Genomic DNA, 127,615 nt, shown 5'->3' with positions numbered 1-127,615 from the left:
AGGGCTGTGGTGTCATCTGCACCTGAGCAACAGCCAGAGCCAGAGCCTAACATTCCCTTTGATCAGGGAATATCGGGACCTTGGTGCTGCAACAGGAGTGCCCACTGCACTGGAGAGCATCTGGGCATGGTTCAGACCCCCAGTACCTCAGGTTAGTAGGCTCAAAGCAATTATTGCCATAGTTTCACATTCCTGACTCGTGTTGTGCCAGTGAACAGCAGCATGAAACCTGGGTTAGTCCTCAGGTTGAAGCAATGCCGTTACTCTTTACGTGGACCTACAACGGGCAGGAATACAGAAATCACAGTAAATGGAATGCGAGGGGCTGGGATGACACCGGGGTCTGAATTCCAGCATGCTGAGGGCCACATGCATCCAAGCAGAGCCCAAAAGCTGTGCTTCCAAACCAGCTGCTGTCCCCGGCACATGCTTGGAAACACAGACTGGGCTGAGCAATGCGCTGCATCCCTGCGGCCAGGGCTCTGCCACCGCCAACCCTGTGCAAGTCTCTTACCATCACCTACACACGTGAGTGTGAGCAGCTCATGTGCAGGGGCTTGCACGGGCTTTAAGCCTCACTGAGCTTGCTTTCTTCAGCCCTCGATTAATGGGAAGTGATTTGAGCACTGGCCTGAGCCTCCTTAGCAGGAATAAGGACTGTCAGGGTTGCCATCAGGAGAAGGCCCTGCCTGGCCTGGCTGCTGCAGCCCAGAGGTTTCCATCCTGTGGACCTAAGCAGTGCAGTAAGCCAGGCTGGAGTTTTCCCCTTGTAGACCAAAGCTCTGCCCAAATGAGTTAGATTTGCTGCTCTTTTTTGATGATGAACTTGAGGCTGGACGTCAACTAATTTGTGCTGGAGGCACAAGCGAGTAGCTGGCAAAGCACGCAGCGTGTTTCCAGGCTGGCAAAGCATGCAGCGTGTAAGCACGCAGCGTGTTTCCAGGCTGGCAAAGCATACAGCGTGTTTCCAGGCTGGCAAAGCACGCAGCGTGTTTCCAGGCTGGAAAAGCACGCAGCGTGTTCCCAGGCTGGCAAAGCACGCAGCGTGTTTCCAGGCTGGCAAAGCACGCAGCGTGTTTCCAGGCTGGAAAAGCATGCAGCGTGTTTCCAGGCTGGCAAAGCAAACCTCGGAGCGTGTTCCCCTGCCTGTACATCCAGCACTGCCCAGGCACGGACGGTGCCCCAAGCCTGATGCTATTCCTCAGCCATGCTCATCCTTACCCCTTTCCATATGCAGTGTGTCCTGTAGCGCCTGCTCCACAGGCACTGGGGGAGGTGGCTCTGCCTGGCTGTGCTCAGCATTGGGGTGCTGGTGAGTGAGCCCCGCAGCTCTTCCCCTGGGGGAGCTCTGCTTTTCTGCTCTGAACAGCTCAGTGGGAGCCCCGGTGCTGCTGCTCTGTGCTGGGAAGCAGCACACTGCTGACACTCCATGCACTGGAGAAGGAGGAGGAATCATCTGCTGTTGGTTCAGGATCATCCTCAACAGCATGAGCTGGAAATTGGCTTCTGCAGCGGGTCCTGCACATTGTGTTATGATGGGAGGATGCTGGTGGTGGAGCTCTGCAGAAGCAGCTTCCATTTTCCCCAAGAGCTCCCAGGGCTGCTGACGATTTCAGCTTTACTTATTGTAATGTGTCCTTTACTGCGGTCATTTGCCTTGCTCTTTAAAGGCTCCAGTCTGACATTTGGTCTTCGCTGGGTTTGCACTGCTTGTGAGAGGAAAGGTTCTGTCTGCTTAAATAAAGCTTCATCCCAGATGCTATTTACAAGTCTCTCTTCCCTCCTCCCCAAGATGTCAATACTTGCTCTCACTGGAGGCTGGCGGGGCACCTCACACTGCTGAATGCATGTGCTCAGAGCTGGCGAGCTCCTCCGGGAAGGGCCTGGCTCTTCACATCAAAGATCATGCAAGTAGTTACTCACTGGGCTCTTTACACACAGATATTACCTCTTGAAGTGTTTGCTTCTGGTCCTTGACATATTTCTTTGTGCTGTGTGCATGGGGTTTATCTGCCTGGGGATGTAACCTCAGCCCCAGGAACGGCAGGCTTTCCTTTATGGGCTTGGTAGAAAGAGCTGCTCATTTTGCTGCTGTAAAAACCAGGGAGCGGGTTAAAATCTGCCTGGCATTCCCAACAGGGACTGTGCACTGCAGCAGTGCCCGTTCTCCTCATGCCGGCATCATGCTGCGAGCACCGTGCCAAGGAGGAGCCACCACGGAATCCAGGCTGCTTCCAGCAGGATTCAGGCTAAGCTCCAGCAGCCGCTGTGCTGAGTGTTCTGGGTCTGCTGCTGCTCTGGCTCCAGAGGCAAAATGACCATTGGGGTCTGGCAGCAGATAGCCCCTGCCTGCAGCGTGACTGCTGCATCCACATAGACAGACACTGGCCTGCACTTGTGATGAGTCAGTGTCCTTCCCACAGACCTTACAAAACGAGATTTCCTTGATTCCTTGGTGCTCGGGATGCAGAGCCAGGCTCGCAGGAGTTAATCTATTTAAATGAGCCTATGCTAGATAGTCCAGAGAACAGAGGCACATTCATAAGAGCTAACCCATTTAAAACTGATTTTGCCTTCCTGCAGTGGCTGTGCAGCCGAGTCTGTGGGAGAGAAAAGAGACAGCCAAGCCAGACAGTGCATGGGGCCAAGCTCAGCTTGCTTTGCCACAGACACCCCGCATCCAGCGTTTCGAGCAGTACCCAGGAACCAAACTGCTGGAAAACACCTGGGAAAAGCCACCAGACTCTTATTTCTTGCAAAGAAGGTCAAAATAACCCCTGTGAGCCACTGCAAAGGCAGGCAAATGGAAAGGACCCATGGAGTGAGCATGCTGCAGCTCAGCTCTCAGGTGGAGGCAAAGAAACAGCTTTGAGTTAGCTCCTTTTGCCTTTCACTGCAGGGAGGTGTGATCCGCTTTCCCTTAGGATGGCTTTAGCTATTGGATACCAGTGGCAGGAGCAGGACGTGGTCTCTTTCCCCTCGGAGTACCAAACCATGCTGACCCAGGGGAATCAGCGCCCCAAAGCCTCCAGTGGGGTCTGCAGCTGGGGCTGAGCTGTGGAGCTCGGCCAGGCTGGGATGGGTGCTCCGAGCTCTGCTGTGGGTACATGGGCTCAGTGCCCTGATCCTGCCCATGCCCAGGCAGTGGGGCATTGCACCCACCCTACAGCAGGGCTGTGCCTGTGCCGGGCACCTCTCCAGGGGCTGTCCATAGCAGTGCTCTGCTCTGAACCAAACCAAGGTCATTCAGAATAGAATCATAAATCCCAGCCTGGTTTGTGTTGAAGGGATCTCAAAGCTCCTCCAGCTCCAGCCCCTGCCACGGGCAGGGACCCCTTCCACTAGAGCAGCTTGCTCCAAGCCCCTGTGTCCAACCTGCCCTTGAGCACTGCCAGGGATGGGGCAGCCACGGCTTCTCTGGGCACCCTGTGCCAGCGCCTTCCTCCTCTCACTCTGCAGGGAGCAGCGCTCGCTCAGACCCCTCCAGCCGTGGTTCCTCGCCGTCCCCTTCCTCCTCCGGCCTCCTCCTCCCGCCTCCCCCTGCCCAGGACTGGCCAGGACCCCGCTCTCAGCTCATCCCTAACGCTCAGCACCGCATTTTTCCTGCCGCGCTTCCCTTTGCCTCCATCGCTCCCTGTCTTCAGGGACGCTCCTGACACCTCCAGGCCGCCTGCAGTGGCTGCTGTGCATCTCCTGCTCCTCCGCTCGCAGGGGCCGGCAGGGATTTGGATCACGCCAAGTAACAGCCCTTGGTCATTTCTTAGCAATAAGCTGTTAAAAGAAGGTGGATTTACAACGATTCTTGCGTTTCCTGTTCTTTTAGGTAAAGAATCTGAGGCTTTGTGAGGCTTTTCCTAAAAAAACCCTCTGTGATTTCATTTGGCTTGATCTCTTTCCACAGAAAATGGATTTCTGTTTGTTTGCTTCCTGATCAGCTCCAGGGAATCACCTCCAGGAGGAAGGACACTGCTGCAGGAGAAGGGAGCCATTCTGTAGCACAGACATATACAAATGATGCTCATACCAATAGATATGCTGAGAACCAATTACCCTGTAACCTCAGTAACATGCCATGGATCTATGTCGTACCTGCTTCTAAAAGACTCCTCTTGGTATTTATTGTCCCTTTCAGGATTAGCTGAGAAAGGAAATGGGAGTTTGTCCTTGCTGGCATGTCACAAAGGCAGCTGGGCTGCTGGGAAGGAAATGGAAAGGAGATGAGCTGAGAGCTGCAGCCTCCAGCCGAACCATGGCGTGGGTTTGGCTCCCATGAGGAGCGTGGCAGCAATGAGAAGACTCAGCATTCCTTGGATACAAGTTTAAAGCCAAATCAGCTCAGCGGAGAGCATTTCTGCTGCTTCCTTCCATAGCCACCAGCCCCTGCCCAGCCGCGAGCTTGGATGGAGATTCCCAGTGAGGAGCTGGACATGGTGACAGGCTCATGCTCAGACCAGCAGTGACAAATGCACTGTGTTGTCCCCAGCGCCTGCAGTGATGTGTCCCTCACCCTGCGGTGAAGTCCCCACTGTCCTGCACACCAGGACCTGCAGAACGGAGGGTCAGTAGGCTGCTGGAGAGAGCATTTTCCCTCCTGTGCTAAATATGGGAGCAGACATAAGTAACCCTCTTGCTCCTCCCGGGGTCGGCTGGAGCACAGGAAAGTCTGGAGGAGGCTTTTCCTTTGCCTCCACTCCCAGCTGCTTCCCTCCTGCTGCCAGCAGAGCAGGAGCCGGCAACTCAGGGATGGGTGGCACAAAACACCCCTGTGACCTACAGACACTGACTGCAGAGCCTGGCCTCCAGCTAGCTCTGCACAGGGACACAATGTGCAGCCACTGCCAGGTACTGAACGGGATTCCTCCCAATGGCTCCATGTTCCAGTGGAGACCAGCGATGAGTCCAGAGGAGGCCACGGAGCTGCTGCGAGGGCTGGAGCAGCTCTGCTCTGGAGCCAGGCTGAGAGAGCTGGGCTGGGGCAGCCTGGAGAAGAGAAGGCTCCTGAAGGGGAGACCTGAGAGCAGCTCCAGTGCCTGAAGGGGCTGCAGGAAAGCTGGAGAGGGGCTTGGGACAAGGGATGGAGGGACAGGCCAAGGGGAATGGCTTTAACCTGCCCGAGGGGAGACTGAGATGAGCTCTCAGGCAGAAGCTCTTCCCTGTGAGGGTGCTGAGGCGCTGGCACAGGGTGCCCAGAGAAGCTGTGGCTGCCCCATCCCTGGCAGTGTTCAAGGGCAGGGTGGACACAGGGGCTTGGAGCAAGCTGCTCCAGTGGAAGGTGTCCCTGCCCGTGGCAGGGGTTGGAGCTGGAATTACTTTACTTACTTTAATGTTCCTTCCAACCCAAACCAGTCCAGGATTCTGTGATTCTTTCCGTATATCCAAGGAGCATTTACTGAAATTCTGAGCCTGCAGTGCAGTGTAACCACTGCCAGGACCGAGATTACTGCAGTGAGCTTCTAAATCACTTCCAACAAGAACAAGAGGTGGCTGCACAGCTTCAGCACATTTGCTTTGAGCAGTAGCAAGGCCAGTCCCACCAAACGAAGCACCACGGGATGTCTGGGATGGACACACCGCATCCATGCAGGGTCCAGGCATCCTCCCTGTGGTGCAGCCCCAGCTCCAAGCCACGAGAGGCCAGGCCCATAGCAGGAACTGCTTCCTTCTGGCAGAAAGATGGATCTAAAATAAGTTACATCTTCTTCATTGTGTCTTGGCTCTGGCCTTGAGGAGTTCAGACTGGTTTTGTTTTTCCTGGTGTTAGTCATGCACGCAGATGGGAGCCTAACCTGTAATTCTGGCTTTGCTGCTGCTATCAAACATTCACAGTGTGCCCTTCAAAGCCAGGAGCAGAAACCTCTTGTTTAATTCTGCTTGAGGAGTTTAATCCAGGACTATGACATTTCAATTACTCAGTAATTACTTTGTAATGTAGATTTAACATTTAGCTGTACACATCCCAAATTAAACCAAGAGAAGGAAAAATGCTGTATATAAGCAACTACAGGGCTGGAAAAGGCCCACAATAAAACTGGAGAGGGGCTTTGGACAAGGGATGTAGGGGCAGGATGAGGGGGAATGGCTTTAACCTGCCTGTTCCCCTCAGCGGCAGGAGGCTGGAACTGGATGAGCTTTAAGGCCCCTTCCAAGACAAACCAGCCTGGGATTCTATGATTCTATGTGGTTTGGTTTCATTTCCATGGTGGTGGATCCTGGGGATCTGAGCCCTCCGTGCAGGGTGCTGCAGGGAAAGCAGAGGCAGTCCCTGGAGAACCCACAGCGTGGTGCCAAGAGCTTGCAGCGGTGAATGAGCAGGGGACAGCTGAGGAGCGCAAAGGGATGAAGGAAGAAATCCTGCCAGGATGCAGCGGTTTGGAAGCTGCCCCGTGGAGGCGGCTGCTCGGGGGTGAGGAGCTCCCTGGCTTGGGCTCATACACGCACTGGCCACCACGTGCAGGATGCAGCTGGGTTCCTGCACTGCCTATAGATCCCAAGGATTCTTATTCTTTTCATTAACACAGGAAATTAAGGGAGGTGGGAAAGAAAGTGCAGATGTCAGCAAACGAGCTGCTTTGTCCCTGCTCTCCCAGAGCACAGCAGGGACCTGGAGCTGCTGGATAAGACACAGCAATATCCACGTTAGAGTCCTGGAGCTGCTTTCACATATTACTGCTGATTTCTAGCTTCCACAGCAGATACCCACACCTGCAGAAGGAAAGAGATTTGTCCCCACTAATAAGGCATTTCTCTGCTGGCAAAATAAGGCATTTCTCTGCTAAGCCAAATGCTGGTAACTTTGTCTAAGAATAAAAGATATAGATCACATAGTGCCCTCTTGAAGCTCAGATGTGGTGGTTGTGATAAACTCACCACCACTGAGACGGGTAGAGTGCTCTCCTGGCTGCCAGAGCGCATGATGGTGATGTGGTCCTCAGAGGTCTTTAAAGGAAAAGTAAATACCGATTCTTATTAAATATAATAACTTATAATAAGGTGACACTCATTTACTCGTTGCTTATGGTATTAATAGCAGATATTGACCCAAGTGTGGGAATAGCCTTTTCCAATGTTCTATCATCTAACATTAACCCTTCTCAGCTCTGTGGCTGGGTTCAGATTGTCCCTCGGGTATGATTCCTGGACACTATCAAACAAATAAGTCGCTGGTTAGAATTAAGGAGATGCATTCAGCAGCAAAGGGACCCAAACGGAAACGCACATCAGGAAACACTGCACCCGGTGGTATCCTTCAAACAGAGCACCACAGCAGCAAAAGGTGGCATGGGAGGGAGCGTGAGCAGCAGGGGGAGGGAGGGAAGGGGGTCTCCCTCCCTGTTAAACACAGCCTGACTTGCTGGCTGCAGCCCAGCCTGGGTTCTCCTGACCCGCATCAGAGAGGCAGCGACCAAGGCAGCAGTGACACATTATTAACTATGGGTGTGATGACCAGGAGCAGAAGTTTTCTCAGTGCTGCCTGGTTCGTGGTGGTGGCACATATAAAGTTACCACTTCCAGACACCACAGGACTTTGTGGTGGTGGTTTATCTTTAGAAACCTAATGTTTTTTTTGTGAGCGTTTTTGGTGTGAATTTGGGTCCAACAGAGAAGATGCAGTGTAATCCTTTCTATTTCTACTTGCAAATACAAATATTCTGTAGAACCATTTAGTGAAAGCTACAGATTTGTTTCTCATTCAACACTTACTTACATTCATTTTGGATCTGTTTTAATCTTCCCTATTTAAATAGGGAGTTTAATAGCAAACTCCCTATTCAAACTTAACAACATTCACTTCAGAGCAGGCTGCTCACAGTTCTTTCTTACAAGGACAGAAAAAGCCTCCTTTTTCAGCATGCATTGCTTTGATCATGACTTTTGGGGAGCTGTGATAAGCAACATGAGTACATCTCCAAATTCCACTACACCAACTCTGATTCATAAATTATGAGGATGCTTTTAGGCAGTTAGAGACGGAGCAGAGAGAAAACAAAAATGAACCATTCCTACATACAGGACACACATCCACTGAGCATCTTCAGACTAAAAGGAAACGTGGCGATTCAGAGGACCTGGGTGAAGGCTGAAACACAACTCACCTGCACGTCAGTGTGCCAGGGGGGATGATTAAAGAGCATGGCTGTAATTAAATTGGTTTGTTTGTAAGAGCAGATGATGTAGTGCAAGTTATGGCAGCAGGAAAACCCTCTGAATACCAGTCCCTGCACAGCCTGAGTTTTGGGAGGGCACCTGGAGGGACAGAGGGGGCTTTCCCAAGTGTTCCTAACTCCATTCAGCAGGTACCGAGTCTGCACGTCACGTTCGATGTGGGAGCTGCCCTCCATCCCTTCACACCACACAAATAAGGCTATTTCACCTCCAACAATCCAGTTTGCTGCTCCAGCTCTGGAAGCAGGGGAAAACCCCAGGCAGTGACAGTTCTGGTCAGCCCAGAACTGACTCCTGCTTGCAAGGGACCAGTCATCACTGCTGCCCCATCCCTGGCAGTGTTCAAGGCCAGGTTGGATGGGGCTTGGAGCAACCTGCTCCAGTGGAAGGTGTGTCCCTGCCCATCGCAGGGGTTGGAACTGGATGAGCTTTAAGGTCTCTTCCAATCCAAACCTATGTCTATGGTTCTATGATTCTAGGCTATTTGCTGTAGCAGAAGCCACAGGACACCTCTACAGACACGGCCAGGCTGTTGAAAGCTTGGTGCGCAGTCAAACCTCATCCTACATCATGACCCCATGACACCTCCCTGTGACCCCTCTGCCCCGGGTGGCACAGAGCATGAAGTGACACTGCGTGACGGCTGCGGCTGTGTGGGAGCAGCAGTTTGCAGCGCTGGGAAAGAGCAGTTCTCATAAAGAGCACCCAAAATCAGATTTACATCAATGAGCTGTCAAACGGGTTGGCAAAGATCGGTGCTGCTGCGTGATGCTCGAGGTATGTGGCTTTTCCTGTTCTCCTGCTCCTCTTACACCAGCATGGGCTTGGTCCTCAGGACTTGGATCAGAGGGGATCACCCCCCTTTATCTGACCAGCGATGTTATTCCCAAGCCACATCCCGGCTCCACATAGCTGTCACCTCTGGTCATCTCTGCCTCTCCTACTCTCACCAGACTGTCAGGGAGCAAAGTTTTACACAGGTGAGCACCCAAGGCCTGGGATGCGATGCAGGAGACCTCATTCAGTCACGTTTTGAGCATGACTTTGACCCTCCCCTCCCCATGGGAGCCCTGGGACCAGCACTTCTTCCCCTTGCCTCTCCCTGAGCCCAGAGGGCACAGAGGAGATCACCCACGGGCTGGGCTGCAGGAGGGAACCAGCCCCAACCTCTCTCTAAACATACTTCTTGCTCTTATTTGTTTTAATACAATGATAAATAATAACCTTGCTTTAGAACCTCGTGTCCCTGGGTGACCGGATGGGTCAGGAGGCTGGTGATACTCTGCAGAGGCTGCAAATGTACCCTCTATCTCCCTGCAGTGGGTTAGGATTCAGTGGGAACTCTCTGCCAGCATCAGCAGCGCACGGAAATGAGCTGGGAAACGGGAGAGGGACTCCTGCGCTGTCCGGGCCTCTGAGCTAGAGGAGCAGCAGCAGCACTCGTGCAGACACAACCCCTTTATGCCAGAAGCCAGCCTGGCAGCGGCAGGAGACCAAGGAATCCTTCAGTGTCCAGCCCGTGCTCACCTCTGTGACCTGGGAGCAAGTTGCAGAAGCCAGAAAGTAATTCAAGTAATTGAATTGTGGATGGTTTTATGTTAGAAAAGCCTGGCGACTGCAGTATCCCCCGTGCCAAAGAGCCTGCCGTCCACCAGAGGTTTGACCTACGATCTCCTCACTCACATGGGTTTGGCTTTGGGGACAATTGGCTCAGAAGCAATTTTGGGAGTGGGTCTGAGGACTTAGCAGCCCAGTCACACCATCACATCATAGAGATCATCATAGAACAGTTTGGGTTGAAGGGACCTCAAAGCTCCTCCAGCTCCAACCCCTGCCACGGGCAGGGACCCCTTCCACTGGAGCAGCTTGCTCCAAGCCCCTGTGTCCAACCTGCCCTTGAGCACTGCCAGGGATGGGGCAGCCACAGCTTCTCTGGGCACCCTGTGCCAGCGCCTCAGCACCCTCACAGGGAAGAGCTTCTGCCTAAGAGCTCAGCTCAGTCTCCCCTCTGGCAGGTTAAAGCCATTCCCCTGCGCTGCCCAGCCCCGCACCGGGCTGACGGCCTTGCACCACCGCACTGGGCCGCAGGGGGCGCTGTGTAGCACTCGTCTCCACTTCCGCCTCTGCCCGCGGAGCCCCCGGTAGCCGCGCCGCGCCCTGACGTCACGAGCCGCGCCCCTCCCGTTGCCCTCTCACTTCCGCCCGGCACGGGGCGGGGCCCGGGGCCGCTCTCGCGAGACCCGCGCGGCCCCCGCGCGCTCCCCGCCCCGCCCGTCGTGCCCGCCGAGGTGGAGGCCGCCCCGCTCCCGCCATGGCCTCCGACAGCGACACCGAGGAGTTCTACGACGCGCCCGAGGACGTGCACCCGCCCGCCGCGCCCCCCGGACCGTGAGTGCCACCGCCGCTGCCCCCCCAGCGCGGCCCGGAGGGACCGCGCCCGCCCCCCCCATCGCCGCGTCCTGTGGGGAGGGAGTGGGGTTCTGATCCCTTCCGCCCTGCCCCGCGGCCCGGGGGGGAGCGGGGATGCGGAGGAACGGAGCGGGTCTGGGTGTGCTGGGGAGGGTCGCAGGGGCTGTGGGTGAGGCCGCATCCTCGGGCAGGCTCTTTGGGGTTAAGGCGAGCGGAGGTGACCCGTAAATACCACAGAATAACAGGTTTTCTGAGGGAGAAAGGAGCGGGCGTGAGCTTCTCCAGCAACAGGCTGCAGCTGTGTGTGGAGCTGCTTCCAGCGTGCTCCCTCCCTTGGCTTTCGTGGTGTTGATCTGATGCTGCCGCTGTTTGTGCAGGGCATGGTTCTGTGCACGGTCTGAGCAGCCGTTACCTCGGGTTTTCGGTATCGCAACCCTGTTGATGTTGGCCAGATGCGCTCCCTCCTTTTAAATTATCCATATTTCTGTCTGGCTTTGTGCTGAGCAGGTGCTGGCTTCTATCAGTTCTGGTTTTGTGTTGTCTGGACCAAACCAATCCATTGCTTGACCTTGTCGGGTAAGGTTTCATGCAGGTTGTCCAGAAAGCAGTAAGATATGGATTGTGGGCTCCATCCATTCGAAGCTTTAATAATTGAATAAGGGCTTGTTTTAATCTGTCAGTGGTCTCTGGATGCCTAGAACAAAAGAAAACCTGGATCCTTCCTTCTCAAAAGGATCCTTCCTGCACAAAAGCTTTTCTGAACTTAGGTTTTTACATAGCCTGGTGAAAAGCACATCCCAGAGTGTGGCTCGGCCAGATGTGGTGGGCACATTGACAGTGCTCGTGCTGGAATGAGGTTCTGCTCCCGCTGCTTGCCTTGCCCTGGCACTGCCAGTCAGGAAACTCTCCTATGAGTAGCATTAACTCAGAGTCATTGAAAAGAGCTGAAAACTAGGAACACCAAAAGCTATCCGACAGGTCAGATGGCTGGATCCTGGCAGGATGGGGACGGGGGAAGGGTGTTGGATTTGTCTGGCAAGAAGGGGGAACCAGGCACATCCTAGCTGCTCATGGCCTGACTTTGCAGGTCTCTGCCACATGTACCTAAGCAGAACTTGGTAACATGAAGTCACTCACTAGAAATTAAAGTGAAAGATGCTTTTAACTTTTCTGTTGCTCTTCCATAACCTCTGAGGATACATCACTGACTCCAGTTAACAGAGTTCTGTCGGCCTGAGTAAGGTAAGGGGGTGGCCTCAGAGGGCTTAGTTTGCAGTGCAGGTACTGAATCTGGAATTTAGTCTGCTCTTGAATCTGTACTGACAATGTGGAGAGCATTTTCTCTTAAATAAGCTTTGAGATTCGTTCAGAGCTAATTTCACATCTACGTTAGATGCTTCTCAGAAGCAGGGTTGTCAGTTGTCCTTTTGAGACCCAGGCACTTGTAATGGCGTTGAGTTGGGACCCACAAATCAAGTCAAAACATTCTCATGGGAGAAAGAGCAACAGAAAACAAGTTCATGTTGCCTTCTGCAGCTGGAGGCATTTCCTTGTGTTCTAATGATCATCAGCAAAACCCCTTGGGAATGGTTTTTGGCAGCATATGCTGTAGCCAGTTTCACAAAGTGGCATGGATATGTTTGCCCTCATTAAAAATGTGGAGTCTGTAGCTTCCCCGCACCCTGAGTCGCAGGTGGGAAAGTTTAATAAGTGCTGATAAATTCAGCTGTTTGTGTAACCTGCTGACTTCTTTGTTGTTGATTTGTTTTGTTGTCTCCTGCTGTGCAGGAGTGGAGTTTGCAAGTTGCATGTAAGCTCCTAATTCCCACTGTAATCAATAGGTGCTGATGCTTAAGCCCCTCTCTCAAGAAAAGCACCACATCTGCATGCTCAAGAGCAGATATAACTGGTGTTCTCTAAGAATTAAATAGCAGACATCACAGAACTCATTACAAAATGTTTCTTGCAGGTGGTAGTGGACTGAGGTTGCTCTCCTGGATCCATGAGGTGAAGTGTGTTTAAACCACGTATTTGGAGACCATGGTGTCCCTTCTGTATGCCGTACTTCTATGGTAGATCTTGCCTTTTACATGCAGTTCTACTGAAAAGGCACTGGATTTGAGATACGATGTAGATCATGAGAAATATCCTCTAGTACCTTCATCACAGTTCTTGAATTCTAACTTCTGTAGTCCTGTCTGTTTGAAGCTGCTTCCATGCTTTTCCTGAAGAATCTAGTTTTCCTCTCTGTAGGAAGCTTGCTGGTGTTAAGTTGTGCCCTGTTGACACATGGGACATGCTTAGTACAACTTTTCTTTCTGTGCGTGTTTCGGGCAACATCCAAAACTGATCTTGGCAGCTGACTGATGGAGTGTGAAGTGTTGGGGATACTGCTGTAGGGACTTGCAGCACTGCAGATGTGTTTCTGAGTTAGCTTCCCAAGGGCAGCCTGAACAGGGCATTGCAGTAGTGAATCCTTGTGGTTTGGAAGGTGTGGGCTGCCACAGAGAGCTGCAGCAAGAGTAATTGTAGCTTCCAGGCCAGCCACAGGTTAGAGAGAGAACACATCATGTGCAAGTGGAGGGACAGCAGGAAATGCCCTTCCTGGGCTGGTGGCTGAACCTGTGTGTGCTGTGCAGTGTGCTGCTGCTCTGTGTACACCTCACACCTCCTTCTTGTCAGCACGGTAACAGTGTGCATCTCCTGGGAGAGCCAGCAGTGTGGTCCTGGGTCCGACAAAGGCAATCCTGTCACTGGGGGAGGTTTTGAAGGGCTGAGTGGTTTATTTGACATATGATAGTTGAAAACGTGAAGCTTGGTTCACATAGGTACTGGGCTGGGACTACCTGATAGTGGGAATGGCCGCTTCCTAGAGTCTGGGCATGGTGAGGATGAATTGGACAGCTGAATAAATAAATAATAGTTAAAAGAAGTTCTTAATGGGTTTATTTGCCATGAGCTTGACAAGGCACCAGGTTGTGTTTGTGCAGGTGAAATGGGATTTTACTTTGAGTTTTATTTAATGTTTGGAGATAACCTTGAGCCCCTCCTCTGTTAAACTGCTGTTACAGTGGTGTCGTGTAAGAAAACTGAAGTGAGAAGTATTCCGTGTGAATGTGGTTTGCAAGCTCTATGGTTACCAACTTCTAAATCCCACTATTAACTAAACAGTAATACTAGGCAACAAAATTAAGGTTTTGACGTATATTTTCTGTGGCATATGTCAGTCTCCATGTTCTGCCTGCTAACCCTGGAAAGCTACAGATCTTTCAAAGCAAAATCAAGGTTTGATGGACCTTCATACAAATATTTTCAGACATTTTTGCCACCATATATATTCTTTTTTAAAATGCAAGCAGTTCAGATACTGCATCTGTAAAACCAGTGGCCTTAAAGTAAAACTGGGGACTGGAGAAAGCTGGTAACTTCGGGAAGGAAAGACCATTCCAGAGGGAAGTTCAGTTACAAGAGGCTGCCATTCCAAAACTTACTCTGTATCTTGTCTTTCTGAATGGAAGAGCACAGAAGCAGCAGCTCATCATGAATAAGGGTGCGCTGGGGCTTATAAACACGGAGCTCAGGTAGTCTCAGCAAGACACCAGACTTACTGGCTTTGTTACGAACTGATCTGAAGGTGATGTTACTGCCAAACACTTGTAGCAGCTTTGCACTGTTTCCAAAGCTTCACCTTAGCATCAGAGGTGTATGTGTGCGATACCGAGCTCCCAGCACTGTTACATTCTATACCTGTGAGCTCTGCCATCTCTGTTACTGGAGCAGCCTGGTGTGGAAGAACCCTCAGAAGATCTTGTGGCCCAACCTTTCAACCTCTCGCTATGTAAGGCCCTGCAGTCAGTGTGACTCAATATTTGAATATCTTGTAGAATTCTGCAGAGTTCACGGAAATACAAGTTCAGGATATAGGGAGAGTTGAGTGCTCACTGCCTAGAGTGAGCAGTGACCTGAGGAGCAGTAATTATTTGATACTGTTCCCTTAGGACACCTTGTTCTTTCATGTAATTAGTGACACAAGGGCATGTGTGTGAGTGGGTGCAACTGCATATTCCCTGTTTCCCAGGATGTATTTTGGGAAGTAGTGGAAAACTAGTTCCCTCCTGTTAGAATGTAAATACTGATGTTTATTCTGAATGTCATGATTAGAAGCAATACTCACTTGCGTGAGTTGAAGGTCAGAATGGTTGTGATAGTGTTGACTGTGTAGGTCAGGGCTCAGGCACTTGGTTTGCAAGCCACTAGAGCATTGGTACTTCTGATTTCTGAGGGTTTTGGTTTCTTTGATGTCTGTCTACCCTGTGCCTCCCTTTACATGCCAACTTTAAACTCTGTTTTTAAACGTGTACTTGGAATAGCATCAGTTTATTAGGAAAGGGTGATGGAAACAGGATTTGTAGAAGATTCTGCTGGGAAACTTCCAGGGACTGTGGAAGCTGTGGATCTATGTGTTGTAGGCACAGCTGGGTATTCAACTCTTCTTGAGTAAAGGAGTGGTATAAGAAACTTACCCTTTGTTGCTTGTTTGAAGTATCAAGTCCACACTTGTTGTAGAGCAGGACTGTATTTCAGACTGTTCAAGATGAAGCTTACTGTCCAGAGATCTTTTCTCTTTGCACTCTACCTAAGTCTTGTATTCTCTTTCTAACAGGTCACCATCAAAAGCTGGATCCCATACAGTAAAGGTGAGTGTATTAAAATCAGTCGTATGCTTGTTGCTAAACCCAGTGCTGAGCATTTCTGCCTAAAGTAGATGTACTATGGGAGACCTAACATCTGCAGATGGGAAATTACAGGCTTTCCTTGTTGTAGGTAGCAATTGTGCTTATGCCTCTTGAAGTTCCTTGAACTTTACCTTTATTTAGGGTATGTTAACATGTCTCGAAGCTAATTTTATTCTGGAATGTGTAAGTGCAATTGAATTGACTCAGTTACTAGACTGCACTCTTTCAAGTGGTTTGTGAGTAGTAAGCAAGTCTCTGCAGCACTTGGATGTTGGTTATTTATATGAAATACTTGACTTTGCTCTCTTCTGTCTTCAAAATAAGAAAAACGCTGGGCTTTGTACTTCCAAAGCCTCCCCTTGAGGTTATGTGAAGATAAAACACTATATTTAACTTAATGAGACAGTGCTGCCACGTCCCACGCAGGTACTTGGTATGCTGCATCTGTGCATGGTGACAGTGCAGCTGAGGCTGGCCCACATCTAATAGGTGAGGAGTTGGAACCTTGTACAGCAACCACTTGTTTCCTGGGCTCAGAAGGGACAAAGGTGATGCTGTGCAACACATTGTCATAAAGAAGGCTTGACATTCCATCCTTAAAGGGTTGGGAAATCCTGGTCAAAAGGGTGTTTCTGGTTTGTCAGCAGCACTTTCTTCTGAATCAAGAATCTTTTTGCAGAATCTTATGGTATCTCATATGGAACAGAGACATAGCCCCTATTTCATGTTCTGCTTAATGTTCCTTCAGTGATTAAGTACAACATGTGAAGGCCTTTCACAAAATAGTGCCCTATCATTATGACTAAATTCGGTGCAATCAGTGAATTTCAAAGCTAACTTTAATATCTTCCCTGAATTATTGGCCGTGGAGTTCTGTATGTTGCTTGTAGGTGGGTTGTTTTTTTTTTTTACGTATCTTTTTAAGTCACTTGTTCCAAGCTGTGTTTCTGAAGGTGGAAAAAGGAGTTGCGTTTCTGCTTGGTACAATGTCAGTTCAGTGAATGTGTGACTGATGGTATCATTTGTCTTGGAATGAGCAAGAAATATTTCCCCAGTCCAAAGTTTAAGAGGTGTGTGAGGTTTGTGTCAACAGAATTAGAAATTAATATAATGGCCTCTGTAGGCACTGATTGCACTAAAGGGTTTTGAGTCCTCACACCTCTGAAGGGAGATTTTAGTGCTAAAGCAAAAGAGAACTTGCATTTAGAACAGAGAAACTGTATGGAAGGAGGGGGGGAGTGGAGAGAGAAGAAGAACTATTCTATTACCATAGCTCTCTGCATGATAATGTTCTTTCTTGAGGTCAGAACTCCAGGATGGATGTCGGTAAAAGCTGTGTGGTTTTCTCCAAACATAATATGTTAGTATGGTATTAAGATTTTCTTTGATAAGGTGGGTGTCTAAGAAGACTCTAAGGAGAAATTTCTTAGCTCTCTGTCCTAGGCAGTCACTCTGAATCTTGTTTGTAGTCCAGGAAAATATGGGGAAGTCTTTTAAAATACCTGTTTACCATGGAGATGAGGTGTCTTCTATGTATCCAAAGCTGTAGAAGCAGAATTAAATTAATAGCTAACAAAAATAGCTCATAATGGTAACAGCCAGCTTTTGGGGGCTTTAACCCTAGAGGACTGCTGACTTCAGCAGCAGAATTCTGGGTCTGTAGACAGGAAGGAGGAGTAGAACAGCAGTTTTGTATCTCAACTCAGGGAATCAGCTCATCATAGGACTGCAGCCTGATTTGGGTTGTAAGGGAGCTTAAAGCCCATCCAGTTCCACCCCCCTGCCATGGGCAGGGACACCTTCCACTAGAGCAGCTTGCTCCAAGCCCCATCCAACCTGGCCTTAAGATGGGAGTTGAAATGTTTGGTTTTTCTTAATGTTTCCAGCTCGGTGACTTAATTCTGAGTCAGTTATGAGTAGTTTTTTTGTTTGTGGGACAAATACAGGCTTTTATCTGCAGCTTTGGTCACCAAATAGCCTGTGCAGGATGGTCAAAGAGTGGAACAAGTTCCTCAGAGATCATGTGCAGTCTCCATTCTTGGATATAGTCATAACCTGACTAGACACATTTCTCAGTTGTCTCTGTTTTGAGATGCTTGACATGCCCAAATTGTAACCTAACTCTAATATTCCTGATTCCTAGGGCTGCCTGCCTTAACTATGGGGTTTGTGGGGTTTGTTTGTTTAAATTAAACAAGACTTAGAATTATTAAAAGGGTATTTTCTACATTATTTTGGCACACAAAGCCACCTTTAGCAAATTGTTTTCATTAATTCTTCGTTTGGTAGGATGTGCCAAAGTGTCGGTGTTGCTTGCACATCTCAAAACTACACTTCTTCAACTTGAAGCTGGCTTTACGGCAGTACTATAATACCCTAGGAGTGTTGATTATAAAGAATGAACAGTATACTCAGGTTTGAATTTTCGTGCAGTTTTTCATCCAGGTGTTGTTGGGTTTTGCTTAAAGTCGGTCATTTCATTTGTTCTGGTGCAGTTTATTCAGATGCTGGAAGGATCTGCATGAAAATGGTGACTAAAATAGACAGTGTGCACTAGGGATAATCGTGGAACATTAAGATTCCCTGTCAGCACCTCAGAAGCGTACCTGTGACCCCTTGGTAGATCTGCCTGACTTAACCTGGAGATGTCTGTTACATATGGTGGTAACACAGTTCCTGCATCCTTTCCACAAGCTGATAGAGAAGGAAATATTTTAATATGGACTTTCCTTGTTGCAGGTGATGGAATGTGGATGTTTCTGTAAGCTTCGTGCTACCTTCAATTTGAGTTTAGTTGAGGTTGAAACCTTTTGAACTGCATTTTTGTTTAGTAGTGTTCAGGCTTTCTGTGCATGGAGATGTGAAATACTCTCCACCTGGACTGTACGTTGCAGTTCAAACATCTGTGACAGCACAAGGTGTGCAAATGGAGCTGAAGTCTTGGCCTTTATGCTATTTAATGTGTTGTAGCTGTATTTTTGTTGGGTCTTACTGAAGAACTACCATCATCTTATGTCTTTTTCCCATAGGATGTGGACAGCACGATACTCAAAACTGGAAATGAAACCTTTGTCCAAGAAATGAAACAAGATGATTCAAAAGAGGTTAGTGTTCAACGCTGATGCTTTAGGCTTCCAGCATCACACTAGAAATATTAAATAATCGAGTAATTGGTCTTCATCTTGACATTTACATAGATCAGAATTTGTCCTTAATGTTAGTAATAATGTTCATCTGAAGGGTAAAAACCAAGCTGACTGATGAGTGCATGCTTGAGGTGGCTGCTGTTTAACAGTGGAATGCTTTGGGTTTGTTTCTTTAGATTATCGACAGTATTATAGAAGAAAGCCAGAAGGCACAACAACTAGATGATGATTCTTTAGATCCTAGAGGAAAAGATCTAACTGTTCCAACTTCAGACACAAACGCTTGGATTTCTGGAGCAGGTATCGTTAATAATATTCCAGAAGTACTACCTACTAAAATACCATTACAAGAAGACCCTGGAGAGCTGGTATATCAGAGTGTGTGCAAGGACACTGAGTTGGAGTCTGGGAAGCCTTTGTTTGCTTCTGAGAAACAGGAAGCTCCTAAACTAACAAAAGTAACAAATGCAACTGACCATAAAATGGATGAAACTGAAGCACAGAAAGAAGCACCCAAAACTGAGGACTTAACAGACAAGAAAGAGGCCAGTACTTTAGAACAAGTGGCTTCAGATTTATCGACCAAAGACCTTTCTACAACAGAAGAAATCCCTCCAGCAAAGCCCCCACGGCAGCTCACTGTAGAGCCAGACATAGTTGCCAGCACAAAGAAGCCTGTCCCAGCCCGGCCACCACCTCCAACAAACGTCCCCCCTCCGAGGCCACCCCCACCTGCCCGGCCAGCCCCACCACCACGGAAGAAGAAGAGTGAGCTGGATTTTGAAGTGCAAAAACCTGGCTTAGAAGGCAAGTGTTCTATTTTGGATGGGTTTCGTTATCTGCATGGTTGCTATTTTTGTGTTTTGAGTGAAGAATCATTCAATCTTGTGATTTTAGTTTAGTTGATATGTAAATGATAGGGAAAAAAAATAATTCTTCCACAGTCTTAGCTTCTTACAGTGGAGAAATACCCTTTTGCATTCCAACTGTTCCTAATTCATAGACTCTGGTAAACTAACACTTCCTACCAAGGTAGCTAATTATAGAATCATGGAATCACGGTATGGTTTGGGTTGGGAGAGACCTTAAAGCTCCTCCAGTTCCAACCCCTGCCACGGGCAGGGACCCCTTCCACTAGAGCAGCTTGCTCCAAGCCCCTGTGTCCAACCTGGCCTTGAACACTGCCAGGGATGGGGCAGCCACAGCTTCTCTGGGCACCCTGTGCCAGCGCCTCAGCACCCTCACAGGGAAGAGCTTCTGCCTAAGAGCTCATCTCAGTCTCCCTTCTGGCAGGTTAAAGTACTCCAAGTAAAACGTGTTCAATCTTCAGCTGCATAGAAACACAAGTCAGATGTAGCAAAAATGAGTAGTCGTGGGTTAGTTAAAGTAAATTACCTTTTAAAAAAAAAGAGAAGTTAATGAAACTTCAGAGGACTAGGGAGAAAATCGTGCCTGTGCCTCCACCTATGGATGAAGCACGTAATTGATAAGGCAGATTTGGTGGCATTTGATATTTAAAATAAAATTACACTTGTCAGCAGGGGTATTCAGGGGTGTAAGGGTGTTATTAGGCCTCTGACACTCTGTAGCCTATGGCATCGTTATGCTCTTGTCTCTAATGTGATTTTTCTTTGCAGTTTCTCGAGAGCACTTCTCAGCTGGTGATCTTCTAACTCCGAGTACAGTGGCAGAGGGAGTGCCCAAAGATTCTCAGCCTTCTTTGGACCTGGCAAGTGCAACTAGTGGAGATAAAATAGTCACTGCACAGGTATTGGAAATGGTTCTCAGTTTGAGGACTGTAACATTGGCTCTTACTGTGGTGTTACAACAGAGATAACTTGTTCTCTGTCTGCAAAACTTCAGGAAAACGGGAAAGCAGCTGATGGCCAAACAGCAAATGAAGTACTTGGACCACAAAGACCTAGGTCTAATTCTGGAAGAGAGCTCACAGATGAGGTACTAATGCATGTGGTCTGTGTATGGTACATTCTTATGCTCATTTTTCCAGTCTGTGACATGAATTGGAGTAGTCTCACATCGCTGTGCTCTGACCCACTGCATTCTGTGACCAGGGGTGCACACAGGAGGGCTGGCATGCTGGCTTTGTCCGCTCTGTGGGCCCCGAGTCACAGGTGGTATTAGTGTTTGGAAGTGTGAGCTGTAATAGATCTGAAATGTTCTGAGTTTGTGTTTGTTGCTGTGCAAGCACGTTACAAGGTGTCAGTGAGAGGGAACACAGCCGACTTGACATTTTGTCGCTTATTTAAAAGGGGAAGGAGTCAGCAATAGAAGAACTATTTTCCCAATGTTAAAAACCAGTTTCTTCAGTTAATAAATTCCATTAATCTGATGAAGTTATCAGGCTGCTGCCAGTCTTGTGTTTGTCTGTATATAGCTGCTTTAACTATTGCTGAACAGATGTGTATATTCATGAGATGGTCCAAAAACCCCTTTTCCTTTGTGTAATACTAGTTAGGTCTAAATGCTGTTTTTCTGCAGGTAAAGGTTGTCTTTGACTGAATCAAAACTTCAGCTGTTAGAATATCTGAAAGGAAAAGAGTTCAACCTCTTTTAATTACATGTTTGACATGGAAGGTGTCAGGCAGTGGCTGATGTCTCTGTAACTGCATTTCTGATCTATGGAATTGAGGCTTCTGGTGGCATGTAACTGTTCATTTCTGTATAGTGATTGCTAATGTTGGTGCTAACACACTAAAGCTCTTCTAACTTAAACTTAGTCCTTGTAAAATAACTATATAGTGAGCTACAGAATTTCCCATTAGGATAACTAATTTGTAAGGTCAGATGATTCCTGAGCCTAATAAGGTCATTGTGATTTCATATTTTCTTTTCCATAGGAAATTCTAGCAAGTGTAATGATAAAAAACCTCGATACGGGTGAAGAAATACCCCTGAGTTTGGCAGAAGAGAAGTTGCCAACAGGCATCAATCCTCTAACTTTGCATATCATGAGGCGAACTAAAGAATATGTCAGGTATGAATGATGGTAGCTTTCACCTCTTTGATACTGTTGCTGTCATAAGTTTTTGTATATGTGGAGGCTGCTCTTGTGCCAGAGTCCTGATCCTTCTGTCTAATTTGAGTGCTAACTCCCAGCTCTCTCTGAAGTAGGCTGTTTATTGAATTATTTTAACTAAAAGTTGAAGGTATTGCTGGCACTTGACAGGCAAGTATGTCTGAGAATGCAGCTGAACTGCACTTAGCACCTGGTGTGCTGCATGCTATCATTTCTGTAGTGAATTAAGCACAGCTTATATCCAAGCACTATATGTTTGTGCTGTCACCTTTTGTAGCTTTTTGTCATTGGTATAGCTGGCTGCTTTGTTTCCCTGTTCTCAACAGAGCTTTAGCCCTTCCAGTGTTTAAACCTGAGTCTTTTTGTTAACTTTGATAGAAAAAATACAGTTTCTTAATGATCGGGGAATTGTGGCAGTCTAGATGTTGATTTCAAAGGCCTGGATTTATGTGAATTTATACATCAGACAATCTTCAGGGGTTTTGCATTGCTGAATTATCACTGAAGAGCTCACTTGTGTAGAGCTGGGCTCTTCTGTGTACAAACTTCTGTTTAGAATGAACCACTGTTAATGTATTTGATCTAAGGAAAGCAAGGTTTGAGAACACAGTGGCATGTTACCAGTTCCTAGTACTTGATGTAATTTGCTCTTAGCTTTCAAAGCATCACAGAAAGCTGAAGTTTGCAATCTGTGGAAAGGGCTAATATATCTTTGGCCTCTGGAGAGGAAGTACAGTTTTAGTATCGGGATGCCTAAGAATTGTAAGATCTGCTTTATTGATTCACATCACCTCCATATTTTTCCAGTGTGTTGCATGAAAGAATAAAGATGGATCCAAAAATGCAGATCCTACTTTACTGATGTTTCATTCCCTTCAGATTCATTCTGATTTCATATTAAACAATCACTTCTGTATTTCCTAGTAATGATGCAGCACAGTCTGATGATGAAGACAAAATGCAGACCCAGCAAACTGACTCCGATGGAGGGAGGTTAAAACAGAAAACGTAAGATGCTGTTTCATGTCCCTACAAAGAGAAGGCAGGCTTTGTTTTTCCAAACTGAAGCTCCCCTTCTGACCTGTGAACAAGTTAACTTTTAAATACAAGTGATACCCGCGTTTACATAAGCCCATTGCTCTGCAGTTGAACTGAAGGTTACCTGCTTGTTTTGAGAAGCAGTAATGGAACGAGATAATACTGCATTTCAAAAACTATTGATTCATAATAGCAACAAATGAGAATTTGTCAGTGTTGTGTTGAAAAACTGCCTTTGCTTTTTAAGGACCCAGCTGAAGAAGTTCCTTGGCAAGTCTGTAAAGCGAGCAAAACACCTTGCTGAGGAGTACGGCGAACGTGCTGTCAACAAAGTGAAGAGCGTTCGAGATGAAGGTAAGTGACACTGATTCTTTTATATAGACATACATATTTTTAATAGGATAATCTCTTTGTTTGAGGGCTTCTAGGACTCAAAGCTAGCTGAGGGACATGCACTGCTTATTCTACCACTGTACAGTTGCTTAGGGATTTTGAGATCAGCAGATGACAAGAAATGATTCTTGTCAAGTAATAGTTGAGAGACCTTTTCAGCTAAACCAGTTGAATACTCTCATTTTTCTTGTGCTGTTAGCAATCTGCCTGCTGTCAAAATGTAATTTGGGGGGGGGAAGTTGTTGCAGCAGAGGTAGAAGTGAGGGATTGTCTTCATTATTTCAATAAGATCAGATTGGTTTTGACAACCAGTGCCACCGTTAGAGTTCTCATATAGCTTGAGCTGCTGTTAGATTTCCCAACTACAACTGAATTCTCCTCTTGCTTCATCAATATTTCCTTCAGATAGACTTCTAGTACTGCAGTAAGCCAAGCTAACCACAGCCTGAGCTGAGTGCCATAGAACTGCTGCACTTCAGCATCTTGCATTGCCACTGGCTGTTTGCCCCAGCTCTTTTGTAATTTTTATGCTTTGTGGGCAGGTGACCAGGCCATTTCAGCCTCTTCAGTCAGAAGAAACCAATACAGTCATTTTCAGCACACATTAAACTGACAGAAGTCACTTAGTGCAGCATCTGCTGAATGCCAGAGGGGTGCAAAGAAAGGGGCACAACAAAAATGGATAGCAGCTCTTACTTTGAGTGTTCAGTCTGGATTCACGTCAAATCAGTGTAGATGTATTTTTAGACCTTGACACAACAGTACTCTTGTTTTGCTTTAACAGCTTAAAATTGCCTGGGAAAATTTGCTAATTCAAGACTAATCTGCTACCAAAAAAGTATTGGCAAATGCTCGCCAGTAGATAAAATGTGTATGTACTGCTGAAATTGTGTTCCTCTTAGTCTTCCATACAGATCAAGATGATCCCTCTTCCAGTGATGATGAGGGGATGCCGTATACGAGACCTGTTAAGTTCAAAGCAGCACATGGCTTCAAGGGACCTTATGATTTTGAACAGATTAAAGTTGTTCAGGATCTCAGTGGAGAGCACATGGTAGGTCTCAAATTTCATCTGTGGTTTTACTGAATCTCTTCGTCCTGAGATTCAACTTTTAGTTTTCATCTACTTGATGACCTCCAGAAATGACTGTCAGGTTTTTTTGCTCTTGATGAGCAGTTTCATTCTGGAAAATAATATTCTTGCAAGAAATTAAATTTTGGCTGGTTTGATGCCTTTTTCAGGGAAAGAAGAATCTGTAGATACTCAGGATTCAGGGATTCTCCAGAGCTTTTCCTTGAAGAGTTTTGGTATGAGTGTTACTCATAGTTTTGGTTCCTTCAGTTCCAAATTTAGGTTGAAATAAGCAATGTTCCACTACCAACTGTCTGGCACCAATTGAAACAGTCCCCCAGCTCCAGGTGTTATGCTGAGGACAGTGACAGCAGCCAGGTTGGTGACCAGAGCTTTCAAGCTTGTCACCCATAATTGAAGCTTCCAGTCCTATTGGTAATCAGTCTGTGTTAGTTTCTGTCATGCCAGTATTTGATTTCTTAAAACCTAGAAAATTCATAAAAAATACCCCAAAATGACCCTAGGTTGGTGGTTTGATGCCTAATAACTCTCCATTATAACAGGAAGAAATGGAATACTACTTGTGTGGTACTGTGCTCTGTTGACTGATGACTCTTCAGACTTTGCAATGGAAGAATCGTTTTCTTCACAGGCCTTGCAAAATCCTTGTGCCAGTTCTGAATCTAACAAATAGCTGTAATGCTCATTTTGGCTGCCAGAATTGATGTGACCAAGCTGTTAGAAAAACAGTGTTAGCACAGCTTGTGCTAACTTCAAGCGCAGCCACAAATACTTGCCAGTTCTACCAAGCAAACAGCAGGTTGTAAGTCACTTGGAGCCCTGGCTGGCTCTCACCCACTGTGCTGGTTTTAATGTAGAACACTGTGGTCATCTGCCCTGGGGCTGTTCCTTTCAAACTCTTTTTGCACAGTCCACCAGCCTTAGCAACCACTTTCCAGTGTTTTCATCTACAATTTACTTTACTTGTAGTATCTTGTGTATGTCTTGAATCTCGTCAAGTGTTCTAGAGAGGCTTTTTGGTATGGAAAAAGGCACTTTAGGTTAATGACCTCTCTGTTTTGACAGGGTGCTGTCTGGACAATGAAGTTTTCTCACTGTGGTCGATTACTTGCATCTGCAGGACAGGACAACGTAGTAAGAATATGGGTTTTAAAGAATGCTTTTGACTATTTCAACAACATGCGGATGAAGTACAATACAGAAGGTATCTTGCATGCATCCCTGGAGCTCTAAACCTCTAGAAATAGTAGGTTTTTGGGAACTTAAAGTTGATCATGTTTTTTCTGCCTGCGTTCTAGGCCGTGTCTCTCCCTCTCCATCTCAAGAGAGTCTGAATTCTTCCAAGTCTGATACTGATACAGGGGTATGTGCATTACATACGTGTTCTGTAAAGCCAGATCTTCGCTGTTGCTTTATCCAAGCACACATTAAAGAGTTCTTGGCTTGTCTTTTTGAGGCAAACTGTTTTATCAGTAGACACCTTCAGTCAATTTCAAGATGTTTCACAGCCCGTTGTGTTGAAGTTTACTGGAGTTGTTTATTAGTGCAGGGTTATTTTAAAGTCATAAGAATCGTTCTTCACATTGTTACTGGCCCTGTACTTTTGGTAAGCAGTAACTGCCTATTGTTCACATTCCAGATGACATTTTATAATGTTTCTGTCCATTTCTCTGATAGACTTGCAGTGGAGTTGATGAAGACCCAGATGATAAAAATGCCCCATTTCGGCAACGACCATTTTGCAAATACAAAGGGCATACAGCAGATCTTCTTGATCTTTCCTGGTCTAAAGTAAGGCACCTTAATACAGGCTATGCAGCTCTTTTGTGTTTTTATTGTTTTCCTTTATTAATTGCCATTGGAACCATACAGCTAAACAACGTGAAACAGTCATTGAAGTTAAGAGGAAAGGTTTGTGGAGGCAACACGTATTCTGCCTGAAACAGTCAAAGTGGACGCATTCTAAAGTTGCTGAATAGATTATCTTAAAATTAGAGAATTGCCTCGTGCTCAACTTTCAAACTGTTTCACATAAAACTTACTCACTTAATTCCCCTCATTGGAATACAGTTGTAATTTGAAGAACACACTTTGGCTCTCTGGCTGAAGGATCTTAGGCAGGAGAGACTCTCACCCCTCCTCTGAAGCCTGTTGTGCTTTTTCTTCTCTGAATACTTTAACTGCTTTCCAAATGTTCATTTCCATTGAGAGTCTTCCAGAAAATCTTCTGTGAGCATCAGTGTAGGGATCCTAAGGAAAGCAATCAGTAACATCTTATCTGAAAGCATAAAATGTTGAATTTCATGGCTAGGGAAGTTGGTGAGGTTTTACCGATCAGACTGCTTCTGTCTTTCCTGTTACTTGTATCTGTTAGTAACCATGGAATGCTCTTGTTTCACAGAATTACTTCTTGCTTTCTTCTTCTATGGACAAAACTGTCAGATTATGGCACATATCAAGAAGAGAATGTCTCTGCTGTTTCCAGCACATAGACTTTGTCACTGCTATAGCATTCCATCCAAGGGTAAGCGCAATTGGCCTCTTTCTTCTCAAAAGCCAGGATTTGTAAGAGTCCTCGCCTGTGTGTGTAATCTTGTAAAGCATCTGTAATGGATGGAACTCCATTTACCAGTAGTTTTTATATTATCCTTTCAGTCTTAAACATAATCTACTCCTCTGAGAGCTCCTATGTGGGAGGTTCTGGAGAGAAGCTGTTTGGCAATGGGGGGGGGGAAGGCTTTAAGGAAGGCAGGCATACTTGAAGCGCAAGCAGAGACAAATGTAGTGTCTCCTCTCAGGATGACAGGTACTTCTTAAGTGGTTCATTGGATGGGAAGCTCCGGCTCTGGAACATTCCTGACAAGAAGGTGGCATTATGGAATGAAGTAGATGGGCAGACAAAATTGATTACAGCTGCCAACTTCTGTCAGAATGGCAAATATGCAGTCATAGGCACATACGATGGGAGATGCATCTTCTATGACACTGAGGTAAAGCCTTTTGGAGACTGTATTTTTTAATGCTACATAACCAACAGATTTCAAATGCTTATTGGAATATCAAGGAACAAGCATTTTAAAACTTGGTTTCACAATTATTTCAAATACCTTTTCAGCACTTGAAGTACCATACGCAAATACACGTGCGCTCTACCAGGGGCCGAAACAGAGTTGGAAGGAAAATCACTGGCATTGAACCCTTGCCTGGAGAAAATAAGGTACAGACTTTCAGGGAAGCTTTAGCTCAGTTCTGTAGTCTGGTATTTATGTTTAATGCTTAAGAAGTTTGTGTTAGGTCTTGCTTGTAGTCACTGACTTAAATCTTTTAACACTACTAAAGACCAAAAAGTCTCTTAACACTACTAAAATGAGCACTGCTCTTTGCTGATGTAGGCTAATACAATACTAAGTAGTGGTAAATTAGAGTGTATTCTTTTAAAGTAACATTATGTTCTGATTAATGTAAATGTGAAAAAATCTTCACAGATGGCTTTCAGTGAAAATTTCTGTGGCATAAGTAACCTCTCAAATTTAATACTCATTTGGGAGTGTGCTTCATACAGAAGCTGAAAAGATGCTGAAAGCTCAGAAGCTGTTATCCAAACAAGTGTATTTCAGAATCAGTCATTCTGTTTAGCTTCAGTCTAAACTGAAGCCCTGTGAAAGGCTCAAATTCTTGTCATACAAAGTACATGCTGTTGAATGTTAAACTCACAACCTGTAGCTGGGGAGTTTCTCTCTTTTATATAAAGTTTCAGGGGTGATGTGGAATCAACAGCTGGGTCTGTCAGAGTAGCAGACCACCAGCTGCTATCACCTGTATCGTACTCTGATCAATGTCAGAGAAATCACTGAATCCCTAAAACACGCAGAAGATTCAGAACTCAGTAGTGCCTTTGGGTTTGCCTCAGATGTGTCCTGGCGTGTTAGATGGTGTAATAAAACACAGCTCAGCATGAGCTCTTCTGAAAACAAGCAGGAAGATCTGTAATGTGATGGTGGTCCAAGACTTGCTCCAACTTTGCTGCATAAAGGGTCAGATAAGTGGGGCTCAGTATTTGACTGCTCCTCTGCTATTCCCTTGTCCTAGCAGCATCTTGAGGCTCGCTGCTAGCCTACAGTCTGCTCTACTTCTAAGGTACCATGAAAGGGCTCATCAGCTCAATGCCCTTACGCATTTTGACAACCGTTTTCATAGGCTTCTCTGTTCCTTACAAGTACATTCAAGCTCTTGATCTGAAACATATGAATAGGAAGCATGCTGGCATGGACTAAGAAAAGCCCAGTTCGTGTATGTAGCAGATAATGGCCTCTGTTTTGTGCTTCATGAGTGATAGGTTACAACTCGCCAGGAATTTACCTCACTAGAAAGCTGCTCTGCTGCATTACTGGGGAATGTGCTCCAAAATAGCCTTTGCAAATTGATGGCTGTTCTTTGGGCCCACATTTTACTTCAGTAAAGAGCAGCTGTTCTGGTTCAGACCAAGCAGGGTGATCTTGACAGTGAACCTATGTTCTGTCCATTGACAGAAAATGAGAGAGAAAACTGTCATTGCCCAATCTTTCTGCTTCTTTGGGGCTATTCTTTGTGTGTGTCACTTTTTTGATCCAGAAGAACTGAATTCTGACTCTGAATGAGCTCCTTCTTAGCCATGCCCGTCATTTCTGCTCCTAAATTTTATCTCTTTTCCAGATACTAGTGACATCAAATGATTCCAGGATCAGATTGTATGACCTGAGAGATCTGTCTTTGTCTATGAAATACAAAGGTTATGTCAACAGCAGCAGCCAAATCAAAGCTAGCTTTAGGTAAGACAATATAACAATGGGGTTGTTGGGTTTGGGAAATGCTGTGGCTGAAGTACAGAGGCTTTTGCTTGATTTGTTTACCTTGGTATGAAACTGAGCCTCTGAAACATCACTTGGCTCTGAGTACAAAGGTGACTGAAGGCTGTGGTCAGGAACGACAGAGCTGCCTGTGAGCAGGAAGCTTCTGTGAAGGATTGAGTCCTTTTGTGTTGACAGCACAATGCATGTCCATTACTGCTGCTGTAAATGCAGGAACTCTCCTAGAACTGATGGGGTTGGAACACTGCATCGTTTCTTTCCTCCATGATAAACAGGTTTCATGTCCTTAGTTTTGTCAGGTATTGCTGCAGATGTGTGGGTCACCCAAGTGCTACCCAAGGCTGCTGGTCACTGCCCATGCATCATCACTCTCAAGAAACAGCCTGCAGATCTGAGTGGGAATTCTTTCCTCTTTCTCTATGCAAGCCTAAGATGCTTTCCTGACTTTGAGTCTATTGCTGTGACTGCCATGGGAATACCGGGGGTTTAAAGTAGTAAAAGAGGGGGAGTAGAGGGAGAAGAATGTTTGTTCTGTTCTCTTTTTGAGCCTTGCAGAAGCCGAAGGGAAAAACGCTTGTGCATCTGTTTAACCTGGCTGTTTGAGCAGAGGAGGGCAGCAGTGCTTAAGGAATAATGCTGAGTTTAATCTTGATGACCTCTGAAAGCATCTTTAAGGCTGATCCATTATTTCCCAGGATGGCTGAGGTTGGATGGGACCTCTGGAAGTCATCTTGTCCAGCCCCCTGCTCAAGATTAACTTCCAAATTGAGTTGTTTCTACTGACAGAGCTGTAGCACAGTTGGCGTAGGGTTTAGCTATGGGGCATACTCACACGGTAGGGAAATCCAAAGTGGATTTGCAGGGGTGGTTCTGTCTCTGTCAGTGTGTGCTATACAGTCATTTAGTTACAATCTTGTTGAATGTCTTTCTTCTTCCACCTGTGTGGATTGTTTTGCCCATGACTGTTGGTAGCAGTTCCTGTTGCACAGTCTGGTGCTCACACAGGTTCCAGACTCAGATACAAATTGCCCTTCAAGATGATGCCGTTTTCATGTTGCTCTTCTGTGCCAGAAGCTGCAGGAGAACAGCTTCTGTGTGCTCTTCATGAGACCTACCTTTTCCTCCCAGCAGGAAAGCCTCAGGCATTTGCATGCACACACATTTAAGTGGTTTTTCATGTTTTTTAGATTTTTTTTGAGTTGCAGTCACTAAAATAACACATCAGTTTGAATGGGGACCTTGGCCTGATTGCACTTGTAAAGCTGCATGTCATCTGGAGAGCTGCTGTAGTGGGTGCTTGAACAGCCAAGAAAAGTAATGGTTTTCCTTCTTTGACTCTTTAGCCATGACTTTACCTACATTGTGAGTGGTTCAGAAGATAAATACGTTTATATCTGGAGTACATACCATGACTTGAGCAAGTTCACTTCTGTAAGGAGAGACCGTAATGACTTCTGGGAAGGCATTAAAGGTAAGAAGCAGTCTTTGATCTGTGTTTTATCAAAGCTCTCATGATTTCAAAAATGAAGTCTTTTATGTTCTCCTTTCCATTTGCTCAGCAGTGCTGTTCATTTAGTTTGAACAGATTGTCAGGAAGATGCATTGGAATTGGTGGGGTTTCAGTAAGTGGCCTCTCAGAAAACCTTGTCCACAAGAAACTCTGCAGATGCATGCTTGGGATGGCAAGAGACAGAGCAGCTAAGAACATGTCCACTTACAGTGAGGGAACTTCAGTCAGGTTCTGCCAGCAAAACTGAGTAAGAGCAGTAAGAACATTGTGCTGGCCAGAGCTTGCTTGTGTAAGTGTAAAGATTGATCCTTAGGCCCTTTATGGGAAAGTGACTGAAAACAGTGCAAAAAAGGAGCAACTCATCTGCACACACACACAAGTTTTGGGGCTGTGTTTGTATTAAACATGTTTCAGAGCCCTTACCAGTTAATTTGGGGCTTTTATTACCAGTTAATAATTAGAGGAACTTCTGAGCTCCCCAGGCTTACAAACCAATGACAGTTTCTGAATGATGAGCTTACCTGGTGCCAGCAGCACTGAGATCCTTGGATAGTTACTGAAATGGATGCCTGCTGTTGTTGTATAACAGTTCCTTGCAGCCAGGTAACCAAAGTTGGGTTTTCTTTCTGAAGCTCACAATGCAGTGGTCACATCGGCCATTTTTGCTCCCAATCCTGGTTTGATGGTGACACTGGAAACTTCAGAGAAGCAAGAAGCTGAAAGTAAGGGAGAAGATTCTGAAACGTCAGACACCATACCCTCTGGTAGGTGTTTGAGATGAGCTCTGCCTGATGCCATAGCATGAGGAGGAAAGGATTATTAATCTGGGGAGGGGGTTCTTGAGAAGAAAAGTCCTTGCAGTGGCATGGGTCCACATTCCTACCTTAGCAGTTAAACATTTTGATAACTGCTGTATTCTTAAAACCTGAGAGAATGTGAAGTGAGGAGCAGAGCTGTTGTCCTCTATACATTAGGATTCTTTCTGCATTTGAGCTGCTAGGAAGTTGAATTCTACCAGCATAGAATCCCAGCTTGGTTTGTATTGAAAGGGACCTTAAAGCTCATCCAGTTCCAACCCCTGCCACAGGCAGGAACACCTTCCACTAGAGCAGCTTGCTCCAAGCCCCTGTGTCCAACCTGGCCTTGAACACTGCCAGGGATGGGGCAGCCACAGCTTCTCTGGGCACCCTGTGCCAGCGCCTCAGCATCCTCACAGGGAAGAGCTTCTGCCTAAGAGCTCATCTCAGTCTCCCTTCCGGCAGGTTAAAGCCATTCCCCTTGGCCTGTCTCTACAGGCCCTTGTCCAAAGCCCCTCTCCAGCTTTCCTGGAGCCCCTTTAGGCACTGGAGCTGCTCTAAGATCTCCCCTTAGGGAGCCTTCTCTTCTCCAGGCTGAACAGGCCCAGCTCTCTCAGCCTGGCTCCAGCCTTCTAACATAAGTTCCCCTTCCAAGAGGTGCAGATGTTCCTTGAAGCATTGGCTGGATAACAGGAATGTGATAAAGGAGGGGAAGTGTCACAGCAAGAGCTTAGCTTCTGATGAGAGCTTGATCTTTTAATACATTTTTGTAGATGAACTAACAGTTCATTCTCTTTCCTCCTTAAGGAGCTTTGAAGATAGATCACACGGAAGTGCTTTTATCAGCCGACTTCACTGGAGCAATCAAAGTCTTCATTAACAAAAAGAAATATGTATCTTAGTTGGTCTGCAACTGACAGCACAAAGCTATGGTACTGTGGGATTCACCCCCAGAAATAATGCGGGCAAAGCAGAGTATCTAATATAATAGTGTTACAGGCTGAGTTCTTTTTAAATCTTTCTTTTAAGGCTACTCAAATATTGGATCCTGGGAAAGCAGTGTCTGCCTTTAACACCTGGGCTTTAGAATAGAGAGGAATGGCTAAGAATAGTTCTGCCAAACATCAGACTCTAAACGTTCTATGAGCAGCTGTTCTGCACTGGCCTTGTGAGCCTGCACGCGTTTCTGCACAGTAACACACCTGTCTTGGATACATGCACTCATTTGAACAGGTATCAAAAGGATTCCGGTGGTGCCAGTGGCCACTAGATGTCAGGGATGGGAAGGGAAGGCTGGGGGAGCGCTCTGGTCTGCTGTTTGCACAAGATTCCATTGGATGGGATGTTGAATCTGTAGTTGCTGCTGTTGCCATGTTTAAGTTCTGGGAGTTTGTGGTGGGTCAGCAACGTGTGTAAATGTTTTTATAAATCCCTCAACTTCAGAACGTGGAAAACCTTTTTTTTTTTTGTTGTCTTTTAATTGTCGTGGACTTTGGGTTCCTTTCTTATCTCTGATTTTTTGCACACTGGAGCACAATACTTGTGTAAAGAATTCTCTCATTCCTTCTTCACGGGCACCAGGATATAGTCACCTTCCAGGTAAAACTGAGCTGCATTAGAAAGTTCTTCTATTTTACAAGTATGTAAAATAAACTGTTTACATTTTTTAAGCATTGTAGCTTAAAGTTTTAAGTTGTTCTCATTTGTTTTGTGCCACTGAATTTTGAAAGTCTTTGTAAATATTCATATATAAAACACCTATGAAGTAACATTCTGGGCACTGGGACCCACACAATGTTATTGATGGTCGAGTGGTTCAGAACAGATGTATCATTAAACTTGGTCACACACTTGGAAACTGTTGCTTCTTTTCCATTTTGATTCATAAATTTGCCTTTTGTGTGAGTGGTTTTGACCTGTTTCTCAGATCATTGACCTTGCATGCACTGGTTAACTCCTGAGTTCTGCTTTTCCTGATCTTGGCACTTCTTGAGTGACAGTTTTCTTCCTGAAGCAATGGGGACTGGACCACTGCAACTGGATGTGTAAGGAGGAGGCTCCCAAAGCGTATAAAGATTCCTTCCCATGTGGTTCTGGACAGCCTGGTTGCCCTGCTCATTGCAGGGAGGTTGGATTAGATGAGCTTTGAAGGTCGCTTCCAACCCAAATCAGTCTGTGAGTAGAAGAATGAAGGCAGGGAGGAGCAGGAAATGAGTCTTGCTCCTCTTTTAAGGTTTTCTTTTTACTCAAGTGAATTTGAGCAGCTCTTTGTGTAAAACTGTCTTGACCGTGAAAGGCTGCTTGTTGCAAGGGGAGCATCATCAGCCAACATCAGCAGTACATACTGATGTATAAAGCGATTTTCAGTTGGCACACTTGGAGTAAGCTTGACTCAGGTTTGAAAGTACCTGTATAGATGAGATGGGCTAAAATCACTCCAGATTTTAGCGGAGCTCAAAGTAATGACAAATGGACAGAAGTGAGGAGATGGCACAAGACAGCACGTGGTTTGTGACTCCAGCCATGAGTTTCTGTATCAGGTTATGTATGTGGAGACTCACTGTGATTCCTGTGAGCTGATCCAAGCCATTTCTGGAGTTTGGTGCAGCTGCTCTATGTATTGGGTGACAAATGCAAGGTAAAAAGTTGCTTTGTGCAGTGCAAACACCATCACTTCACTTACAGGTTCCTTCTCTCCGCTGTCTGGGCCTAAAGCCAGCAGTTCAAGAAGATGAATGCTGCGTAACTCCTCTTTTCTTAAGCTAAAAAGGGTTGGGTATTTCACAGAATCGTCACAGAGGGGCTTAGGTTGAAGGGACCTTAAAGCTCATCCACTTCCAACCCCCTGCCATGGGCAGGGGCACCATGCACTGGACCAGGTTGCTCAGTGTTTAGAGCAGTGCTGGTGCTACAGCTGGGTGTCTGAGCGCACCTGAAGTGCTCAAGGTTTCGTTGAGCACTGATGTCTGACCACATCACCCACATACACACCATGACCATTGCCTTGATGGGAGGCACGAGCTGCATAAAAAGCTTTGCTGGAGGAGTTCCTCACTTGTGGCCCTGGAATTGCCTGGTCTTGGCTTTGTTATCAGGAGAGGTACAGGTGAGTGTGCAGGCATGAGTATAAGGCCACATCTGAGGTACTTGAAATCCATTAAAGCATTACAGCTCTATCCATATCCCACAGGAATTCTAAAGCTGGGACACTGCAGGTGTAATGGCATTTATAACCCTCTGCCTTCTCAGCTGGAAAATGTGTCTGGATGTGGGTTACTGACCCCATGGGTCAGTGCTGGAATGCTGGCTCCAGTCCAATGGATGAAGTACTGGGATTAATCACCTGCTTAAGGCTAATCACACAGTGAAGTGCTTCTCTGGGCTAGGCCCATTTACAGGTGATGAAAGGGCTCACAGGCACCCAGTGCAGGCAGGGTAAGATGGAGTGTTATTGCCTAATGCTATTAAGAGCCTTTTATCTTGGATGGCTTATGAGATATTAAAGCCTAAACCCTTCCAGTTACAGGGCTGGTCCCTATGCAGGGTTCCAGCCCTTACAGGAGCGTCAACTGCACGAATAGATGTTAGGAAAGAAATACTCATTCTTCTTTACTGCACCCTCGGTGCTATAGTGCTGCAGGGGAGTAGGAGGGACTCCATCAGTCTGATGCCATGTCCCTGGCTGCCTGTGCTGTCCCTCCAGTCAGGGAAGGAGGCAAAGGAGTTGTTTTGCCTGTGTTGGCTGCACCTTCCAGTGTGACTCCTCCCTGGTCTCTGCAGCCTGGGTAGGGCTGGGTACCCTGAGAGGTTGGGGAGCAAACCCCAGGTGCTCTGAAGCCTGCGATGGATGTGGTTAAGAATTTAACTTTGTAGGAAGTCACTTCAGGATGCGGTGTTGTCTTCTGCAGGTACCCCTGAGAGGCCCTCGTGTGTCCTTAGAACCTCTCCGGTCACTGCTCCCCAAACCCAGAGATATTCCAGTAGCAAGGACATGATGTGTGTGGAACACGCTGCCCTCCCCTTCCCACACTGCTTCCCAGTCTGGGCGGAAGAGGAGGGTTTCTTTCCCATCCCGTATCCCCTGTCTGTGTGCCGGTGCTGCCCCAAACCTCTGTGTTTGTATGTGTGTGCCTTCAGGGTTTGCCTCCAGCATCGCCCTTACAGATTGCTTCTGGTTTGCTCACAACAGATTCCAACTAAGTCCGTGTTGCACTGTATTGAATATTACTGTATCTGGAAGAAGAAGATCTTTGGCTGCAGATGATTTCCAGCTACTGGAGGGAAGACCAAGAGGCTGCTGCAGGAGGTGGAGGGGGCTGAAGAGGAGGTGCTCAGTTATTTCCCACTTGCGACTTTGGGGCAGGAAAGGGCGACGCTGCTCCCAGCACTCCCACTCATCCCAGGTTTCTGCCACGTGCCCGTCCTCACCATCCCATTAAAGCACTTTTGGGCTCCTCGGTGTTCAGGGGAGCTCACTGGGGCAGGCTCAGGCTGACAGTTGGCCTTTGTGCTGGATGTAACACATTCCCCCGGGCCCTTCCCAGACATTTTAAGCTCTTTTTTCGCCTTTTGGGAAGAGGAGGAAGCAGAAGGAACAAAGCAATAAACTCTCTCTGGTTTACAGACCCTTGGCAGCCCCGCGTTCTGCCACACTGGAACATAACAGCAGAGCAGCAGAACCGGCGCCAGGCTCCAGAGCAGCCCCGTGGCGGCGGTGACGGGAGTGGACTCCCCTGCCCTGAGTGCCAAAGGGACTTGGATTGAGTTGCACCTTTACAGCCAGCTTCCACCCCAGCCATGGGCTTTGTTTAAACACCGACCTGCCCAAACCCTCCCAGATCAGAAACTCGGGAGCTTGGCTTGAGGGCGGTGCTGGAATTGTCAGGAGGAATCACAAATCCCCGCGTGTTTTCTGACTTACAGGGCTCTCAACAGCACTCGGGGCAGAAACTCCCATACAACGATCCACTGCCGCCAGCAGGAACAACCACCCTCGGGCTGAGCTCCACCGTGTCATTGATTATGGTGCTGATGTTATTGTTGTTTGTAGTAGTTGTATTTCATTGTAGTAGGAGCAGTGTTACGCTGTTCTTCAGTTGTAGTGGTAGGATGCTGTTGTACTTTAGTTGTTAGTAGTAGTAGGTTATACTTTATATATTATTGTTGTTATTAATAGTAGTATTGTGTTGTCCTTTATTGTTTTGTCAGATGTTATTTGTTATTATTACTGTTGTTCTGTCATGTTATTCATTGCCATTATTCTCAGTCTTCCACTGCACTTCACTTATTAAACTGTTCTCTCCCAACCACTTGTGTTTCCCACTCTTCCCGTTCTCCTCCCATCCCTCCCGCAGGGCACAGGGGCTGAGCGAGCGGCTCCGTGCTCCCCAGTTCCCACCTGGGTTCAGCCCCGACCTGGCTCCGGTGCAGGTTCCCTCCTGCCTCTCAAAGGCCTCCGCCAGGGGCTCAGGATCCCAAAGGCCTCTTCCTGAGGCAGCCAGAGGGAAATCCCATGGGCTGCGGGCGCTGCCCATCCGCCCAGGATCCATCCCGCTGCGGGTCTGATCCTGCCCAGCGCAGGCAGGGGCGGGCAGGGCCAAGCGCCGGCATCAGGCGCATCCCATGGGATTGAGCAGGGCGAGGAATTCCCGGGCGAGGGGCCGGGCCCGGGGCTTTGTTCACAGCCGCGGGTTGATTGGATCGGACTGGCCGAGCCGTTCCCTCGCTCGGTGCCTACCGGCCCCTGTCCAAAGCCCCACTGCAGCGCCCGGTCCCTTCACCCGCAGCCCGGTGCCCTTGGCTGAGCCCATGTGCCCGGCGGGGCCGTCCCCGCAGCTCCCCCCGCGCCGCCCCTGCGGCGGGGACAAAGCCGATCCGAGCTGATGCAGGGCGTGGCGGACCGAGCCCCGCAGAACCGAACCGGGCAGCGGCCTCCCGGTCCCCGCCCCGCGGCTCCGCCCGCCCCTGGCCCGGCCCCGCCGCGCCCGCCCGCCCGCAAGGAGGCAGCGGCTCGGCTCGGCTCGGCGCGGCCCCCGGCTCGGGCCATGTCGCCATGTCGGAAGTGAGGAAGTTCACGAAGCGGCTCAGCAAGCCGGGCACGGCGGCCGAGCTCCGGCAGAGCGTCTCGGAGGCGGTGCGCGGCTCCTTCGTCCTGGTGAGCGCGGCTCGGCTGGGCTCGGGGGGCGCCGCCGCCGCCAGGAGCCGCGCCCGGCCCGGCGGTACCCGCGGGGAAGGGGCAGGGTTGGGCAAGGGATGCGCTGAACAGAGGAAGAGGAAGGGGGTGAGCGGGGCCGGGCAGCGCTGGGCGAGGCAGGGGATGGGGATGGGGATGGGGATGCGGATGCGGATGGGCAGCGGTCCCTCCCCGCCTTCCCTCCCCGCGTTCCCCCCATGTGCATCCCGCCTGCCCCCCCCCAGCCACCTGCCGGCACCGAGCCCGCCCCAGCGCCTCTCGCAGCCGGGGTTCTGCGGGGAACCGGAGCTGGGGCCAGCGCTCGTGTGGAGGGAGCGGGAGGGAACGAACGGGAACGGGAACGAGCCGTGGGGGGAGCGGGCGGACAGGCACGGAGCTCCCCCCGCCGCGGGGCAGGCGGACAGCGCAGGGCCTGGCAGCGGGAGAGGCACCGGCGCTGGTGTGAGCCGGGACCGCCACCGGCGCGTCCCGGGAATGCCGTGCCCGGGCGAAGCCACGTGCGTTCGGGATGCGCTCCCCGCAGCAGGTTGGCCGTGTTGTGCTGCAGCGTTTGTGCCCTGCTCGGGCGGGCGCTGGGCCCCAGGGCCGCCGGGGCTGTGCTGGATGTGCCACTCGTTGGGTTACTCCAGCGTGTGGTCAGTTTGACCTTGGTGCCGATGGAAGGGGAGGCAGTGAGATGTGCAGAAAGTGTGGTACAAGTTCCGAGTAATTTCTGTTACAGAGTCACAGAACCCCAGCTTGGTTTGGGTTGGAAGGGACCTGAAAGCTCCTCCAGTTCCAAACCCCTGCCTTGGGCAGGGACACCTTCCTCAAGACCAGGTTGCTTAAGATTAGTTCTCTACCATCACATCAGATGGCATGTGTTGTTAAATAAACAGGGGATTCAACTGTTCTTTTAAAACCAGAGTTTTCTTGTACATTTGCTGATTTCTGAAGCTGGAAATAGCCGTGGTGATAATCCAGTCAGATTTCCTAGCACCATGGCTATTGCCTCCCATGTGCTGTTGTTCAGGGATCCTTACGGGCTCCGTGCAATTTGCTTTCCTTCTTTCAGCAACAATACATAGGAACAAATGCTTTGTGTGCAACCTGATGGAACCTCTCATTAAAAATGAACTTGTTTGGGTAGGACCTGAAGAGCTTTGGTATCCTGCAGGCAAATGGTTCCTCAGTGCCTGCTGTCAGCATGGGGAGGGATGGGTGGGACTGCAGATGAGAATGAAGAACACCTTGACAGCATCCCGAAGGAGCCAGCAGGGCCCAGCATCCATCAGCAGCCGCCCTCCTCCTAGTCCTCTCCAGGGTTTCACTGCCCATGTTCCTGCCAACCTCCCTCTCCTTTGACAGGCAAATCCCTCGGAGCTGCTCCAGAGGAGGGCAAGGGCAGGTCTCTGACTCCTGGGTCTTGGCAGTTTCCTGCTTCTGACAGTTCAGCAGCAAGGGATAAATCCCGGCACCTCTGCATCACCAGAAGAGCCATAGGACACTGCAGTGTTCAGGGAGGGAGGAAGGAGGTGGCATAAGCTTGTATGACTCCCAGGTGGCACTTCCATCGTGCTCAGTAATTAAGGATGAGGTTCGTGCTTTCTAGGTTGCTCCAAGAAAAAAGGTGGTTCCTCTCCATCCACCAGGGCCACACCCTTGTAAAGAAGGCTGTTGTCTATGGCTGCTGGGAGGGTGGAGAGGGCGTCCTGGAAGGTGATGCTGGGGAGTGGCTGAGAGGGGGAGATGAAAAGCCCTTGTTTCTGATCCCATTCCCAAGGTGAGGCTCAGCCTTGGCGCTGCTGAGCTGGGCAGCTGCAGAGCACGGTGTGGGCACGTCCCCTGCTCTCCTGCACCCTCCTTGAGACCCAGGCCCCAGCCTGGGGAGCAGGGGCTGGTGCAGGCTGCAGCGTGCTGTGTCCTGAGGTGGTGTGAGCTGAGGCTTTCAGGCTGGCTGAGGCAGACTGGAATTGCATGTCCTGGACATCCCATCCCCTTCCTGTGGCCTGGGTACAGCAGGAGATGGAACATCAACAAAAGCAAGTGAACACGGAGCAACAGGCCAAGGGGAATGGCTTTAACCTGCCCGAGGGGAGACTGAGATGAGCTCTTGGGCAGAAGCTCTTCCCTGTGAGGGTGCTGAGGCGCTGGCACAGGGTGCCCAGAGAAGCTGTGGCTGCCCCATCCCTGGCAGTGTTCAAGGGCAGGTTGGACACAGGGGCTTGGAGCAAGCTGCTCCAGTGGAAGGGGTCCCTGCCCGTGGCAGGGGTTGGGGCTGGAGGAGCTTTAAGGTCCCTTCCAACCCAACCCAGGCTGGGGTTCTGTGATTCTATGAATAGTTTAATGCTCCTAGAGCCTTTAGGGGCACCCTGCCTGTCCCCCGGTGACCCTGTCGGGTACCTTGGCTGTCTCCAGCAGGGAGCAGAGCTAATGCTGCAGGTACCAGCCTATGCAGCTCCATGCACGGAGTGGTCACTGTAGGGCTGTTTCAGTGCGTACCCTGAGCTCAGCATTTTGGGCCTTCAGGGTGCTCCCTGGAGACCAGGAGCTGTCTGGAGTGAGGAGCCCTTTGTGGGCAGTGAATGAAACACTCGTAAATGAAAATGTCTCCGTGAGGAAAGCTTTCGGTGTCAGGGATGCAGGCAGCTTGCATGGAGCATAATCTGTGCTAGAGGAGACTCATCCAGCCGGGAGCACTGTGCTCTGCGTGACAAGCCTGAGCAGGCGTGATGTGCGGGATGATGCAGCTTCAAGCCTGCTGTCCTGCAGGTGACGTGAAGTTCATGTCGTCTGATTTCTGTTCCTGCGTTTCCATTTACGCCTGTCCCGCACCAGGAGGATATTTACACTTCTCTTTGGGCTGCAGGGAAGTTGGTGGCAGAGTCAGCTCCTTCATGTGTGTGAAAGGGAAGCACTGGATGTGGTGCTGGTCGGGCACCAGAGGAAGGGGAGGTTGTGCCTTCCCGAGGTGTCCTGGGGTACCCGTGTCCCACGCTTTGGACCAGCTGCTCGGGTGCAGTTAGTGCTGCTCCTGTCGTGCTATCAGTGGAGCTGTGATCCAGAGCCATAGCAGTGAGAATAAGTGAGGGCTGTGGTGGGGAGCTCAGAGGAACTTCAGGCCCTGTGGGTGGGGGAGGATCACAGTGTCCCAGACTGGCTTGTGTTGGAAGGGACCTTAAAGCTCATCCAGTTACAGGCCCTTGTCCCAAGCCCCTCTCCAGGGTTCCTGCAGCCCCTTCAGGCACTGGAGCTGCTCTCAGGTCTCCCCTTCAGGAGCCTTCTCTTCTCCAGGCTGCCCCAGCCCAGCTCTCTCAGCCTGGCTCCAGAGCAGAGCTGCTCCAGCCCTCGCAGCATCCCCATGGCCTCCTCTGGCCTCGGTCCAACAGCTCCATGTCCCCCTTGTGCTGCTGCCCCAGAGCTGGGGCTCTTTTTTTCCCTTTAACTGCACTGGTGTTCCAGCATCCTGGGTGCTGTTCCGGCCGTGTGTCGTGCTCACAGGCAGGCTGTGTGAGGGAGGTCTTGGTGAGGAAAAGGAGTTCAGGAACCCCTTGCGAGCAGGCAGAGCCCTGCGGAGCGGAGCTGGGAGCAGCCAGCATGTGGGAGCTGCGGTGCTCGGTGCGCCTGTGCTGCGGCGCAGGCTGTATCAATGGCAGCTTCCAATGGTCCCTGATGCGTGCTGCAGATTGGAACTGGGGGACGGGGTTTTGGCAGGATAACTGAGAGCCAGTGTCACTGTTTAAACAAACAGACAAACGGAGCAGAAGCGTTGAGTTGGCAGGTGGGATAAATGGCATGCGAACAGAGAGCAAAGTGAAGATTAGGGGAAGGAGGGGAACAGCCAAGCCTCCGTGTGATAACTTAAACCGTCCTTCCCCAAGAGATTACCCTGGGCACCACAGTAAAACCCTGTGCCAGGGTGCGAAGTGCTGGGCAGAGCTGGGAGAGCCATGAAGGCTCGACCTCAAGGGTTGCAGCCAGGGACCCTTGGCAGTGGGTAGACAGGGGTGGTTTTGGCTCAGACCTTCAGTGCAATCTCCCCCTTCCCATCCTCTCCATGCTCGGGATGTTGCTGAGTGTTAATGGGAAAGTCGTGCAGCGAGGCAGGAGGAGCCAGCGCCGAGGTGCTGCCCGACACAAGACCTGAGCGGCCGCGAGAGTGTTGCAAGGCACAATCATAGAACCACAGACACAGGTCTGAAGGGAGCTTAGAGCTCCTCCAGCTCCAACCCCTGCCACGGGCAGGGACCCCTTCCACTGGAGCAGCTTGCTCCAAGCCCCTGTGTCCAACCTGCCCTTGAACACTGCCAGGGATGGGGTATTCAAACCCAGTGCCTGCTCCCTGTGCTGTGTGGTGCTGCAGGATGTGCCCCCTGGAACCCCTCACCATGGGCACTGTGCCGGGAGGAGCTGGATTTTGTTTGATCCGGGCTGGGCTGGGCTCGTAGGGGTGGCTCAGTTTCAGGCAGGCTCAAAAAGGCGATAAAAAGCTCCTTAATGGTGATACTAAGAAGGTTTTGACTGGAGGCAAAAAGGCATTTTGTTCTTTCTGTGTGTTTTGGTTGGTTTTTTTTACAGCTTAAACTGTATTATTAGTGTCTGAATTTATGCCTATGCGGAAGAAATCAGCTTCCTGCATAGAATCCTCCCTTAATAAGCTAAATTCACTTTGATCAATGTGAAGACTTTACATGCAGCGTTTGTAGCGCTCTTGGCACTCAAGAGAGACACAGAATACGGGCATGTGTTGTGTCCCCCCCCCGGGGGTAACCAGCATGCTGTGTTTGCATAGTGTGCATCGAGAAAGATGTGTGTGAGCACGGGAGGAGCTCCTGCCCCCGTGTAAGCGGTGCTGTCGGTCCAGGCAGGGCAGGCTCTGCGGAGGTGCTCAAGGGGAGATGCTTGCTCACAAGGGTTTACTCCAGAGACCCTTCAGTGCATTCCTAACATGAATCACGTCCTTCCCTGACGTGGGGCTCGCTGGGTGCTGGAAGGGGCTGACTTTAGGCGGGTGCTGGCTGGGTGCCGCGGCACAGCGTGTGCCATGGATGTGTCCTGCGCATACCCCGGTCACGCAGTGGATGAAGGGCGCTGTTCCATGGAGGGGAGCGCAGCCCCGAGCCCACGGTGCTGCCACTGGGGGCCACTTAGCAAATCCCCAGCGTGTCTCCTACCAACACCCAGTGCAGGGGGAAGGAAGCAATCCCTTGCTCCCCCAGGCACACCAGTGCGCAGAGGAATGGGTGCTGTAGGATGAGCTGTAGTCAATGCATCCATTTCTGGAGGTTTTTGGGGGCTATGACAGCTTTTGCTGGGCACTCGATCTCATCCTTCCCCAGCATCACTTCAGTGGATGTGTCCTCCTGCCCACTGTAGGCAAGCTCTGGGAAGGAACTAAAGCACCCAGGCCTTACACGTGTTTGCACAGATTTCTTCCCATGTCCTGCTGGCTGTGTGGCTGGGGCTTTGGCACTGGCTGGGCCAGGCCGAGAGTGGTTTGTTCTGTGCTAGGGCCGGTGTTGTGAAGATGGAGGAGTCCCTGCACTGCCAGCATCTGCCCTCCCACCGTCAGTGCACTGAAACGCCTGGACCAGATGGCTGCTGGTGGTGCAGCAAATGCCAGCAATGCGGCTGGGGCTTTGGTGCACCCTGCATCCGGTGAGGGGATGCTCTCGGGCTTTGTTTCAGCCTCCTGTGTTATCTGGAGATGTTTGCAGAGATCCCTCCCAGGACCAGAGGCGTTTGAGCATGGCCTGCCTGCTGTTGTGCCTATTGGGGAGCCCTTTATAGCTGCAGCTTGGTGGCTCTTGCAGCGTTTCACTTAGCCCTTTGCAGCTGAGTTATTACCTCTAATGATGCAAAACTGCATGAAGCTTTTGACGTTTCCATGGCCTGAGAATGCAAGTCACGGTCACACTCAGCCGCTGAACAGCAGCCAGGCTGGGGGCACGCGTGTGCTTTACATCCCTGCTTGATTGGCCTCGCTCCTGTTGTGTCCAGGGAAGGAAAGGGTAGCTCAGTATCCATTACGGCCGCGGCTGTCATCTTTGGAACGCTGGAGTGTGTTTCCTGCCACCAACACCCTCCATCCCTTTCATCCCTTAAAAGGTACAAATCAAAGCTCTTCCTTGCTGGCTCCTCTTTCCTTCAGCACAGCCCTGACTTGTCTTTACAGCTTCTCCCTGCCTCCCACTGGCTGTCTAATGGGGTCAGCTCTGCTCCTTCCTGACCCTTTTCTCACCTCTCTCTGCTTTCTTGCTGAAATGCAGTTTTTTCTCTCCCCTATTAATATCTCCTGCCACGGGGCTGGCCCTTGGGAGCACTTCCAGCTGGAGGGAGATGCTGCCTGCTTCGGTCCAGGGCAATCCCTGCTCCGGGCTGAGCGCTGGGAGTGCATCCCCACTGCAGCCTGGCCCCCAGGGAGGGGACACTGTGTGGGTGCAGCCAGAAGGATGAAGTATCTCCTGTGCAGTGTTAGGACCTGGTCATCTCCAAGTGCCACAGGACCACAGCATGGGTTGGGTTGGAAGGGACCTTAGAGCTCATTCAGTTCCAATGCCATGCCACGGGCAGGGACACCTTCCATAGAGCAGCTTGCTCCAAGCCCCTGTGTCCAACCTGCCCTTGAACACTGCCAGGGATGGGGCAGCCACAGCTTCTCTGGGCACCCTGTGCCAGCGCCTCAGCACCCTCACAGGGAAGAGCTTCTGCCTAAGAGCTCATCTCAGTCTCCCCTCAGGCAGGTTAAAGCCATTCCCCTTGGCCTGTCCCTACATCCCTTGTCCAAACCTCTCCAGGTTTCCTGCAGCCCCTTTAGGCACTGGACCATCCCTGAAACTGCTGAGGAGAGGAGGGTTTGATGCTGCAGCCGTTGCCTGCAGCCTGGAGATGGAGCCAAGATGGAGGCTGAGGCCAACAACTTCCTGAGCTGCTCAAACCACCAGCACCATCTCTGGGGTTTGACGTCCCCGCTGGGCTGTTTGTGCTGCTGAGGCAACCCAAGGCTGTGCTGTGGCTTCCTGCTCCGTTCTCCCCTGCTGCTGCTGCAGGGGCTTGGGCAAGTCCTGCTTGAGCTGGGGAGGCCATGGAGATGCTGCAAGGGCTGGAGCAGCTCTGCTCTGGAGCCAGGCTGAGAGAGCTGGGCTGGGTCAGCCTGGAGAAGAGAAGGCTCCTGAAGGGGAGACCTGAGAGCAGCTCCAGTGCCTGAAGGGGCTGCAGGAAACCTGGAGAGGGGCTTGGGACAAGGGATGGAGGGACAGGCCAAGGGGAATGGCTTTAACCTGCCCGAGGGGAGACTGAGCTGAGCTCTTAGGCAGAAGCTCTTCCCTGTGAGGGTGCTGAGGCGCTGGCACAGGGTGCCCAGAGAAGCTGTGGCTGCCCCATCCCTGGCAGTGTTCAAGGTCAGGTTGGACACAGGGGCTTGGAGCAAGCTGCTCTAGTGGAAGGGGTCCCTGCCCGTGGCAGGGGTTGGAGCTGGATGATCTTAAGGTCCCTTCCAACAGAAACCATTCCATGATCGTGTGAAGCCTCTCCCCACTGCCTGGCTCCCTTCATGTCCCGGAGGAGCTGGGGAGCGTTTCTCCTGCTTGGCTTGGCCCCTGCACAAGTGGTTTCTTGAGTGAAAAACAAGAGTCTTGAAGAGAGGCCGGAAGGGGAGGGCTGTGCTGTTGTGATTAATGGCTCTCAGATGTTCTGAAGCTGGCTATTCTGGAACGGGATACTAAATATAAAACTGATACTACATAAATAAGTGATGAAGTGCCAGTGACATCTGAAAAGCACTTTGGGATGCGCCAGTGAAGAACTTGTATAAATAACGTGTATTATTGTGATTGTAATTACTGTTTTCCTTTTTTTAGCGTGCCTTTGCTTACAGAATGCTTTGAGGGGTTGTAGCCGGCAGCAATTTGGCCGTCCCATAGAACCCAGTGCTCTTTTTCCACTTCCTATCAGCGCGGTTATTTTGGGAGGAGAGCGTCAACGCTGTGCCGTGTCCCCGTGTCTCTGGTCTGCGGCAGATGCTCAGCTGGATGCGGGAGCAGCTCCGCTGACGTGGGGCTGGACCGGTCCCTCTGCCCGCTCCTCGTGCGGCAGGGCTGGGTCTGAGCCAGGATGTACCTGGGCAGGGGGGTACACGTGGGACTGCAGGGCACTGGCGATGCTGTGGAGGTCTGTGCTGAGCTCTCACTCAGTGAGAGGTACAAGGGTACCAGAAGCAAGCCCAGATGCTGGCCCTAATTCAGTGCCCTGTGAGCACCCATGCTGGACCACCTCAAGCATCGCCTTGTGCCGGAGATGAGCCGTGCCCCAGGTACCGCTCGCCTCCAATGGTGCTTTTCCTGTTGATTTGCTCAGGGCATCGTTTTCGGAGGTGCTGTAGCAGCTCTAGCACTTCACTGCAGTTTCTTTCTGAGGGCGGTTTCCTTTGCTCAAGTGATTACTCCAGGATCTTGAGCTTTCAGGAAGAGAACAGCATTCCTGGCCCTCGTGGCTGCAGAGCTGGGTTTCAAAATGCGATCTCCTAAAGGATGTGAAGTGTGGAGTCCACTTCTGAGTGAGTGGAAGGGAAATGAAGAGCCATACGCTGATTATCCTGACTTCCTGTAATCTGTAAGCCAATTTGAAGACATTTCAAAGCCTGAATTAGTTCTATTTGCCAGGCCTAATAACGACAGGTAGATGTTTGTGTGTCAAATGGCTGTTTCTTCAAGACTGCTTCAAGCTGGTGTCTTGCACTGATGCTGCGCCATGCTCGGGGGCAGCGCTGATGACTGCAGACACTTGCTTTTTCACTTCAGAGTTGGGCATTAAGCTGGGAAAAGACATCCCAGTCCCAAAACCCAGCCCCCAGCCTGCCCGTCGTGGTGCCCACACGAGGTTCTGCTGCCACCCATGGCCGTCAATGCAGGAGGGAGGTGTGGGTCTGTGAGGTGCTTTGAGACAACCTCCCCTGCCCGCAGTTCTGATCCAGCTCTGGGGCAACAACACAAGAGGGATGTGGAGCTGTTGGAGTGAGGCCAGAGGAGGCCAAGGGGAATGGCTTTAACCTGCCCGAGGGGAGACTGAGATGAGCTCTTAGGCAGAAGCTCTTCCCTGTGAGGGTGCTGAGGCGCTGGCACAGGGTGCCCAGAGAAGCTGTGGCTGCCCCATCCCTGGCAGTGTTCAAGGGCAGGTTGGACACAGGGGCTTAGAGCAAGCTGCTCTAGTGGAAGGGGTCCCTGCCTGTGGCAGGGGTTGGAGCTGGAGCAGCTTTAGGGTCCCTTCCAACCCAACCCAGGCTGGGGTTCCATGGTTCTCAAGCTCAGTGGTTTTGTGCCTTCAGCACAGCCAGGATTCCTGTCTGGGAGTTCCTCCTGCTTTTTTAATCTTCTTTCTCTCTGGCCAGTGTAAAAGTAGTTTTGGCCTCCTCATACCCAGCTTCATTGATTACTTTTCATCCTTGTGGTTTTACCACAGCCCATCTCTGCACATCCCACCCTGGGCCCTGCTGTTCCATCCACCGAGTCCTGGGTGTGCAGCAAGCTCATGGGCACAACCTCCCCATCACCTGCTGAGAGATGCTTCCTCGTCTCCCTCCTGATTCCCTCTATGGGAATCCACATGGCTTTGCTGAGGAGCCCACAAACCTCCTGGCAGCAGCAGGGCTGCATCAGTTGTGCCTGCTGCCATGTGTGCTGACTCACACTGCCTCCGCTTGCTCTGCCTCCCTCGTTTCCCATTCCACCTCTTCCCTCTCCTGTGCTTTTGAATGCCAAGTCTTTGGGGTACAGACTTTACTCTGCCTTTGCACAGGGTTGTGGTGGTTGCAGGCACTGGATGACCCAGCTCAGGGTACCCCGCTTTTCATTGTTCTTTCTTATGCCTGGGTTGCTGGAAGGATGAATTCTGTGTGCAACTCAGCTCTGCATCCTTCCTGCAAGCTGGAATCGGAGCAGAGCCGTGGGATCAGATGGGAGTGCAGGAGCTGGGGGCAGAAAAAGGGAAGAGCCACAAATGTGCTGTTTAAAACCAGAAAGCTGTTAAAGACCGCATGATTTGAGAGAGCCCTGAGTAGAGATCTCTGTATCCCTGCCTTTGGAAAGCTTTGCTGTGGGTAGAAATGTCTCAGCTCCATGTGCCCATGCTGTTTGCCAAGTGAATTTTCTCAGTTCCATTTAAATTCTCCCATGTCCTGCCAGGTTCCATGAGCCACATAAGAAATGGGGAGTTCTCTTTGCTGCCTGCAAGGCATCCTCAGTTTCCAGTCTGCACATTGCAGTGGGGAATGGTCCTGTTCTGCCCTAGGCTGCTGCCAGCCTCGGGAGTGATGATGGTGACCGGTATGTCCAAAGAGTACTTGTACGCTTCTGGTTTTGTCCCCTCTTTATGTTTGAACAAGTTCCCCAGGTTGCCTTTTCCTCCTGTTTTCTGTGTGTTTCACCTATTTTGCCCCTTGGGAGCTGTTTCAAAATCAGGCCTTTGAGTTTTCCACCTTAGTGCGTTACAGGGTTGCAACAGCAGAGGCAGGAAATAGGGGAGCTGTAAAATGCTTGCTAAATTATGGGGCAGTGTTGTAAAGCCTGAGATAATACATTAATATGGACCCGTGGGCCATGTGATTTCCTCCTCTCCTTTTAGCTCCTCTAAAGAACCATCAATTTAATCACAGAACCCCAGCCTGGGTTGGGTTGAAGGGACCTCAAAGCTCCTCCAGCTCCAACCCCTGCCACAGGCAGGGACCCCTTCCATAGAGCAGCTTGCTCCAAGCCCCTGTGTCCAACCTGGCCTTGAACACTGCCAGGGATGGGGCAGCCACAGCTTCTCTGGGCACCCTGTGCCAGCGCCTCAACACCCTCCCAGGGAAGAGCTTCTGCCTAAGAGCTCATCTCAATCTCCCCTCGGGCAGGTTAAAGCCATTCCCCTTAGCCTGTCCCTCCATCCCTTGTCCCAAGCCCCTCTCCAGGTTTCCTGCAGCCCCTTTAGGCACTGGAGCTGCTCTAAGGTCTCCCTGAAGTCTTAATATTCCTGTCCCTTGTGTCTGCAGGTACTTTGTGAGCTGGGTGCATGCATGGGGTAGAGCTTTGTTTCTGAGGAAGTGAGAAAACCCCATGGCCTCAGGGCTGTGCAGAGGACGGCACAGAGGAAGCACTGCAGGGCTGGTGGAGCTGGGTGGGGATGGAGCCGTGCGTGTTGGTGTCTCTGTGCTGGCTGTTGGCGCCCTGAGATGCTGAAGTTGATGGTGATGCAGCTTCCGTGCTGGGTCAGGGTTTGCTCTGGGCTTGGCTTCCGCTGTACAATGGGAAACATGCGGTGGCAGCCACCATGGAGCTTGTGTCAGCGCCTGGGGACAAGCACATTGGTTAAAGGTGCCCCCCCCTTGGTGATGCTGCGAGGGCTGGAGCGGCTCTGCTCTGGAGGCAGGCTGCGAGAGCTGGGCTGCTTGAATTAAACATTTTTCATTCACTTTTCCCATACATTCACTTCACTTGGGTTATACCTGTTGTAATTGTGGGAGCAAAGAGTCACAGAAAAACACTGTCAGTAGAACCCCAGCCTGGTTTGGGTTGGAAGGGACCTTAAAGCTCCTCCAGCTCCAACCCCTGCCACGGGCAGGGACCCCTTCCACTGGAGCAGCTTGCTCCAAGCCCCTGTGTCCAACCTGCCCTTGAACACTGCCAGGGATGGGGCAGCCACAGCTTCTCTGGGCACCCTGTGGCAGCGCCTCAGCACCCTCACAGGGAAGAATCATATTAATGTCAATTAATCGTATTCTTATAATGAAAATACCAGCATGTTTGTATTATATACAGATGTGGAGCTCTAGAACACAGGTGGCTGCTGGTTTTCAGGCAATGAAAGCTAAAATAGAAATGTCCTTTGCTGTCCTTCCCACGTGAATGTTCTCAGCTGTCGTGAGCCTTTGTTTGGAAAGCAAATATAAGGAATTTTATAAGCTTTGCAGATGGATGCAGAAAGGTGAGAAGCGAATCTGACTTCTAAAGATTTCCCCCCTCTTGGGTACTGGTAACTCCCTCGCTCAGCCTTTCCTTCAGGCTCTCTGGTGGTTTCTGTCTAGTGGGGATTTGTGCTCAGGCTGGCAGAGGGCAGCACCACAAGCAGGGCGCTGAGGATCAGGACCTTTCCTTGGGGTTTTCCTTGTGCCCGTGCTTGGCCAAAGCCGAGCCTTGCGTTGGTGTCCGTGGGCATGTTTCTGTTGCAGTAATTTCATTGAATTTCCTGTTCAAATGTCAGCCAGCTTGCTTGGTGAAGAGTCACTGCTCTAATAGAGAGGCTGTTGTTTCCCTCTGTGTTGTCCAAGGGGAGCCTCGTGACCCAGCCTGGATGGGGCCTGCGACCCTCTTCCTTGTGCTGGGGGAGGCAACAGTCTCAGGGCAGATGCAGAAGGGCAGAGGAAGCAGCACGTGTTTTGGGGCACAGGCTGGTATGGGGGGCTTGAACCGGTGGTGAGTGATGCTTACCTGGAGGTAAGGAGGGGGTGAGTGATGCTTACCTGGAGGTAAGGAGGAGGTGGGTGATGCTTACCTGGAGGTAAGGAGGGGGTGAGTGATGCTTACCCGGAGGTAAGGAGGGGGTGAGTGATGCTTACCTGGAGGTAAGGAGGAGGTGGGTGATGCTTACCCGGAGGTAAGGAGGAGGTGGGTGATGCTTACCCGGAGGTAAGGAGGAGGTGGGTGATGCTTACCTGGAGGTAAGGAGGAGGTGGGTGATGCTTACCCGGAGGTAAGGAGGAGGTGGGTGATGCTTACCCGGAGGTAAGGAGGAGGTGGGTGATGCTTACCCGGAGGTAAGGAGGAGGTGGGTGATGCTTACCCGGAGGTAAGGAGGAGGTGGGTGATGCTTACCTGGAGGTAAGGAGGAGGTGGGTGATGCTTACCCGGAGGTAAGGAGGAGGTGGGTGTGCTTCTCCAGGCAGGCACACTGCTCTCCTGTTCTCTCCCTTTAAAATCAGGTTCGTTTTTGCCCCCCTGAGGTGTTTTCCCACAGGTTTTGATCCCAGTGCTTTGAGCTGGGGGCTGCTGCCCCTGTCTAACCTGATAAATCCAACCTGGACTTCCCCTGTTTCAGTCTGAACCCATCACCCCTTGCCCTGTTTCTACAGCCCCTGATGACGAGTCCCTCCCCAGCATCCTTGTAGCCCCCTTCAGACACTGGAAGCTGCTCTGAGGTCTCTACTCAGCTGCCATGTGTGTGCCAGTGAACCTTTGACAGCACTGCACGTGTTTTCCTGCAGACACAGGCTGATTTTGTTGCTGGACTGGCAGCCTCTCTTTGTGCCTGGATATTGGCTTTCCCCGTGGAGGAATTTGTGGTTTCTAAGACTCTAATTACTTTAGTGTAATAGTTTTTCCTCTGCTCTGATAATGACTGTGATGGGTTCCATCTGCTGCTGTGACAGCAGCGGGCAGCGCGAGGCTCCTGGATGCCAGGAGGTGTGTGCTTCAACCAAGCTCTTCAGCAAAACTAAGACTCTGAAAGCTCATTTCCAGGGCTTAAAGCTTTATCTCCAGCCATGCTGGGACACGGGGCACTAGGGTGGGACAAAGGGCAAAAGGTATCTATGATGTCTTCCTCCTTACTCTGCCCGTCTGTTTGCAGGGGCATGGGCATGGCTGGCCCCACTGAGCAGCAGGCATGGATTGGGAGGGATGGAGAAGCCTGTGGTGGCAGGCAGGAGACAGGACACAGCCCTCTGTGAGCAGCTGCTTTGCTTACAAACCTCTTCTGGCTTCCCTTTAGAGAAGCTGTGGCTGCCCCATCCCTGGCAGTGTTCAAGGCCAGGTTGGACACAGGGGCTTGGAGCAAGCTGCTCCAGTGGAAGGTGTCCGTGCCCGTGGCATGGCATTGGAACTGAATGAGCTCTAAGGTCCCTTCCAACCCAAACCAGGCTGGGGTTCTCTGACGTGTAGCACAGATAGAAGTAATTCAGCAGTGACTGTAACGATGCTCTGATAGTTTTACCGGGGATTTCGCAGCAGTTCCTCTCGCTTCCCAGAAATGTAAATGAGAGCAAAACCAGGCCCCAGATTTTCCCAGCCGTTGGCTCTGGCTGAGGTGTGATTTATGGAGAGGGCTTCCCTGCATTTCCAGGGGGATGCTGTGCTTCCTTCCACAGGCGAGATGTCTGCCCCGGAGGTCACAGCAGCCGCCTTGCTCTCATCCCAACAGCGCCAGAGGCTGTGTTTCCTCTGAGCAACACGGATGAGCTGCTCCAATGTAAAGAGACTGAAGCAGCTGCTAAGGCTGTGGCCTGCCCAGGAGCATTTCTTGCTCCATTAAGGAATTAGAGGCTGTGCTTGGACGAGAGCAGCACAAAGCTCTGTTTCTTCCCATGGCTTATTACCAGGCACAAATAACTTAACCCCTCGTTTCCCTCTCAGAAGTCATGCACATGGGTCGTTACCTGCCTCGCCTGTTGCTGAATTAGCGAGCAGTCCACACTGTGCTGTGTAATTGTCAGGCTAAATTAAGCACAAGACCTTAGTTACTGGTTATTTTATTTATTATATATATATATTATTCTTCATCTTCTTTCTTTTTTTCTCCAGGAAAAAACAAAAGTGGTTGAACCCTTGGATTATGAGAACGTGATCCTTCAGCGCAAGGTTCAGATCTACAGCGATCCCCTCCGGGACCTGCTGATATTCCCCATCGAGGATGTGTCTGTGAGTTGGTGCTGGCTCTTTCTCGTGCTTGAGGCTCACCTGCCTCCAGTCCTGCTTCGTTTGGAAGGTTTCTGCTCTTTGCCACATGTTCGTGTTGGCTGCGTTTCTGACCCCTAAAGCCAAAATGACCCACTGGCGATTTGGGACCACAGTATTGATTTAAAGCAAGTATTGAGCCCTGAAGACCCAGTTTGCACTCAAAGCGTGTTCTTTTCCCTGCAGATCTCAGTCATCAGTCGACAGAGAAGGACTGTCCAGTCGACAGTGCCAGAAGATGCTCTAAAGAAAGCTCAGAGTCTCTTCGTCAAAGAGGTAGGGACAGGAGTCCGCGCAGCGCCTTCCTTCAGGCAAGAGGAGCAGCCTTGGTCAGGCCTGTTCCACTTGTGCTTCCCTCACCCAGCAGTCTGTAGCCTTTCAGCCTTGTGCACGGTTTTGTTTTGCTTGCTGTAGCTTTCAAAGAGCTGCATTGTTTTCCTTTCAGTGCATTAAAACCTACAGCTCAGACTGGCACGTGGTGAACTACAAGTATGAGGAATACTCAGGAGACTTTCGGATGTTGCCATGGTAAGTGTTGTGCTCCCTTGGAATATTAATGCATGGTCACAGGGCTGGGGTTTGATGAGGCTTAACAGGACCCTTTCTGATGCCTGTCTCACAAGCAGCCTTCCCTCCAGGGGTATGTCACTGGGAAAGCTAGAGGGCCAGAGGTTCATGTTATCACAATGTTGGCATTCAGCTCTGCCAGGGAGATGCTGACAATATTGTCAGCATGGATCATAGAATCCCAGGCTGGTTTGGGTTGGAAGGGACCTTAAAGCTCATCCAGTTCCAAGCCCTGCCATGGGGATCTTACTTCATCACTTCACATCCTGTCCACCAGTGCCTGTCTGGGATGAGGATGCCCCACAGACCGGCCTTGTGGCAGGATAAATACTGTTGGCAGTGTCTGCTCATCCCAAACTGAGAGCCTCCTTGTCCCCGTGGGCTGATGTTCTGTGTGTGCTGGACATGGTGGGCTCGTGCCAAGCAGATCTTTGTGCCCCTGTCATTTGGAGGGTGTTGGACAGCTTCATTTGGGGATGCAGTATTGCTGTTAATGCTGCAGTGATGGGGAGCCGTGTGCTCCAATGGAAGATAAAGTGGCCTGCTGCATCTCTGTGCTGCATAAATGCAAGTCAGCAAAATCCCTGCAGAATCAGCTAACAAGGAGCAAGCTTATTACATACAGCTTGTGCTTAATATCCATGAAATGCACTCAGAAATCAGCTTCCTCCAGCTGTACGGGGACGTGCCTCCTGCAGAAGGACAGCTCTGATGTGCTCTCTAGTCTGCAGTTTGGCTCTTCCTCCTGGATCCAGCATCGGCTGCTGGCCTGCAGGACCCTCGTGTCCCAGTCATGGTAAATAACAGTGTGTTGTGTTTTCAGCAAATCCTTCAGGCCAGACAAGATTCCAAGCCATGTGTTTGAAATCGATGAAGACTTTGAAAAGGATGAGGTGAGGAGGTACTTGCTTTGTTTTCACATGTTCCACTGTAAGTTCTGTTCAAAAGCAGATTTCACAAGGCAAAGTCAGAATTCAGTTCCCAGCAGTGGTGTTCCGATGAGATGTTCTGTGCTGTGAAGATGTGACCAAAACTGAGCCAGTGACATATTTCAGAGTATGATATGTTTCAGGGCAATCTCTTGGAGCTAAGGGTCTCCTATATCTGCAAGATTAGCCCTAATATAACGGTTTTTACTTGAAACAGTGCAGCAGAGGAAATTAAAAAAGGAAGGCAAGCAATGACTAAGTAAATTCTTCATGTCCAGAATGAAAAGTGGGCAATTTGGTTTCCAACCACACTGTGATATCGGGGTCCTCCTTTAGCACATAACCTGCAATTCCCAAGCAGTCACCCCGACCCCAGGTACTCGGACGTGTCAGTCCTGTTCCCTGTATGCTGTGCCAGTGTTCCAGGGGTTTGCTCCCTCTGGAAGTTGCCTGTTTGCACTCAGCTGGTCGCAGGGAAGGTTTGCAAGCCTGGAGCAATTCCCTGAGGTGAGCTGGGGGCTCTGCCAGTGGGGACATCCCCATCCTGGTGCTCATTTTGGAGGATGCTGTGTTTCCCTCTGCAGATCATGTTTGCTACAAAAGGGAGGGGAGCATTTTTCTGTCCCAAGTACCATATGAAGCCTAATTCACACCCATGGCATTAGGAAGTTGTAGTTTACGGTGGGAAGAGCTTAGCTCAGCTGTTTTAAAACCCACAGGGCACTGAGCTGCTGCTGCTGAGGGTGAAGGAAAAGGGAAGTTTCTTTCTTGGGGAGCTGAAGATTTGAAGGGGCTGTTGGCTGCATGTCCTCCCAGTTGCTGTGTGTCTCTCAGTGCCCCTCGGGTCTGGACTGGGATAGCTTCTTTGGAAATGGAAATGTTTTAGTTTTCTCTTTTCCTATGTAGTTGGGTTGCATTACATTGTTAACTTGAGGTGGTACCTCTTTAATCATACCTAATATGGGCTGGAGACAGAGCTGTGCAGTATGGTAACAGCATAGAATGATAGACTGGTTTGGGTTGGAAAGGACCTTAAAGCTTATCCACTTCCAAGTCCTGTCCAACCTGGCCTTCAACACTGCCAGGGGTGGGGAAAAAGCGAAAGGACACAAATGTGCTATCAAAATTGGGTGGAAACCTCTTTTCTTCTGGTCAGTGTTCACAAACTGAAGTTACTGAGGTTGGTTGGCAAGGAGTATTCCAAGTGCTTTGGCAGCTATTTTGTCATTTATATGTTTTGGCATGGCCATATCTGAAGGATTCTGTTACAGTTTCCTGACATTTGCATTAGAATTCTGTAATGGAAATTTGAGTAAAAGCAGTCTCATGATGGAAAAAGGTGAACCAATATAAAGGAGGAATCACGGGTTGTTTTACCCAGGGAAATAAAGCACCAGAAAGTTTACTTTGTCATTGGAAGTTTGACAAGAAAAGAGTGAAAACCTGCCATTCGGGACGCAGGAGGCAATACAAACCATTCCCTTCACAGCCCACGGGCAGACAGCCCAGGTCCACCTCTGCTGCTGAGTCACTGCAAGTCCCAGGGCAAGTTTTCTTCATCAGTCTGGGATCTCATTGCCTTCCCTCCCCAGTGGGGATCACAGTTGGGTATGGATGCAGAGCTGTGCTCCCTGGCTGGGACCACGGGCCAGGAGCAGAGGTGCGCATCCCAGCTCCCACACCAGGCACAGCCTGGCTGCTCACTTGAAACTTTCTGGTTCATCAGATGTGCAGCTATGTTCCACCTGTTGTGGCCTGGGGGTTTTCACCTAAATGTGGAATGGAGAGTTGGTTTATCCAAAGGGAAATGACACAATAGGGCTGGAGTTCTGCATTTTGCAACCTCCATTTTGGTAACCTCCTTCTTCCCCCAAGCTTTTGAAACGCTGTGTAAGAACCACCGTGCGTTTCCTCACTGCAAACTGCTGTGCAGCTCTGGCAGTGTAGCTGTAATTTGTCCTTTTAAAGGTGACCCAAACTAGCCTGTTTTGCCTCTTTCTTGGAAAGAGATAACCCTGATGGTTTTTTGTGAGAACACTGTATGTGTAGCTGCCCGTGTTACACACGTATTGTTGTACACATGTGTCGTTTTATCACTGTAATTAGAGCAGTATTGCTTCCCAGGGTGGAGATAATCCTTGTGTCCAAGGGGAATTTTGCATGGGAGGCAGTTCACCTCTTTTTCATAGCATCACAGAATAGTTTGTGTTGGAAAGGACCTTAAAGCTCCTCCAGCTCCAACCCCTGCCGCAGCAGGACACCTTCCACTAGAGCAGCTTGCTCCAAGCCCCTGTGTCCAACCTGGCCTCTTTTGCTCTCTTTCAGGATTCCTCCTCCCTGTGCTCGCAGAAGGGTGGGGTGATAAAGCAAGGCTGGCTGCACAAAGCCAATGTGAACAGCACCATCACTGTTACCATGAAGGTGAGTTTAATCCAGCATTATGCTCATCGTGAACAAGGCACGAGGTTAAGCTCAGACCGCTTCAGGAGTGCAGGCTTGCGTTTGGATGGGCATCTGTCCCTCTTGTGGAGCATCCCAAGGTGGACTGGAAAACCCAGTCTGGCAAGAGCTTTTCGCCCCTTCCCTCCCCAGAATATAAGACCCATGCAATTCAATTCGTGACAAGCAAGCTGAACAGAAAGGCCTGTTTCAGTAAACCAGGGTTGTTTCTGAATGAGCAGCTGAGGCCCAGAAGAGGAAGGCGATTTAAATTACTGAAACAGCTGCCCTGCAGAAAAGACTCCTCTGAATTGATGGTTTCCTTGCTGGTAGGAAAGATGTATGGAGGCCAGCTTTAAATTGCAAGCCAAGTCTTAGCTTGAAAAGCAGGGGTGATAACACCGAGGAGATGGAGCTTTACTGACCTAGAAGCAGCAGCTGCATTGTCTCCTGTTCAACACTGCACGTGATCCAGCATGACAGGGCTCACATTGAGCATTAGCAGTTCCAGCTCAGGTTTTTGCTGTGGCAGTGAGCCCGTCTCTTCTCCCACCCTGCAGCTGCCTCCCGACAGCATAGAGAGGATGAGGGACTTACCCTCCACTGTGCAGCTGAAGGGTGGCTGCAGCGAGGCTGCTTTGTGAGGATATTGTTGAACCGAGCTTTTTGAGATTTCCTGAGTTCTGCTTTCATGAGAGGTGGAGCAGAGCCATTCATAGTGCTAAATTTAGTGGAGTTTTAAACTGATTACTCATGAGCCTGAAGGCCACGCGCAGAGCAGGGTTTTCTGGTGCTCTGCTTTTCCAAGCAGCAAGGTTGAAGCCATTTCTGCTCCTTTAACTTCTGGATGAGGTATCATACATGCTGAAAGTAGTCAGTTGGCTTCGTTCTTGACTGAGCCTCTTGTGGTGTTGTTGGTGTCTGTGCTCAGCACCTCAGACCCACCCTCCAGAGATGTTCTCTGAACTCCACTGGCTTCAGTTCCATTAATAAGATCCACAGAGTCTCTTGTGAAACTCAAAGTACCAGCCATCGGCAGCTGTTTTCTGAGCTGGTCCTGGTCACTTCTGTATCTTACAAAACACCTCCTAAGGCACATGCAAGAAACCTGAGGACTTCGAACGTCTTCGGCATTATCACCATGTTGAGAAGCTCCTGTGCCATAGCAGAAGCACATGCATCCATCTCTTGGGTGCTGGCTGTTCCATCGCTGCCACGTGCTGGGTGCTTGGTACCTCACATTGTTGCTAACCATGTGGAGAGCCAGCCCACGAGCAAGCTGTAAGTAGGGTACAGCCATCAAACCTTGATTTCAGGGTAACCTTTCCTTTGCAGAGAGCTTCCCTGGCTTGGCCCAGCTCTCTTGCTGTCTGCTCTGCAGCATGTCAGTGTGCTGCATTACAACCAGGGCATCAGTTTTCTCCTCCCTCCTCTCCCTTTGCTCCCTGCCTTCCCTAATGGACCTCCCCAGTTCTGTAGCCATCCCTCTGCAATTGCAGTGCTCACCAGCAGCATCTGTAGCCCGATCAGAGCGGATGTTCCCCTCTGTTCCCAGGTTTCTAGTATTCATTTCAAAAGAGCGTAGTTTTCTGGCAATTATTTCTGACAGCAGTGCTTACAAGGGGAAAGGATCATAGGAATAGTGTTTGCTGCTTGCTTCTACATTTCCTTTGGAACAGAATTCAGAAGATGCCAAATGGTTTAGTGTGAAATCCCATACCCACAAGGGGTATCAACCCTGTAATATCTAAAGAGAGATCTGTCATGGGTTTCTGTAACATCCACTGCCAGAGTTTCTGCCATTGATTCAGTGAAGTGCTAAATCAGTGTTTAAGCTGGCTTAATGCTTAGCATACTTAGCTTTCCATGTATTTTTATGCTTTGTTGGACTAAAGGTTTAGGTAAATCTTATTAAAACAGCTCTTGGAGCAGCTCTGTGGCTAAGTAGTCATCTAAATGATGCCAGAGGTTATCATTCAGAGCACAACACTCCCTTCCAGTTCTGTGTGAGTGGTTTTGTTGAACACGTGCTCGTGTCAGCAGTGGTGGGAGCAGGAAATTACTAGGAGTCTCCCATCTGGGATGAAAAATGTTGTGTTTATTTGTAGATCTTCCAGATATGCAGAAGAGTGGAAAATACTCACAGTGCTGCTTGCTGCAGCTTCCTTCATGGTTCTCCTAACACAGACACCCAGCAACTGTGAAATGCACCCTGCTCCTTACAGCCTGACAGCATATGGTGCTGTCGTAACTGCTGCCAAAATGTTCTCCTGAATTAAAGTCCTGAATTACAGCCAGCCTTTTGGCTGACAAATGTGAAGGGAGATGCTCTGAGATAGTGAAGAGCTTGGTTTTTTCATAGAAGTCAATATCTCAAACATAGATTCACTTCTCCCAAGCTTGCTGCTTTATGAGAATTGAACACTGAGCCAAGCCACTTCATATGAAAAATAGGTGTGTGTGTGTATGTGTGTATATATATATATATAAAAAACACAAAGCAAATCGTAACAAAACCAAACAACAAAGCCCCAAGCCGTTGAATGGATTAGTGTCCCTTGGCTTGCATTTGCTTGCTAGGAATTTCCACATGTCTGTTCCAAAGTCTTCCAGAGAATTGCTTTGTAATTCTAACTAAGGTCTTTATCAAAAAGGCTCTGGCAATACCTGCTCTAGGCTGGGATGCATCAAGCAGTGAGCTGATCTGAATGTACCATGCTGCATTACTTTGTAAAGATAAAGGAGGCTGGAGCCAGCTGAGAGGGGAGCTGAAAGCTCTGGGGCTTTGCTTTAGATGGACAAACTTATCATAACAACAAGGACATTAGAGTTAAAGAAGATGATGAAATCCCTACGAAAACCAGTTGTACTCAAAGGGGTGAATCACAACACTCCAGGGTCTTAAGTGTTTCTTGTTCCAGTGTTTTCTCAATAGCAGGAGGGCACATCCTGTGGCTGCAGTTTATGATATACAACAGAGTGAATACTTGCATGAGCAAGACTTTTTTCTTTTGCAGGTGTTCAAGAGGAGGTATTTTTACTTGTCACAACTCACGGATGGTTCCTATATTCTTAATTCCTACAAAGATGAGAAGATTTCCAAGGAATCCAAAGGCTGCATTTTCTTGGATGCTTGCAATGATGTCGTTCAGGTGGGTGTGCTTCCTGCATAGCTGGACATGGGCTGATGCACTGCTAGCTCTGAGACAGACATCTCTCCAAGGTCTGTGCCACTGAGGGGTGAAGATACGGATTTGCAAACTAACCCAGAGCTGGCTTGCTCTGTCAGTTCATCCTGTTAAAATGCAGGCAGGGCAGTCCATGAGGGTGCCATACTTCTGGCCAACAAGACAGCAAGTGGAGAGCTGCTGTCGGAGTAAAATAGAAGCGTTTCTTCACTACCTCATCTGCTCTCTCCCTGGTCTGTCCATCTCCTTTACCTGGTTATCGTAGCTCAGGTGCCTTCCAAGACGCCAGAGGGTTGAGGCCAGTAATTGGTGTGACTTAGTCTTGAGCACCTTCCTCCTCTATTTGCTGCTTACATCAGCTTCTTGTTTCTTCAGTTACATCCCGATAAGTCCATGGAAACATGCAACCCCTTGGGACTTTCAGCCTGCGGTGGTCTTGTAGGGTTTTAGGAGCAGGTATTTGTACAGAGCTTAAACCTGGGTTTGTTTTGTTATGCTGAGAGAGAAGTGCAGCAGTGGATTGCTGCTGTGCCTTCTGCTGCTGCCTCTGCAGAAGCTCCAAGTGCCATGGAGCCAGTACAGGGACCTTAAGTTACTCACTTCAGCGTGGGTGAATTGGAGCTGTGTGCTTCCTGAACACAGGGTCGATGTCTTTCTGAACACAGGAAAAGCAGCAGTACACATGCCTCAGTGATGTACGGGTGTACATCAGGTTTGCCTTGGTTTCCAGTTGGAAAATGCTGTTTAAAGGCCAACAGAGCTCAGAGATGTTGTATTGAACCACTTGCTTTTAATTAGGTGCCTCTAAGTGTCCTGGAGTGCACCATTACTTACTGTGTCAGATAAATCCAGCTCCTTGCTTCTCTGGGTAAACATTAAAGGTCTGACAACAGGAGAAGGAGCTTGCTTGGGCTCTTCAGTGCAGTGTCTGTGGTTCAGTCTGGCTCTCTTCCACTTTCAGAGTAGCTGTCAAGCATGGAGCTGCCAACGGCTTGATCGCAGCCATGAAGCCCTTTGTGATTGCTGCAGAAGAGGCTGCACGGTGTCAGCAAGGGTGCTGGCATTGTGCCTCATGGTGTTTCAGTTCAGGATGCTTCCACAGAGAGGTGCTGAGCAAAATGTAACACAGATCTTTCTCGTTCTTGTTTCTTTTCAGTGTCCCAAGATGCGCCGTTACGCGTTTGAACTGAAGACAATAGACAAGTACAGCCACTACCTGGCAGCTGAAACCGAGCAGGAGATGGAAGAATGGCTGGTGACTCTGAGGAAGATCATCCAGAGCAATACTGAGAGTTTGGTGCAAGAGAAGAAAGACACTGTGGAATCTGTGCAAGGTCAGCTTACAAATAAGCAACCTACCTTCACCCCTCTGCAGGAGGATGTGAGCAGTGTGCTTGGAGAAGTGTGTGTTTGTCTTCCTGTATCAATAGCAAGAATTGTGGCTGACACATGATATCATGTGAAAGGGCTTAGTATAATGGAGACAATAGTCTGAGGGATGAAAGTGGTGGGAAATATGACCCTCCTTCTGGATGGGAAATCCGTGGCAAATTTTCAGGACTCCTGGAAAATTGGCTCTGTGCTGGAGTTCTGCTTTGGAAAGACCTAGCAGGCTGTAATAACACACTCTGGTACTGGTAATGTATGGAAAAATCTCACTTCAGAGGAGTGGAAAAGTCCCCATGAAGTGTTTCTGTGCTATTCTAAGCTAATACTGCAGGATCCGTTCTGGCAGAGCAGTGCTCCTGCAGTTGTTTTGAACATCTGCTCTTTGTGTCCTTGCAGATGATGAATCGGGCACGCAGGGAAAAACGGAGAACATCCTGGAGAGCCTGGAGAGGAGCATGCATCCAGAGCTGATGAAGGTATTGTGTGTGCAGAGGACACTCTCCCAGCCCATAGACAGTTGCCTCCTCCATGTCTATAAAAAGGGGTTTTCCATTTCTGTGTCTTCAGCTCTGGGGGAGCCATGCAGGCTCCGAGTGCTGGTGGGGTCCCTGTTCTCTCATCTGCCTGTCTCATGGATGGAGCTCTGTGATCTGAGGCTGCATTTTCCTTGCCTCCAAGTGTAGAGCGTTTAAGGAAGAGCCAGTTAGAGCAAATGAAGGGCTGTTGTGGTCAGTAGTGCTCATTCCTGCTCAGCAGAGGTGGCCGTCCAGGCCATGAGAGCAGAGGGGCAGTTAGGTGGCAGCCACATTCTGTTTATGATGCATTGTGGTTCCCTGCTTCTGTCTGGTTTCTCATCTGGCAGAGCCACATTGCTCTACTGCCACTGCACAGCGTTGGTGGCTACAGCTGAGAAGTCCAGAGGAGGCCATGGGGATGATCAGGGGCTGGAGCATATCTTACATGGAGCCAGGCTGAGAACACTGGGGCTGTTCAGCCTGGAGAAGAGAGGCTGCATGGAGACCTCAGAGCAGCTTCCAGTGTCTGAAGGGGGCTACAAGGATGCTGGAGAGGGGCTCTTCATCAGGGACAGTAGTGACAGGACAAGGGGTGATGGGTTCAGACTGAAACAGGGGAAGTTCAGGTTAGATAAAGCAGAAGCTCTTCCCTGTGAGGGTGCTGAGGCGCTGGCACAGGGTGCCCAGAGAAGCTGTGGCTGCCCCATCCCTGGCAGTGTTCAAGGGCAGGTTGGACACAGGGGCTTGGAGCAAGCTGCTCCAGTGGAAGGGGTCTTTGCCTTTGGCAGGGGAGCTGGAACTGGATTATCTTAAAGTCCTTTCCAGCCCAAACCAGTCTGGGATTCTATGATCATCTCACGTACCACAAAGGAAACCTGAAAACTTCTATTTTGTTTTGCTTCCATTCTTTGCAAATAACGAGTGTTTGCCCTGTGTGGCCAGGCAGTAATACCAGTGCTTTCCTTTGTCCTAGTACGGAAGAGAAACAGAGCAGCTGAACAAACTGAGCAGAAACGATGGAAGACAAAACCTCTTTTCTTTCGACCCAGAAGTCCAGGTAAACATCCCCATAGTTGTAAATGTGAGGTTTTGTTCCCTGGACCTGCCTCCCCTCTTCCCACTGTGTTCCAGTGGGCTGTGGAACAGAAGGGCAGCTCATGCGAGAGCTGAGCATGTCAGTGCTCAGGTGATAGCTCAAATAAAGGGAAGAGTAACAGCAGCCCCACACGTGGCCTCCCTCCAGCTTTGCTGGCTTCTGTATGATGCTTCTTGATGCTGCTGGATTTCAAACCCATCATCTGGGTGTCTGGGAGGTTCTCATGGCTGCAGAAGCAGTAGAAGTATCGCAAGGACACCTGCAGCCCACGTGGCCTGAGCATGTCTGGAGTCTAACAGTGATGTTAAAGACCGTGCGAGTGGCTTACAGGGAGAGTCTCAGTCTTCAGAGAGTTCTCAGATGTAGGGCCCATACAACCAGGAAAACCACCCCGTGCTGCTCTCGTGCTCTGGGGCAGGAGTTCATTGGCTATTGCCTTGCTTTCCTCTCGGCTTTGACATCTTTGCTAAGCTTTCTGCCAAGGTCCAGGTGTGGGATTTCAGTGGAATGGGCTGCAATTGTTCGTAGAGTTGGAGAGAATTGTTCCTAGTTACTTGGTGGTTTCTGGTTCTCCTTCTGTGACAGGCTTTGGCTTGTTCACAGCTGTGAAAAAGGACTTTCTGGTTTAACAAGGAAATGTAATTAGTCTTTACAAGGTTTAGTTCTGAGCTTTTCTCTTGCTCCTTTAAAGTCTTTAACAGAAAGAGGATAAGCATCCAGGAGACCATGGAGATATTATTCAGCGTGGAGCATCTAAGATCTGGGTGCTTTCACCTAACCACCTGGTTAGGCTGCATTCATTGTCCTCCCTCTATACCCAGAGCTCTTCATTCTGCTGTGGGTCAGTCAGATCTGCTGCAGCACTTGGCATCCAGAATCGCTGCTCTGGTCAATCCGGGTTTGTCTGTGCACCCTTGTACATCTGGTGCTAAGGAAACTGGGAGCAGGAACATAGACCTAAAACATACTTTCCTCATTGAAGAGAAGCAGAGGAAGCAGTGGGAAGAGTTTCCCACAATCAGATAAGCAATTGCAGCCTATTTTGCTGGAAGGACTTGACTGGGAGGTATCGGCTCCCTGGGTTTGGCATGCGGGTTTGTGCAGGATAGTCTCCAAGAGATGTGCTGCTATTCAAGGGTGTTTGGTAGCTGTGTGTGCCCACTGCCCAGTATGATGGGTATGGTGAAGCTCTTGTCTAGCTGGTGGTGTTTTGGACACGTGTATCTCTTCTCCCAGAAGGGTGGATGTTGAGGCACAGACCAGGCATGGGTGTTCTGGGTTAGAAAGAAAGGAGCTGATTATAATCAAGACTGGGTTTTCTAGCTGGCTCTGCAGGCAGTCTTTGTTGTTTCTAGCTATGGCAGTTATTGCTGTGCATCTAGAAATGCCTCCCACTTTGAGGAGGTGTTCACCATCCCAACGGCATGTGCCTTCTCTCTGTTTCAGGCACAGGAACCGCCTCTTAAGCTAGTCACATCTTCAAAGTGGAAGATACTTTCCTGAGGGTAACGCCAGCTTATGTTCTGCTTTCTTCCCCAAGCTCTAAATGGTGTTTGGGAAGATCCCCAGGGTTACAGCAAAGCAGGAAGGAACTGAAATCATCCTGAGGTTTAGTTTTCTGTGCTCTACAAACCAGATTGCTAAAAATTGATACATCCTCATGAATTCACGCCGTGAATACGTTTGTGTCACATCCCCAAATGGCGCTCATTTGTGAATGTCTTGTACTTTCTGTACCACTTGAACAAAAGATTATTAAGATGGTATTGGCCATAATGTGACCCCTTAACATTATTCAGGCCTTTGTTTTCTTGTTTAATGAGACCAGATTTGCTTGTTTGCTGTCTAGAGACTGGACTTCTCGGGGATGGAGCCAGACGTGAAGCCCTTTGAGGAGAAGAGCAGCAGGCGCTTCGTAGTGATCTGCCAGGACTTCTCCCTCAACCTCCTCGCTCAGCTCAATGACAGGGCCGAAGGAGGACCCACCAACGTAAGGGTTGCTCTGGCATGTTCTGCTTTGTCTTCTTTATCCTCACTGCCAAGAAGAACCCTCAGCAGGTTAACCTGGGTGGATAAAAGCATCCCATTGGGGTGGCTCCGATGGGACCTGGGCAAGCAGTGAGCACTGGCGCAGGGTCATTGAGGGGTTTATCTACCTTGGTAGTCTGGTGTTCCAAAAAGGTGTCTGGGGACAGGGTCCATCCTGGTGTGCCTCAGCCTGCCGGGAGCATGGACTGCTGGGAAACCAACCAGCACTTCAGAGGCATGGGGAATGGGGAGTTTGTGTCTGCCATGTTCTGGATCCCTGTGAAAGTCCTGTTGGTAAATGATTAAGCTCCATCTCCAAACCACTCACTTCTGTGTTTTATTTCATTTCCCCTAATGGCAAGGGATTTCCTTGTTCCAAAACCTTCTGACTCCCAGACTAACTGTATTCACAGCCCAGCACTCCCACACAACTGTATTCACTTTATTATATGCATTTGTTACCGTGCCAAAGTTGTGCCTTAGCCTAAAAACCTCTTCCTTGTATTTGCTGAGGCTCTGATGTCTGCAGACAGCTATCACATCTCTCCTCAGCCTCTGTTCTGCCAGGCTGACCAGACCAGGCTCCTCCAATCTTTCTTCCCAAAACATAACCCCTATTATCATGTCCTGCCTTTGGAGTCAGCCCTTTATGTGAGGGTGCTGGAGCAGCAGAAAGCATCGCAGGGGAGGCAGCAGCCCTGGCACTGCAGATGGTACCTTGTCTGGTGCCTGTTAGAGCTGCAAAGGCTTTGCTGGTTCATTCTGGCAGTTCAGAGCTCGTGCACCAGCTCCTCCTTGGTAACCCCAGCAGATGAATGTGTCACTGAGAGCAGGGATTCTTGTTGTTCTGTCCCTAATCGGGCCAGAGTCTGACCTAACCAGCATGTTTTTAGTATTGATGTAATGCCTCCAAGTCATGCTGTAATGTCTCAGGCACGCTACAGTCTTGTCTTCAGGCCTTTGTTTGTATCTTTGCATGCACACATGCCTGCTAGGATGTGTGAATTAAAAACACATGGAATTATTGCTGCTTGCCTTGTGTGGTCAAGGTCAGGAGCTACAAACGCGTTGGCAGGCTTGGCACATGCAGCTCCTCAGCAGTGCCGGCCTGTGCAGTGGGGTTTTCTGACGCGTATTCAATCACGCTTCCAGGTCGAGCCCTTTTTCCTGAGCCTGGCGTTATTTGACCTGAAAAATAATTGCAAGATTTCAGCTGACTTCCATGTGGATTTGAACCCCCCGTCTGTCCGGGACATGCTGATGGATACCGCTGCATCCAGCGCGGAGGGCACCAAGGGATGTTCTCCAGGAGAGAGCCTTGTGCACGGGGTCCCTGAGGCTTCCCTGCGCTACATAAAACGGGTAAAGAGCTGACTTTCTCCTCAGTCTGCATCCCTTTTGAGGCTGTGGCTGGTCAGTAGTATTGCAACGTGGTGTAGTCCACTGTGTGGAGAGGCTGAAGTCACCTTTTCTCTTGAACTGAGTGGGTTTTGGGCAGTGTCTCAAGCCATTTGCTGCTTTGGGCTCACTGGCAACGGTAGGCAAAGCTCCAGGTAGAGCTTTTCAAGACCTGACCATGCTCAAGCCCTGTGAGCCCCCATGGCCCGTCCGCAGCAGCAACCAAAGCAGGGGCTGCGTGTGCTGTGGGAAGGGCAGGGCAGGTCGGGTGCCCTGCTGTCTGACAGCCTGCTCTCTGCCTCTTGCAGGGGGTTTTCTCTGTGACCGACCCACATGTGGAGATCTTCCTGGTGGCCCGTGTGGAGAAGGTGCTGCAGGGCAGCATCACACACTGTGCAGAGCCGTACATGAAGAACTCGGACCCGGGGAAGGTATTGGATGGGGCTGTGAGAGTTTCTGCTCAGTAATGCTGTCTGCTGCTGCAGGGGGTAGTGTGGTCTGAAACGGGGGCTGCTCGTTCTGACAAATGGTTTTCATCCATTCAGGTACTTGTGCTGCTGCAGGGCTGGCTTCGGCTGTGCTGTGGGGAGAGGTTTGGTTCCTTCGCCTGAAAAGAGGCAGAGGAGTTTTAGACAGAGCCATGTGGTTGGGGCATGGGGGCCTGTTCCCTATTACACTTCAACAAGGCAAAGCCTGGGCTGGCAGCAAGAGTGGGACACTCCAGGGCTAGAGAAGTGGGCTGCACTGTTCCATGGTGCTACACACAGTGTCTTACCCCAGCACAAAGAGGGACGTGGAGCTGTTGCAGTGAGCCTAGAGGAGGCCACGGAGATGCTGCAAGAGCTGGAGCAGCTCTGCTCTGGAGCCAGGCTGAGAGAGCTGGGCTGGGGCAGCCTGGAGAAGAGAAGGCTCCTGAAGGGGAGACCTGAGAGCAGCTCCAGTGCCTGAAGGGGCTGCAGGAAAGCTGGAGAGGGGCTTGGGACAAGGGATGGAGGGACAGGCCAAGGGGAATGGCTTGAACCTGCCCGAGGGGAGACTGAGATTAGACATTAGGAAGAGGCCTTAGAGGTCATCCAGCTCCAACCCCTGCCACGGGCAGGGACCCCTTCCACTGGAGCAGCTTGCTCCAAGCCCCTGTGTCCAACCTGCCCTTGAGCACTGCCAGGGATGGGGCAGCCACAGCTTCTCTGGGCACCCTGTGCCAGCGCCTCAGCACCCTCACAGGGAAGAGCTTCTGCCTAAGAGCTCACCTCAGTCTAATAGCTAATCTCAGTCCAGTGTTTGCTATTGCTCTGCAAAAGTGACAGCTGTGCTTGGTGTGCAGTGACAGGGATGTCTCTCAGCTCAGTTGTGCCTTGCAGCATATGGAGAGTTGCTTCTCCCCGGGGAGTGCAGTGCTTCCAGTTCCTCCCCCGGGGCTCCATGGTGCTCACACTCTCCCCTTGTGTTTTGCAGACTGCCCAGAAGGTGCATAAGGTGGCCAAGCAGGCGTGCAGCCGTCTGGGGCAGTACCGGATGCCCTTCGGCTGGGCGGCCAGGTCAGTCACCGCGGGCTGCGCCTGGCTGTGGCCAGAGCCGCTGCTGCAGGTTATCCAGGACATGACCCGGGACACGGTCAGAGTGGGTGGGCAAAGCACCAAGGGCTTGAGGTCGGTGAAGCTGCAGCTGAGGGCAGAGCCTGGCTCTGGTTCCCAAGGCAGAATGGGGATGGCCTGGAATGCTCTGTCTAGAATTAGAAATGAAATCTGAAGGAGTAAACAGTGCTGGGAAAGCAGTAACCTCCTTGCTGACCTGTAGCTGCTGCCCTAAGGGGCGGAACGTTCCGGGGGATGATGAATAGCACCATCCTGTGCTGCTGCGGGAATCAGCGCAGAGATTCCCTCCTGGCACCAGTCATTGCCAGGCCAGGGAGGAGAGTGCTGGACCTCCTGGCCTGGCAGTGGCTATCAGCTGGGGCTTGGCTCCTGTGTGGGGCTCTGCTTTAATTAATGTTCTTGGGACTGACCCCAGATAGCGATCCCATTGCCGCACTGTGCTTTACTGGGACTGATAAAGCGTATCAATGCTCATTCCCTGAAATCACACGTCAGAGGAAAGCCTGAAGGCGAGTTCATTCCCCTGCTGCTGCCTCCTATAGCTGAGTTGCTCTGTGATGCTGACAAAGGGATGGTACTGACATGGGAACACCAAATGGCTATCGCAGCAGGCTGGGATTTGGGGCTGTACAGGGATTTTGCCCTTGACATTGGCTGCTCGGCTTCAGCCTGGTGTTTCTGGGATGCAGCTTATTCCTGGGAGCCAGCACACAGCCCCTCAAGGGCAGCCTCAGCCTAGCAGCAGGCTCTGTTCGGGCATTGACTTTGAGAGGCTTCAGATTTGTTCCTGCTGGGTAAGGAGCTGCGTTTTGAGACCAAGGAGTTGAGTGGCCTCATGCGGGGAGCTGTGTTGTCCTGCATCCCTAGAACCGTTTTCCTGTGAGTTTCAGGGGAAGGTGTTTACCCAGAAAGGGAATATGGATGCTTTAATGTTCTTGCTGTGCACAGACATCCGCAGCCTTTATTTTCAAGGGTAATAACACCAGTATTCATTCAGGGCAGAATCCAGTCTCCTGCTCTGGGTTCAGGAGGAAGCTGATGTCTGTCCTGAGAGTGGTCTTCATTGCACATTCCTTTCCTAGGAGAATTTCCATGCTCTGACCCTGTGTGCAACTAGGAAGATACTTCACCACTTGGTGTTAGTGGGGGGGGATTGAAGGGTTTTGGGGATTGAGGACCAGTCTTGGAACTGGACTGTGTGTGTCCTTCTCACACTGGAGAGAAGGGACATGGTGATGTCCCATGCAGTTATGTGATGTGGGGGATTGGGGGGTGTGTGGGGATGGGGGAGTGCTCAGGAGGTCTGGTGTTGGTCAGAGCAGTCACAGTGCACTGAACCTGCCCCGCAGCCTGATGGGTCAAAGACCCCAGGGTCTGCTTGCTCACCAGCATTGAAGACACGTGTCTCCTCTTTTCTGCAGGCCAGTTTTCAAAGACTCCCAGGGCACTCTGGATGCTGAGGGGAAATTCTCGCCTCTGTACAAGCAAGACAGTGGCAAGCTCTCCAATGAAGACATGCTGAAGCTTTTAGCAGAGTATAAGAAGTAAGCGTAAGAGACTGGGGCAGGGGCTGAGCAGGCAATAGAACAGTTAAGCAGAAGCATGAGAGGACAATTTCTACAGTGCTCTGAGGGTAACAGAAAGCTGATGTGTTCAGCACCTGAACGTTCAAGGTTCACACTCTTGTTCCTTTCTCTCTAACCCAGACCAGAGAAGAGTAAACTACAGGTCATTCCAGCCCAGTTACGTATTGTCATCAAGGACGTCCCGCTAGACTTCACAAGTAAGGATCTTGGATCTTCAAATGAATCCTGGTGGCTCTAGCCTCAGGAGTTAATCCCTGTATGGGCAGTTTTGCTATTTCATTAACAAGAGCACAACCTCGTAAGTCCTTCTGTTGGGTTCTGTGGAGGGATGTGGTCCAAGTGCAGAGGTTTACCTGTGTGCATCTTGTCTGCTGTTTGGCCATTACATCCTAAACCTAAAAGAAGCCACTTGCCTGCTTTTGCTGTTACTGTTACACAATCTCATATAGCAATTTGGATCTGTTAACACCAGAGGGCTTCACATATGTGGTCAGTGTGATTCTTTACTTTGCATTTAAAGAAACCAAGACAAACATCAGGAGATGTTTCCAGGATTTATAAAGCAGTAACTTCATGGGCCACATTCCTGGCAGGCTCGACGTGCAGGTCCTGGGCAGAGCGGCCGTCCCTAGTCAGACATTCCCTAGTCCCTAGTCATTCACAAGAGCCTTTGACTCTGCCCAGAGCTACAGTAAAGTGCCACTTCTGCAGTCCCCCTGGCCGGGAGAGCAGAGCCCTGTGCTGCCCTTGCACCCGTTTGCTCCCACTATTGCTCCTGCATTTTGCTCCATGGATGTTGCATGATCAAGGGGAGAATTTTCCCTTAATCATTTCAGCAGGAGTGGTCCAAATCCTGCTGCCCAGTCAGCACACACAGTCCTCTGGTGAGAAGTGGAGCAGGGTTTGAGATCCACGAATTTCCTTTCACGTAGGCTGTGCTCACTTACCCAAGCTTCCTTTCTCTTCCAGATTGTGTGACAGCTTCTTACATTCCTATAAAGCCTTTTGAGAAGAGCTGTGAGGACGTCGCGGTTGAAGTGGAAGAGTTTGTCCCAGAAGTCACTAAATACTGTTATCCCTTCACCGTCTACAAAAACCATCTCTATGTCTACCCCTTGCATTTGAAGTATGAGAACCAGAAGGTGTTTGCAAAGGTGGGTGACCTGGAGAGCAGGCTCAGCATGTAATGGGGTGATGCTGTTGACCTGCAGCAATGGCTCATCCTTCTGTTCTCCCCCATTTCAGGCAAGGAATATTGCTGTCTGCCTTGAGTTCAGGGATTCAGATGAAGCTGATGCCAGGCCATTAAAGGTGGGTACTGTTAATGGGGCTGCCACTTGCTGTTGTGTCCTGTGTGCCAGCCGGGCTGAGCAGGACTACAGGAAAGCTGTTTTCATTTGGCCAGCTCATTTAGGGTGAGAGCAAGCCTGAATTCAGCTCTTCATTTGTGTTCCCAGTGTATATACGGCAAACCCGGAGGGCATCTCCTGACCACAAACGCGTACGCTGCTGTGCTGCATCACAACCAGAGTCCAGAGTTCTATGATGAGGTAAAAATGCAATGGTGGGAAATACCAGGTTTTCCTGGGTGCTACAAAGCCAAGGGGCCTTTCAGGAGGCATCTTTTTTCCAGGGCTGGGTGGAATAAGGGTAAAAATAGTGACCAGCTCTTTGCCTCAGTGGAAGAGCTCAGCAGAGCCAGGGACTGTCAATTTTTAATGCCAGTTTGTTTTGTGCTATCTTTACTGTCACGCTTTGTGCACTGCAGTCACACACCCCCATTAATAAATAATGTGCTGATGTGATGAACATGTTAGCCAGGAGTTATTACAGATTGGTAGGAATGTGTCTAGTGTAACTGCGTACATAGCATTTGTGAAATAGAGCTTAAAATACTACTCCACGACTAAAAATACAGTCTTATCTATCATGGTATCATTTTAGATTAAAATTGAGCTTCCAATTCACCTCCATCAAAAGCATCATTTGCTTTTCACCTTCTATCATGTCAGCTGTGAAATTAATACAAAGGCAACATCGAAAAAGCAGGACACCGTTGAAACTCAAGGTACGTTCAATGCTTCAGTTACTTCTATTGGAGTCCAAGATAAGATGAACAAAGGGACATGAAAAAATACTTGATTAAAATACTGGACTGTCTGCATTTTGGCTTTTTGAAAGCATCCTCATACAAATCTTGGGTCTAAACTGGAGTAAAACACTTATGTGTTTAGTGTATATCGAAGCTCTTCCTGCATGTTCTTGACTTGGTTTGTGTGAATGGGCTCTTGTCAGTCAGGTCACCACCAAAACCTTGATGGGAGATCAGAGCCTCAGGGGCCTATCCTGCCAACCCTGAACATGTATAAGAAACTGAGCACCCCCAGGTCCTGCGGGCTGGGTTGCCTTTCCATTCAGCAGGTCCTTGGGTGCACAACCATGGCTCGCAGGCTGTTTCTGCCCCTCCAACCCACTCCTGGTCTCGGCTGTGCTGGGTGTGAATGTGCTCACCAAGTCACCAGGTGAATGTGCTTTACCAAGGCTGATGTGGTCAATCCCAGCCTTGCTGAAGCCCCTTCCACAGCTGCGAGCCTGATCTCCTCAGGGTGAGGCACAGCTCTTTTTGGAGATGGGTCACTGGGTGCCACCTAACTCAGGTCTGGTTGCCTCCGCAGTGGGGTACGCCTGGGTGCCGTTGCTGAAGGATGGACGCATCGTCACCCTGGAGAGGCATTTGCCAGTTTCATCCAACCTTCCACCTGGCTACCTAGGCCTTGGAGACCCAGAGGCACGAAGGGTAGGAAGGCCATTTAAAATGGACTTAAATGTAAAAGGAAGAGGAAGGCTGAGCTTTTGTTATCACTGTAAGTTCTTGGCCCATGTTAGTGCTCTGCTCAGCTGTAAAGATCCCAGCTGCACGGCAGCTCCCACAGCTTAAGGCTCTTCAGGATGGGAGGCAGGACTTCCTGTGCTTCTGTGGGTTGCAGAGAGTATTTCCATGGGAGGCTGGACTGTTGCAGATGGGGCAGAGCAGGGGATGGGGCACGTGCTCCGTGTGCCCGTTCTCTGCCCTGCGGAGGCTGCAGTCAGGTCACTGATGTTGGTGCACGAGGGGAGCCCATTGTTCCACCCCAACCTGACCAGTGTCTGTCTGCACAGAGCCACCTTCTCACTGCAGTCTGAAACCAAGTGCTTGAATGTTGTCTGTTCACAGCAGCCCAGCGTGGATGCGAAGTGGGTGGATGGAGCAAAGCCACTGTTTAAGATCAGACTCCATTTGGACTCGACCATTTACACCCAGGTAAATGAGCATCTCGCTCTTCAAGACAAAGGAAGTGATTGCTCTGTCTCTACTGCTGCTGTGGGGAAGAGGTATTTGTTTGCAGAGCAGCACAGAGATCCTTGTGCAGCAGCAGGTCTGGGATTGCTTGCAGGGATCTGCTGCTTTGCCTGGCTGTGATGAGCAGTTGTGTGAAGGAGCAGGGGAGAGGCTGATGTTTTCTTGGCCAATTGCACTGTAAGCGGCAGGACCAAGGAAACATTTGAGCAAATGAGCTGCCCCGGTGCAAGAGAAGGACCGGTGGCAGTGCGAGGTTTCTGCAGATATTGGTCTGTTTATTAAGGTTCTTTTAAAGGTTTTCCAACGTGAGCAGACACCAGAAAACACGAGTCCTGATTTCCTTTTGCAACCAGTTCAGGCTGGTTTACCAAGTCCTTGTGTTTTCTGCTGTCCCACGGCAGTGATGGACTTCCCCAAGCTTCATGTGACGTGCAGCAAAGTGCTCTGGGGCACCTCCTGTCAGCACTGCTCATGGGGAAGTGCCCTGGGCAGGGCTGCTTGTCCCATGCTGGGTGTAATCGGCTGCATTTACATTCACAGCAACTTGCTTTCAGCATCATCCAAATCTGGTTTAGGGTCTTATTGATTCTGGACAGCACTGAGAGCAGCACAGCAGCTCCATTTCCCACCAGATTACATCCCCAGATGCTTTTCAGGGTTAAATAACCCAGCAATTAAATGTACCTATGGAGGAGGAGGGAGAGAAATGGGAAGGGAAGTGCCTCATGTGGGCAGTAGGTTGGTGAGGCAGATGGAGAGCCGCAGCTGGGAGAGGAAGGCTCCCACTTATCCAGGCCAGTGTTGGATGGGGATCAGGGCTCAGGGCAGCACAACCACAGGAGAATTTTCACACTGCTGGAAGCTTTGTGCTTAACCTTGAGATTATGGGAGCCAGGGGGTGGGCAGGGGCTGGGTACATCAGCAAAGGCAGGGAGCAGTACTGTAGTCCTGGGAGTGGGGACCATTGATAGGGACATGGGGCTTGCTGGGGACACCTCTGCCGCGGGGAGGTCAGCAGGGTTTTGAGTGCAAGCTGCAGAGCGGGGGTTGACAAACGCTGAGGGTGCTGCACTGAACAACTTTGTCTCTTCCAGGACATGCACTTGCACAAATTCTTCCAGTACTGCCAGCTGGTGCAGGCGGGAGCTAAGGAAGTGCCAGGAGAACTTGTGAAATACCTGAAGGTGAGCAGGGCCTGGCAGTGGGCATCAGCTGGGCGCTTACAGACTGGCAGGAAATAACAGAGCCTGCCCGGTGGGAGCACAGCCTCACTGCAGTGCTGGGGCTGGTGCTTTGCACGCTGTCCTTACCTCTGCTTACTGACAGGGCTGGCTGCTCTGTGTGCTGCTTCACTGCCCTTCATAGAACCATAGAATGCCTTGGGTTGGAAACGACCATAAAATAATCCAGTTCCACCCCCCTGCTATGGGCACATAGAACACTAGACCATGTAGCCCAAGGCTGTGTCCAGCCTGGCCTTGAACATGCCAGGGATGGAGCGCATTTACCGCTTCTTGGAGCAGCCTGTTCCAGGGCCTCAGCACCCTCACAGTAAAGAACTTCTTCCTTACATCCAACCTGAACTTCCCCTGTTTCAGTATGAACCCATCACCCCTTGTCCTATCGCTACAGTCTGTTTCACAGCAGATCATACAAGAGCATCGCTCTGCCGTGCACGTGGCAAACCCTCCTCCTGGTGCCCAAGATCTGATTCAAACCTTTCAGATGCAGCACAGCTCCTTCCTCTCAGGATTATCCATTCAAAATGGGGTATTTTATCAGGCTGACAGAGATGTGTGGGATTATCAGTCAGTTACGTTTGACCACAGATGACCTCCGACCCGGCATTTTGGCAATCACTGCGGCATGAGTAAGGGCCTTGGAGCTGGTCCAGCAAAGGCTTGTGCAGGGAATACATTTCTTGACTGTTTGCTGTCCTTGTGTCCTTCCACAGCTGCCTGGTTTTGAGAGCGCTGCTGTAGCAACAGCTCCGCTGCCAGTGGTGGGGATTTGTCATCACAGACTTGCTGGGTGTGTTTCAGAGAGTGTATAAATACATTAAGGAATAGAAACAATGGCAGGTTTTGAAGCCAGGCACTAAAAGAACACTTGCTTTGTTGTGAGCATTTTGTCAAGGGCCTGGGTAGGTGCAGCAGGGAGATATTTACGTGTAACCTCAAGCGGGGGCTTCTTAATCACCAGTATCTCTGTAACGTCAGTGATTTAAACACCGAGATACAGATTTAAGACCCTTTCGTTGTCAGCTTTGAAAACTGCAAATGAAACACACTGTCTTTTGAAGGCTTACATCCTGAGACCCAGGCAAGAGAGGTCTGTGGGGTGCGTGGAGGGTGTGTGCACCTGATGATCTTGACCTTCACCAAGTCACTTAAATCCCATTGCCAACAGCAAGCTGGGCTCTCTCACTGCAAGCCGTCGGGCATCGGACTTCCATGCTCCAAAGGCTTTGGGGTAAACGGGACTTGGTCCCTTCAAAAACCTGTCACAAGTGACAAGGTTCAGGAGCAAAGCTTCCGCCTTAAGTTCTGTTACTGGGGGCAAATCACAGCATGGGACCTCTAATAAAGTCATAGCAGCCTGGGCACATCAAAGGGGAGGATTAGTGCCATGAGTGGTTGATGCTGCTCCCAAAGGCACTGAGCGCTGCTGCTGTGGGGTCAAGACCTCGGGTCCTCTGGCAGGATGAAGCCCAAACCCTGCCCTCTTTGCTAATGCCTGTGCTATTGCCACAGGAACGTCTGCACTATAAACATCTCACATCTGTGGAATGTCCAACTAAAAGTGTGTTTTGAACATTCGTTTTAGTGCTTGCACGCCATGGAGATCCAAGTAATGATTCAGTTTCTACCTGTAATTCTTATGCAACTATTTAGAGTCCTCACAAACGTGACCCAGGAGGATGAAGTAGCCGTCAACTGCACCATGTGAGTGTCTGCTGAACCCTCTGCTTTCCTTCAGTTACAAAGGCAAAGCCACAGACCACAGCGCAAAGCAGGGTGTGGTTTCCTGGTACGAGGTGCTGAGTGACAATGGTGGCTGTCTACGCTCTGCTGTGGAGCACTGGCTGCTGCCTTCCCCTGGCACATCTGGTGGCACTGGCATTGCGGGAGCTGTGTGGGGAAGAACTGTATGATCATGGAATGGTTTGGGTTGGAAGGGACCTTAAAGCTCCTCCAGCTCCATCCCCTGCCACGGGCAGGGACACCTTCCACTGGAGCAGCTTGCTCCAAGCCCCTGTGTCCAACCTGCCCTTGAACACTGCCAGGGATGGGGCAGCCACAGCTTCTCTGGGCACCCTGTGCCAGCACCTCAGCACCCTCACAGGGAAGAGCTTCTGCCTAAGAGCTCATCTCAGTCTCCCCTCGGGCAGGTTAAAGCCATCCCCCTTGGCCTGTCCCTCCATCCCTTGTCCCAAGCCCCTCTCCAGGTTTCTTGGCTTCCTCTGGCTCCAGGATGTACTGTGCATCTCTGTACCAGAAGCATCTCACTCCCATGAAACTGGAGGTTGGAGGTTCAGTCCTGGTCCCCTGGAGATGTGCAGCCCATTGCAGCCATGGTCCTGTGCCACGTGGTGCAGGTTGTGGGGACAGCTCCTGTGAAGAACACTGTAATCCCACTCTGCTGGAATCACCAGGGGGCAGGGACAGGGAACACCCAGGTACCTGCTGGGTGACCGGCTCCCACCTTCACTTCCAGAGGCTTTATCAGAGCTTGGCCTGGTGCTTCCCCGTTTGTCAATAGCTTTCCGTTCCAATGACAACTGTTTTCTCATGCGACTTTCAGAGTGGAATTTAAAATCCACTTGATCTGATAAATGGCTTGTAAACTCCTCCCTGTGGTTTGGCCTTTGGGGTCCGTGACAATGCAATAGTTTGTTGTTCCCTCTGGCTGGGATTGGGATGTAAACCCCAATGTTGGCTGGGGAATCCAAGCGGTTGCTGCCTTCGTCAGCTGCCTGGAGCGCTTCCAGAGGGCTGGCATGTTCTCCAGGGCCTGCCTGTCCCCAGTGAACTGCAAGGCAGAAGCCTGAGAACATCCCAGTGCATGTAGATTCCATAAGGAAAAGCCTTCTGGAATGAATAAATGCAGGGGATGCAGAAAGGTATCAGATAACAACAATGGAGGATGTTTTACCTGCTTCTCATCAGATTCTGTGGGGGTTGTGTTCATTTTGCAGCCCAGATGCAGTGCTCTAGTTGTTCTTTCTCCCTTGTATTCTCATCAGGAAAGGGCTCCAGGTCAGGATAGACTCAACACGTAAGCTGTGTGGTGTGGATGAACCTATAGCTTCTGCAGGAGGGACAATGAGCTTGTGCTCCACACAGCAGGTCCATAGGTGCAGCCAGAGAGAATGGGGTGCAGAGCAGATGAGCTTAATGGCTTTGTTTTCAGTTTACCTGACACCCGAGCATTGTTCAGGTGCATGATGCTCACTGCAGCTGCATTTCAGTACCAGCAGGCTTTAATCCTGGCATGCACAGAGGCCAAAGAGCAAGATGTGTTACCCAGAGAGAGGTGCTGCCCCTCACCTCCACCTCCTCGTGCAGGTAGCCTCTAGCATTGAAGGCAGCTGGGCTGGGAGACACCAGCACCACAGTGGGGAAGAGGCTTTGGGCACCTCTGCTCTGAGTGGTCTGTGAAGGGGCTGTGCTGTGGCATTGCTGGTGCAACCACAGGAGCTGCGAGGGATGCTCAGCCTGCCAGTGTGGGCTCTGCAATGCCAGCAGGGAGGCTTTTGGGGTTGAGATGGTTGGTGTGTGCTTTCGCAAGCCAGAGGAACTTGCTTTGCATCTCGTGCTGAACACAAACCACATTTCTCCCCAGGGTTCTTCTGCACATTGTGTCCAAGTGCCATGAAGAAGGTCTAGATCACTACTTGCGTTCCTTCATAAAGGTCAGTCGTGACACATGGCTCTGCAAAGCTCCCTGCTGGGAGCAGACCCAGGCTGACCCTGTTCCTCTTGCCTTCAGTATGTCTTTCGAGCTGAGAAACCCAGCGTCACCCAGGCGAAGATGACCCATGAAATCCTGGTCCTTTCCATGGCCACGATCTTGAAGCAGTCAGCGGATTTTCTGACCATCAATAAGCTCCTCAAGGTGAAGTATGGGCAGTACTTGGCTGCTGAGGCTGCAGGGGAGGAGAAGGGGGTCTGTTGTAAAGCCCAACACTTTCACCCATCCAAACCCACCACAGGAGCAAAACTACCAGGGCAGCTCCTTGCATCCACATCCTTGAGGTTCTCCTGTTGCAACAGATGATTCTTGCAGGGGATCTGGCTGTGCTAAAGCTCATGGCAGGACACAGCAAAAGGCTTTTCATTTTGCCAGTTTTCATAGAATCATAGAATCAGCTAGGTTGGAAAAGACCTTTAAGACCATCAAGTCCAGCTGTTCCCCCAGGGCTGCCTAGTCCACCATTAACCCATGTTTTATCTGTTTTCCTCAAGCCCTATGGCTCATGAGAGCAGGATGGGTTTCTGCCAGTCTGGGCTTACACCCCATACTGCTGCATTGGGGTGCAGAGGCAATGGAGCTATTCCCACCCCAGCCTGGCAGGGCTCCTCTGGGTGCCAAGCTGGCTATGCAGGCACTGCCCAGCTTACAGAACATCATCTGACCGTGAGCTCTCCGTCCCACACTCTGCTTCCTCACACAGTTAAACGTGTTCAGTCCTGCTGAGAAAAGTGATGGTGTTCTCTGTTCCTTTCAGTACTCGTGGTTTTTCTTTGAAGCACTGGCAAAGTCCATGGCAATGTACTTACTGGAGGAAAACAAAATCAAGGTAATGAGTTTTGTTTGATGCACGTTCCAGAGCCATCACAAGCTGTCCTCCAAAAGCTTTCCTGGAAAACTACCTAACTCTTATTTATGAAGTCTTTGACAAGCAGAACAGGCAGATCCTTCCTTTTTCACTTCTCCCTTCTTCCCCTTTTCACTCTCAGTTGTAAGTCAGAAATTCCTGAGCTTCTTATGGCTCGTGCAGCCTCCTTTTGTTCCTAGCTCCTGCCGTTCCAGCCAGTGCTGTCCTGGGAAGTGACACACGTGCTGGAAGATGCTCCTGGCAGCACTGACCGGGACGTGCTCTTGGTTCCAGCTGCCCAGAGGCCAGCGGTTCCCCGACTCCTACCAGCATGCCCTGCACTCGCTGCTGCTTGCCATCATTCCCCATGTCACCATTCGCTATAACGAGATCCCTGAGGAGTCCAGGAATGCCAACTTCAGCCTGGCCAACTTTCTGAAGGTCAGCTCTTTCTTTCTTTCTCTCGTGCTTTTATCAGGAAAGAAAATCAACCCAACCAATGAGAAATAAGCAGCAAGCAAACAAACGTGTGTGTGCTTTATCACCTCTTTGGTTTCTTAGAGTCCGAGGCTGGTTTGAGTTGGAAGGGACCTTAAGATCATCCAGTTCCAACCCCCTTCCCCCACCTTCCACACTAGGCCAGGTTGCTCCAAGCCCCATCCAACCTGGCCTTGGTCTGAGAACTCTGGAGGGAACCAGGTTTCCTAGGAAAGAAACTTAATCTTTCCAAGAGAGAGACTGCGATGCTCTGTGTTACGTAGGGCTTTCAGTCGTGCCCAGCAACTGTTGGGAGCACAGGGGGAAATATGGGAGCTCTCATTTAAATATTTCTGTTGTCCACTGCAGACTCGAGTGAGGGCATCCAAATAATTCCAGAGAAACAGGGCCAAGTACATTTGGGAAGTCAGCAGCAGCCGGGAGGGCCCAATGTGGCTGCTGGCAGGATGGGAGTAAGGAGCTGATTTAGGATGACTGCTTCTATTTGTAATGCTCACTCACATGCTGCTGCTCTTTCCCCAGCGTTGTTTGACCTTTATGGACAGAGGATTTGTTTTTAACTTAATAAATGATTACGTTTCTGGATTCAGCCCCAAAGACCCCAAGGTAAGCTGTGGTTTGCAGTCGTACGTATCCGCATCAAAGTCGTGCAGTGATTAGTTTGTGACTCTTGGAGGCCTTTTAGACCCTGCTCCTGCAGAGTCTTCTGGAGGCAGAAACCTCTTTTGGCTGAGAGCCTGAATGCAGCTAAGCTTTAAATCAACGTAGAGTCAGAGCTAAAGGAAAGATTTGCTGATAGTCTGGGTGAAAAAGGTGAAGAAGTCCCAGGTGGCAAATCCATGCAGGGACACTTAGGGGGAAGAACACCAAAAATTGCCCGTTATTACTGAGTTTCATCAGATGCTGTTTAGATTCCCCAATCCTGAACTGGAAGTAAACGAATCAAACTGAATAGTTTCTGTTTGTCTTTTCTTTTTCCTTTTTCTCAGCTGCTGGTTGAATACAAGTTTGAATTTCTTCAAACCATTTGCAATCATGAGCACTACATTCCTCTGAACTTACCAATGACCTTCTCCAAACCCAAGCTGCAAAGAGTTCAAGGTATGTCCTTTCTCAAGAGACTTGTTAGAGAGCTGTAATTTATTAGTTGTGATGGCTTCTGACCAGATGGGATTGCTTTGGTGTCAAGGAAATTTATGTCCTGGTTAGCCTGATTTACATTAACCTCAGGAAAAGATGCTGTTCTGGCAACTTTACATCATTGTGCTCCAGTGTGGTGTCCAATCCATCTTCTCAATGTTTCTTATATTGAAGTTTGCATGGGACTAAGAATAGCAGAAAGAAACTGCCCCTATTTCAGTAAATGCACAAACTGTGCAAGTGTAATCCTTTGTTCCCATAAGAGTCAGCATCCCCTGAGGAGCAGAGGGTCCCCACTGACCAGTGCTGTAGAGAATGGAGATACAGGGCAACAGACTCAATTCCCTCTGCATTGCCAGCTCTCTCTATGAAGGTGATTCAGGTTACCTTCTGGTTTCATTTTGAACAAGAGCATAACGGTGCACTGAAGCCTGGACTCAAACCTGGGCTGAAGGCAGCCAGCAGAGAACCTGAGCTCATGCCAAGCCTTAGCACATACCAAGAACATACATAGTGTGGCACCGCCACCCTGTCTCCAGGCTGCTCACCCCATGTCCCTCTTGGTCCTGATGCTGCTCCCCACAGGGCAGGTGGGGTTTGCAAGAGGCTGAGGCCCTGTGCAAATGTGGACCATCACGCTCCTAAGATTGCTATAGACATTGCCTCATGGGCTAGGTAAGTCAGGTAAAGATTGCCAGGTTTGGGTGCCTGGCCAAGATAAATACAGGAGAGGAGAATCAGGTTTGGGATTCCCCCATGTGAAAGCCCAGTGGGTTTGTCATTCTGAGATTTATTCTGGTAGAGGCAAGGGGATGTTTGATTGTGCCTCAGGGTGCAACCATACAAGTCCCAAAGTGGTTCCACACACATCCAGATAGCAGAAGCAGAAGTCACTGTGAAATATTCCTCATTTTGGTGTATTTCTGACTGCTCAGAGCTTTCTGGACCAGCTGCTAATCTCTTATATCAGTTTGGCTACTTGACTGGCATAGTTTAACAAAGTGCACTGCTAGAAACGGCTGAAAACTCACAACCACGGTGCCTTCCCACTGCTTATTTGTGGCATGATAACATGATGATGCTCTTTCTTGGTTCACATTCACCTTTGCATTTGCAATGCTTAAACTGAAAAGCTATAGGAGCAGCTTCTCTTTTCTCCTCCGTTTTACTGTGACTAGAACCTACCAGCTGAGGTTCACACACATCTTGTGACAGCAGAGCAGCCAGAAGTGCCCTTGCCATGGTGCCGGTGCTCTGCCTGCCATGGTAGACATGTGCTGATGCATCTCCACTGCAGGCTGCTCTGGTTTAATGGACAGACCCTGCGGGGACAGCAGGCTCAGAGATGGGGAGGTGTGATCTGGCCCAGGGGCTCCCCTGCTGGTGTACCTCCCCTCATTTGGATGAAGAGCAGTGATGTGCCCAGCACATCCTGCTGTGTGTCTGGGAAAGGAAGGAATAGCCCCCAGGAAGGTGGATAGAGACCTCCTGCAGCAGACAGGCCTGCAGGCAGAGCCCGTCCCCCTGACCACATCCTGCTGGGTTGGAGCGTTGCATCTTGGAGCAGTTTCCCTGAACCATCTCAGCTGTGAGGGCTGGTTTCTGGTCTCCATCCCTGCTGCCTCACCCCAGGGATGTGTTTCATCAGCCAGAGCAAGGCACGGAGCCCATCCTCACAGCCTGCAGCACAGGATTGGTTTTGCAACCTTGTGATAGCAAAGAACTCAAGAGGTTGGCAGGAGCTGGGGGTTAAGCAATAGCCTTACAAACAACGTTAAAACATGACGTACTGTCCTGTTTCTCCAAGATTTAGAGAATTATTTATTCCTGCCTATTTTTGCTGTCTTATTTGTCCCTTTTCACACATGAATTAGAGTCTTTTTCGTTTGCTGTGGGACGGGTCACTGCAGTAGGTAGGCCCAGCAGGGGTCATTGAGCTTTCTAATGTCAACTTCAATACGCAGCTTCCAATCAATCAGCTTGAATCCAGCTCATAACCTAACCATGATGTGAGACGCTTGGGCTTTTACTAACATGACTAACAGTGAAAGCTAGATAATGCTGCAGCTTGCTTTCCCTTTCCTCTGAATCACGCTTTCACAAACCACTACATGCTCCATGTGAATCAACGAACTCAACCCTGACTTTTGCAGCCCCAGAGCTATTGGAAGGCTGTGGCTGGGATTTTCAAAGCTGTGTGCATGCTCCCTGCCTTACCGTAGGAAAGCTTTCACACCTATGGGGTTTTCAAGGACAGAAGTGCAAGCTGAGCACACAGCATTTGTACCTTTGGGGGGAGAGCACACAGCTTGGGGGGTATCCCTCTGGGATGCTCAAGGCAACAGTCGACCAGTGCCTGTTGAGGCTCTAGTTAGATGTATGGGTTGTCTGACAGAGATAATGGTGTTAGGGCAGGGTCATTCCTAGCAGCTCAAGAGCACGCTGGAGTCTGTGTCATTTCCCTGCTGTGCTATCCAGGCAGGTCAGTGGAAATGCTGCCTTACCCTGGTGCCTTTACCCTTGCCGTCAGAGGAGCAGCCACTCCTTTGACCACAGTCTAGAGCCCCAGTCTACATGAGATACAGGGTACAAGTTAACCAAAGCGATCGGGTCCTGAGCTGCCTTTCTCCTGGCAGTCAGTGTTCCCTACCTGCTGGAGGAAGCAAAAGGAGCCTCAGTTCCTGGCAAGCTGCTGCCTGGAATGCTGCCCTGGCTCCCTGGTCCTTGCTGTGTAAACTGCTGGAGGATGCAGTAGTGGCCACCTGGCACCGTGTCCTTGTTTGCATCCCTTATCTCAGCAGGAGTATTTGCCTTTTCTCTGCTCCCTGACCTGGTGAGAAGGAATGCAGATGTCACGGGACATGTGGAACAAGCTGCAGGAAGGGTCCTGCTAGGGCTGGGCAGCCCTGACGGGTGCACCATCCCCACTGCCCATTGCCACCCTCAGAGCTGCTTGTGGAGGCTGGCACCTCGGCTGCCTGGGTAGTTTGGGGTTTGCAGAGTAGCCCAGAGCCAGGACCAAGCAGGCCCCGGGCTGTGAGTCCATTGAACTTCACAAATCGCTCTGGAGCACTGAGCTTTGTAAAGCATCACCCTGCAGAAATCCTTTTCTTTAGCTGCTGCTGAAACAGGGAGGGCTGAAATTAATCCTAGAATAGTTTGGGTAGGAAGGGACCTTCAAAGCTCATCCAGTCCGGCCCCCTGCAGTGAGCAGGGACATCTCCAACTAGACCAGGTTGCTCAGATCCACATCCAGCCTGGTATGGAATGTCTCCAGGGATGATCAGCCTGAGCTGGAAGATGCCAAGTTCTTTGCTATGACTCGACTTAGAGGTGGAGGCAGCTGTTGTCAGAGCAGTGCACTGCAGGGGACAGTGATGAGCCTGCAATCAGGCTGTTTTGGCTTACCTGACCTTTTGTCTTGCTTTGACCAGCTCCTCGGAACAGTTCCCTTAACCATTGCCTTGCTGTTTCTTTCAGATGTCAATCTCGAATACAGTTTAACTGACGAGTATTGCAGGCACCATTTCCTCGTGGGGATGCTTCTGAGAGAAGCCTCTGTTGCCTTGCAGGACAACTACGATATCAGATATACAGCCATCTCAGTCTTAAAAAATCTCTTGATAAAGCATGCCTTCGACAACAGATACCAGCACAAGGTCAGGCATTTTCTGTTGGCTTTTAAACATGGTGTTCCTGAATTCATAGAATTCAAGAACATGAGCAATGCAGTCAGATAACTGTAGGGCTCTTATTCCTGCTGAGTATTTAATACTAAAGCCCTGAGCCATTAAGGAAGTTGAGTGTCATTAGCCCAGAGGCTGTTCAACAAAATTAAGCAACGTTGATGTTGTTCTGGTACCGGGCTTAAATTCATATCCTGCATTAATGTACCGTAATTAGGAAACAGGACTGATCTCTGTTACAATCAGCTGCATGTTTTACTAACTGGTTAATCAGAGGAGAGGATCTGTGGGCAAATGCTGGGTTTCCACTGGGGGATTCTTCAGTCAGAGGCTCAGCATTGCTGTTGCTGAAAAGCCTGGAATTGGGCTGGTTTTCTTCCCTGATGCTGCTCACTGCTAACCCGTACATCCTTGAACGTGCCCAGCTACCTGTGCAGACACTACCTGACCTTGCTCTAGGCTGAAAACATGCCTTGTTTAGGGTTTACCTCCTCAGATTGCTCCTGGTGTGCTGCATTGCTGAGTTTTATCTGGGAATGCAGGTGCCTTCCTGGGCATGAGGGGTAGAAGTGATCTGCACCCGCATGGACGGGGAGCCAGCTCCTCTCATCTCCTTGCCTGCCTGTTTGGAAGGGCTGGGCAGGAGGTGCGCTTGCTTTTCTCTGCACTGAGGATCCATGGTGACTTGCACAGCCTGGAAACAAAAGTGCAGCCCATGGCAGGTGCCAAGACTTGATATTTCAGGAGAGCTTTGCCAGTTCCCTGTCAATACTGAGGCTGTTTCTGCCTCTCCGAGTGCCTGGAAACCCTCGCATGAATGCAGGAGCTGCTTGGCTGCTGCGCACTCCCTGCCTCCTCCAAAACACCACCCGGCTTGAAAGTGTCCCACTGGATTTCTGTACCTGTGTTGTGCTCCAGGCTGCACGAGCAGGCCACTGCCTGGAGCCAGGGCAGGAGGCTCGGCTGCTGTCCCAGGACACCAGGGCAAGTACCACAACAGGGCCAGGGCAGGCCGATTGCTGTTATCTTTTGTCATAGGGAGTCAAAAATCTGGATTCTTGTATTGATCAAAATGTGCCATTTAATTGGCAAGCCTGAAATGTCTTTTTCTTTTAACCTTTTTGTCAAGTGCAGAAGTATAAATTTTAACAAAAAGAGAATTGCATGTGAAAGAGCCTTGCATTCAGAAAATGTCAACCAGACCCTTTTTGATCTGTATCACTTAATCCAGATTAATCTGTTCCTATGGACTGTTTAATCACTCTCTCTGAGCACCATTCTCTATCGAATGATGGACTTAATCCAGATCTTGCTAGGAAAACAAACTAAGATGGAAAAGATTATATGGACATTATTTTTCATAGTACATTGTCATGTGTATGGTTTGCAGAAGGTCTTTGGCTGGGTGCGGAAGAATGAACGTTTGTTATTAATAATAGTACAGTAAAACACAACAATGATATCTCAAATGAATGTTTTAACCAGAAGTATTTGCTATCAAGAATTCCTGACTGGCAGCACTAGCCAGCACCAAGCAAGGAGCAAATGGTTTTCCTTCATTACTCCTGGGTGTTGGCGCTCAAAACTCAAGCTATGGGAGTGAAGCGCCAGTTAAAGGGTTGGGAAATACGGGATTCAGTTCCTCACACATCCTGTATGACTGGGAATGATGTTCAGCCCCAAAATCCCCGGGTACCCCAAGCTTGCTGTTAAAAGGGTGCTCGCCACCTGGCAGCTCTGAAGTGGAGATGGGAAGCCGCATCAACCCATGTCCTCTGACACCGTGTACAGTGTGTAAACACGTACGTGTGTGTTTGGCTCAGGTCTCCTTTCACCCTGCACTGAGAGCCCGGGCTCTTCCCTGCACCTTTCTCCCTGTCTCTTTGCAGAACCAGCAGGCAAAGATAGCGCAGCTCTACCTGCCGCTGCTGGGGCTGCTCCTGGAGAACCTGCAGCGCGTGGCCGGCCGCGAGGTGCTCTACTCCTGCACTGCTGCCTCCAGCCCCGTGAGTCCAGCCCGGCCTGGCCTCTCAGCCTCCTCCTCCTCAGTCCTCCCCCTCACACCCCTGTGAGCTGCCGCTGCCTGCAGCCAGGCGCAGCTCTGGCAATAAGTGTGGTTGTCTTCTCCACACAGCCCCATAATGGGTTCACTGCTTTTAATGTGCCTTTTCATAGAGCCATGGAATGGTTTGGGTTGGAAGGGACCTTAAGGTCATCCTGTTCCAACCCCCTGCCACGGGCAGGGACACCTCCCTCTAGAGCAGCTTGCTCCAAGCCCCATTCAGCCTGGCCTCGAACACTGCCAGGGATGTCTCTGCCTTTTCGCTTGCTATTGTTTAAAGTGGTGTTTCATGGTGTGTGTAGTGCCGTGAGGTGAGGTGAGTCCCTCCAAGTGCAATGAGTTGCAACAGGACTCAGCCTTGGACTGCAGCACTTGTTCTGGGGAGCTGCCCATCTGCCTGAGGCTTGTGTGTGGTTCCCAGGCAGGCTTAGCCTTGCAGATGAGACTTTCCTCCTTGTTTGGGGCAAAGCGACAACAACAAAAAGGCATTTGAGGAAAAACAATTCCAACGTTCAACTTCAGTAATGAAACCCAAAAGATAAAAGAGCTCTGACTTACTCTGGCATGTTCTGCGGTGCTGTGTGCTCCTCCCCATGTCGTTTGTTTCCTTATTATGGATTAAAGAAATAGATTTTTTTTTTGTTTTAATCTGCATTTTTAAAGCTGCTTTAATTTGCCTTTTTCTGTTTCATTTTTCTCTTCTCTAAGAGCATCAGTGTTCTCTTCCATTGGTCACAAAAACTTTACGTTACTTTGCAGGCATCCAGGGATGAATTCATGTACAGTTTTGCATCTCCCTCAAACAGATCCAGCCTCATTGCAGACAAAGATCCAGGTAAATTGGGTTCTCTAAACTTTAACTCTCCCGTTCATTTTGAACATAACTGTTACCAGCCCCAAAACCCCCATTACCCAAAATCTGAAACAGTCGTGGAATCAGGACCCCAGCCTGGTTTGGGTTGGAAGGGACCTTAAAGCTCCTCCAGCTCCAACCCCTGCCACGGGCAGGAACACCTTCCACTGGAGCAGCTTGCTCCAAGCCCCTGTGTCCCACCTGGCCTTGAACACTGCCAGGGATGGGGCAGCCACAGCTTCTCTGGGCACCCTGTGCCAGCGCCTCAGCACCCTCACAGGGAAGAGCTTCTGCCTAAGAGCTCAGCTCAGTCTCCCCTCGGGCAGCTTTGGCATCTTCCATTCTCTGTCTGTGATGAGCTGAGTTGTGCTGGTGCAAAGGGGCTAATTGTGGAGTTTGGTTTTTTTTCAGCCTGTGGAGCAGCACTTCCGAATGGCCATGGGATAAAGCGGGAGGACTCCAAAGGATCCCTGAACTCAGAGGGGGCAACGAGTAGTTCCCCGGATCAGAGTGAAAATGTAACGTATCTGGGGTTGGAAAGAGGGGTGCTCACTGCTCCCCTCTGTGCAAATAAGGGGGAGGGAAAGGAGGTCCCTATGGTAGCAGTCGTCAAAAGCCAGCTTAGAAATACCTCTGCTTGGAAGCCACCCGATTGCTGTTGAAGAGGGGAGGTCAGACTCATGGCTCTGGTATGTTTACCCTCCTCAAACATCTCCGAGCCAAAATAAAGCTGGTGACAAGTTACTTATCTGAGATGAAAGGCAAAATCTGTGGGGAAAGTCTCTGCTGCGTGGTGCGTTTGTCCATACTCAGGCGTGCTCACCACATGTGTGTCGTTGGGTGTGAGCCTGGCCAGTGCCCAGTGCATGGTGCTGGGAACTGGTTTCCACGCAGCTGGAGGCAGAGCATCATGATATGGGATTGCTGGTGACCACCAGCTTAAGAGGAGGGGAGGTGTTGGTAGGAAACCCAATAACCACAGCCTCACAGGTGACTGCGGTCACACCGCGAAGAGCTCTGACCCCGCTCCTCAGGCAGGGTGTGCTCTCCTTGTTGGCAGGCTGCACACATGGAAATCAGGTATTTGTGCAAACCAGCTCCTGGTTTTCCTCAGGGCGCTCTCCAGATGTCTTGGGTTGGCGTGAATCATTAATGCATCTTTAAATACTTTGGCCCTTCCAACAAGCAAGGCAAAGGTGATCTGGGCTCCCGCTGGCTGTGTCCTGACATGCTTCAGGAAGGTGGGGCCTCTCAAGCTCTCCCACAGGAATCATGAGGCTGCAAGGCAAAGTACAGCCAAACACTTGGCTATCAAACTGTTCATCTTCAGCAGTGAGCATATGCTTCAACCCTGCTGAGCTTGCAGCTTGGCTCTTCCCCACAGCTAGGCATCCTCTTCTGTGTCCTTGCAGGTAGGTTTTACAGGGTCATTGGAACAGCTCTTCTGTTAGGGAATGCAGAAGCCACAAAACCCTTTAGAAGCAATGCTGCACGGAGGAGCAGCTCTAACGCTGCTCTGCAGAGGTGGACACGTTGCTTGTCACCCGTTCCCCTCGCGTGAGTAGTGTGACTTGATAGTTTGCCATGGTGAACAGCAACGTTCTGGCTATAGCAGTGTGTCTCCAACTCTAAACTGAATGTTTAGTTCTGTTTGATTGTGACTCACATCCACAGCTTGTCCCAGAGTACACAACAAAGAGGGGCTGTGGATCGCTCTGCAAACATGTGAGGCACAGCTTTAAGAGGAGCATCCTGCTTAGAGCTTAATCGTATCCATTTGTCAGAGAGTAGAGCTAGGGCGAGCTCAGAGGGCACCCAGAAAAGTTGGGAAAGCTTTAGAAGTTGTGTTTTTACCATATGGTGCCCAAGCCTTTCCACATGGATTGGACCAACAGCAGGATTTCACTTCTTCACATCAGTCCCCGATGAAGAGTCCCTCTTCAGCATCATAGATTTAAGAAGCTGATGTATTTCTCAAGCTGAAATTTCCCAGGTTTTTGAGAGCTTTTTGGCATTGTTGGGTTTAGGTGTACATCTTTAACAGAAAGTGAAGATTCTTGCTTCAAACCATGACAGCTGAGGAACTGTTTTGTTTGACAAGAACTGACTTTAAAACTGCCCAGGAGCTCAGACACTGCGGACAGGAGCAGGGCAGTGAACGCGGGGCTGATGGGGCTGACCCGTGTTTTGCTGGATAAGCCAGTGTCCTCTGCCCAGGCATCCCTTTTCTGGGCAGAGAAGCACTTGGCCGCGTGTCCAGGGTTTCCAGACTGCTCATCACTGGGTGAGATGTCTCCCAAGCGTGGTGCTGTGCAGGGGGGCAGGAGGAATGCTGGCACGCATGGTTTGCTGTGCCCACGGTGCATGGTGCCGTGCTCAGGCACAGCCCGGGCAATAGGGCCGTTGGTTCCATGTCACCTCCGTGTCCCAGCAGATCCGCAGGAGCTCCACGAGGAGCAGCGTGTCTCACTGCAGCCGGCTGGACCAGTTTGAGATCCGGACGCTCCTGATGTGCTACCTCTACGTTGTGAAGATGATCTCTGAAGGTTGGTGGCTCTTGCTCACCTGGGGGGGCAGCCCAAAAGACAAGAGGCAGCTGCCAGCTCTGGTCTGTAAGGTCCCCCTTTGATTTGTTTTACATCGTAGTACACTGTGGGCTTTTCTCTTTCAGATACTCTTTTAGCTTACTGGAACAAATTCTCCCCCCAAGAGCTGATCAATGTCCTTGTGCTTCTGGAGTGAGTATCATGAGGTTGCAGTTCAAACACTGTGCTTTCCTGTGGGCAGCACTGTCCAAGAAGGCACAAGCGCAGGGTGTCCCTCAGGATGCGCAGTCCTCTGCAGCACTGGGGTGTGCAGCCAGGGTGTAAGGAAATGCTGTTCCTCCCCATGAGGAGGAAGGGTGTGTATGGAGGGAGCGGGGTGCAGTGGCAGTGCCCTGTGCTCGGTCCGGGCTGTCAGAGGGTGTCCCACGACCCGTGGGTGAGCAGGCTCTGGGCATAGCCTCTGCTTTGCATGGGCTTGTGGGACAGATGGCTGAGGAGACAGGGATGTGCCATAGGGTTTGGAAACCAAGAGTGTGGGGTCAAGTGACGTGTAAATACAGACCCAAACCTTCATGCACAGAGGAGTGTGTCTGCTGACAAGGACAAGGGTGTATTTTAAACCACACAATCCCAGGCTGGTTTGGGTTGAAGGGACCTTAAAGATCATGGAGTTCCAACCCCTGCTACGGGCAGGGACCCCTTCCACTAGAGCAGCTTGCTCCAAGCCCCTGTGTCCAACCTGCCCTTGAGCACTGCCAGGGATGGGGCAGCCACAGCTTCTCTGGGCACCCTGTGCCAGCACCTCAGCACCCTCACAGGGAAGAGCTTCTGCCTAAGAGCTCATCTCAGTCTCCCCTCGGGCAGGTTAAAGCCATTCCCCTTGGCCTGTCCCTACAGGCCCTTGGCCAAAGCCCCTCTCCAGGTTTCCTGGAGCCCCTTTAGGTGTTGTGGATGTTCCTGATCCACAGGATCTGTAACAGGTCCATATTCTGTTTTCTTTCTAGGGTGTGTTTGTTTCACTTCAGATACATGGGGAAGAGAAATATTGCCAGGTACTGTATTCTGCCACCCAGGCTGGGGGGCTGTCCCCATGCTCCCTGCTGAGGCCGAAGAAGCCAGGCAAACCAGGGCAGGCAGGAAGCCTGCGGGGCCGGGGCTCTGCTCAGCACCATGCCAGTAGCATTCCCTCATCCTTCCTGCCGCTTCCCTCCCCTCCAGCTCCTGCATGAGAGCCCCCAGCCCTGGCGCTCCCGGCTGCCCGCACAGGTTGGCAGCATCCCCTGCGGTGAGCTGCAGGTGAGACACGAGCCTCGGCTCCCGAGCAGCCCCACTGCTGTGCCCGTAGCTCCAGGGCCAGCGGGTGTGGGAGAGACGGGGCAGCCTCGTCAGTGCCATGGGATTGTCTGGGATAAACCGGATGAGTGTGTTGGAGGGAGGCCAGTCTCTGTCCTGGTGCCGCATGTCATCCTGCCCCTCATCCCAGCCCACAGTGCTCACCTCCCCTCGCAGGGTGCACGATGCCTGGTTGTCCAAGCACACGGGAGCCGAGAGGAAATCCCAGACGATGCCGGCGCTCCGCAGCAGAGCAGGGGGGATGCAGGTGCGGCTCCAGCATCTGGGCAGCTTGGAGACCTCCTTCACGCTCAACCACAGTACGTATGGCAGGGAGGTAGCCTGCTGAAAGCTGCATGCACCCATTGCTCATTGCTTCAGGCTGTTGAGAGTGCGCAATGACAGCGGTCACTGCTCCTCCCTGCAACATTCCTGAACTGGTGTGGGTGATATTTAAGCCAGCCCCTTAAAAATCCCCCCTGGGACATAGGGCTTGTGTGGCTTTTTCCTCTTGCCTGTCTTGGCTCAGCTCCTGGGCTGAGTGTGGTTCAGGTGACCACGGTGTGGGTGGTGAGCAGGGGAGAGCTGCCCCACACAAGGACCTGGGCCACCATCTGCCCTAAGCCTCCCCTGAGTTTTGTCCCAGTTAAGCAGCTCACCACTTCCCCTCTGCGGGTACAACTTAGACACCAAGTTCTCTGTCTGGCTTTAAAGGCAGTGAGATTAAGGGGAAATGCCAACATTGGTTTTCTTGGTTGGCATCAGGCAGCTCCTCTGACTGGAGCTGGGGAATTCAGCCTCTTGGGATTCTTACCTCATCTCCCAAGTGAAGTGCAAGGGGAGAAACTTACCTATATCAGCATTTAGATACTGTGAGAGCTGGAGGGTTGAACACCATTTTCTCCTGATCTGCTTTCCATCCACAGATGCCGGCACCTCAGAAGCAGATATCGTGCACCAAGCATTGCTGGAGGGCAATATTGCCACTGAAGTGTGCCTCACAGTCCTGGACACCATCTCTTTCTTCACCCAGAGTTTCAAGGTCAGCATTGAAACCAAAAGTATTGTAGGGAAGTGGCTGTATCTCTGTCTGCATGTTGATGGTGGTGATCCATTCTCCTCGAGTGCCACATTATAGGAGGCTTTACAACAGCAAATCCTTTTGTGGTTTATTCTCTGCTATAAAAGTAGTCTCTGACCAGCCAGTGCAGGTTTGTTCTGGTCATCACATTAATAAATGGTTTTTACTGTTCCTTATCTGCCTTAAGAATGGATGTGATTAATCATACAAAGTTCTCTCTGTCCCTTCCAGCTTCAGACACATTTCTGTGACATAAACTCTTGTTGCTTTCCAGACCCAGCTTTTAAGCAACGATGGCCACAATGCCCTCATGAAGAAGGTTTTCGATATTCATCTGGCTTTTCTCAAAAATGGCCAGTCAGAAGCAGCTCTTAAGCACGTGTTTGCCTCTCTGAGAGCTTTCATTAGCAAGGTGTGTAATACGTATTAGCAAGGCTTGTAAGACATGACTCCAGAGGGACAGGACGATTTATATAGGTATGATAGAAGAGAGCAGTGCACTTAATCTCCTTTTAAACTTCCCCTCACCTGCCCCTATCACTTTAACTGCTGTTAAACATTTAACATCTGTTTGACCAAAAGCTGGTGCTTCTTGCATCTTTGCCCTGAACTGACACTATTGCTGACAGTGCTATTGCTTGAGTGATACTTGTGCTGACAAGCCGCTCCTCTCCCACTGCATGGGAAAGAGGGATAAGACTTCCTGAACCTCTTTCTACCCTTTTCTGAGCCCTGGTACATGGCTCTTTAATCCCCTGAGCTCAAGCAGCGTCAAAGCCGCAGCTAAGCACGTAAGAGCACTGACTGATGCTATTGCTGACATTTCCCTTCGTGCTTGTCAAAACCTGCTGGTTCTTACAAGCACCTTTTCAAGACCAGATGTGCGTGCAGGCTCCATTCCTCCCCAGCTGCACAGTTCTAATAAATTCAAAAGGAATTACAGCCTCTCAAATCGCTTGAATGCGGCTCATCATTAATGAGTTAAATCCGCGTGGCATGTGATTGCAGCCAGGAAGAGCACAGTGGTGAATGGTAACAGCAAAGTGTTACTTCCAAATGAAGTCTTGCACTAGTTGCTGGGCAAAGTTTGATTAGAGAGACTGCTAAACTGTTTTTCAAGGGTGGAAGCTATCTGTGCCATGTGCATTTTACTGTAACCTCACAGTGAAGCTAAGCGCTGCTATGAGTATGAATTATACTAGAACACAGTAGAATAGAGCTAGAATGAGTATGAGTAGGGCTGAACTTTGGTTTGTATGAGTATGAATTATACTAGAACACAGTAGAATAGAGCTAGAATGAGTATGAGTAGGGCTGAACTTTGGTTTGTCCTAAGCAAAGACATGGGAAGCAGAAATGCAATTTTGCTGACTACCTGCCTGCCTCCAGACAGTGGGGTCTCCTATGAGACGTTTTCCATGGGGCTTCTTAAAAACCTATTGGGTTGGCCACTAGCACATGCAAGGAAGGCTGCTTCCCAGCAATTTCCCAAGAGGGATTCTCCATTTTCTATGTGTATAGGTAGCACTGGTGTAAGTTCTTGGTTTCGTTGAAAAGCTTGTCTGTCACTGGGACTGAAGAAGCTACACAAGAACCTTTGCCTGCCGTGTTACGTAGATGCTAGTTCTGCCAGCACAGGGCAGCGTGGCTCAGTGTTTCCAAGGTGTCCTTCCTAACGTTTGCATGCCTCTTGTGAAGTTCCCCTCAGCGTTTTTCAAGGGAAGGGTGAACATGTGTGCTGCCCTCTGCTACGAGATCCTCAAGTGCTGCACTTCCAAGGTGTCCTCCACGAGGAACGAGGCCTCCGCTCTTCTCTACCTCCTGATGAGAAACAACTTTGAGTTCACCAAAAGGAGAACATTTCTGAGAACGCATCTTCAGGTCAGTGACTGGGGAGAAGCAGGACAACAGGACACAGCGGGCTTAATGACCGGATAGCTCAATACAACCGTGTCGCCTCATGTCTGCAAAGGATCTTGCTTTTGGTATATGGCCAAAAATCCTCTTGATTTCCAGGCTTTGCCTAATTCCTGATCCAAGTGATTGGGTGAAATCCGCTGCCAAAGGGCTCCAAGCTGTTGGGTTTTTGGACTCGCAGACACAAGGTGCATCTCTGCCCCAGACGCTGGCTGGGCTGAGGTGGAAAGCAGAGGGAAAAGCTGCCTTTGAGGCAGGAGAAGGGGTTTTCCTGGAGCTGCTTTTGCAGCACTGAGTTTTTGAAGCAAATTTAGCCATCTAGTGAGGCAGATGAATGTCGTCTGTGTTGCAGTGAATCGCAGGGGAAAGTGACTGATGTCCAAACAGGGATTTGCATTACGACTGTGCTGTTGTTAATTGTGAACTCACTGCTCAGCAAAGTAGAGTCCTCTGGGGAGTATTTGTCCTGGGGAGATGTGACAGCAAAGCCACAACAACCATCGCTTGCGTTGTGGGAAAGACGCGATGTTTTCCTAGGAGCATTTTGTATAACTGTGACAATAAAACTCCTCTATTAGGGCTGTTAAATAAAGTCCCCACCCTGTCCCAACAGATCATAATTGCAGTGAGCCAGTTAATAGCGGATGTGGCCCTCAGCGGTGGGACAAGGTTTCAGGACTCCTTGCTCATCATTAACAACTTTGCAAACAGTGACAGGCCCATGAAGGTAAGTTGGAGACATTAAATCACACCATGTGCTATCAGCCTTAATGAAAGGCTGGGGCACACTCAAGGAAATTGTGTTTAAGGGTAAAGCTGATGATTGGAACTATGCTTTATGAGCTCCTGTGGGCTGTGTTTGCTCAGTAAACCAGTATTACGCCACCAGTGATAGGGCCAGCTGCACAGGCAGGTTATGCTCTATCCCTGTGGCCTCACACCAAGATGAAGGAGCTCTGCAATCAGGTTACACTTGGCAAAGTGTTCTGCTTGCAAGGGTGGCCAGAGAGCTTTCCAAGAACTTCCAGCTTTGAGAGGAGTGACACAGGAGAGCCTGGTCCTTCTGTTGCCTGAGGGTAATAATTAGCAGGAATTAATGCTCATTAATTGAGTGTCAGCAAGATTAAGAAAGCACTCTTTCAGGGAGACTAATGGTTGTATTTCTTTGGAAAAGAATTGTCTTTGTGCTAGAATGAGCAGCTTCTACCCAGCCCACTGAACAATGTGTCAACACTGCACACATGGGATGGGAACGTTCTGTAGGTGCTGAATTGTTCTATAATGAATTTATAGGTAGGATATACCTGGCAAACCCCTCTGTTCTCTTCTGGACAATGATGCCTATAAGGGTTTCACTGAGCCATACTTTGCTACTCATATTTTACACTGCAAGGCCATTATATCCAGTTCATGTAAGTGCAAGAGTACAAGAGAGATTCCAATACACCGGAAAGGATGCCATGAACAGCTTACAGATACAGCAGGGGAGCAGGAGCCCAAGGAGAGGTGAATGTCAACCAGGCTCATCACAGAGGAGAGAAAGTTGAGGGGGACCTAACTGCTGCTTTCCCCTACCAAAAGGGAGGTTACAGAGACAAGGAGGTCAGGCTCTTCTCAGAGGTGGGGAGTGTCAAGACAGGAGGCAATGGGCACAAGCTGCTGCGAAGAAAAGTCCAACTTTACTTAAAGACTGGAAAAGAATTAGTTCCCAGAAAGGAGGTGGGATTACTGTCCTTGGAGATGATCAAACTTGGCTGGACAAGCTTGCTTTATCTTGATGATCGTCCAGCTCTGAGCAGGGGGTCAGTCTGGAGCCTCTTTCATTCTCTATTTATTACATTCCTGTGGTGGGAACCTCTACAAATGCTTTCTCTACTTTAGGAGTTGGAGAGTGACCACATCAGAGACTTAACAAGCGGATGTTGAATAACATGGAAAATATTTCAGGCATGGGTTATGGTCCCATCCATTTATGTTGTTTTACATGCACAGAGCACTTCTGTCTTGCTCTCGCACCAGCTCCTCAGGATGCCAAAATACCTGCATTGCTGCAGCACAGAACCCCAGCCTGGTTTGGGTTGGAGGGGACTTTAAAACTCAAACAGTTTCAACCCCTGCCACAGGCAGGGACCCCTTCCACTGGAGCAGCTTGCTCCAAGCCCCTGTGTCCAACCTGCCCTTGAACACTGCCAGGGATGGGGCAGCCACAGCTTCTCTGGGCACCCTGTGCCAGCGCCTCAGCACCCTCACAGGGAAGAGCTTCTGCCTAAGAGCTCAGCTCAATTTCCCCTCTTATTTCAGTACTTGCTTCTAATTGGATTTGTTTTGTGTCAGGCAACTGCTTTTCCTTCCGAAGTCAAAGATTTGACAAAGAGAATCCGTACAGTGCTCATGGCTACTGCTCAGATGAAAGAACATGAAAAGGATCCAGAAATGCTGATAGATCTGCAGTACAGTTTAGCCAAGTCTTACGCGAGTACCCCAGAGCTCCGGAAAACGTGGCTGGACAGCATGGCAAAGATCCATGTGAAAAACGGAGACTTCTCAGAGGTGATTCTGGAATTAAACCCATGGTGTTACCCAGCAAGCCAGAGGCACAGCTTACACGTTGATTTTCCTTTGTCCTTTGCAGGCAGCCATGTGTTACGTTCACGTCGCAGCCCTCGTTGCCGAGTTCCTGCACAGAAAAAGTAAGTGTGTGGTGCTTGGAAGGTTTGATGGGGTTTGGGGGATCAGAATCTTGTTAAAGACAAGTTTCTCCTCTGTTGGTAAATGATTATGTTAGAAACAAACTAACCAGTGGGTAAAGCTAGAAAAGGATGAGTGTTTTTGAAGAGGGAATCCAATGGTGTGTATACAGGCATTTACTAGGCTGGCCAGGACCGCTTAGGCAGTCATGTTGGCATGTTGCTGAGTGAAATACAAACTGACACATCATGTCTTCGTTTAAATGTTGTTGTGGTTTATATTGGGAACTGTACTCACGAGGGGAAGCCCATGTTAAAAACCGGCTGTCAATATGTTCATCAGGAGTGTCACCAGAGGCAGTATAGAAAACTAGAGTAAAGCAGTCAAAATGCAGTCAAAAAATACTACTATAGCCTTAACAATACAAATAGGTAAAGAATACTAAGGAAGGAGGAGAGTATTGTGATTTGATGCAAAGCAGGAGGGACAGGGCAGGCTTGTGGGTTCTCAAGTAACACCACTCTGCAGGATTTCTTTTAAATGTCTGTTCCCCAGCTGATGTATTGACCCCGTTTCTCATTTGCATGTAAGGGTGTGATTATTGACACGGACACTTCACCTTTCAGAAAGTTAAGGCTGCGTAAAAGCCCATTGAGTGCATGCACTGCCTTGACTGGAAGGGTCTGAAGTGCTTTGCTCAGGTGGCTTCGGGCACCTTTGGAGTCCCTCCAAATCCTGTACTTTGTGTTGGCAAAGTGTGAAAACTCAGGACTGGTTTTTCTGATCCCTCTGCACACTTCATTGGCTGCAGAAGGGAGAGTATTGTTGGTAATTCTTTATTTGTCCCCTGGAGGCTGCTTACCACAACCAGTGGTAAAGGAGAACTGCTAAAAAGGAAGAGGAACAAATCCAAAGGAATAACAAGTGTATACGCTGAGTTCTCTCTGTCACTGGTGCTCTTTACGTTTATGTAGGCTGAAAAGGGTTCAGGAAAGGGTACATAATTGTGCTTTCTGCTAGGAGTGTACAGTCCTGTTCACTTCCCACCCAGCTCTCCAGCATCCCGCAATAGCTTTGTTCTTCATGTAGACAATGCCCTTAGGAACATGGGTTAGTGATGGCTTTAGCAGTGCTGGGGCGATGGTTGGACTTGATGATCTTAAAGGTCTTTTCCAAACTAGCTGATTCTATGATTCTTGCATCTTCTGTGCAAAGATACACCTGTGTTCTTCATGACTTTCAGTTGGTTGCAGCTGGGTAGGTTGGGGATTCCTGATCCAGGGAAACCTGTTGTGCTTGGTGTTAGTTGCTAGGAATGACTCCCGTGGCAAATGGCTGCGGTGGTTCTGTTGTGTTCAGTCTCATACATTCAATAGTAAAATGAGAGTCAAGTCCACTGCTGCTTGTAGGACTTCACTGTCAGCCAGACTGCTTCCCAGCCATTAAAGCATGATGCATTTGGGCTATGTTATTCCACTAATCCATGTGCTTTTGTCCACTACAGAACTCTTCCCCAGTGGATGCGCTGCCTTCAGGAAAATCACTCCCAACATTGATGAAGAAGGCGCAATGAAAGAAGACGGTGGGATGATGGACGTACATTACAGTGAGGTGAGGTCCTGTAGTATGGAGCAGGGGATATTGGGCAGCTGGGTAGGATGGGTCACTCACTGAGGTGATCAGCTCCAGTGCAGGCTCGTTCCATGAGGGCATCATGGAGTAGAGGGATTCTGTGATTGTTTTAGACTTTGTTTGTGCAAGCTGTTACAAATTACAGTTGGGCACTGACGTCTGTAAGGAAAGCTGCTTCCCAGCAATTTCCCAAGAGAAATCTGCTTTGAGGGATTTTCTGTGTACAATACAGAACTGGTGAAGGTTCTTGGTTTCTTTGCAAAGCTTTTCTACTAAAAGCTCTTTCTACTAAAAGCTTTTTCTAGCACTGAGACTGGAGAAGCTGCACAAGAATCTTTGCCTACCGTGCTTTGCGGGTGCTAATTGTGCCAGCACAGAGCAGTGTGGCACAGTATTGCCAAGGAGGGACAACATACAAGTCAGGTTTTACTGAGTGAGGGTTTATAGAATCACAGAACCCCAGCCTGGTTTGGGTTGAAGGGACCTTAAAGCGCCTCCAGCTCCAACCCCTGCCACGGGCAGGGACCCCTTCCACTAGAGCAGCTTGCTCCAAGCCCCTGTGTCCAACCTGGCCTTGAGCACTGCCAGGGATGGGGCAGCCACAGCTTCTCTGGGCACCCTGTGCCAGCGCCTCAGCACCCTCACAGGGAAGAGCTTCTGCCTTACATTCAACCTAAATCTCCCCTGTTTCAGTTTGAACCCATCACCCCTTGTCCTATTGCTACTGTCCCTGATGAAGAGTCCCTCTCCAGCATCCTTGTAGCCCCCTTCAGACACTGGAAGCTGCTCTGAGGTCTCCACGCAGCTTCTCTTCTCCAGGCTGAGCAGCCCGTCTTGTGTTCCCCTCAAGCTAGGGCTGTGCTGCAGGACACCACATTAGCAGAACAGCCCAGAAACCACAGCAAGGCATTGAGGAAGTGGCTAGACTGTCCCGTGAGTCAGAAAGCCTCACAATGACTCTTGTACCATGCCTTTACCCCTGCGCTGGGGGGGCCACATGGCTGAGCTGCCCCATTGCCCATTCATCAAGACTAGGCTTGAGGATCCTTAGCATCACAGCCCACTGCTGGTGCACACCTGTTCTTGGACGTGTTGCTCAGATACCTACTTCTGACTTCCAGTGCTGCCATCTCCATACCCTCCCAGAGCTTTGGTGTTTCCCTGGGGAGGAAGCTAAATAACCAAGGCACACTTGCTGGCTCCTGTGCAGTGATAATAAAGAATAAAGGAACTTCCAAAAAATAACTTCTCCTTTTGTCCTTTTTTATCTTTTGTTTCCTTCCCTTTGGAAAAGCCAGACCATGGGCTATAGCTGTGGCTGCTTGTACTGGGACCTGTTAAAGAAACTGAGAATACAATGGTTTTCCCTTCTAACTTGGACTGTTACTAACACCACCATTCGGCTGCTCTCGTAGGAAGTGCTGGTGGAGCTGCTGGAGCAATGTGTGGATGGCCTGTGGAAAGCAGAGCGGTATGAAACCATTTCTGAAGTGTCCAAACTGATCATTCCTATTTACGAGAAGCGGCGTGAGTTTGAGGTGAGTGTTTTGAACTAGTTTGCAGGTATGCAAACAGACATGGTCTAGGGTGAAGTGTCCCTGTGTTCCATCATCCGGGATTGGAACCGGATGACCTTAAGGTCATTTCTAACCCGAACCATTCTGTGATTCTATGATATAAGGTAATTTTCTAGATCCCTCAGAAAAAATGCAAGAGGCTATTGTATTTTTGATGCTATGAGTCACTGAATTGATGTCAGTAACGCCCACGTCGCGCTTCATTGCTGGTCACTAAACACATGAGCGAAAGCAGTGGTCTGGAGGGTGATTGTTACAGCTAAAGACACACAAGACTTGTATTTAGTGAATAATTCCCACCTTCCTTCACCTAAAACAAAGCTGTCATCATACCCTGTGCTCGTCAAAGCCAGGTTCTCTTTGAGACGTGAAGACTTTAAGAGTTAAAAGCACGGTGGAGTGTTCAAAGAAAGGACTAGATCTGCAGGTAATTCCATGCAACTGGGGAGGAGGGAAGGAAGCTTTCCCAGCCCTTCACCTTGCTCCTCCCCGGTGCCTGCTGTGACCTGTGCTTTGGGGAGGCTGCTGTACTCCTCTTTCCTTCCCTTATCCCATGACCCCCTCCACACCAGGGCAGGATCCAGCTGTACAGCTGAAGTTAGTGGAAGCCTTCATCCGGTTTTGATCAAAACCGGGTATCTGGGTAAAATACTGCAGGCTGCTCTACCCGTGAAGGCTTGGTCGGGGGCATGCAGGGACAGCAGGCTCAGCCTACTCCCTCAGGATAGCTGCAGCCTGCAGCTCCTCTCAGACCTGGAGCTGAGCATGTGCTTAAGACTGAGGTTTTTCAAAGAACACTGCAAGTGTTCCACCTCCTTTGAAATCCACATCTGAATTCTCCAAAGGGCCGTGATCAGATCTCTCAGAAGCTGCCAGTGTCGGCTAGGATGTTCTGCTTGCAAAATCCTGCTTTAACAATGTCAAAATCCGATTTCCAGAAACTAACCCAGCTGTACAGAACGCTTCATGGAGCATACGCCAAGATATTGGAAGTCATGCATACCAGGAAGAGGCTTCTTGGAACCTTTTTTAGGGTGGCCTTTTATGGACAAGTAAGTACATATCCCACTCACCAGTCACCCTTCACCAGGCATTCCCTAAAGCTGCTGCTCTGCCAGACCTGGAGCTGGGAAGCCTGTTGGCTCCTCTGGAGCAGGCACTGGCGCATCATTGTGAACGCTTCCATGTTCCACCCTTGAGGGTTTGTGTCTCTCCGGGAGCAGTTGATTTATTGTAGTTTATGATTCTGCTCATGGGCTTCCCATAGAACACCTCAGCAGGTAGGAAATGGCTTAATGGGTTCAGTGGTGGTGACTGTAATTATAGTTATTATAAACTACACAAACACAATTTAGCGTGTGTAGAGTGTACCAGTCACAGTATGTAACCACTGTGTACAAATAGTAGTAATAACATTTTCTTCTACAGACGTTTTCTTCTTCAGACAATTGCTGCTTTTTTCTATGTATTAGTGGAGTAAAAGGTTATTGGAGAAGCTGGAGGCAGTATTGGTTGTATACGTGTAGAGAGAGTATTTCTGTTAACTGAGGTAGCTGGAAAAAGTGGCCAAGGTCTGGGGCTCAGTGTCCCGAGAAGCAGCATGATCTTCTGCCTGATGAAGTCTCCTGAACCTGAAAGGAGTTGTGCTTTTGTTTTTCTCCTCCAGCTGTAGCAGTTAATCTAATAAAGTGCCTTACCCTCATCTCCCTTGTGTCTCTGAACTATCTGCTTTTGGACCTGTAACCATGGGTGAGATGCAGGACCCCTCTTTAGAAATACTGTGTAAATTATATTAGCTCTGTCTTTCCTCATTCCTTCTTTTAAAGCAGGTGATTAATACCCCTGAAACCATCTTAGGCTGGTACCTTTGAACACCGCTGTCATTACATGCACAGCATGTTGGAGCATTGACTTTTGCTGCAGCAAACATACCTTTTATTTTTGTCCTCATCTTTGACTGGTATGTGAAAAGTGAATGAGGTTAACGATAGATAAAAGGAAACAACTGCTAGCTTAGTTTTCTAAAAGCTGTAGAAATAACTGGATCAGCCCCTAAAATTCAGCAACGGATCATCCTGACAACCAGCACTTGATCCACTTTTGCACTTGAAAGCTTTGCCAGCTTTATACGCCAGCTACACAGACATAGTTTTAACACTCTGTCACAACTTCCGATGGGAGCAGCTTGCCAAAGCATGAAGCTTTCGTGCTGTTCCCAATACAGGAAGGACTGGTGATGCAGGCACAACCTTTAATGCAATTTTGTCTCTACAGCAAATACACCAAGTTCCACTTCCCTGAATACAAGAGGAATCAAAGCAGAGGAAACCCATTTCTTTATTTACTGCTTCAAGTGCCTTTAGCCTACACAAAATCCTTCAGACTGTTCACATGGCTCTGCTATCAGGGCTTCCTCCACTTACATGTCTCTCCGCTCCTTCCCTATGCCTTATTTTTGTGGGTTTTCTCCTGCTGGCCTCTTTCCATCCTTCCACAAAGTCAAGTGCTGGCCAAACCCAGCTTCCACAGTGTTTATATTGCTCTCTGGTCATCCTCCAGCCTTTGTGTTCTGCAATGATGTGTTGGCTGAGGAAATTCATGGCTTTTTTACGCTAATCTAAAGGAACCCATTGAAAGGCGAAGCTCAGTGAGAGCAAGCTGTAGCCTTCTGAACCTTCTTCGCTTTCTGAAATGCCAGTGGAAACTTGCTTTCAAAGTAGGAAGTCTAAAATACAGTTTTCCAAGCAAAGAAACCCAGTGATTCCTCACTACCTCTTTGTGATTAATGCTAGACGTTCTTTGAAGAAGAAGATGGGAAGGAGTACATCTATAAAGAACCCAAGCTGACGGGCCTCTCGGAGATCTCATTCCGGCTTCTTAAACTTTATGGAGAAAAATTTGGGTCGGAGACTGTAAAGATTATCCAGGATTCTAACAAGGTAGAGTTCAAGTGCATGAACAAGCTGATGAAATGCGATTAGTGGTGAACGTCAGGGCCATATTACGTGGCACGGGTTGGAACTGGGTGAGCTTTAAGGTCCCTTCCAGTCCAAACCATTCTGTGAGCCCTCTCTTCCACCCTCTTACAAGCACCTTGCTTCCATTTGCTCCTGTCATCCCTGTGCTCCTGTGTGGACATATTGCACAGTTTGACAAGTTTTGGTGCTGATCTGGCACCCTGGAGGAAAGAAATGAATTGGGAATTATGAATGGGAAATGGCAATCCACATCTCCCTTGAGCTGTGTTGTTGGGAAGCACAGAGGAGCAGATGATTGGAAGTGGAATTGTTGTTGCTTTGACACTGCAAGGCTGAAAGAAAATCTTTTGGGGCCTTGCAGCCTTAGCTCCTTCCTCTTCCTATGGAATACCCATTTATGCTCCCTGCAAGGGCTGTTCGCACCCTTATCTTGCAGCCCCAGATGTGTCTGGGTTACCAAAGACAATGCTGGTGATCCCAAAGCTTGCTTTGGGCAAGCCTGCAGATTTGAATGCCACAGCACAGCACTGTAGGAGTGCTAATTTATGGTCTGGAAGCAATATGGTCATACTAGAAGGACTGAATAGCACAGGCATGTGCTGCATTGATGGACAAGGTGATAGGGCTACCTGTTGCAGATGAGGTATTTCTTGTGCCCAACCTCCTTGTCTTGTGTGTCTGGTAGTGGATGGTCTAGACATCACGGCTGGGGTCAGAAGGAGTGTTTGGTGTGTGATGCACGGCATGCAATGGAGCTGAGTCAGCAAGGAATCAGTTTAAATCACACCCCACATTAACCAATTGTAAGTCAAGTTATTAATCTTCGTTCTTCTAGCGAGTAACCCTCTTATTTCACAGGTCAACATTAAAGACCTCGATCCCAAGTATGCCCATATTCAAGTGACTTACGTGAAGCCCTATTTTGAAGACAAAGAGATGTCTGAAAGAAAGACTGAATTTGAAAGAAACCATAACATCAATAGATTTGTATTTGAAACTCCCTACACTTTATCTGGAAAAAAGCATGGCAGTGTGGAAGAGCAGTGTAAAAAAAGGACCATTTTAACGAGTAAGTACGAATGTGAGTCTGTATCAGCCACTATTTTTAGACTGGTTAAGCTCATTAAAATATCCCGAAAGAGTCAGAAGTTCTCTCAGCTGTTTAATCAGATCCATGCTACGATATTCTGGTTGGGAGGGGAATTTGCCTTATGTGTAAATGGTCATAAAATAACAAATCATGCTGGTAAAATAGTCTTGTTCAGGATTTCACACACACCAAGTAAAACCCAGAGGACAAGGATCTGCTTGTGTGTGTTCCACGAAGAGTTTTCCCCAGTGCTGCATGACTTTTCAATCTATAATTCCTTTGCTGTTCCTACTAGCTTTGAACTCCTTTCCGTATGTAAAGAAGAGGATTCCAGTCAATTATGAACACCAGGTTAATTTAAAACCAATCGATGTGGCTGCTGATGAGATAAAAGACAAGACAGCAGAGCTGCAGAAGCTGTGCTCCGCCGGTGATGTTGACATGATCCAGCTGCAACTCAAACTGCAAGGCTGTGTTTCTGTGCAGGTAAGGCTTGATGCTCATCCAAAATCCCAGTTACAGCTGACTCAGGGAGTTGTAAGATGACTCAGGGAGTCATCTTCTCATGACACAGCACTTTTACTGTCCAGAACTCATTAACTACCTTGTTTGCAGCACCACAGCAAACACAAGCACAGCTTGTCCTGCGCATACAGCAGTGTGTTAGCAGGAGGCTCATGGCAATAAGCATTTTGTCATTGGTTGGCCATGGGTGAAAGCTGAAATACACTTAACTCTTGGAGATTGTATGGTCAGTATCAGGCACAAATAGCCTTTTTGTGTGCCTGAATTTTCAAGATGGATAGATGACCTTAAGGCTCAGGTCAAACTGCCATCCCAAATGGAACTAGGAGGTAAGTATGAGGAACCAGGTTCCACCTCTCTTTTTATCTCCATTTATCTTTTGGTCTTAAAAAGCATAGGAAAACTAACACTCTGGTTACATTAGTAATGCAGAGCTGGTGGCATGCAAATAATATGCTGAGATTGGTTTTGTGGTGGATTTCTTAATATTGTTGTTCCCTTCACAACTGCCTTTAGCAACTCAGCACAAGTTCTACCATAAATGATTTCTGCCTTCTCTGGTTCTAGGTTAATGCTGGTCCCTTGGCCTATGCCAGAGCTTTCCTAAGTGACAGCCAGTCCAGCAAATACCCTACTAAGAAGGTGAATGACTTAAAAGAAATGTTCAGGTAGGATTTGTGATGTAATAAAACCTGGCTGGAACATGGTACCCACTTTGCTTATAGTCCTGTCTCCAAAATCAGATGCTGAATGCTTAAATGTGCCTTATAAAGATCCTGGTGCTGGTGTCTCCCATTTCACCCAGGTCCTTTCAACCCAAACCAGTCTGTGGTTCTCCCAAACACTGGAGAAAAAGGGGAGGGGGGGATGAAACTTGCCATCTGTTTGGTTGCTTGCTTTTGTAGAAGACTGGGCTATTTTAATGGCTGAAGTTCACTGCTTTCCTCCTCAGGAAGTTTATACAAGCCTGTGGAATTGCTCTGGAGCTCAACGAGCGACTCATTAAGGAGGATCAAGTGGAGTACCATGAGGGGCTCAAGTCAAACTTTCGGGATATGGTGAAAGAGCTTTCTGACATCATCCACGAACAGGCAAGTACTGCACGTCAGGAGCCCACAGAGGCGCTCTCTGTGCTTGGTAACTCGCGCTGAAAACTAGCTGAAAACTTGGTTGCTCTTTGTGTTATGTAGCTAAATGCAGAAGGCGAGTAACTGAACTTGAAAAGTAAATGATAGACTTGGTGGGTTCCAAACACCATCTGTTGATGGGCGATCTCAGCCTGGTGTTGGTACACGGTGTGCTTCGGGGTGGAGGCTCTGCTGACACAAGCCATGAGTTTCCTGGTGCTGCAGCCCCCCAGAGTCCTGTGCCGTGTTTTGCCTCACGTTTTGTGCATCACAAGAATCCTGTGGCAAGATTGAAACTCTCTGGCAAAATTCCCATTTTGAAGAGGTGCAGGAAGCTCAGAGGCTGGCAGGAAGCTGGATGTCCAGAAACTGGTTACAATGGCCAATGAGCTCCATTTCCCTAATGTCACACATTGAGGCTGACCGACCTGCTGCCTGCTGAATCACAGGGTGAAACACAAATGCAGTCACTCTAGAGCAGTTCCTCCACTCCAGTGAGATCCTGTGTTGTAAGCCCGTCCTTCAGGTTATAAAGTACAGGGCCTTGCCACATGGCACAGATGCAGTGAGTGCTGTATTTAGCTGCATTTACCCCCTGTGCTTACAAAAAAAACAACCCAGAGTTCTCTTACTGCAAAGATACAGCAAATTATTGCTCTACAGAGAATTGTTTCTTTCCTATAGAGTTGTAACTAAAACTGATCCAGTAGGACGCAATAATGTGTATATGAATGCTACAGAAATTGCTTCATTCTTCTTTCTCATTTCTCTATTACGCTGCCTTTGTGAAACAGCTCTGAAGACAAGGTTGGCTATTTCCTTTGCATATCTTTTCAAATACCTGCATTGCAATCGTGACCTGGAGCCTTTCCTGAAGCTCTAATTCTTCTGTTTCCTCTAGATCTACCACGCAGATACGATGCATTCGCCCTGGATGCACGACTCCCTCCATGTCTTCTGTGCCATCAGTGGGACATCTGGGGATGGAAGTTACTGTTCACTCAGACCCACTGCTGAAATATAGACATAGCACTCCTATTTCACAGAGCTTTCTCAGGAATAAGTGGAACTGTACGAAGGATGCTTCAAGGAATCCATGATGAGCAAAGATGCAGTTCTTTTTTCCCCCCAAAGTTGCCATGCTTTCAAACAGGGTGCTTGCTTCTTTTGTTGAGCAACATTGAAGTGCCTGGACACTGCACCACTGTGCTTCTTTTCTACTGTGTTTTTTTTTAAAGCTAAACGTGTAACAGGACATGGAAAACCATCTAACTAGGTATTGAGTTGTTGAACTATGAATGGGAATTGGAACGGTACTGTGTAAAGTTGTACAATGGAATATAATAAAATGTAAAACTACTTTGTAAATAGAAGGAGTCTATAGAAGTTAGCATTGTATCATATTTGCTGCTAAAAGCTTTGTTGGACGGGGAACATGAAGAAGAAATCGTAGTCACTAGTAAGAGATTTTCTTCCTCTTCTAAAAAGTAACTTGGGGTCCAGATGCCCCCATTGCACTCAGACCCTGAGAGGAGGCTTGTCCTGGTCCGGAACAGCTAAAACCCGAGTCAGAAATGATCATTTTCCCACCTCCTCTGAGCAGATAATTCTAAAGGAACCCCATGAAAGCTGAGCTTCCTACAGCTCATTTCACCCCTGGCCGGGGGGTTTCTCTCTGTCATTTGAGACGAGTTTCTCTGTTTACCACTCATGGTCTCACAAATGTAAATTGAGGGCGCCTGAAGTGGGGAATTATATAATTGGGAATTATATAATTGGGAATTACAAATATATAAACACCTTTCAGGAAAAACATCCAATAATCTGTAAGATGTGCTCAAGGAAACCCAGCACATCGATATAACTCGTGCACAATTGAGGGGCTTTTACCATCATATGGCATCTATGTTCCCTGCTGTTAAACAGCTCTGGTTTCTGAAAGAAAACTGGTTTTTATCTGACATGTGGTTGAAGATCATGTATTTTCTGGAATTCTTTGATTCCTTCTTCCCCTCCACGAAGCTTTAATATATTATCTCTGTCTCTAGTGAGACCCTTTCAGCTGCAGGAAGAAGAAACCAGATGAGGCATTCTTTTATCCAGCAATGTTCAGAACACCCATGGTTTTCAAATCCCATCAATTGTAAATATGGTTCCAGTAGTTCGTATGGGAAGGAGGCAGGGGGTTAAGGGTGTGTAACAAAAGGCCATAATAAAAGGACTCCAGCTGGGTATTTAGCTTGGCTTAAGTGTCTATAAAGTAATAATCTTCTAATGTCTGTAACAAAAACTATCTTCAAATAGTTTTTGACCACAATTCAAAAGGTTTATTATGCATGTTTCTAATTACCTAAAATGACTCCTCTGCTGAGAACAACAATGTTGTGATCCATAAATTCAGCCATAAGCAAAATACAGATGTGCCTCTGTAACAACCAGACCACACTTCTGCTTGTGTGTGCTTTTATGCCAGGCAGGCTCTAAATTTAGCTTAACAGAAAGAGGAATTGAGACTGCAGTGTTTAAATACAGTTACTACCTTATTGATTTTCATCTTTCACCAAATCCTATTTAAAGGCATAGTGAGAACGTTCCAGATTACTAAAAGGTGGTGAAGCTGTTTAATAGTGGATACATTACATTAGGTTTTGGAGCTAGTTAAACCCTAAACATCAGTCCTAAAGGTGTACCTTGAATGCAGTCAGCAAAGATGAGATGTGGACACCAAGATCTCTTGCACTACAACTCTTAAATACTACACCTAATAGTTTTCCTGGAACTGAATTGAAATTCTTACTCATGTTTCCTGATGTCTTTGATGTCCTGAAATAACAGTGTTGGATGAATTTTCAGTTGTTATTCCTTGGTTTTACTGGAATTACAGTGAAATTCTTACTCCTATTTTTGGATCTCTTTAATGGTGCAGGATGAATTTTCGTCTGAACATCTCAATTAATTGGTGGTGGTGTAGTTGTCCTGTCATTTCAGTTTCATTTACTGGAAAGCTGCTTCAGTAATTCAGCTAAAAATGTGTTTAATACCAGCCCAAATAGAATACATACAGTCGGTGCAGTTCAGAACACATGCTTCTGTGCAGTTTTGATGAGTAGCAAAGATGATGGTGCTAAGGATGTGCTTCTGTCCTGCAGGTAAATAATTCAACTGGATTTGTAACATCCAGTTTGTCCTTTTGAGATGGGTTGTAGTAAGACTGGGAACAAACAGGCTGGTTTTGCTTTCCATTGTCACCAATCTAGAAATGATAGGGCCTGGTCAAAGGCTGTTTCACAGCTGCAGCTGGACACCGGTGCCAAGAAGGTGTTCACATTCTCTGTGCCTATCCTTGTCCTGCATTATTGTCCCAGTTTATAGAAATCCTCCAGATTTTTGTTTATTTCTGGCTGAAATAGCTGAATGCACAGATACACATGGGGAGTGCTGCATAGGTGTGACTGGTTTATGCAGCTGGTGCTCACAATGGGCACTTCCTATTTACTACCTTTTCTGAAGCAATATAAATGTTTAATGTTCATTAATACTTTGGGGTTTTCTTACACCACCTAAAGCAGTGCAGGAGGGTTTTGGTCTGTAGAAGTCAGTGGATGCATTTCAAATGACAACCTGTGCAGTCTCTATCTCTAGAGCTACAGATACATCTTTCCTATGTACACCTCTAATTACTTTAACTGCAAACCTGCTGTGTAACACAATGACTCTTCAGAAGGGAGGTGTTGGCAATTCTGCATAAAAGGAGAAGAAATAGGATGAAGCATCTGCCCATGAGGATTAAGAGCTTGTGGCTACTCTTGACATCAGCACTGGTTTGAATAGTGGGATTGGAACCAGATTGTTTGCATATCGGACATAATAAAGCAACACAGGTTCTGCCAGCACTTCATGTACACGAACATGCTCCTAGAGATTCCTGCTCCTACACAGTGTAGTACAGTCCTACCAAAGTGCAAGCATTCACTCTGCTTTGATTGCTTTTCTTTCTGCAGATTAGAAGTGGTATTTTAAGCCTGGTAACTTCAGTGTTATTTCTTTCCCCAAAAAGAATCTGGAACCCAGAATTTACTGCAGCCAAGGATCTATTTCTTCATTACTCACTGTTCTCAATGTCTTCAGATAGCAGACGTTGTCATGAGATAGGCCAACAGATGGATGTGACAATACCTGTAGTGTATAAAACGTGTTTATTTTGTTCCAGAAGCCTTTTTAGCATACACCACGTGCTACTTTGATATTGAATCACAGTTTGCATAAACATAATGCCTTTTGTCTCAAAGTAGATAGAATCCGTTCAGTTTGCCTTCCTGTAGGGACAGAGTCCTATGGATTCACAGCTGGCTTAACGATAACCCCACAATGTGATGTACCATAGCCCAAAAAGAGCTGGAGGGAAACGTAAGTGGAAGTCATAGGCTCAAAACCACAAGTGAAAGCCCATCCTACTCAGTGTAGCCACTGGAGGAGAGTAGTCTGTGTTCATCTGATGCTCACTGACCTGAGTTGTTTTGGTTAAACACAGGGTTCTTACCGGATTGAGCAATGCTGTGTTCAGCTCATTAGTGTGCAACCACAGCCTGTAGTACTTAACCTTCAGGTAATATGCTCATGTCAAGCAAGCGTGAACCAGTTATGATACAGACATAATACAGCAGTTCTGGGTGTTATTTACTCTCTTTTCATGTAAATGCAACACCTGCCACTACATATTTGTAACAGAAGTGCTTTTATCATACGTATTGCATGTATGTATGACATTCTGTTCTACGATTCTATGTGTGTTTAACCTTCTGCATGTGAAAACCCGTTCATCTCAGTTGTTGACCCATGTAACACTGAGTATCACACAATGCTGCTCCAGAGCTTTCCAAGACCAGCAAACTTAGAGTGCTCTAATACTGGTGTAAGATTCATGGCACTAAAACCTACACAAATGAGCTATCGCACATGCTGCCTCTAAAGAAGATGACTGCAATAAATCTTAAATGCATAAATGCACCAAATGGAATGGTTAACACTGACTTATTCAGTGGCAAATAGGAGATGTTGATTCGGAAATCCTGAAGAGCACAAATGCCACATGTCCAGCTCGGAGGATCCCCAAACCATGGTTCATCAGAAAATCTGAGACATAGAAATGGACCTGCAGGGCCATGCCAAGGGGAATGGCTTTAACCTGCCCGAGGGAGACTGAGATGAGCTCTTAGGCAGAAGCTCTTCCCTGGGAGGGTGCTGAGGCGCTGGCACAGGGTGCCCAGAGAAGCTGTGGCTGCCCCATCCCTGGCAGTGTTCAAGGCCAGGTTGGACACAGGGGCTTGGAGCAAGCTGCTCCAGTGGAAGGGGTCCCTGCCCGTGGCAGGGGTTGGGACTTTGTTGCCGACAACGATGTTGAACAGGATCGGTCCCAACACCAACCCTGAGGAACACCGCTCATCACTGATCTCCATTTGGACATAGAGCTATGGACAGTGACCCTTTGAGGGCAACCACCTGCCCAGTGCCTTATCCCGCGAGTGGTCCATCCATCAAATCCATGTATCTCCAATACAGAGACAAGGATGCACTGTGGGACGGTGTCAGATGCCTTTGGTTGTGTGGGTGGAAGCAGCAGGAGCACAGAGCCAAGGGCAGATCACCAGCACGATCGTGACTCAACGTACAACAAGCGCAAAGCCATATCCCAAGTACCTCTTCAACAGATCATTCCAAAGATACCTCAGGTGTGTCTGTGTGTGTTCAGTCACTGCAGCAGTGTGGATTGTCCCACAGGAACAGGAGGTTTGCAACAGCAAGATGCAGGACAGGACTCAATGAGATGGGAACCGGGAAGTCTCGAGTAGGTGTCGGGGATCAGAGGCTTTGGCAGGAGTTCTGACCGCCCTGTGCCGGGAAGGGAATGTGACAGGGACGAAGATTTCACCAGCAGCCAAAAGGACTGGAACCATTGGATGTGTGCCCGGAGAGGGGAGGAAAGGAAACAGTGAGAAAACCGAAAGCAAGAGCGAGGAGGGTGATTTGGGTCAGCTTTAGCTGTGTTCTCACTCGGAGGCAGAGCCCCTGAAGCTTGAAGGCACAATTCTCCATTCAATTAGAATGAACCAGGAAACTGTTAAATCCTCTTCTTTTTCCAGGAGTACAGAAACAAAGTGGAAGAAACCAGCAAGACCCGCGTTCACCGTGGGATTCCCTGCCCTGTCACGGAGATTGCTTCCCTTTTCTGAAGTGGGTGTCCCAGCAGCAGATGAGCTCTTGCAAAATTCCTTGAAGTGCTGAGGAAACGCTGAACCATTCTGCTGGCTTCGGAATAACCAATGTGCATCACGAACGTGGGGTTGCCAGAGCTTCCTCTCTGCTGGGTCTGTGCTGGTGTTAACACCTGTATTTGGGTGGTGAATGGGAGCTGCCACAGCAACCCAGCCCGGAAGGGAAAGCCTCATCCCCGATGTTTTCTGCTCCTGGAACGCATCAAAAAGTCTCTTGTGTGATGTTCCCGCTTCTGTGGGAATCTGGGAAAACCACTGGCTGCATTGCACCCGTAAAGTGAGGGTGTCGGGCCTGGCAGGGGCTGGAGCAGAGGGCGCTTGGGGGAGTTTGTGGGAAGAAGCAGCTGTGGCAGTGGATCAGAAAAAGACCCAAATGCGGGTTTAGTGCAGATGAGAGCTGTGGAAGTGACCGGGATTTGCAGGAGGGATTTGGGAAAGAGGAGTTCTGCCAGGGGGGTGAACTTCAGCATCAAGGTAGGGATGTGCTGACGGATGGGGGTGCTTTCCTGGGGAGCGGACAGGAATGTCCCGGGCACGTTTCAACAGCAGGAGCTGAGCGTGGGGCTGGTGGTGAAAGGAAAACGACTTCGCCTCCCAAAGCGAGATGTGGCCACGTTTACACGTGGGGAGACAACGAGGGGTGACCCCCGCGGACCGGACCTGGACGGGGCGGCGAGGACGGGGAAGGGCGGACCGGGGGGAGAGGGACCGGGAGGGGACCGGACCTGGGGGCATCGCAGGGAGCTCGAACCGGCTCGGCTCGGACGGGGACCGGAGCAGGGGGCGGGCCGCTGCCGCCGGTCCCGCCCGGCTCGCGTTACCTGGGCGGGCCGCTGCCCGGCTCTTCCCGTCTAGCCCGGCCCCCGCGACGGGAAGTGGGAGCGAGGGACCGAGCTCGGACGCCGGAGCCATGGATCTCGCCGCAGCCCCGGTGCGGGGACGGCTCCTGCTCGCCGTCTGCTGGGTGCTCGCCGGGAGCCCGGCGGCAGGTAGGGACGGGAAGGGGCGGCGGGGCCGCCGGGACCACCGGGCTCCGGGCGGGTTCGGGCGCTGCCGGCGAGGGCTCGGTGCGGGAGCGATCGGGAGCCCGGTGCGACGGTGCCGGTGCGGGTGCTCAGCTGGGACGGTGCCGGTGCTGGGTGCGGGTGCTCAGCTGGGACGGTGCCGGTGCTGGGTGCGGGTGCTCAGCTGGGACGGTGCCGGTGCTGGGTGCGGGTGCTCAGCTGGGACGGTGCCGGTGCTGGGTGCGGATGCTCAGCTGGGACGGTGCCGGTGCTGGGTGCGGGTGCTCAGCTGGGACGGTGCCGGTGCTGGGTGCGGGTGCTCAGTTGGGACGGTGCCGGTGCTGGGTGCGGGTGCTCCGTTGGGACGGTGCCGGTGCTGGGTGCGGGTGCTCCGTTGGGACGGTGCCGGTGCTGGGTGCGGGTGCTCCGCTGGGACGGTGCCGCTTTTGTCTCAGGGAAGCGGCGTTTGGCAGCGGAGCTCTGTTGGGCTCCGTTTCGGTTCCCGGGACTCTGAGTCCTGCGGGGCGCGGCGGTGACACCCGATTAAACAGGATCTCCCTGAGCACAGGGACGGTCACGGACCCGCTGCCCTCGCCCTGGGGCTGCCGGTGCCTTTGTCCTTGCTTTTAGGTTCCCCGCTTCTGGAAGAAGCAACGCAGGGAAGGGGGGTGGCTGTGAGGGATGCACCGGACCCGAGCTCGGAGCTTTCCCGGCTCTGCCTTGGCAGAGGCTGCGCACAAACCCTGAGCATTGTTATCGTTCAACAGGCTATAACGCGGTTTATAGCCATGAAATCAGCCTTAAGAAAACACAGGAGGACAAAATACGAAGTCTTTTATGACTCTTTACAACGCTTTTAAGATACTTGATGTAAAGTGTTTGTTGATGTTTCCACATGACAGCTTTTACAACCAAGACGTTTTCCCTTCGGGGCTGCCTCAGCCGTTCTCTGCTTTCTTAGAAGCATCACCATGGGTTTGGGGGTTAAGGCTGAAATAAGGCCTTGACCGTGGTTTGCCCTTGGACTTTGGGTTGTTCTGAACTGTCGTAGGGTGAAGTTTTAATAACAAAAGTATTCGACCCTCTGCGTATTTTATACAAGTAAAGTACGAGCCTGGCCGAGCCGCTGAATTAAAGCAAATCTTCAGCTGAGTCAAACATTAGAGCTTCTTCAGGGAGAGATCAATCTGAAACCTATTTGATTTGAAGTTTTCTCCTAATACAATGTATTGAGTTCTTTCTAAACCTTGGATATTCTCACTTCTTACTTTGTGTAGTTAGAAATGTGCAAGCTTCGGCACAGTGACTTCTAATCAACCCTAATAAAAGGAACCTTTAGAACATCGATCAGGGATGACTGTGAATGTTTTTAATGGCTTGTGGCTTTTGTATGTAATAAAAAGCTCGATTATGCCAAGACAGAACACTTGGAGCTGTGTGGTGGTGTTAGATGAGTATTTATCATACTTTTATGTGATGTAAAGGGCTCGGTATTTGCACACTGTTGCTGCTCCTAAAACCGGTCCTTGGTCTTTGTTAGTGGAATAGGCAACAGGCAGAGATGTTCTGGTGAGGTTCAACAGAAATTCCTCTTCTCTATCCCTGGGCTCTAAAACTGAACAGAGAAGTCCCAAAGCTTTGAGTATTCCAACAAGCCAAACACAGTGAGACAACCCAGTGAACCCTTGCACTTGTTCTTATTCTCTATGTGAGCATGTGTTGTCCGTGTGGACACACAGATGGTAATAGTCATAGAATCATAGAATAGTTAGGGTTGGAAAGGACCTTAAGATCACCCAGTTCCAACCCCCCTGCCATGGTAATAGTGCTTCATCTCTACCATTGCCTGGCCTTTATGCAAAGGGAAAGCTCCAGGAGTTTGAATTTCCTTCAAGCTCTGGCTCTTGGGAAATGGAAGGTGATGGTGCGGTGGATGCTTTGAGCAGAATTCTTCCTGAACTAAGTTGCTTTGCCTTTCCATCTGCCCTCTTCCTGGTGCTGGAAGAAGGAAACGGGGCTGCACCGTGACCTGGGTGGGAAAACTGATCTGGATGGGGTTATTCTGCCCTTTCCCTGCGCGCTGCCTCAAACACTGGGGCAGGCTGAGCCTGGTTTCCTGGGAAAAACAGGCTCCCTGGGATGAGCAAGACCTGCAGCACCAGTTGGGATCGGACTGAAGTGGTTGTGAAACTACTGTGTGAGAGGGGCACTTTCTTTCCATGGACAAATAGGTGGTGGTCCCTCACTGATGGTACCCGTAGACACCCCGAGAAGCTGTCTCATTTGGTCTCTTGCTGAATATCTTCTACTAGGACACAGAGTAGCCTTTTAAAACCCCAAATTTCACTTTCACTTTCTTAGGGAATTACCACTTGTAATTTCCTCCTCGTGTCTGACACATCCTTTGCTTTTTCCTGGCACTGTTCTATTTTCCACCGTATTTCCCTTGGTTTTCCAATAGCACCTTCAAGCCGTGTGACTGGGTATTGAGTAGGCTGTGACTGAGTAACAAAGGGTCAATACACGAGTGGTTTTATGCCAGCAACATTCTGAGTCATGGCTCTTCCTCTGCTTCTGTCTTCCTTTGGAGGAGGTGAAAAGCAGCTGGCTGAGGTGTGCCAGCAATAAATGTCTCTTTGTCCCACTCTGGTTTTGCTGCTGGGCCAGAGCAGAGCAGTCAAAGTTTAATGGGCGAGTAATTGAAAAACCATTGTGGTTTCTTTGATGTTGTTTGGCGTTGTCGGTTTTGCTTGGCTTGAGCTGAATCGAGGCTCTGCCACACAGCTGCTGCTTGGATGATGGAGTCGCTCTTTAAAGCTTTCTCTCTAAAACCGCATTGAGGGATAATTTGGGAGGTAGAAGCAAGTGCTGCTCCATAAAACGTATGTACTATTTCGAGTGAAGGTTCAGCAGTGCATGATGCAAGCCCACAGCAGCAGAGACATGGAAAATGACTCCTTTTCCTCCCAAACATATTCCATTACTGCAGCCACCGCACTGCTGCATGCTGTGGTTCCTTAAAAATGACTGTTCAGTGTTGTTCGATGTGTTTCTTATGACTATTTAAACAACCGATGGACCGAGATAACCTGGTGAATTGTTCCTACTATTCCTGTTACCTGGTAGCAAACACGAGCAGAGAAGTCATCTGTATTCTTTTCTGTTGGAGAGTTAAAAGTCTGTCAGTATTGCTCATGGTAAAACATGGACCTGCAGGATTGTTACACTGATAGCATCTTTCTTTTAGGAGCGAATGTTCTCCCACCTCCATCCAACCTGGAATACTCATTTATCCAAATCTGCACCCTGAACTGGACGTGGAACCCCCCGGAGAGCGTCAGCAGTGACTGTGACCTGGAGTATTCCAGCGACATCGTGATTGATGAGGTCCCTCAGGACAACAGAGTAAGTGCATCACCTCTTTAACCTCTGCTGTGCCCTGGGAGATGCCTTACTGTGAGAGGACCGTGTGTGCAAGCCCATATACACAATTAAATATAGAGAAACACAGTTTTAATGCAGCCTTTAGTTCTTGTGATGGGATCAAAACCTCAGCAATGAGTCATAACAGCATGTGGAATCTCCAGATGACAGAAGTCTGCCTGTCGCTCTCTGATAACCGAGCTGCTCCCCATAACGCAGGAGTACCACGGTAACAACGTGAAAAGACTTGTTTCAGGCTTTGCTTTATGCAGCTTTCTAGAGCAGATGAAATACATGCAGAGCAGTCTGCGACCTGCAGCTTAAATGGGAATTTGCAAAGGCTGATCTCCTTTATCTGCCAGTGCTCAAGGGGACACAGGGGCTTGGAGCAAGCTGCTCTAGTGGAAGGTGTCCCTGCCTGTGGCAGGGGCTGGAGCTGGAGGAGCTTTAAGGTCCCTTCCAACACAAACCATTCTATGACTCGATGATGATGAAGAGGTGTGCACATTAGCCTTGGTGTTGCTGTGATTTGACAGCATAGTGTCTTTTGAAGGTAATGCCAAGTGTTAATGTTCCCACATTTCCCCTGTCCCCGTTATTCATGGGGATTGTGTTCTGAAGATAATATGGAACATGGTTTTGGACATGGTTAAAAACAACAAAATGCCTCTTGAAACAGTCCTTTGTTGTTGAGCCCTATTATAGTTTCATGGTGATTGCTGAATTCTGATAGCTCCAGGATATCCTGCACTTGAAGGCTGCTGTTCTGCCAACAGCTGAGCTGATTTAATGGCTTAACACTGCTAAGAGTGTTACACTATGTCATTTTTGACAGCCTCTTCTCTAATAACCTTCACTGGACCTTTAGATGAGCCGGTCAGACTTGCTAACTCAGCAGAAACCTATTTACCTCCTCTGATGGGTCCATTAACTAATGAACAAGTTGAAAGCCCCCTTGGTTAACGAATGAGTCCACGGAAGGTTCCAGCAGATGGGAAGGTCAGCAGCAGTGAAGCTATAGGATGAACAGGCTTATTTTGCATTATCCATGAAGACTTCCTCTAGGATCAACTGGAGTAGAAGCGCTTTTCCTTTGAGTTCCGAGTGTGCCTGATGAAGAAAAAAGAGAATGGAAGTGATGCTGGCTTTTCCCATGTTGTCAGACTCCCTTGGCTTGGGGCTGCAGTCTTTCTGAGGGGCTGCCATGTGTCCTTACACTGATAGTAATTCCTGTGTGTTCTGGTCTTCTTTCCCCCCAATCTGAACGCAGAAGTGGAGTAAGAGCCGCTTCCGCGTGACGGATACGTTCCTGAATGAGGAAATGCGCTTCAAAGTGAGAAGTGAATGCAAGAACGCCAACACCAGCGAGCCCAGCCGGTGGGTGGAGGCCTCTCTCCTGCCAGAAGGTAACACAGTGCCGTGGCCAGACCCAAGGCAGAGCTGCCCCCGTTGGGCTGAGGAGATATGGCCCCGTTTTCTCCGCTGTTTTAACCAAACACCATAGAAATATCTCATAGAGCAATAGGGAGGTGGCAGACACAAGGGTCAGTTCAATTGATAGAGCTTAAACACAACTATTATACTGCATTTAAACACAACTGGAGCCTTCTGATACTTAAAACCTTATGAGCAAGCTTGTAAAATGTAAATGATCTTCCAAGGCAGCAGTGTGATTCCTGTCATTCCTCTTGGCCCTGCCATGCTGTGAGATAACTTAGGCTATGTTAAGCTGCTGACTTCATGACTAACATCTAGGACAGTTTATTTTATATGGGTTTTCTGTACAAACAAATGTCCCTGAAATAACTGGAGGGATGAATCCAGCAAACTGAAAACACGTTGAATAAATAAGTTAGTTAAATGATTGTTGTAAAGTTCTCTCTATTTCAAAAGACGTGGCTGGGGTCTACAGAGCTGTGCACAGCAAAATGAACAGAGACAAAGTGGGTTTTGCTTCTTGACATCCAGAAATAAGGGTTCCATAGCAAGATTGTTAGGAAGCAGACTTTAAGGAATAATGTCTTCTGCTGGATACTGGGAATTAGGAGGTACAGCAAGGAAATAGAGCCTCTTGCCCTGAGTTGTAAAAGTCTGTCTGACCCAGGAGTGTGACTTGATGTGGATGAAAACCACACGTGGACAGGAGAGTCTGAGACTTCACCACCTTGTCTGCACTGCATCAAAAGGGTGCTCTAGAAGATCAGGGAAGCAGATTGTTAGGACAGCAAGTGCTAACCAGGTTGGGGCTTTTACAAGTGTGCTTGATGTAGAAGGTGGTTTGGGGTTTGCTATGGATAAGTCTGAACTGTTGATAGAATTAACATGCATCTAGTTTTTAGTTCATGGAGATGTTGCTACTCATTACAAGGAAAAAACTTCTAATATGCTATAATCTGATAATACAGTATACAGAACTTGTACCATAGAAGATTGAGTATGTAAGACTGGATTCCATGACTGCTCTGCCCGGGAGATACATTGATGTCTCTGTTCACAATTGCCATGTGCTCGTTTGTATTTATGTGCTGTAATTTGAGATTTCAATGTGAGGAAGTTAAATGTCCAGAGATATAGGGATCTCAGTTAAAAATTCAGCTTACCCCGTGTTGTGTTTGTCCATATTTGAGATCTACAGGTATTTCTGTATTCAAAACACTGAGAAATTAATATTGTATCTGCAGAAGATAACTATAATTAAATGCTGACTATTTCCAGTGTTATAGCTTTCTCATAATTGGCTTGGCTTTCTTATAGTTATCCCTATAAGAAAGGGATATATCCCTATATACTTGGCTTTCTTATAGTTATCCCTATAATTGCCAGTTACTTTAAATCCTCTTTAAAGTATCTGTAGTGTAATAGAACAAAATATCTTCCTGACTCAAGACCTTAGCATCAGGTAACTCCAAGTAGTAATTCAGCCACGGTGGTAGCTGAGATTCACTGTCATGATTTACTTGCATCTAGAAGTTACTGTGCTGAGATTTTGGCTAGTGCAAGTGGTAAACAACTGGAATCCATCTTGAGGGACCTTTCCAACTTGCCTTGCAGGTATTCCAGGTACTGCTGCTGTCGACTTGAGCTGCGTTTGGCACAATTTGGAGTACATGGTTTGTACGTGGCGTCCTGGGAGAAACGCAAGCGATGCGACCAATTATATGTTGTTCTACTGGTTCGTATGAGCTTTTAATTCCCGACTCTGAAGTGTTTTAATGCTAATCTTTAGTTTTACATTACATCTTTGACTTGTCTGCTTCCCTTTGCTTTGAAGGGTCCCTGCGCATTGTGTACAAGGTAGTGTTCAGGCCTGTCCAACAGCTAACTTCCCTGCTGAAGGTCCAGGGGTGCTGCTGCTGGGTCTTCTGGGGAAGTCGATGGAACTATTATGTGAAGCACTGGCTGCTTCTGTAGCCTGTTTTCAAACTACTGCTATTGCTTTCTATTTGTTTTCTAATTGTGGACTCACAGAGGGAAGAATTAAGAATTGAGCTAGACCAACGTATTAATTGCTTTCTTTGCAGCCCAGCAGACATGGGCTAAGTTGGAATCACTCACTATTGTTTGTGCAAGCTCTCAAACCATTGGGAAACGGTTTGAAAGCATTAGGAACACTTAGAAGTAGTCCTGTTTGTGTCTTTGATGTCATAAATAACCGATTCACCTTGAATGTTATGGAGAACATCTTTTTGTCATCATCCTCGCTTGCCAGCAGACTGCCATAAGTAGGCTCTTATTCCAGAGGATCAGAGTCGTGCTGTGAGCAAGCACTTGGCATCAAGATCTGTGCACGCTCATCGATGCATACTTCTGCAGATTGATGGGGCTTGGGAAATGCCAGATTGCATTAGCTGCTGTAGAGATACTGAGGTTTTCTTTCTGAAAGCCTCTTGTTAGAGCTTTAAACCAGCTTTCTGTCTTACCTCAACTAACTATACTTCCTCCTCTTTTTTTCCAGTGGCAGTCTCACTGGCTGGTTGTTCAATTTAATACATTTGGACAGCAAACAGCAGAAAACTCACTGCTCTAGTTAAATGCGGGGAGGGCTGTTCTGTCTCTCAGCTGCTACTCAGACAGATTGTTTCTTTATTGCAAGAACAGTACCAATGAGGCACTGGAAGATCTGAATTTCTGGGTATATGGATACTTACTGGAATAATGCTTTAGATTGGGGCTATATATTCCAACTTGCCCCTTAATTTTAACGAAAGATGTAGCTGCAGTGACAGCACAGTGTTTTAATTCATGCTGTGTAGAAAGAAAAATACCTTTTAGATTTTAAACCTGAAAACTAAGGAAACGGTTGATTTTTGGACTGGAAAATGCATTTTCCATAATGCAGGTGAGGTGGGTTTGGGGAGCTTTTGCTTTTCCTCTAGAGCCCTATCTTTTCATCCAAAGTGAATGTGAATGTAATGTTAGCTTAGAACAAACCAGTTCAGTCAGTGCCCAGTAATACTTGCTGAAACAGAGGTTTACAAGAGCAGGTTGATGCATGGCAGGGTGCTCTCTGCTCTCAGTGCTCCATCTTCATCAGCCCCAGCACAGGGAGGTGACAAGGGTGGGTAGAAAGGGGTTTGTCCTGGGAATGGGACATGCAATTTTGTCTTCCCCAGGCCCTATATACTGAGATGTGAAACGGGAACATCCCTCCTGTTGTGCTCTTACATGAAGCCGTGATTTACTCTCTCTCACCCTTAAATAACTAACTAACTAGAAAAAATCCATTTTCTCATTCCTCATGAGGAACAGTTACTGGCATGTTTTCATTGGGACTTAGGGAGCAAAGAGGAGCAAGGGAGAAGGTTCTCCAGCCTCTGAGACTGAAAGTGAACACTGATGTTCTGAAAAGCAAACACAGGCAGTGGGCGGAACTCAAGAGCTGAGGTACCTGAGGCACAGCTAAAGGAGATTGAGCAGCTCCGTCTGGCACAGAACTGAAATTCTGTTGATGGGAAGTGATCCAAATATGTGTCCTTGATAAATCATTTCTTTCCTAGGAATAGATTCCCAATTGCCTTTGATGTTTCGATACAAAGCAGGCCTGTCCCTCACTGCTACTTGGCACTCCTCACAAAACCAGCATTCTTTCTAAGGCTTGAGATGAATCAGAAGCTTCTCACTTTGCCTGGCTTGACTTCTGTACATGCTATAGCACAGCTTTAGAGTTTGTAACACAGGTTTCCAGACAAGCTGGCCCCTTGCTGTCCTGTTCTATTGACGTTTCAAAGCAATGGTTTGATTCCTCTAGGTTTGATGGTATGAAGAAGCATAAGAAGTGCAGCAACTCTTCTGTGCACCAAGGAGTCTTTGGATGCGTTTTCAATCTTAGCTTCCCGAAAGTGACCAATACTTACCCAGCTGTAAGGATTCTGATTAAAGATGAGTCTGAAGAAATTAGGCCTCTGTGTGCGAGTAAAAACCCCACCACCCTGGGTGAGTTTAACACCACGTTTTATAATGTGGCGTTATAAGAAGTAATTAAAACAGAAGGTTGTTGGTACGTTGTGTTTGAGAAGCTTGCACCTCATCAGGCATGGAGGAGACAACACGATTAGATGCTTCCTTTGTCTGCCAAGCTTTGGTTTGGGAATTATATAGAGAGGTTTTGGGGTTTGGAGGGTGGAGGGATCATTTCCCACTCATTTTTACTTATATTCTTTAGTTGTTTTCATTCTTTCTTGACTTCTTTTTCCACCTTCTGTTCCCAAATTGGTGCAAGTGTAATATTGTGCAATACACAGCTTGAACAATTTTGTGAGCAGTGAAATATACTTTTCAACTAATTCTTCCATGTTGTTTTTCAGTAAAACCTGCTACCCCGAGACGAGTTACACTGTCCAAGGTGAATGATGAGATATATGTGGAATGGAGTGGATCAGAGCCCTTCCCAGAAAACTGTTTGTTTTATGAAGTTGAATATCACAATGGTGACATGGACAATGCGCAGTTAATCAAAGTAATTTTTCATTCCTTATGTAGGAAAGCAATCAATTAATTGGACCTTTTATAATTGGTGTCAGTAATCACAGTACCTGTTTGAAAACGCTGCATGTGAATGGGTCTGGCTGCTGGCTGAGCTGTTGTGTGGAGGGCAGATTTTTCTCCCCATCTACTGCCCCATCCCTGGCAGTGCTCAAGGCCAGGTTGGACACAGGGGCTTGGAGCAAGCTGCTCCAGTGGAAGGGGTCCCTGCCCGTGGCAGGGGTTGGAGCTGGAGGAGCTTTCAGGTCCCTTCCAACCCAGACCAGGCTGGGATAATATGAGTAATATCAACATTCCTCAGGAAACTGGCATTTTGGATCATAAATAAATGAAGTTCAATCCCATCTATTCACTCAGCCTTTGCTATGGTCAAAGTTAGATCAAAGTTGCTGCCCTGACAGGGAGGGGAAGGCAGTGTGAATGAGAGATTTTCACACACTGTTCCAGTCTTAGTTTAATCACTGATGCCAAATGCCGCAGTGAGTAAGATTAAATCCTAGCTTTGGAATCTCTGCTTATGCAGTCTGTGATGGTTAAACGCTACTGTGTCCTTTTTTATGAAGTTCAGTATTCATAAAAAGATCTTCTGTCAGAACATTCCGAATACATTAACTGCACAATGAAAACAGGCTTGTGAATGACTGAGAATACATGGCAAATTACCTTTTCTTTTCACCTTAGGTTGAAAGTAATTATACCTCAATACCTAGTGTTGATCCTAACAGCAAGTACATCTTCAAAGTGAGAGCAAAACCAAAGCCTGAGTGTTACAGCAGCAACTTCTATAGTGACTGGAGTAAAGAGGAGAGCATTGGTGAGAGCAGTTCCTGCAATTTGTTGCACTTTGTTCTTCATCTGTAATGACTCTACTGTATCTGCTAAAGAAATGGGAGTCAAAGATCACCTTCCTATGGATCTATTTAATTTTAGGTGAAAAGAGTTCTAGTCTTTCACTAATGCCATCAGTTACTGCCTGTGCTGCTCTGTGTGTCGATGGGGTTCCATCAGTGCAGTGACCCCTTTCACTGCTGTCACTCTTTCAGCCCTGGGTCTTGTTGGTTTGCTTTTTCTTGCCAAATGTATCTACATTAGAATATGCTTTGCAAAACGAGACCTTGCCTACCAAACTGCTGGTGTATTTGAGCACCATTCCACCTAGGAACAACTTAGACAATTAATTAGTTGTCATTATTCCTGAAAAACCCTCTCAAAGCATCCCTAAGTTTCTACAGTTTTTGTTTTCCAGGCGAGAAGATGGACTCTACGTTCTCCTTTGCTTTGATAGTCACCATTCCAGTAATAGTAGCAGTCTCTACAATAGTTCTACTGGTCTATCTAAAAAGGTAAGTAACCATCTCCATTCACAGCCCACTAATTCTGCTAGTCTGTGCCTTGTGTTACAGTTCATCTCTCTTGCAGGTAACTGTCCATCAGTTGCATGTTTCAATAGCAGCTATTTTATCCATAACGTCTGCTGCACAACAAAATTGACTGCCTCATCGTGCCTCAGTCAATAAAATTGGGTTTGTAGGCCATAAACATGCTCTGATTGCACATGGGTAACGTTGCTTGTGTCTGCTTGCAGGCAGATTCTTATTGCACAGCTATTGTATCTTGTCTCTAAGCAGCGAGGTCTACGTTCAAAATTAAGCTTGTCTATATTTAACCAGAGTTCTCTAAAAAGTCCACATTTGGCGCTGTCTTGGTCAACAGTGAAGGTTATTTCGAATCTGTCTGTGGGAACAATTACGTTTCCTTTTGATTTGGGAAGTAAAACTAGGAATTGGGTTACACAGAGCATGAGGGCTGAGCAGCGGTGCCAAAGCTGACTCCACACATTCTCTTGTCTGCAGCCAAACATGGTTTTGAAATGGTGATGTTTAATACATCTTCCGTCTAAATCTGTCCTTTCTCATTTTCTGAAGGCTGAAGATACTGATTCTTCCACCAATTCCAGACCCTAGAGAAATTCTTAAGCGCATGTTCGGAGAGCAGAATGAGGATTCCCGGGTTAGTAAGAGCCTGTTGGGCCAACTAATCTATTGAACCCAAATGTCTGTCTTAAAGCCAACTGTATATAAGTAAATATATTGTAAAAGGATTAAGGATTTACAACAGCAAGAGTTGTTCAGAAGCAGTTACCCAAAGCTGAGGGGGATTTTTTTCCCCTCAAATTGCATCTACTTCTCTAGCTACAGTAGTGGCATTGCATTATTCTGTTCTCTCAGAGCCTGCTCATCTCTTAAATGTGTTTGGGGTTGGGGTTTTGGGTAGGAGTTTTCTGGTTGGTTGGTTTATTATTTGGGGTTTTTGCAACTCTATTGAGCTGTTTTTCGTGAACACTCAGGCCTTTCTCTGCTAGATGCCCGTGTTTCTGGTGATGAATAAAGCAGTTACTTCTGTCAACCAGGCCGAAGCCATGTCCCTAATAAGCATAACTTGTTGCCCAGCTACCTTGGCTTTCCCACCATAATATAGGGCTACATGTTGTGAAACAGGTCTTGTCTTACTGGGCTGAACAAACCATGCTGGCCATGGACTGCTGTTAAAACGCTGTTCTTCCCTTTCAGAGCTGTGCAAAGGATGACCCTGTGAATGCTTACGACCGGTTAATAAAGGAAGAGGAAATTCATTCTTTGATTTTAACAGAGCCTCCAGAGTGCACTAATTCAGAAACAGAAAACTGATAAACTCTGCTTTACCAGAGAAAGGTGAGGAAGCTCATTCCTGCTCCTGTACCGCAGGTGCCAATGAGGATGTGAAGAGGCCTCCAAGACATTCACCAACTTTCACCTTGCTGAGTCCTCTCTGAGCCTTGCTTTGATGCTCAGAAGACACATCACTAACAGTGGCCATTCCTCCATCTCTGCTAGAGATACTCATCTTGGATCATTCACGATGAGCATGTACATACATTTCATGTGACTGCATTGCATCTCTCCTGGCTCCAGCCAGCTCTGCCCTGTTGCTTGTCGTTCGCACTGGTTTTGTGCCTCAGACTGGACTGTCAACGGTTTTTTTTGGAGCAAGAACTGTGACTTCTCAGAAGTATTTGGCTCTGTTCTGCAGCAGATGAGCTGGGGCTCGTTTACAGTGGGTGGCTCCTTAGTGCTGCTGTGGAACTGCTGCCAGGTGGGATGCCAGAGCATGGACACTTTGTGGATGGCCTTTTCCATGTGCACCAGGACACTTTCAGCAGGACATTTATGGACTGCCTTTCTTGTGCTTCTGGTTGATGTGTGTCAGCAGTGGCCTGGCAAACCCCATTAGAGAGTTGTTTTCTCTTTACCAATGTGTGTGAAAAGCCTCACCACTTTCCAGCTGGCATTCAGACTATTCATAGAGAAGGCTGCTTTTTGTCTTTTCAAGTACCTGTCCTCAGATGTCTTCATGGACTCCTTGCCTTGATTATACTTTCTTTAAAATGATGACTGTAACCTTTTCATTTGTGTTGTGCAGTGGCAGGTAACTGCATTGAGTCTCAGCAGACTCTGATTCTACCTTGGCCACATTGGCCTGAAAACAGCTGATTTTTGGAAGCTAAGTCATCCTGAGTCTGTGCAGCGTAATTCCCAGGATGGATGCGTGAGTCTAAGGAGCTGTGGTCAGATGAGCAAGTGCCAAACCATAGAAACTGAACTAATTCAAAGGCTTCAAGAGCCATCCTCACTGCTGAGCTGGTGGATGTGGGTGAAGAGGGGATGACAGCCTTGGCCTGCTTTCTGAGGAATAAGCTTTATTCTTTCATTAGTGATGGGGCTGGGATTCGAGCTTCCCCTCTAGGAGCTTAGCAATTGAAAACCAGGTGCTGATTTGACTTCCTATCAAACCAAATTTCTTCTGTGTTTTGCTGCAGCAGCTTGGTGACTTTAACGGTGAATTGATTTGATCCTTTTGTGATGGTTTTGTTTTGAGGTTGCTTTGCCCAGCAAAGCTCAACGGATGTTCTCTGGCACAACATCAACAGTTCTCTGCTGTGCATTCTGAGCACTAGTATTTACCCTGCACGGGTGTTAACAGCAGTACCTTGATTGTGCTGGAGCAGAAAATAATGTCATGGAGAGGAGGGGATCCTTGGGCAGAAAGGGATCCATGCAGGCTGCCTGTGGTTAGTGTTCAGGAATGTCTTGTTCTTCCCAGCTAGGTGCAGGCACGTTAGTCATTGATACAGTGGGTCTCAGCAGACTGGGAAGAGATGTGCTCAGGAGTCTGCCAGGAGCAAGTTCCATAACCAGTGACCTTTCAAATTTCAGCCCTGTCCTCAAACTCCATTCAGGCAGAAATCTGGAGTGAAATGTTAGAGCTTCAGAACACTTTGTTCTCCGAGAAGTAGAACGGAGCTTGCTTTTTAGCTGCACATTTCCATCCTTTGCCTTCCTGTGTATTCCCTCCCTCTCAAGCCAATTCTTTCTCCAGTCCCCACTTCTCAACTGTACAGTTTCATCTACATCTCTTGTCTGCCTCTCGTTACTGGTGGTAGAAAGGAGAGGAGAAATGCAGCAGGACGAGCAGCCCCATGATAGCTTCAATCTTTTGCCTACAACCAGGCTGAAAACCAAAGAAGTCTACAAAAAACTTGGTTCATGAGACAAATGAGAATAAAGCCTCAGGGATTTCAGTGAGCGAAAGCAAAACTCAGGTTGTACAACGCCAGCCAGCAGCACTGTCTGATAACACAAAGGTAAAGGAATAGCATGGGGGAAAGGGTAATTAAATCCCTGTGCCAACTTCATTCCCTCTCCCCCGCAACAGAGACTTCTCCAATCTACCTCATCTAGAATCTTGCTCATCATAGAGCACTCACCAGAGAGGTATGATTTCAAGATAAGTAAGCATAACAGTGTAATATGAACTCTGTGGCTTTCAGTATAGCAATCTAGGAAGATGAGCCTTGGTATTCACCCTCCATTCTGTTGACTTTTGTTTTGGGGCTTGTGGTAAAACCAAAGCTCATTTGTTTGAAAACCAAAAAGGAACCCCGAATTTATAAAGCTAAAGGAGTGGAAAAACCAGATTGGAGGTGTTGAGCAAGAGGAGGCCATGGACGCAGAGGGTGGTTTAGATCACTACAGCAAAATGGTTTGGGTAATGCTCTTTCAAATAACAGGCACTGACACACTTCCTCGTGGATGGATTTCTTGAGCCTGCGTCTTGGCCTGTGAAGTGTCTGAGGGTATTTTCACCCTCAGTGTGTCTTGTTTCTGGTTAGGGGGGTTTATAGCTTGGCATCTTCCAAGTTTTGCTGTCATTTGTTCATTCTTTGTTGCAGTTACTTGGTCTAGAAGCTTGTGTAAAGGCTGAATAAAGATGTTTGGATGTTTTTCAATAGAACTGCATGGCATTCCGTTCTGGGGTTGCAAAGATAAACTGGGATGGAACAGATGGCAGTGGCTTAATGAGAAACCACGTTTGAGGCTTGCGGAACCCAGAGTTGAGTGTTGCTTTGCCCTCTTCCCTTTCAGAAGTGACCTGGAATTAGGGGGGGAATGCAGCAGGTCCTGGTTTCTTGGCTGGGGTAACGAAACACAGGTGGAGCTGTGCACAAGCCTCGTGTTTCCCCCCTCTGGGTACTCAATGCCACGGTACTTTGTGGCAGGTCATAAGGCTGCAAGGAGTTAACATATGCTCGGACTGGAATTTGGCTGAGGTTGCTGCAGCCTTCCCAAAGGCAGCTCCAGTGTTTCGTGTCTTCTGTTCGCTGCTGAAGTCCTTGAAGATGCCAGGTTGCTAAACTGACAGAAGCCATTCCCTAGCTGCTTAGATCCAAACGTGTTCAAATGCCAAACGAACACGTTAGCAATGGCTTCTTTGAAAGCCTGCGTGGTTCCCTCACTGAACGTCAGCAGATCACTCTGATAACTGATAAGGCATATACTGATGTTAAAAAGCAAGCCTTTGAGGATTTATTTCCCCATTCTCCAGTTTTGGTGGCAATAATGACCCTCGATGTTGTTAATGACTCCCCATGCGTGACCTTTTCCTATTTTAATACATTATAGGGATTTAAATGTTCCGCATGAAACCCTTTGGTGAGTTTTCATTTATTTCAGTGAAGGAATGCCAGGACATAGCTGGACAGCTTTAAAAGAGAAAGACTCAATAGATCAACACACCGAATTGTGAGCCCTGGTGTTGCAGTGCTTACTATTTAGAGACTGGGTATTTCCATTCACTGGAAAGTGTTCAATAAGCTTAGTTCTGAGTGGAACCTCAAATACTCAGAATTTCCCCTGAAAGGGAAATGTTGATGTATTTTTTTTCATTTAAAAAA

General features: G+C 48.9%; 3 protein-coding genes across 8 annotated transcripts; all 3 read left to right on the top strand.

The window, feature by feature from the left end:
- Positions 1 to 10,410: 10,410 nt before the first annotated feature.
- WDR44 (WD repeat domain 44) lies at positions 10,411 to 33,027 on the top strand. Its single transcript, XM_062612779.1, has 20 exons — positions 10,411 to 10,551; positions 15,236 to 15,269; positions 18,338 to 18,412; positions 18,631 to 19,261; positions 20,092 to 20,222; positions 20,318 to 20,410; positions 21,313 to 21,449; positions 22,416 to 22,499; positions 22,777 to 22,883; positions 23,825 to 23,976; positions 25,081 to 25,219; positions 25,314 to 25,378; positions 25,693 to 25,806; positions 26,417 to 26,539; positions 26,814 to 27,005; positions 27,131 to 27,232; positions 28,708 to 28,823; positions 30,206 to 30,333; positions 31,005 to 31,136; positions 31,977 to 33,027. The coding sequence occupies exons 1-20, from the start codon at positions 10,475 to 10,477 to the stop codon at positions 32,069 to 32,071; spliced, it is 2,727 nt and encodes a 908-aa protein (XP_062468763.1). The 5' UTR covers positions 10,411 to 10,474; the 3' UTR covers positions 32,072 to 33,027.
- Positions 33,028 to 37,170: 4,143 nt separating this feature from the next.
- DOCK11 (dedicator of cytokinesis 11) lies at positions 37,171 to 107,103 on the top strand. Of its 6 annotated transcripts, XM_062612754.1 has the most exons (55): positions 37,172 to 37,323; positions 51,888 to 52,004; positions 52,227 to 52,316; positions 52,486 to 52,568; positions 53,431 to 53,500; positions 55,862 to 55,957; positions 58,993 to 59,127; positions 60,320 to 60,497; positions 60,949 to 61,028; positions 62,041 to 62,124; positions 64,013 to 64,153; positions 65,344 to 65,553; positions 65,898 to 66,020; positions 67,045 to 67,127; positions 68,606 to 68,728; positions 68,891 to 68,967; positions 69,740 to 69,924; positions 70,016 to 70,081; positions 70,228 to 70,320; positions 70,715 to 70,838; positions 71,446 to 71,567; positions 71,985 to 72,071; positions 73,205 to 73,294; positions 74,937 to 75,055; positions 76,956 to 77,025; positions 77,103 to 77,228; positions 77,842 to 77,913; positions 78,226 to 78,372; positions 78,952 to 79,035; positions 79,419 to 79,530; positions 83,050 to 83,228; positions 85,145 to 85,261; positions 86,077 to 86,152; positions 86,582 to 86,688; positions 88,605 to 88,716; positions 88,842 to 88,908; positions 89,721 to 89,768; positions 89,935 to 90,012; positions 90,226 to 90,368; positions 90,975 to 91,090; positions 91,404 to 91,541; positions 92,828 to 93,010; positions 93,660 to 93,773; positions 95,381 to 95,596; positions 95,679 to 95,736; positions 97,239 to 97,345; positions 98,782 to 98,904; positions 99,882 to 99,995; positions 101,736 to 101,882; positions 102,780 to 102,990; positions 103,307 to 103,497; positions 104,104 to 104,204; positions 104,489 to 104,627; positions 105,458 to 105,470; positions 105,565 to 107,103. In XM_062612754.1, the coding sequence occupies exons 1-54, from the start codon at positions 37,222 to 37,224 to the stop codon at positions 105,461 to 105,463; spliced, it is 6,180 nt and encodes a 2,059-aa protein (XP_062468738.1). In that variant the 5' UTR covers positions 37,172 to 37,221; the 3' UTR covers positions 105,464 to 105,470; positions 105,565 to 107,103. The 6 variants fall into 6 exon arrangements, with proteins under 6 accessions (XP_062468739.1, XP_062468740.1, XP_062468738.1 ...); XM_062612755.1 differs by lacking the exon at positions 105,458 to 105,470 and having other exon boundaries at positions 37,171 to 37,323; XM_062612751.1 differs by lacking the exon at positions 105,458 to 105,470 and having other exon boundaries at positions 71,988 to 72,071; positions 104,489 to 104,640.
- Positions 107,104 to 111,734: 4,631 nt separating this feature from the next.
- Positions 111,735 to 126,675, top strand: IL13RA1 (interleukin 13 receptor subunit alpha 1). Its single transcript, XM_062612749.1, has 10 exons — positions 111,735 to 111,924; positions 115,187 to 115,344; positions 116,633 to 116,768; positions 118,414 to 118,534; positions 120,611 to 120,795; positions 121,167 to 121,318; positions 122,026 to 122,158; positions 122,591 to 122,687; positions 123,270 to 123,354; positions 123,915 to 126,675. Exons 1-10 carry the CDS (start codon positions 111,846 to 111,848, stop codon positions 124,029 to 124,031), a joined length of 1,263 nt encoding a protein of 420 aa, XP_062468733.1. The 5' UTR covers positions 111,735 to 111,845; the 3' UTR covers positions 124,032 to 126,675.
- Positions 126,676 to 127,615: the final 940 nt, after the last annotated feature.

This window comes from Pezoporus occidentalis, unplaced genomic scaffold (genome assembly GCF_034315485.1).
Source record: "Pezoporus occidentalis ecotype Australia unplaced genomic scaffold, CSIRO_AGI_Poc_V1 ctg161, whole genome shotgun sequence".
NCBI classification, from domain to species: Eukaryota; Metazoa; Chordata; class Aves; order Psittaciformes; family Psittacidae; genus Pezoporus; species Pezoporus occidentalis.
Note: the sequence above shows the minus strand (reverse complement) of the source record. Positions and strands in the feature narration are given on the sequence as shown.

Bases quoted from the DNA above. Each gene is read 5' to 3' on its own strand.
- WDR44 (XM_062612779.1), top strand. From the start codon at position 10,475: ATGGCCTCCGACAGCGACACCGAGGAGTTCTACGACGCGCCCGAGGAC. The intron at 21,450-22,415 runs GTATGAATGATG...TGTATTTCCTAG, and splicing joins CGAACTAAAGAATATGTCAG to TAATGATGCAGCACAGTCTG. The intron at 22,884-23,824 runs GTAAGTGACACT...TGTTCCTCTTAG, and splicing joins GAAGAGCGTTCGAGATGAAG to TCTTCCATACAGATCAAGAT.
- DOCK11 (XM_062612750.1), top strand. From the start codon at position 37,222: ATGTCGGAAGTGAGGAAGTTCACGAAGCGGCTCAGCAAGCCGGGCACG. The intron at 75,056-76,955 runs GTGAGTGTCTGC...ATTTCTCCCCAG, and splicing joins GTAGCCGTCAACTGCACCAT to GGTTCTTCTGCACATTGTGT. The intron at 85,262-86,076 runs GTGAGTCCAGCC...GTTACTTTGCAG, and splicing joins GCACTGCTGCCTCCAGCCCC to GCATCCAGGGATGAATTCAT.
- IL13RA1 (XM_062612749.1), top strand. From the start codon at position 111,846: ATGGATCTCGCCGCAGCCCCGGTGCGGGGACGGCTCCTGCTCGCCGTC. The intron at 120,796-121,166 runs GTGAGTTTAACA...GTTGTTTTTCAG, and splicing joins TAAAAACCCCACCACCCTGG to TAAAACCTGCTACCCCGAGA. The intron at 121,319-122,025 runs GTAATTTTTCAT...TTTTCACCTTAG, and splicing joins ACAATGCGCAGTTAATCAAA to GTTGAAAGTAATTATACCTC.